Source organism: Astatotilapia calliptera, chromosome 5 (assembly GCF_964374335.1).
Source record: "Astatotilapia calliptera chromosome 5, fAstCal68.1, whole genome shotgun sequence".
In the NCBI taxonomy this organism is placed as follows: Eukaryota; Metazoa; Chordata; class Actinopteri; order Cichliformes; family Cichlidae; genus Astatotilapia; species Astatotilapia calliptera.
Window position 1 is genome coordinate 32,644,277 of NC_137426.1, and position 144,179 is coordinate 32,788,455.

Here is a 144,179-nt window from a genome sequence, read left to right on the forward strand (position 1 = left end):
AGCCTCGGTTGTTTTTAAATGTGCTTTATAAATAAACTTGACTTGACTTGACATGACATGCTGGCGTAAATAAATGTGAATTTACTCACCCTCTCTGCCTACAGAAATGGCAGTGTTAGTAGGCTTGGCACCAGGAAATTGAGTCAGGTTAAGGCTTCAGTCGGTGTGTTACTCAATTAATCTGTCAGGCGACTTGTCACTTTCGCACAAAATTATGTACATATAGTTGTTCTCTGAAATATACTGATGTTGTCCACTAGCTTCATGAGGTCATTGCATTTATGTTTTGTTTTTTTCATAAATGCGTCACATATGGAACTCGCACAATAAATCTAAATTATTTTTGATTTACAGGTAAGACTCGGATGAACAAATGAAATGTTCTATTCTTAAAAACTGCTAGATAGGATGACATTTTGACCTGATAATTTTCCAGCTGAGCTCAAAACCACGTCTACTTAAACATGTAATTTTGTGGTTTAGAGTCAAGCCCATGAATCAGAATGATTCACCAGTTAAAAATGCAATGATTTAAAGATCGAACGTGTCTCTTTTGTCTTGTAAACAGCCTGTATTTGTATAGCACTTTACTTAGTCCGTAAGGATCCCAAAGCGCTTTACATTACATTCAGTCATCCACCCATTCACACACACACACACGATGGCAGATACATTGTAGCCACAGCCGCCCTGGGGCGCACTGACAGAGGCTGCTGGACACTGGCGCCACCGGGCCCTCTGACCACCACCAGTAGGCAACGGGTGAAGTGTCTTGCCCAAGGACTGTCGGAGCCGGGGCTTGAACCGGCAACCTTCCGATTACAAGATGAACCGCCAACTCCTGAGCCATGATTGCCCATGATCTGTTGCTGATATTTTCACTATTAATTTTTAAATGTAGTTTTATTTTATATCACTCAGGTAACCTTTGATCTTTAATCATCTAGAGCCTTGACGACGTTTTCAAAGCTCACTTACCCATTCAAATTAAATTGAATCAGTAGCAGGAAGACCGTGTAACTGATATAATTCTAGTACCAACCTTCAATATCTGAAAATGATAAAATGGCCAAATAGTACAAATAAGATGTGTGCTTTTCTTGAAATGTGCAGTTCAAGTGATGAACTAAGTCGTCTAAAATGATTAAAAAGTCATTTAAAGTAATTATTGGAAACACTCTAGTTCTACGTTACTTACAGGTAAAAGGGATCATTTTAGCATTTAACCAATAATATTCAAAAGTGAAGGAAAGCAAAATGAAGGATTTGTTCAATCTCTTTAAGAAATGTGACTGTGGTGGGTATGATTTGCTGATTCGTGGTCTCTAAGGGAACTGACTGAATTTATTTGCCATGAATTTTTGCATATTCCTCACATGGTGAATTTTTAAAAGTCTTGGGATCCCTAAATTTCTGATCGAGTAAAAATATTAATGTGTCCAATACTTTGTTTAATCACAAATACCTGAAAAAAGAAATACAGTCACAGCAGATCCAGCAGTAGCATGTGTTTGGCTCTAATTAGCACTTGTTAACACTGAAAAAAGCCTTACTGTTTGTGGCTTGTTAATTTTGAAACGTGACAATTAGAAAACCAGCTGTGACTTTTTCTTATACCTACTTGTTCTTTGTTCGTTCTTCTTTGATCTCCGTAAAAGAGCCAAAGTTGACCCTGTTGGCTATATACAACACTATATAGAACACACTTATTTTTCTATTGAGAAACAGGCATCGAGAAGCAAACAAATATGAAATACAATGGTGAACATGGCAGTTGTTACACCTGCTTAATATCAGCATATTAGTGATGCTATTTTGTGCTTGTTAGAGACCAGGATGTTAGCACTGTTTGTGCTTATAGAGAACTTGTGTCAAAGTGACATTTTAGCAAGTGAACGGTGAACTACAAGCCCCATCACTTGTGCCAGAAAGCTTGTAATACATGCTCACTGTCAGCCTAAAATGCAATTCAGTATTCCCCCAAAGTTAAAGTTGGAAATGTCAGTGTGTTTCCTGGAGTATCAGTAAGTTCTTTGGCAAACACAGCTAGTTAGAATTCTGTGTGTGTTGCTTAGGTGCCAGTAAAAGAAAAAAGATGTAGAATGAAAAATGACCTTCTTTTTTGTCACATTGCCGTGTTCTTGTTGCGCTTCTTTATTGCAACACTGAAGTTTTTAGAATGACTTTGTAGCTGTTTGTGAAAATAACCGTAAACGTGGAAGCAGAAACTGAAGAATAGAATTTTTTCGTCTTTAAAACTGTGAAAAGTTCATTCAAAGCTGCAGAAGATTTCCAGAGCCAGTGTTCACACTAGAATCTGCTTCTTTGTGCTGAAGGTCTAACCTGCATAACTGCGTAATTTTCATGAACACGTTGCCAGTTTTTCTTCTGCTCTTGTCTTTGCTGCGTCATTCTTTGCATCAGTGTTTTTTTTAATAAGGCAGAGACTCACCTTTCTCAGTGCTCGGCACACATATATCCCTTGTTTGTGTGACAGGTAGTTAGCTTGTTAGTGTCTGACGAAGGATCCAGGTGGCTCGGTAACCAAATATAGACCAATCACCCAGTATAAGGACACACTGATGCAACCTTCTGCACAAATTCATGCTCATAGTGTACACACCCATCAAGTTTCTTTGTCCTAGTTTTTATGTATCCACTGTCTCTAATTTGAACACAGATGTCTGACTGTATAGCTCTCATCCTAGGTGTAGAGGATTGTTTCATTATCCTCAGAGTGTCAGGGCATTCTTTCCTCAGTCGTACAGCCTAAATGGAGCCCGAGACCTAGCGGTAATGGGTGACTTGTCTCCTGGGTTGATATTCTCAGGCCCAGGCTCGGGGAGAGACAAATTAATTGAAACCACTGGGGTGCATGAGAGGGCAAGCGTAAAGGAGGCTGTAGGGGATACTGCTGTTTCAACCAGGGACAGGTATAGCCATTTGAGGGGTTATAATCTGGAAAAAGGCAACACCATATCTCAAATTTCAAACCCCGAGTTTGAAATAAACACCTGAACTCCTTTAAAAACCAACACCTAGCTCCTTGTGAATTACACACACACACACACAAAAGAAAAAAACAAACGCGAAAGTTGGTGAACCACTGCTTTCATGTGGTCGAAAACCTTAGCACAGGTAGGAAACTGTCCTCCAATCATCTTTAATCTCTTGAACCTCTTGGAATTTGTGCTCAGTTGTGCTCTTTCACCAAATTTACATTGAGTTACAAGTAACTCCAGCTTGCAACAAAAGAGGGAGTCCACACAAGTATATTAATCATTAACCGTTTTATTGACGAGAGATGAAAGCAGAAAAGTCTATGTATCAGTGGTGCTTGCTTGGATGTGTGAATAAAGAGTCCATCAGCCCAGGAGCCTGCCTGTCGTGTAGAGGAGAGAAGAGAGCAAGAAAACGTGGCCAGGCCATCTCTTTATACACTCTAAGCCACAATCACAATCAGCCAGCTGGCTGGGCTTCTTCAACTCCACCCAGAGTTACATGACCTACAAAGGTTGTCTTTGTAGGGTCATCACAACTGAAGCTATTTCTCCTCAAAAATTCAGATTTCCTCAGAGTCCTTCATGCCCTGTCCTTTTCTCTCACGTAAAGAACAACAAAAGTTTGGATGGTATGTTGATTTAGTAGCCCTTTAGCCATCATGGCCTACTCATATTTATGCAGCTAGAACAGCATTCGCTTGTCCTTCCTTTTTGGAAGCAACTCAGCCAAAGAGGGCAAATGGCTGTTGCTCGGCAACATGGGCATTGTGCGCATTGACTAGTGATTTAAGATTGCACAACCAGTATAATACTGTACTGAAATACAAAATCTAGTTTAACCACCCTTAATTCAGAAGGGAAAAAACGAATGTGCACAAATTTCTGGCATGCTATTTTTGACTGAGTGTCATTTTATGTGTCTTTATATGTCTACTGCTTATGTGTGTGTCATGCAGCCATACTGTTATACTTAAAAGAAAGGTTGCAACGTTACCAGATCTCTAAATAATTATGGATGTAGCTAAATAAATAATTGCACTTTGTTTATGAAACAACTGGAAAGGGTGTGAATTTAAAAAAACAAGCAGTGATTTTAATTACGACTTAATTCAATTATTATATAATTAACACTGTCAAAACTCGGGCTTTGAACAGCATTTGCAGCTGTACTGAACACTAATGCTATCAGCAAATTCATAACCAAAAAATGACATTGGGTCTGTTGTCTCGTTAATTTAAGTGTCTATTTCGTTGGTCAACAATGGATGCTGCGGCTCTGTGATCTTAATGAACTACAACTTAAAATTACATTTTTAAACATGCTGTAAATTAAAAGTCTAAGCATTTTACTTGTTTTATTTTTGCTTAAGATGACAACTGAAAAAGTCCAACAAAAAGCTCGTCTCCAGCTCTCACACTGTCCGTTCACTCTTATGCTGCTTTTATTGAATTATCACATGATTACATGTCATCCTCAACTCATTTAGTATTATTTCATTTCACCTGTCTCTCACCTGGTCCATCTCAGGTGTGTGTGTGTGCGTGTGCGTGTGCGTGTGTGTGTGTGTGTGTGTGTGTGTGTGTGAGGAGGCGCACTCACAGTGAGAGCAGTAAAAGGAGATGCCTGCATGGGTGTAGCATTGCAGTCGCTTCCTCACAGTCAAAAACGCAGCTTATTCATTTAATACCAGTGTTGGATCTGATTTCTGATATTTGAAGCCAAGGCATCGGTATAGAGTTGCAATTGGAAAAAGTTGGATGGGTGCATTTCTTTATGGTTCAGTCAACTATCCATCATGCTGAGCTCACACTAATCATAAACACCAGCTGTCCAGTGCCTATTCTAGTAAAGCCTGTTCAAACAAAATGTTTGAAAAGAAGAAAAAAAAAGAGAAAGGCAATATCACTTCTTTTAATTCTAAAGTAGAAATTGTAGGCAGAAATTGATTTAATGGTTGATTTAAGATAATTATATCTGGCACAATGACGTGGACTCTGTTCTTGTTGATGTGAACAACAAAAGCTAGACAGATTATCTTAGAAGCATACTTGCTTTTCCCACCGACTGATTGAAGAAAGAAGAACCGTTGTTGATCTCACAATAACCATATTTTATCTGTTGGTTTAGAGACAGGAAGGCTTTTGCCCATGCTTTGTATCAGAATTACACATATTCCTCAAATGGTTGCATTTGAGTACTTACTAAATATCTCCCCCTTTTGCTTACTCTTTAACACAGACAATGGAATAATTCTCCAAAGTCTGACATTTTTCTTTGAACATATTCTCAGGTGAAATTGCTTTTTTTTAATCCTCTGTTTTTGAAACTGAACTGTGTGCAAAGATTGTTTTGCTCTCAGCGAGGTGATTCCTGATTTTTGCAGGGCATGACCCTTTAGCAGTAGAAGTCTCAAACCATTTGCATTCTGAAATTGAAATGTCTCAGCTTTCAAGCAGGTGCAATAGTGTTCTCTTTGACTATTTGTACAGCCACTTTGTGTGCAGGCCAGTGTTGTTAGATTTTCAATTTACGTATTTCTGCTGGCTGCCTTTGACCAGGGTAGGTGAAGTTTGACAGGTTTTTTTCATTAGTTTAAAATAACTTGTATGTCATTCATTTCAACACTGTTACCAGCCTTATTCTGGATTTTACTGTTTTATTATTGATAGATACTTTATTGACCATCCATTCTCTTTCACTTATCCTTATCAGGGTTCTTGGGGTTCTTGAGCCTATCACAGCTATCATAGGGCGAGAGGCACGGTACATCCTGTATAGGCCACCAGTTTGTCGCATGGCTAGCACAATGTAGCCCATTAATTCATTTGCCAAAGAGATCAATGTCACGGTTGGATGTAATCCATCTTAACTTCTCACCATGAATCTAAGAAAGAAAGTTTTGTTTACACAACATTATAAACTGATTTACATGAAGAGGATGGTTTTTAAAGATTAAGTTTAGTTTACTTGTGAAAATGTGTAGTACTCGCCCATGAAGACAGTCCTCATCATTTGTGGATCTGGACCAGCTTTTTTCACAGTTGGAAAACCTTGATGATGTCATCACTAAAATAAAGCAACATGACCTCTGACATCTTTTGAAAAGGAGGTATCATGGATAATGTATGCTCATGTGCCTTTGGTTTGTACAAGGGCTTAAAGGCTAGATGTGGGCCCCTGGTGCATCAGTCAGCTTTCTCAGGTCATCTGAAGTCATACAAGCCTAAAGACTGGTTGGCAGCTACCTGGCGGGCAACCAAAGAAATCACAAGCAGATTTCAGTGCAGCACTCTCTTTGGAACTGATTTCAACAAACAGCGTTTAGCAACCAGACCAGAAATACACATTTTTTCTAGGTAACGGAGGTTGCCAAGGGGTTGCCATCAGTCTTTAGGCATATGTGGCTTTGGCCTAATGTAGGCAGGTGCACAAGCTAAATCATTCATTCTCTTACGTCAAAACAAGAGACTGTATTAAAAGATATTCTTGTTTTCCCCGTAGATGTAAACAAACTTCTTTATGAAACCAGGGAGTTGCTCTCTGCTGCTGCCATTAAAGAATGCTGGTCTAAGGCATTTCTTAACTTTAGTTTTCAGACCATGTCCATCTTTATATACAGTTATTTGAAATATTGTTTTCTCATTTAAAGTCATTTCAACTAAACTACATTTATGAAATGTAAGTGAATAGATTAAAGTTACAGTTAGCTCGCTGAGTCTCTCACTTCTAAGCCCTATTAGTTGACAGCATTGTTTCAGTTTTATAAATAAAACATTGTTTGTGCTACGACCCTACAGTTGTCAGAACTGAAACTCTTTAATATTCTTTTATGCAAAACAATGAACCAGAATAAGACCCCCAGCTAGTCAAATTAGTTTTTTGTGGACACCCCACTTCACATAAACTAGTTCAGTCAGTTTAGTTCAGAGATTTCCATTTCTTCTTGGAAATGGTGTCATGTTGTTTTCTGCTGTTAGTTGCTTGTACCTTCAGCGTAACTCAACTCATTTCTTCATTTTTTAAAATGTTTTTCAAAGAAAAGAACACACAGCAGACTCAGTCTTCAGATTAGTGAATGTGAAAAGTGTTTTTCTTTCAATATATTGTTTAAATTAAGTTTTAGCTTTTGTGGCCAGGATGATTCATACACAATGGAGAAATGTGTGTGTGTTTGTGTGCTAAACAGAAGGACTGCTATCAGCTGATGTTGACTATCTGTTAGACCCTAAATCCACTGGTCTTTGTTGTGTTAAGAAGCTTTGAAGGCCTCATCATCCTTACAAATTAAAACTTAGACTTGAGCCTTTGCACAGGTTGTAGGCAGTAATCTTTCCTTCTGAAACTCTCGCTTTCTCTCATAACAACTTATTAGATGTGGTGCGATTTAATCTAAGCACTGGTGCAAACATATGAAATGCACATGAAAGAACCAGACACCAGTTAAAGAACACCAGACGTAAAACCCAGCATGATCTATATGCTAGCTCAAAGTGGGGGCGTGCAGATCCCTCCTGCAGGCTCTCACAGAGACTGACTCTACAAATCTCCTGAGAAGTGAGAGCAGACTTTTCTCTTTATCAAGCTTCTTCCAACAAGCCGCCACTGGAACCATTGAAGAGATTCAACCGTGGAAGCAACAAAATGGCATGAATTTTTTATGTAGTAACCGTATTGTGGGGGGGTCTTCATATTTTCTGCTGCAGTACCCAGCTGTGAGGCTCCTAGCTCGAGCAAGCTCCTTGTAGGCTCACTCCCATGATGTCAGGAAGGGTGATCAGACAGCCATGAACTTCATTTCTTTCATGACAATACTCAGTCAAAGCCCTGTCAAGAACAGCAGTTGCTGCTTGCACCCCACCTATACTAATTTTTTTTTTCTTTTTTTCTGTATGACCTACTGGAGAAAGGATGATAAAATCCCTCTCCATTGTCTGAAATACCACCACTATCTCCCACATTATTTAGGTGACTGACAGCTGCAATTGCCCAGCCAGTGTCGACAGAAGCCTGAGTAGCTGTGATGATACTGTATGGCATGATGATGTGGGTGTTACAGCATCAGCAATTTATGATTGAGGCTCTTTTTTTTTCTACAGCAAAATTTGTTTTGGTGTCACACACAGAGCTGCCATCGCTCACACTGAGAACTGTAATTTTCAGTGGACAGTTTTTCTTCCCAAGGCTGCCTCAGCTTTTCTTTAATGGGTGAAATATTCCAAGGTGCTCGCCGAAACGCTTTCATTTAGATTTCTGTGTGCCTAACTGAGGAAATACAGATGATTTTGGTTTTGGCGACATTGTTATTCCATTTTCTTCTGATTACCTGACTTCTTAAGTGCTGTAATTCAGGCTTACAAGGTAATTGTCAGAGTAAGAAGAATATTTACATAGACATCCTTGGATTTTTAAATTCCACATTAGTCAGTCAGAGATGCATTTATGTGTGTGTTTATTAAGACATTGTTAAGTCTCTCTGTATCTATTAGTTTCCAATTAATGTAAAACACAGTAAAGTAACTTTATTGAACTTTTATCCTCGAATAAAGTTTATAATAGACTCATAAAAGAAGTTAGAATGAACACAAGCAGCAAAGCTGCCAAACCAGAACAACAGCGGCCGTGTGGAGGGAAATGTATATTTGGATGACTCTCTAGGTGTTCCTCATTAAGACCGATCCGTTTCAACTTGCATTTAGTGATCTCACTACAATGTTAATAACTAAGTATGACTTTGTTTCGCCAAAAAGTTGTGATTCTGTATAGAATTAAAAAACAAAAAGTAATGATTTGCAAATCACCATATATTTATTAACAAATGGTACAAAGGACAAGCATAAAATATTGAAACAAATATTGAGTGTTGCCAATAAAACAATTAATAACAAAATAAGAGCACCGCGTAGAGTCTCCCAGAGGTAAAAATGGACAGGGTTTCAATGTTCTTTGAAAGAATATGTGGAAAAGAAATGCTTCACATTATAAAAAGAAACATTTCTCATTATAGAACCGCAAAGAACTTGGGGATTTCATTATCTGTGGCATCTGTGTGTCTTGCATGATCTCTGTATGCAAGAAACAAGGACAAAACCCAGAACTGCACAGCCAGGCACTCAGGTGGCACTGCAATAAAAATAGGCAGGACACTTACATGGAAGTAGCTGCTTGGGCTGAAAAACACTTTTTTATTTAAAACTGACCATGCAAAGAACACTACTGCCTGATCTGTGTTTAAATGACTTAATTTATTCATTTTCCAGAACAGGTTACTTAGCATATATTCTAACAGCCTATCTCATGTTAACTGTGCCTACAGATCAAACCAAAACATCTGGCTCACTAAAAAAATGAATAAAAATACAAAAACTGTTACATCACAGTGATAAATGTACTCGTCTTAATTTTTAGTTGTGTTCTGCAATGACAACATCAAAATGAATAAATAAATAAAGCATAAATCTACATCTTGACCAACTGTTCATTGCCACCCCAAAATGCTGGTTTATGTCTTGCATTAATAAGAAAGTCAAAACTTGAATATACGGACCCTTCAGGGTCTTTGATGTTTATGCAGATAATGCAAAGGTCAAGGTTAATATGTAAGATATCTGCAGGGCAAAAGGAAGATATGAGCATGGCAGTGTTACTGCCTTGAATTAGCACTTCTGTGCAGCTCTGTGAAATTCTTGTGGGTGTTTTATTACTTTGAGCGATATTTACTTTGAGTAAAACATTTTATAAAAGATTATACCAACACCATTACTGTTCTGGTTGACAAATAATAGCTTGAGCCAAGAGCAAAATATGTTTACTTCACTGTATTTTTTGTTGCTAAAATGTCTCATTTATCCAAAGACTAATAGACCCTCTGGTGATGACTTTAGCTTGCTTTATCTGTTTCTTTGTGTCTCCTGACAAATGAGACTTTCCATTGTATTTTGCATTAAATTGACAACTGAGCCCAACCCACTGGAAAACCTGTACTGGGAACAATCAAATGGAGAGGAAAGGCCTCATGCAATATGGCTGCATATTTAGAAGCCCGAAATTTGAAACCATGAATTATTCATTTGTGGCACTTTAATGAATGGGAAAAGAGTTTCCCTATCATTCATAATCTGTACAGCTGCTGTAATGCGACTCTCTTGCTGCAGGCACTTAGTGGGGTTTCCAGCAGTCCATGTGATACCTACGCATGGGAAGAAGGAACTGAAATAAATATTCATTGCATGCAGAGATAAAGGAACTGAGTGGTTTTTTTGTTTTGTTTTAATGTATTTTTGGTTTTACAGCAAATATACTGTAAAATACACTTTTCTAATAATTCTAATACTAATGATTTACAACTGAAAACATTAGAAATGCCTCTAGTTTGCGTTTCCAAAATCTGTGCAACATACTGTAGCAGCAGGCCTCAGAGAAACAATCTGAAACACTATCTGGATGCTCAGGATCAGAGGCATCTTATATACAGTGTATGATTGTTTGAAGGTAATGTTTAAAGCGTCACATACAATAAAAATTACCAGCTGGATGTACGAAGGAACACAGATGCATGCTGACACTATAATGGATAATGACTCATTTTCTGAATTTGTGCTCTCACATACAATCTAAAATATTTTCACTCACTGCATTGGAAAAGTAACCTGATTTGTCCTTGATTTGCTTATTTATTTATGTGTTGGTACCTGTTCCATCGGATTTGTGGTGATGAAGTCAGAGTCTCTGTATTTCTTGTCTGGATAGCCAGGGTGCCTTGTTATACATGTTAAGTATTCCTCTACTTATTCAAAACAAACCCCTGTTGCTGCTGCCAGAATGATAAAATGCACTCTTCCTTAGAGAATCTATTTTCATCCAGGTCGACCATACGCTGTGTTGCAATAGTGAATGTAAAGTCTCTTTTCAGACTTCCCTATGCATGCTGAAACACTGTTATAGTCAAGGACAGTAAGACAATGATCGTTTTGTCATTATGACTAATTGCAAGAATTCTTTGATTATTTATGAAATGGCATTTGTGATTTCTTGTGTCAGTTGAAAATGTCTATAGACAAACAGTTCTAAATATTTTGCTGGGTGAAAACACATCTGGTTGTGCTGACCTTGTACATATATATTTATTAGTTTCAGATTTAGCCATTCGTATATTTTGCCTGTTTATGTTATTGTATTTTGCACAACTCTGTTGCTTGTGAAGCTTGCACACAAGAATTTCACTCGCATGTGCTGTACCAATGTACCTGCACATGTGATGTGACAATAAAAGTGATTTGATTTGATCACTTTTGAAATATGTGTTCTGTGATGGATTGACAACCCATCTGGAGTGTATATCATTTCATTCACACTTACATAGCCAGGTGTATTAGTATAGGCTCCTCTTCTGCTACCTTACCTAAGCAGTTGTGCTTGAGTCATTTGAGGCTCTTTTATAAATGGTTACCAGGAACAGACTCTAAAGCGTTGAACTGAAGAACTTGAGTTCTGTGGAAAGTCAAGTGTCTCAGAGTGTTGATTAATAAGGGTCCTTCACTTACCCTCTTCAGGTATTGTTTTTTTTAATTTTTTTTATCTATGTTAGCAATGGCATTTTATGGGGAACATGAAGTGCCCTTGCTAATAGCACTCGCAAGTCTCTATGACGGTGTGTGGTTTAACATATCCATATCCTTTTTTCTTTTTTTCTTTTTTTGGCCTGTCCCGTTTGGCTCTTTTGCCATCAGAATTATTGTCTAAAGGCAAAGAAAGATGCCCAACAGATTTACTTTACCAAATTGACCATCCCAGCCTTGCCGTAATGGTCCATTTGATTCACATTTTATTGTTTATTTTATTTTCAATTGCTGAATACGGGACAGACTTGACTGGGGGAAAGAAGGGGAGAAAGAAAGAGGGAAAGAGAAACAGCTGAGAAGAGGGTCGGGGGAGAAGGGCAAAAAACAAAAACCAACAGAATGGGCAGGAAAAAAAAATGCATCTATCGATCACCTGGATCACCTGCTGAGAAAGAAAAAAGAAAACAAGCAGAAGAGAACAAGAGTAATAGAATAAACAACATCACAATGATATATGGGAATATGACAGTAAATACTAAATGTTAAACATTATTGTGCAGCACATAAGATCAACAGAACACAGTGTGCTTTGAGGTAGGAGCCAAAAAGGGTGTAGTTTGTGGGTGTGATCACCCGTGTGTACACCTGTGAGCATGGACGCGCTTGTTTTTTTAAAAGGTTCCTTCATGTAATGATCTGCTAGAGGGTGTGGGTGTGTGTGTGTGTGTGTGGGGGGGGGGGGGGCACAGCCCCGTCCTCCAGGGCATGAAGCAGGTATGGAGGAGATCAAAACTCCAGACATCCAGAGGCCCCCAGAACACAAGAGACCAAGAAAGACCAACAGAGGGGCAGCCGCGCCACTGTCCCAGAAAGAGCTGAGGAGAGTCCCAGATGAGGGGTCACTCAGCAGCCGCAGAGCAGAAGCCAGGGGGGTTGCAGTGACTCGCCCGTGAGCTCCGCTGGCAGCCAGCTGTGCCTGAGTGACCGAGCCCCAGGCCGAGAGGCCGGGGGCACCCCACCTCCGAAGTGGCCCGAGCGAGCCCCAGGCTCCAGGCCCCGATAAGCAGCCGCCAAGGAGTGAGCCGGTGTGTACCTGGATGCCCATCCCCAGACACAAAGCACAAAGAACCACCAACGCACCGATGTCAACGCACACACAGACACAAACATCCTTTCCCACCCTCATGCTCTCATATGCACTTACTCCACACTCAACCAACGTGGAGACAGACATAAAGAGACGCTGTACACACGATCACACTCCCCAAGCGTACTCTACGAACCGGGTCTAGGTACCCTTGCCCCTGGAGGGGGGAACTGCACCCAGACCCAGGTGGTGTTACCCTTTTCCCTGCGGTGGGGAGAGGCAGACCGCCCCGACTCCGCAGCAGCAGGGAGGCCCCACACTCCAGACCGCAGTCGGACGGCCAACTCCTCCTCCTAGCCCCCCCGCTCCAGCAGGTCGCAGAGAATGGGGGTGAGAGAAGACTCCAAACCTCCTTCCACCCGCTCATTGTAGTGTTGATGCATGTGTGTTCTAAGGTGCATTTAAAACCCAGGAGGGCATGGAGCTACCTGCCAGAGAGCAGCAGGTAAGCGCATAGTCCCTCCTGATAGCCCTCAATGTCTACGTGTATTTAAAATTGAGAGGCGGGTAACGACGCCAGGGGTGAGGTGTACACCATATCCACCGGGAGCTCCGTAGACTATGGGTACGACCCAACGCAGTATGATGACAAAGCGTGCAGACAGGCCAATCCACCATGTGCATTTCACGTTTTGCCTCTCCCATGCAAGCATGAAATGGACATGCATGCAGAATTTGCATTACCAGCAGGGGGAGATAATATATTTAAAACCAAGAAGTTTAAATAGTGAGCAAGGAAGAAATAAAGTACATTCCAGGGTCCTTGAACCAATTAATACTGGTGCAACTTACTTCAGCTTCTGCAGTAAGTTGACAGGGTCGCAATAAACATGCCCATCAATGCTTCATCAGGCAAGTTGTAATATTTATTTACCAACAGGTACTGAAACTAAGGATATTTACTGTATTTAATTTTTTTATTAGTTTTCTAAAAGAAATGGTAAATGGCCTGCATTTGTATAGCGCTTTTCTAGTCCCTAAGGACCCCAAAGCGCTTCACACTACATTCAGTCATTCACGCTCACATTCACACACTGGCGATGGCAAGCTACATTGTAGCCACAGCTGCCCTGGGGCGCACTGACAGAAGCAAGGCTGCCGGACACTGGCGCCACCGGGCCCTCTGACCACCACCAGTAGGCAAACATGGAGTTAGTATCTTGCCCAAGGATATTTGGCATGCAGCCAGGAGGCAGTCTGGGATCGAACCACTGACCTTCTGATTAGTGGCTGACCTGCTCTGCAACCTGAGCTACAGCCACGCCAATAACTAAATCACAGATCTAGTTTACTTTTAGTTAACTATAATAACCTGTTGGGTTCTTCTTAAACATTAGCCTCTTGTTGTTATTTGGGAACAAGAATTGACCATATTTCAACCAAAGCAAAGCAATCTTGGTTAGCAACCTGCATCTACAAATTCTGCAGATGAAACACACAAACAGATTTATTAGATGCTAAAAAAAAAAAAGCAAAACCAAAATCTTTCTGTACCACATAGCAAGGCAAATTATTTTTCAGATAATTTTACCCAATATAAGTGAGACATCCAACTTAGATCTCAGTCATAGGCATAGGCATTCCCAGTTATTAACAGTGTTGGTCAAGTTACTTGAAAAAATAATTAGTAACTAATTACTGATTACTTCTCCAAAAAAGTAATCCCGTTATTTACTGATTACCGTATTTCCCGGACTACAAAGCGCACCTGAATATTAGCCGCACAAGCTAAAATCAGGGGAAAATCCTGTTTTGTACATACATTAGCCGCACCTGACCAAAAGCCGCAGGTGTTTCAATGTTGACTCATCATATGTAAGAGAATATGCACAAAGGGAATTGTCAGGAAAGAGATGGCTGTTTGGAGACACACCCTTTTATTAATATTTTGAAAAACAAGTTATGGGTACATATTTGCACATGTGCTGTGCTTCATAAATGAGTAACAAATGTATTACATAACAATAACCTACAGCACACCAGAAAAATAGATTCGGACTACCTTTTAGGCTCAGGTGCAGTGACACGGCTTTAACAAGAAGAAAAGTCAGTCATTCACCACCATCTTCCTCTTCTTCCTGCGCACTAAAACCACCAAAGTCCTCTTCTCCAGTGTCGGATACGAACAGGCTCAGGATGGCTTCGTCATCCACTCTCAGCTTCTTTCCTTCGTTGTCACTTTCAAAACCAAAGAAATCCTCATTGTCATTGTCAGTGTCGGAGTCGAACACCCTCTGAAGGGCCGTGGCGGTGTCCTCCTCTCCATCATGCAGCAGTCCAGCCCTTCGAAATCCGTTGGTGATCGTGGATGTTTTCACACTTTTCCACGCTGTCAGAATCCACCGGTGGAGTTGAGCATAACTTGCTTTTCGCAAGTTTATCGCCGCTCGTCATCCACGACTCCCGCTGAACGCGTAGCGCTACTTTGAAGTTTGTTTTTCGCGCTACTTGTACGGCACTATGTTGCCTGGCGGATGGACATGTGACCAACATACCACTCTTGAACCCCGATCCTTCCGCCAGGCAACGTAGTGCCGTACAACAGCGGAACAAACAAAACAAATCGTCTTACGATATCACAAAAATCATGGAAAATCCATAGAAAAGCCGCACCTGACTAAAAGCCGCAGGGTTCAAAGCTTGTGCAAAAAGTAGCGGCTTATAGCCCGACAATTACGGTAATTATTTTTAAAAGTAATTAGTTACTTAGTTAATTTTAAAAAAAACATGATACACATCCTGAATACGTAATAAAGCTACAGGCAAAAAACAAACTTTGTCCAAAAACCTCTCATGTTTAGCTGTTTTTTTGTAAAAAGATAACAATGTTAGCCTTTTCTGCAGCTATGGGGCATATATGGTATCACTCTTGGCTGGAAGCAGTGCTTAAACAATGGAAAAAACACAAACTTTGTCCAAAAACCTCTCATGTTTAACTGTTTTCCACTTTTTCTTTGGTCATTTTAGCCTTTTTGGCCAGGGTGAAGGGAGCACCTGCCATCAAACAAGAAGACAGCCTCATGTAACTACGACTGTGTTTGGTAGTTCACCTTACATGCATTAATGTAATAACGTGGTTAGCCTACAGAACGTAAATTACACACAAACACCATTTAGCTTCTCACACAGAGAAGAACGGCTGCTGCTGCCATCATCATCCTTATCATTTCTGCTACACTGGCAGGGCTAGGGGCCAGGACTCTACTCTTCGGGTTTGTGGGGGATGTTGCTAACTCCGGGTCCGATAACAAGCACCACACCCGCAGTAGATGTGCACGGTGTGAGGTCTCGCAGCAATCGATCAAATACGGTGCATTTCTCGGCTTTTAAAAAAACGCTATGCGTCGCCAGGTGTTTCATCGGATTTGAGGTGTTACCTCCTTTGCACAGTATCACAGTATCACCTTAAAGCACTTGTTGCAGGCTGCTGAGTTTGCATCTTTTGCTGTGAAGTACAGGCAGACTTTTGACCGCTTTGCCTTGGGCATTTTTAATCTGTAGCTCTGCTCTAAAAGAACGTACGTACCTGGGCCCGCCTACTATCCTCAGAAACGTAAAATGATTGGCTAGAATCTAAAGTGTATCACATCTCAGGAAAAAAAAAGTACCGAAATGAAGCACCGAAATGTGCGCTGCTTTTCGATCTGGTTACTACCGTTTAGTCAATGCAATAATATCAAAGGAAACCTTGTGCATATCTTTCAGACTTCATGGGCTTTATCCAAATAGCTGTAGTAGATATCTTGGGATTAAGAAAGGGCTGTGCATCCTTGGTTGTCACACAACTGCTAAAGTGCACAATTTCGAGCATTGTTTTTAGACATTATCAGACAGTTTCAGGTGTGAAACAACTACTTGGATAGATTTACAGTCAGAGAAATGTAGTCAGATTTGTGACCTTGCAGAGAGGCATAAATTTGATGTGTTAATTAAATCATGTTAAGTTTCACCTGAGAAACCTGAGTAATTTTAACACCAGGGAACTGATTAAGCGACTTAATTCATGCATGCAAACATCAAACCCTAAATATCACCTAGGATAAAACTCAGACAGAATACTAGTGTGTTGTTGGGGTGTATTGTGTCTACAGGTTTTTTTTCTTTATAGCTATAGGCACTGGTTTGAATCTGGAAATGAGTCAGAAAGTTTGGAGGGAGAGCGGGATATAGGATTGAACATATCACAGATTTTGGGAGATAGCCACCACTGACTTCTTACTTGGAGACAGGCAGAGAGCAGGAAGAGAAAATTGTTCCTGCTGGGATGAAAGGTGTGGGAGAGCTATACAATTTTTCCCCAGATTTTTGAAACTAACTAGTCTTTCCTGCCTATCACAGAAATAAATTAGCTTGCATAGGTGTCTCAGTTAGCCAGTGCCCTGTGTTGATGTGGATGAATTTTCACTGATGATGAATAAATGTTCTATTTCTGGCCTTGTTTCATTATAGAATGGAATAAAATGTAATAGAATAGACCTTTATTGTCATTGTACATGTACAACAAAATTGTAGGTGCTGGAATAAAATATATAGTAGACAGCAGGAATAAATAGTAAACAGGAGAAATATACCCAAAAATAAGAGAAAGGCACACATTAGAGAACAAAAGAGTTCCAAAGTGCTTGGAATTGGTGCAAAGAAAAGACTTGGTGTGCGTGACTTGCCTGATTGATGGGGATTACTCAGACCATGGGTCAGATTGATGAAGTGTGTGTGGGGGGGGCCCTCAGTATTTGCTGACAGTTCGAATGGCCCAGTTGAAGAAGCTGTTTGTTAGTCTGTAGGCGTTGGACCTAAGTGACCTGAGGAGTCGATCAGAGGGCAGCGGGTCAAACAGGTGGTGAGCACAGGGATCGTCTGTGATGGCCCTGGTTTTCCTGAGATGAGAGGATCTGGCGATGGCCTCCAGGGGTGGCAGAGGGTAGGGTTTTTGGACAGTGTTAATAACCCTCTGCACAGCCTTCCTGTTCTCAGTTGTGGCCCCTGCTTACCAAACACCCAGAGAGTAGGAAACCACTGAGGAACGTTAGAAGGCCAGCAGCAGCTTCTGGTCCAGGTTATTCTCCCTCTGGACAGGGAGGAAGAGCGGCTGCTGCTGGGCCTTCTTTAGGGAGTTTGTGTTATGGTCCAGGTGATATCAGCGGAGATGAGGGTGCCCAGAAATCTGAAGGTCGAGACAGATTCCACCCGTTCTCTATTCATAATGAGTGGGAAGTGGACCTGTCTGTCCCTCAGCTTCAGGTTATTTTCTGAGCACCAGTGCACGCCGTCTTATCTCCATCAGACATGAGCCCAACCACGGTGGTGTCATCTACGTACGGACATTAGAGTGGTTGGGTCTGAGTTTGACTGATTGAGGCCAGTTGGTGAGGATGGCTTTGATCCAGGAGCAGTTGGCAGTGGGGATCAGAAGGTGGTTCAGTTGGTAGTAATGTCTGGGATTATGGTGTTGAAGGCTGAGTCCATAAAGAGCATCCTCACTTAGCTCACTTTGTGAAGGTTAATGGTGTTGGTATCCTCCGTGGACCGATTTGCTCTGTAAGGAAACAGGTAGGGGTCGGGGGAGGGGGGTTGATGGTCTCTAATGCACTCAAAACACTTGATGACTACAGACATGAGGGCTATAGGTCTGTAGTCAATGAGACTGTCTATTCCAGGCTCTTTGGGTATGGGAATGATAGTGGAGGCCTTCAGACAGGTGATAAAGGTGGCATGAGTCAAGGAGAGGTTGAACAGCCTGGTGAGGATCCCTGCAGCAGTATGCTGGGATATAGATGCCATTGGGGCTAGCAGCTCTCCTGGGGTTAACCACTCTCAGTCTCCTCCTGACCACATAGATTTTCGGTTAGGAAAAATCTGGATGGTTTTGGTTGCTGTCACATTCTCTACACAGCAGGACAGACTGTGTGAAGATCTCTAAATCCTGCTGTTCAAAGATGGACCAGTCTGTCAGATCAAACCACCAGCCCTGTAGCTGGGGGATTTGGAGGACCCTAGCCCCATCACCACTTAAAGACTTTCTTGCTTACCATATACTAAAAGAACCTCATGGAAGAAAGGTTAAGTAAACCAACACTCACTGATCCATAATGTAGCCATGGAGATCGTTTTTGTGGTTTGACACATCTGCCATTTCCATATGACTGGATTTTTTACAGTCTAATTGAGGCATCATAAAAGAGGAAAATTACAAAGATGGTGATTCCCACTGGACTAATATAATACGAGAAGTTCTGTGTTTGGCATAAGAAAAGGTTGGTCATTTACCGTCAAACGTTTAATTTAAAAATTAAGAACATTGTAGATTTGTACTGGATTATGATCATATCAATGACAGATACAGCTGTAAGAAAATTATTGGAAGTCCCAGATAATACTATTCCTACTTAAACAGGATTGAGCGGATACATATTTATAGTGTAGACATCTCTGGCATCTTTAAAGAAAAAGATGCAGGTAGGTATAATTTAATCAAAAAACCAATCAAGATATTCCCAATGTATGCTATCCCAGGAAAATTCCATTTTAAATGATGCAAGCAACAACAATTGAGTGCTTATGCAGACAATTTTAGAGCATAAGCTAGTAAGTTTCATTACAGTGAGCTGAGTCTTGAATTTCAATGCATTTCATTTCTTGAAAGGTTTCCACGCTTTTAAACAAGTTCCCAACGGAAGCTGTTTCTCTCTGTGTTTTCCTCAAGTATATCTCTTGTGTAATACCTGTTAGTTCTAAACAAAATCATTCTCAAATTAAAAATGTTTCCAGTTTTTTTACTTAAGGAAAAGACACCTCTGATGCTTGCAGTTTACTGTTCGCAGTGTTTTTCTTTCCCTTTTGGTTGCTCTTCCTCATATTATTATTATTATTATTATTATTATTATTATTATTATTATTATTATTATTATTATTTAGGCCAGGGCAAGCAAGGCTCTGTCCAGCTCCAGAATCAATCAGTCTTTTTGTGATGGCTCTGCAGGAGTCTTGCTGGAAACCAAATTGCACTGAGTAAATGGCCTCTGTGGTGCCTGTGCAGACATTCAGGTCATTATGATTAGTTCTGCAGTGTCTCGAAGCACGTGTTTGTGATATCTGACTTTTCCTCCTTACAAATGTTATCTCTTGTAGAAATGTATTTTCACATTCAGGAAAGTGGGACCAGTGTTTGTTAATGCAAAACATGTCCTATTTAATGTTACCCTCAATCCTCTGTGTGGGCTGTCATATGTGGAGAAGGGGGCAGCTGCTCAGCACAGTAGTTCTCATTCATACTATGACTACACCTTTGTAATTGTTGTTCCACAAAGGTAGGAGCTAAAATGGGTCACAGCCATTGACACAAGCTTAAAGCTAAATGAGGTGCTACAAAGTATCATAAAGCCTATTGCTACTGCCCACGGAATTTAGTTGATATTTGTGAACCTACAGTCCTGTGAAAAAGAAAGTACAGCCCATGACTCAGTATCTTATAACAACCTTTAATAGCAATAACTTGAAGAAAGCCATTGTTGAGGAATTTTGGCCCACTCTTCCTTGTAGTTTTGCTCCAATTGACAGAGGTTTCCAGGCATTCATTCATTCATGCATCTCTCTGGAGATCCCACTACAGGATTTCATGAGTGCAGACTGGACCAAAATCTTCACCTCTGTTGGTAGTGATGGTGTAAATCTCCTCCATTTGTGCAAACATGCTCTGTTTGGTTTTTGCTTAATATGGTTCTGTGCATTACTACCAAACATCTCCACTTTGGTCGTGCCTGCTCCAGAACTTTTGCATTTTTGTATAGATGCAACTTTGTAATCTAAGCTGTGTTGCCATGTCCTATTTAGAAAGAAGTTTTCTCCTGGCATCTCTTACCAACAAGCCATACTTGTCCAGTCTTTTGTAATTCTACTGCCATGAACGTTAACATTTAACTTGCTGATTGAGGACTGTTTTTTGCAGGTTCCCTGAGAACTTTTTCTAAATTTGCTGGCATGTCCACTTCTTGGGAATTGTGGAAAATGTGGCATTGTGTCAACACATACCGCAGTGCTCCAGACTTGCAAACTGCTAAAACAACTTCTTTTGTAGTAGTGATCACACTTGCCGATGATCAGTAAATGAAGTGCACTTTATTATCAGCAGCATGTGAAAAGTAAGGATTTATCACGGGGATGCATATAAGTCTGCCTGTACAACTCCTAATACACTGTAAACACTGCAATAGTTACATCCTTTTTGCACATGCTCTACAGTAAAATAGCGAATGACAAAGTTCACAGGTTAGAGTCAAATATCAATCATATATATTCCACCTCTGTAATATTCTTTGTCAATATTCTTGATAGCCACCTCTGTTAATTCTTGATATTTATAATTGAGCATTTTTTAATATATTAGTGCTATTTCTTAAATTTGTAAAATCTGTAATAAATTGTATTATTTTAATAGTTTAGTCTGTTACTGTCTTGGATCAACTGTAACCCACATAATTTCCTTAGGGATTAAAAAAGTATTCTGATTCTGTCACCAATTTCTTTTTCACAGTCATGCTTTTATCACAACTTGGTTGGATTACTGTAACTATTTCTATGTGGGTGTTAGCCAGTCCTGCCGGTCTCAGGTTCAGGTGGTGCAAAAATGCTGCAGCCCAACTTTTGACTAGAATATGGAAGAATATTACCGATGTTTTATTGTTATTCAGATTGCTGCCTGTCCATTTTAGGCTTTATTTTTAAATGATTTTGTGTGTTTTTCAGTCCTTAAATAGCCTTGCCCTGTCTTATGTCTTAGAGCTGCTGTACTTGCACTGCACCCCCTTTCCTTGTCGCTCAGATCAGCTAATAAACAGTAATATCTCCCAAATTGTGGAATTACCATACCATACCATACCAACTTTATTTCTAAAGCACTTTAACATAAAACCAAAGTTTCACAAAGTGCTGTACATGTTAATAGCATACGTAAAGAAAATTAAAATGAGATACGATAAAATAAATAGATACAATAAATTGAAACATGTTAAAACAAATTGAGTCAACCCCTCTAATCAATGCCAAAGGCTTCAGCGAATAAATATGTTTTAAGAAGACTTTTAAATTCAGAGAGAGAAGAGGCCTGCCTAACATGCAAGGGCAGATCATTCCACAACTTTGGAGCAGCTACAGCAAAAGCACGATCACCTTTAAGTTTATACTTAGTTTTCGGTACCTTAAGGAGTTGCTGATTGGCGGACCTAAGGGAAAGGGCAGGTGTATATGGTTGTAGTAGCTCCGAGAGGTAGGGGGGGGCCAGGCCATTAAGAGATTTAAAAGCAAATAAGAGAATTTTAAAAACAATCCTAAAATGTACAGGTAGCCAGTGGAGTGAAATTAAAATAGGGGTAATGTGCTCAAACTTTTTTGTTCCAGTTAAAAGACGTGCTGCAGCATTTTGCACAACCTGCAGGCGCCTAATGGACGCATCACTAACCCCAAAATAAAGTGCGTTACAATAATCCAGCCTAGAAGTAACAAAGGCATGGATTACTGTCTGAAAATGCTGTTTCGATAAGATAGGCTTTATTTTGGCTAATTCCCTCAAATGAAAAAAGCTAGATCTTACAACAGCTCTGACCTGGCTTTCAAGTTTAAGATTTGCCTCTATTTTAACTCCCAGATTAGTGATGACTGGTTTAACATACTGTGCCAGTGAACCAAGATCTATAATAGTGGCCTCAGAAGCGCCACCAAAAACCATCACTTCTGTTTTCTGTTCATTAAAATGTAAAAAGTTCAAAGCCATCCAAGTCCTTATTTCATCAAGGCATCTGAGCAGCGGGTCTACTGAGAAGCCATTTATCTTTTTAAGTGGGAAATAAATCTGGGAGTCATCGGCGTAGCAGTTCATTGCCATTTTACATTAGCTAGTTCTGTTCATTCCTTTTTTCATTATTTCTTATTTATTTTTCATTATTCATTATTACACAGCAGCTATGGAAACATTAGAGTCAATAAAGATGAATAGACCAAATAATTAATGTGATGATCTGTGAAATAACTATATATGTGACAATAAGACCTAAAGATTAGTACTACTAAAAGCACCAAAAGTACTAATAAAACAAAAATAAAATTCTCTGCAATTTTCGTTTTCATTAAATCTCTAAATGCTTTTCTTTCAACTGGAAAAGCTATACTTAATATGGATATTACTTAATACAAACCCAATTCCATACATGTTGGAATATTTTCCATTTTCCATGATTGCTGTATACTTTTGTTTAACAGTCAAAAAAGTAGTATTTCAGTAATTTCACTGATCAACTTAATTGTGTTTTGTAAAATATACAAAATTTGTACATGACTACTATTAGAGCAAACACAAATGGTCATGTCTAAACGAAAGAAACATATCACATATTATAAACAGTCTGACCTATTAAGCTTTAACTTTACAGTCTTTACATTAAACATAATGAACAAAGAAAAGATGAGAATTATTTTGACATTTCCACCCTCTGAAAACTAAACTAAAAAAACTAAAGCGGCTCACTTGAGCTAGAGAATGAATCACTTATAGAAACAAGGACACTATAGGAATGCATCCAATCTATCAGTATTCACAACTTATTGTACAACAAAGGAACAGTTGCTCTGTTTGATTTTTAAATGCTGATTGAAAAAACACCATGAACGAATATTACATTTGGCCGAAGGAGGAATTGTTGTTTTAGCCATCCTACTGCGAGCAGCAAAATTATTATTTTCATATAATATAATCATAAAAAGAATTTAACATTGTGACAGGATAAAGCGTTTATTCTGATTCCTGCAGATCTATATATCTGAAGGTTTTCCCCTCACATAATTATTTGCAGCACCTCTCCGATGTACATTTTCTTTAGAAACATATCACTTATTAATCTTGTATCACTTTGTGCCTTCAATCTAGGGGATTTTAAAGGAATAGCCTGTTTGGTTGTGCAGATTGTATGGTTGAATTTAAACTCAGTTTGAATTCTCTTGTCATGAAAGTATTATTACAATCACTCAACATTTCCTCTGTTTTTTTTTCTTAGCTGGCCAAAGGACTGATTGTGTCTTACCTGTGAAGGAAAGAGCAAGCAGACTCACTTCCTGTGAGTATTCAATCAGTGTGAAACATGCTTGTCTTTGGCCTTTGTGATTTATTGCATGCTATAAATGACTGACTGACTATAAATTACTGTTTTTCCAGGTAAAGGAACTGTGGTAGCATAATCTAGCCATATCTGTATGTTCTGTCCTAGCAATTCTCAATTTACTATTTTTTAAGTATTTAAAGTATTACACTTTTTAGGTTTGGAGAAGTAAAAACATGTAGTCTAAAACATGCAGTCAATAAATAAAGACACTTTAATGTTGTTGTTGCTATGCTAGTCAAAAGGGGCTATTTTCTAAATTTACTTCCCTGATGAGCTAGTTTGCAGATTAAATGTGAAGGTAAGTCTATTTAAAATACAATTTCCCCCCAAAAAATATTAGTGTAGTTGTATTTCAATAAAACAACTTGTTTACCAACATAATCCCCAGAAATTTGTTTGGTAACTAAAATGTATATATCTGGATAATATTAAATTATTAGGATAAGAGGCCACAATAATGACAAATTATATAAAGCAATACGTAATTGTGATAGAAACATTTCGTTAATAGTAAAGAAACCCAATATAAAGTTGCTTAAATCAGTTTCCCCATCCTCACACCTCATTTTCTTCCTCCATATTTCCCATTATATGTTTTACTCTAATATTGTTGAGTTGTTGTAGCAAGGTGAGATACAAACCATCTGTCAGACATACAGTATTGATAAATGATATTAATTTTAATTCATCCAGTAAAAACAATTTACATTAATTATCACAGCATAAAATGCACACCCAAGCTATGCTTACAGTAGAGCGAAACTGAGATTACACCAGATTACGACATGACTGACATGAAAAAAGTACATATAAAGCAATATTATTTTGAAGTTTTACTATATTTCTCACCCCAATTGCGGGACATGAAAGCTAAAGCCAGTATTAGCGTTGATGTTACAGTGTTACTGAGAAAAGTAACCAATCACAGTATTTTACTAAAAGTAAACACCCCTTTACTTTAAGGTTGTGCATACTCATCACATTGTACCGAAGGTGTTTAACCTACTGTAGATTTACATCTAAATGTACTGACTTTACCTCAATGGATGGCAATTTGATATTGGTAGCATTCCCCCCTTACCACATTAGCTGCAACTAGCTTGCTAACTTTACAGCAGTTTTGGAGCTCTAGCATCTTTCACCTCCTCAGCGGCCTCACGAGCATCATTTAGGAGCTGTACTTAACGTAACCCGGATGTTTCTTAAAAATGTAAAATGGAGCTAGCAGACATTACCTCATTGGGTAATGGCTCAGGTCCTCTAGAGAAAAAAAATCAACTCAGGAAATCATGACTGCTTAAAGGATGGTTCTGTCCTTCTTTGTAAGGTTATCTGAAAACTTCAGCTTCAGAAAACTGGTAGGAACATTTCCAACTACACAACTGATCACAAATTATGGCCTAACCCTGCCGCATGAAAAGCAAAAGTTGACAAAAGACAGCTGAGAATTCTGTATCTTCTTTCCTTGAGCATCTATAAGTATTCACCTCACATCTGAGGTCTTTCTGGTCCTTCCACGCCCTAACTTCATGTAGTTCTGTTTGCTAAGTCTGTATTGAACTGGCAGGGTGTTAGCTTTCAATATTCTTCTCCTACTCAGTGTTTGTATTATGCACTTGTACAATGAGTGACAGTCTGCCACCTGAGCTGCAGCACTGCTTACGCTCCCTTGTGGCTGATGGGATTTAAGATGGACTGTAATCTGAGATCAGGTGGGTTTGTGGATATTTACAGCTTGGATAAGATAAAACAAAGACTTTGAAGCGACAGCTCTACAGTGAAGGCATATGTTGATATTAGCATTAGCGTACCATATAATTACTGAACAATCAGGAAGTGAGTGAAATCAGGGATGTGTTTTCAGGCTGTTGGTACTTTGTGCTATGATTACGCAGTCTTTACCTGGCTCTGTGTGATGCTGAATGTTGCGTTTATCTTGGTTGTCCTCCCTGCTCCAAAAAAAGAGGAAAAAATGCCTTAATTACCTCTCGCAAGGCTGGCAAAGTTAATTTCTGTAGTCACATATTTAACCAATTACTCAGAGTGTAATGAAGTGGAACGTGGTTCACTGGAGTTCACAGGACATCCCCCACCCCACCTTTTATTCTTAGCTTAGTTTGGCTGTTTCAGAGTGGGAAAGGTAATCTTCACTAAATGTTAAACCAGGCAAAACTTCACTCTGGATACACAGATTTATCCGTGTCAGTACCCATTCCTCATGTAATCATTTTAGCACCGTTATCTCAATATCATGGGCAGTGGGGGGGAGAAAGGTGGGGGAAAGGACATTATCTATGCTGGGTGTTACAGTATTAGGGATTATCCTTGACAGATAGTTTCCCTTCCAGGCACCATTAGCTTGGCCTCATCCCATTTGGTATTTCCAACACCTGCGACCACCATCCACTGGGCACAAGAATTATTACCATTGTATTTTTTCTAGGGTATATAAATTAATCATGGGGATCACAAGCAACTGCTTTAAATTTCTGGACTGTGACCAAGAAACACATCCTCCCTGAGGATGCCAAGGACCTATGCATCATTAAAAGAGACTTGTGCTGTCTGAGACAGGAACAGTGCCCGCTCCCTCACTTATATACCTTATGGGATTGGGGCCTCTGCACTACGCATAAATAGCTACTGTCTATTGCTAAATGTGACCAGAATCCTTGAGCCCGACTTTGAATGGTGAACAAACGAGGGTGTTTGCAAGTGGACAGAATAAAGTTGATCATCCCAAAAGTGAAAGTGGACAACTCGACATAAATTAACATCTGTCAGCGAGCAGAGCAAGTCTACTAATGACTTTAGGCTGCAGGGGCTTGTTAGGCAACCTCTCCTATTGGCTTTAATGGTTTCATATCCTCACAATCCATGAAATACCAACGACTCTAATTCCTAATCTGGTATCTTTATATTGGCAAATGGCCTGTCTTTGACTCACATGCAAAAATGAATGATGGGAGGATTAATATAGATAATGCAGTCCTATCTACAAGTTATACCTCAAAGAGTGCAGCTAGATCTTCTTATACGAGCTTTCAAATCTCTGAAACTCTCTAAGCAAGACCTTTAAAAGGCACGGTAGTAACTGTCAGTGAAAAGCAAAGAAGAGAAAGATCTGCTTTTTCAGTGTTTTCATCCAAGTCTAATTTGACTTGTTCTGAGTTCTGCTCACATGGCACTTAGCAAGTGTGTCTGAATTTTAAAACATATTGATTAGGAATTACTTACAGGTGCTGGTCTATAGCAGCATTGATCACAGATAGGCGTTTTGACAAAATGTCTGGAAAACATTTCACATCGATTGAAAGTGTCTTCTGGGCCAAAATAAAAGCCTCGCATCTAACTGTAATTACCATATGCAGCTTGGTGTCATTCATTTAGAATCTCTTCATCCAGCACCTTAATCAACATATAATTACCTCAGACTCTAAAGTAGGCTGAGAATAGCACAACGCGAGGCAGTTTATTGAAAGAAGGGAACATTTCACACCTCAGAAGCCTAAGTAGGTCAAAAGACTGGCTTCAGTTGTTAGATGGATAAAGTTTCTTCATTGCATTTCTGCACAACAGGAAATGCATCAATCTAGTGAGTCTCATAAGGAAAGACATCAACCACAACTTTTATTGATCAGTCCTTCCGTATTTGATTGAGACTCATGACAAGGCTGTGGGCAGGATGACAAACAAAAAGGCTGAAGGTTAAAAAAGTGGAAACCAAATCAATGATGATGACTGACAAGACGAAGCTTGGATGAACACTACTGAGCTCTCTCAGAATAAATAATAGAGAGAAGAAAAAATTGACTGCATTTCCTCCCTACACGTCCATTCTCCCTTCTTCTATTCATGATTTGTGGACATTATCTGTTTTAGCGCCGTTTTTTTTTTTTTTTTGTCTTGATTAACTGCAGCTAGCAATCGTTGATTCAAGTAAGGTTTTCAAATTTATTTATCTCCAAAATTTACAACAACATTGCCAGTCTAACAAACTTCGCCTTACAGTAGTTACCCTAATAAATTTTCTCAAAGCTGTGTAGCAGGGATTTTTGAGTTACACAGAAGACTACTAAAGAAGAAGACTGCAAGAGGCTAAGTTACCCTCGAGGAAACCCTGCAGATAACACTATCATCCATGTGCTCCTCATGAGTGCATGTGGTTTGCACTTGTCTGAGCAGCACTCAGTCAACCTGATCGTCAGTAAAACGAAGGTGAATGTACAAGTTTTAACTGTTCTTGTTCACTGTAGTTAGTGTTGTACGCATACAAACACAGTTTAGCTTTCAGTATGCGTTCCCTCTTTGCCTTATTGTGGCATTGTTGTACAACACTGACATTTTGTTTAATCACTGGAAATGTATCAAACACTGGATATTAGATGTAATAATTCTCCAAAACCACATTTAATACCTCGATTGCTGTTTGTTGACACCTCAATATTATATTGTTTAGAGGGAAAGTAAAAAAAGAAAAAGAATTTTTTTTGCCACAGGCTTGATCACTCAGTCATGCATTTTCATTTTACTTGTTGTCTGACAATAATACAGTTCATTTTAATTTGTTTTTTGAAGCAGTTGAAGCTCAGTGGTTGAACTTTCTTATTTGACAGTGGTTTATAAATACAGCTGTAGCAGAAGAACCTTGATTCGAGTGGTTATGGCATTTCCCTTCTATAGGAAAAGATCTGTTTGAAACTAGGAGGGTATAGTGTTTATACTTTACTCAACTCAAGGCGGGAATACATCTCATCTGAGGTAGATTGCATCGTAACAGGAAACTTCAAGTTGCCTGAACTTTAGTCCAAATGTGTTAAAATATGCTCATTTGATATTTGGGGGGGTTCTTAGGATTTTTTTTCTTCTTTTAGTTATTTTTTTTAGAGCATTTAAACATTCCCTTTGCTGCTGAAAAAAACCCCCACTTTTAGTAACTGGTTAAAAATCCTTTGGCAGAGAGTGATAGCTCTAACGTGGAGGAGTCTTGGCAAACCAAGTATTTCACATTGGTTCAAAGAATTGTCTTTATGTTTACCATTAGAGAAAATTACATATACTCTAAAAGATAAACAAGAAATTTTCCAGAAAATTTGGGGGCGCTACATCCAGTATATTGGGAATAAAGATCTATCTGGTTTGCTGTGTGAGACAGGGACAGCCTAGCTATTCCCTGTACAGGACCACAATCATATGCTGCAATCTGAAAATTATTCTTTAAAATCTGTCAGAGGTCTCATGGACTCAAGTGCTTTCATTGAATGTACCTTATGTTTTGTTTATTGTGTAAATTTGATTGTGTATGTACTTTATATATGTATATATGTAAAACTTTAATAAACATAATGTTGAAAAAAAATCCTTTGGCAGCAACGTCAAACAAGCATTTAAAGCAGCTGCAGAGCAAGACTGCATGTTCAAGAGGAGTTTGGGGCCATTCTTTACTGCAGAGTACAAAATGAGCAAATACTTATACCTGGAAAAAAGAACTCGGCAGGTTTTCTGACTCTTTTTAATTGAGTTTTGTTTTTTACATACAAGTTAAGCTTTTATAAGTTAAACAGTGTGTTAACCGTTAGTCAGTACAATGTAAAACTTTCTTGAAGGCAAAATGTGTGGTAAACATGTACTTAATAAATCTTGGGGGGTCAACACATCCGTATCTCTTATCATATGGCAGGCGGTCTAATAATGTTTGGGGTCAGAGTTCGATTTGGTACATTTTTAGGTACATGTTGTGTAAATGCTGTGTCAGCTTTGTGGATTCTGCTTTGCTTTCCATGAACGGAGAGTCAAATATAGTTAGCAAGTTGAACAGGCAGCCTCCTGACAGTGATCCAAAACATCACGTTTGTTGTTTTAGTCTGACCTGCTGATTTAAATCATTATCAACACAGCCATGTGTAACACACAGCTCATGCAGACAAATACTTTAAGAAGCTCGGTAACCGAGTGTCACAATTTGCATCAGTGGTTGAACTTCATTTCCAAGTCATAACTCAGTCAGATGTAAACACGTACTGTGGTCACACACAGGCTAAGACTCAACATGACCAACTCTTTCCAAGCACATAGTTTGCACAGATGTTCACTCTGAATATTTGATCTATAAATCTGCCAATCTATAAATTTGTTCTATAAATCAGAGAAGAATTCATTCCCCTGTTTTCAGTATTTAAAAGAATATTATGTGTTTGTTTCAAATGTAAGAAAAGTAGCCTATATGCATGACAGCATTGTCCTTACTGTTTTAGTCACATGACCCCAAAGCACTACTTTTTGACTGAAGCACTGAAGCTTTCACGTCTTTTGTCCAAATATAATATAGAATAAAATGAAATAAAAGAAAAAGACTGCGACTTTTAAAACCGTAGAAGCTTCACACATGTACAAAACTCTTTTCAAATATATATAAAGTGTGTAAAACTAAACTAAAGGCAATAATGCAACAAAATAGCATAAACTCATGTACCCTTATAGCAGTTATACTATATCTTTCCTTTTTCTTTCAACACAGGCGCTAATAGCATGTCACAAAGATGTCACGCTCTGTTTACACAGCTTTAAATCATTAGTCTACCCTGTCCACACATTTACATTGCAAGGAAAAACAAGCTGTAAACACAAAACTGGCATATTATTAACATTTAGTTGTTATGTTTAACTTGTAAGCAAACACATGCCTAATTACATATGAAGCAACATTAGCATTCATTACAAGTTCGCTTCATTTGACAAATTCAAGACCACCGTCTCCTGAGGTAAATATTTAGCTAATCAACTCTAAAATGCTTGTGCCCCCGCTATAGCTGCTACCTGAAAACTCCTTCCTCTTGTGTTTGCAAGAAGCCACTAATGAATAAGGTACGTGTGACAAAATAGGTTGTGGGAGCTAAATAGTAATAAACTAAAATGCTCCTTGGAGCTGCAAAAATCAGCTGATATTTCTGTGTGACTCTTACATATTTGAGCCACTGATCATTTTAAAAACAGGGCAGGTGTTATGTCTAGATACAATATGTTGAACAATAGAGCTACTCAAAAGCAGCATTATGTGTTATTACCTCTTTATTACACATAATCCGACTCGACAGAGTCCCAAACAATTAAAATTTTGCTTATTAATTCTAAGTTAATGTCAAAAGTTTGAAGCTTTTCTCCAATAATATATCTGTTTCCATTCATCAGTGTGATAAACTTACCACACATATTGTACAGTTTGGGGTTTTTTTCTGCTTGACTTTCTCTTGGAGATAGTGTAGCAGTGTGTACACCAAATATCAGCTCCCCCATCGACTGCTAGCTGGCCTTTCGGCATGGGATTTTGGCTCTGCTTATTTGGTTGAATGAATTATTAATGGCTCACTGGTTTTCCACAAGTTCCATCTTTTTATTATTTTTTTCTCTTCCCTAGCAGGCTCGATGTGGACTGCATCTCCTCATCTTCACAGCAACACATTTACCTCCCATCTCTTTCAGAGCCAAACGGAGGAGCGTTTGCCCAGGAAATATTCTGCACTCTCTGGCAACTGAATGGGAAGAAGGAGAATCTTTGACCTTGGAAAATGAAGATGTTGTTGCCATGGGAACTGTTAATCCTTCTGTCACTCAAAGAGTGCCTTGCTGGTGAGATGCCAATTGAAGTCGCGTTTTTATAACACACACCTAATATGAATACAGTGGATCTTGAGCAAGGAAGGGCTTCCCTTTTCTTAATGCGTGTTTATGTTACTATTGCACATCAAACCGAAAGATAGAGACCTCAAAAATCACTCTATTAGTTTTGCTTGTGGGTAAAATCTACCAATTTGATCCAATTTGTTCATTAAAATCAGTGTTTAGTAGGAAATGGTAAAACTTTTGTGCATCAATTTATTGAAATTTTGATAATAGCGCTAAGCCACAATCAGAGTTCATATTTTCCTTTCAGAGCACCTCAGACTCATGATGTGAATCATTGTTAAGACCAACATTTGAAAAGAGACTCGCATCCGGTGTGGGACTCACTGTCTCTTGTCTTTTTATGCCTCGCTGTTTTATTATGCAATTTTCTTGCTTTATGTCCAGCTGCTGCCACTTCCATGAATTGTGGCAGAGCACTGTAAAAATCCATACTAACTCTTTCCTCAACACTCAATTATTCTGTGCCTCTTCCCCAGCAGCACAGGTTCGCAGTGTGCTGAGATGCTCTTTGAGTAAAGCAGATGAGCGTTAGACTTTATTTTCCTAATACCTGCATGAGTTACAGCTAAGGCATTAAAATCTCGCTAAGAGCTCTGAACATGGCAACCTGCGCAGCGTAGAGATTTAGTGTTGACAGTCACATTTGAAGAATATACTGTATGCTCAACTCAAGCCAACCGTTTACAAGGCATCAAGGAATACATTTAAATTTATACAGCATATGGAGTGGGGTCTATTGTATTGTTATTTATGCTTGCATTCCCATTGATTTAGAGCCTCGACTCAAGTCAGCATTTTCACCGAGGCGCATAATGTAGTCTGCAGTCACAGAGCAGAGAATAGAGGGTTATGCACATGTCATTACACGCTATACTCTACATACATGCAAGTGAATGTGCGCTCACTACGGAGCGCACATTCACTTGCATTCCCAGGAAATCTAATTAAGGTTAATTTGTATGTGTGTGTTCATCTGTGCTGGTGGTCCAGTTGGCGTGTTCTCAGGGCAGGTCTGTTCGCGAGCACAAACTCAAACCAACCCAATCGTTTCCCAGGTGAAATAGCCCCGCTGTTAAAGGTTCATTAATTTGTTTAATTTAAAGGACACCGCAAACAGGGTAAAAAAATGAAGCACCTCCCTCAGAGGTTGGGGAAACAAGGCCCTTACCAGAGGCAAAGACTCCCACTCTCATTAGGATGATGGTGATGATGGTGTGGGAGGGAGCGCGTTTTGTCCTAGTCAAGGTTAAAGACTGTATTATAAAAGAAAAGCACCTCATCCTTTCAAGTGCACCAGAAGACAAATGGACAATTTTTTCCCCCCCGGAGCAGCGCTGCTGTGCAGCTTGGGCATATGACACACGTGGTCGGTGGAGAGGGAGGGCGAGTGCCACAGTGTGGCCGTGCATCTGCTAAAGAAACGATAGATTTCACGGGACTAATTAGTGCAATATCAGTTAATTACTCCTGTGTATTGATAGTTTGGCTGGAGGAAACCAAAACAACAAGCTTCACGGAGCAGACATGCATGCTCAAACAACATGTATACAGCTTTGCATGCGCTCGTCTAATTAGATTATAAGCAGAATGGGGCACTACTTTGATTACTGCGGCTCTCGTGTAAACATCTTAACCAAGTCATCCTGCTTGCATTAAAGCAAAGATGAAATAAAACATAATTCAATTAGCCAGCTGGGTTACTTGTCCATCTTTCTAATTATTCTCGACATGTAATTCAGCTTAAACTGGATTCTGTGTTTTGCTTTTCTGTACTTTCATGTATTTGTTGTCTTTTGGCATTTTAATAAAAAATGTTTTCCCATCAATCTGCACTCAACGGCCCCCAAAGACGGAGCAAAAACATGTTAGAAATGTTTGCAATAATCACAAGCTCAACACTCTTTTATATTTGGACTATTGATTCAATAGTAGAAGCTGCTTTGCCAGAAGTCATAGTTTCAGCTGTGCTTGGGAAATGTTTGCCATCTTTTACAGTGTGTGTGATATCATTAGGAGGAAGCCAGCTAGCCAGTGATTTCCAGGTGGTGTACCAGTTTCTGCCACTTAAACTGAAAAAGATGCTTAAAATTGTTGTTTGACTCTGATTTTTATGATATGCTACTTTGTCAGCTTGAGACCAGAAATGACTAAAATACATTTTGTCGGCTAAATTTTCGGCACTAAACTATTCATCCAATTTTCATGAAATCAGAACAAATTGGAATGTTTCAAGGATCAAATTTCAAATCAAAAGGAAAGGAAATCTGTACAGCTGCGAGGTAAAGTAACATGTTTTTTAAAGCATATGAAAATACGCCTCGATAAATTTTATTTCCTTTCACAGTACACTGTTGAAAGCATTGTGACACATAGAAGTAGCACCAGTGAAATACATATCATATATACCTGTATACACTGAAAACATGTTGACCAATGATATGATTACTAATGATGATGCATTTTGTTTCTTCTTGTTCTTCTTCTTATTATTAGTAGTAGTAGTAGTAATGGTAGTAGTAACATTTCAGCCATGTGTTACTCAAATGTATTTATGTGCTGCACAGATTTGCGATCATAACTGTGTATGTGGATGTGTAAGAATGAGGACGGGAGAGGAGGAAGAAAAACTCAGTCAGTTAGCCAAAATGCTTGAGGGTTATCTTTGGTTAATTGCTCTTTCATCATAATGTATTATCTGCCTCGTGACATGTGCACGAGAGCGTTTATTAAATGCAGGATCTGCTCAAGGAGCCATGTTGGCAGCTAATTATAATAGGTGTTAAGTTCACACACAGTTTTCTGAGCAATGAGTGCTTTTTTTTTCCCCATTGTACTTTTCTTGTTTTTTTTCTCTCTCTGCAGAGAATACACGCCATGGTCCCGTCTTCACCCAGGAACCTAGCGACAGTATTTTCCCAATGAGCACTGATGATAAGCAGGTGTTTATTAACTGCAAAGCAAAAGGGAACCCACCTCCGCGTTATAGGTGAGTGGTTTGACAGCTTTTTGTTTATCTACAAAGTGAGACTACAGCGTGTGGGATCAAATTTACAGAACCCATTTATATTTTAATGCAGTCGTTCACTACAAGTATTTGTGTTTAGTCGTTGGTCTCCTTGTGCGATGCTTTCTGGAAAAGCAGGAAAGCTACATGTTCTTGGCCAGCATCACTTTTCATTGATGGTGCCAATGCTTCAGTCTTCATCAGTCTGTCTGTGCAGGTGGAAGGTAGATGGAAGAGACATAAACACGGACTCAGATCTAAACTACAGCCTTGTAGAGGGGAACCTGCTGATCAGTAACCCTCATGTCATCAATCACGGGGGAGTGTATCAGTGCATTGCCACCAACACATTCGGGACTGTTGTCAGCAGGGAGGCAAAAGTCCAGTTTGCATGTGAGTTGATTCTTCTTTTTTTAAAATATGCATATACTGTAACAGCAGTGAAAAAAAATCCCACTCTCCCACCCCACTTTGACTCGGTGTGATATTATGTGTGACTCAACGGAATGCAAAACAGTTAGAGTGGGGCTGCGACCGATGATTAATTCCATTTATCTCTATTATAATTTCCCTGGTTAATCATTTGATTTATTTGGTCTTTAAAATGTCAGGAGATGGTGAAAAATCCCAGAACACAATATTTTATTCGTCAGGCCAGGTGTCCAAACCCCAGAAGTATTCTGTATTCTGTTCTGGGCAAGAACATGATACTGGACAGAGATAATGGTTGTTTTTGGCTGTTTTTCCTTATTTGAATGGTAAGATATTCAGAAATATTGAAATCTGATCCCAGTTTTTATACTCGTGTTACTCTTAATGCTTTGCTAGTAAATTTGTTAGATGATAGTTGTGATGTCCCTCTAAGTGTTCCATATAAAACATATTTACATCCAGTACAATATTATCAATATAGCATATTGTAAGCTTTGTGGTCATTAAACAGCTATTTCAGACCCACAGAAGCTTCTCTGATGAGAAGTTCATCATGTTTAATCTGCCAACTTCTAAGTATGGCCATAAGCCAACTGTTGTGGTGCACTGCTAACAAGGTGTGTAGCCTCTGCAGGTCCAGCGTGGACGACCAATGAAACGGAGTCAGATTAAAAAAGAATTAGCTGTGAAGTTAACAAATTCAAGTTTTCTGATGTAACTGTTCTGGCCTTTGTTTGCAAAGTTGTTTTTTAATAATTAATCACTGATAAAAACTGTGTGTAAAGAACCAGAGCAGGGCGATATGACCAAAAATATTTATCACGATATACATTTGAAAATTTGCGATAACGATATAATTGACGATATAATTGACACTAGACAAAATACTTTACAACTCCTGAACTTTATTAGTGCAAAAAAACAAAACAAAACATCAATGTATTTTCACTTAAACAAGCAGCTGTTTTTTATGTGCATTAAAGTTATATAAAAATTTAACAGTGCAAATGCAAATTCCTCGCTGACAGTTTAACCAAAAGGCATTTCCAGTGGAAATTGGCCGACGTATCCTCAGCATAACCATGTATAATATCCACAAAACTTAAAAAGAGGTTATACACACACAGTACGGTAATATTATGTTGAAGCACCATACGTATCACTCCGCGAGGCTCCTGCCTAATATAGCCGTAATGCTCCGATAATCCATCAAGCGGTGGGTTCGTAGCTTAGCAAAGTTGTACTGAAACATTTGACAGATTTTCAAGTGCCGTCTAAATAAAATCGTTTCGAGGTCAGTAAAAACAACCAGAATTCATACATAAGGCACACGGGATTATAAGGGGCACTGTTGATTTTCAGAAAAATCAAAGGATTGATTTTAAGTGTGCCGTATTTTCCAAACAACACGGTAATAACGACGGCCCGCTAGCATGCGCTACAAAAAATAGTGCTTTGTTGTGTATCTGACGGACGAAAGCTAAACCACCACTGAAGTTGCAGCATTTTTACAAACCAATTCTGGTTCATCCGTTTCATTCAACGATCCGCTTTCGCTCTTCTCATTCTGCGTCGCCGCCATGTGCGTATGTAAACAAAGGCACTGCGCATGCGCATTTTACCCATATTCTATCGCGATATTTCATTTTCCTATCGTTGCCCAACATTACACCGGTATTACTGTGAACGGTATGATATAGCCCAGCCCTATAAAGGACCCACGGCAGACCTGACGACACATACATGCTTTTCAGCATTAACTTTTATTTACACACTCGATTGCTGTTCACAGACACACAAGGCTGCAGTTTCCTAGCTCAGCCGAACACTCCAACAACAACACTCAAAACAGGAACCAGTACAGATTTTAAGACGGGACATGATTGCTGATGCCGTGCTGGGAAGGTGCACGCACCTGCACGGCAGCTGCAGTTATGTCCAGACCACGCCCCGCCACATTGTGGGGTGTGAATTTCTCTTTGTTGTAGAGGTAAGACATGCCCAAAGAAGCTTAACAAAAGTACTGGATGAAGGCGGCTCATACTCACTAATTAAAACTGTGTTTGGTGACCACGCCACAAGCAGATTTATGGCAACTCTTACCTCTTATATTAGAAACAAATAGTGATGTAGTTGCTACAGGACTGCATAGCTGCTCGAAAACCTTGCTGTTAAAGCCTGTTGGTAATTAACTGAGTTGATTCAACTGCAAAGAGATGCAGACGAGTTGCGCTCATCAGCGCAGACTGACTCTGTTTCACTGCAGTCGGACCGTGATTGTTAGAAGCCAGGCTGCCTTACACCATGCAACCTGTGTCCCCTTGTGATTGAAAGTGATTGTCCAGAGGTTGAGGGTGTTGTAAGCTCAACTTCTGGTTGACCAGTTGGTTGCTGCAGCTACATGCAGAAAAATCACCAGGCAAGCACTGATTTTTGCCATCGTTTTTTTCTGTAGTGTGACTGAGCATAAAAGAAGCAAGCAAAAAATAAACAACTTGGTGGCCTTACTATATTTCCACTGGATAGGGTAAAGTATTGCCAGAAAAAGAGCTGTTTACTTGTTTAGCTACTGAGATTGCCAGTCTTGTTTTTGTCTAACATGTCCTGTTTTGGTCAAACAGTGCATTTCTTGTTTGCCTTCTTTAGTGGTTTTTAAAACCTAATTAATGCACAGCATCAATTTTTTCTGTTGTTTTTTAAACCTGGAAAAAAAATCACTTGTCAAAAGTAAATGCAACAAAAAAACAAAAAGTAGTGTTACACGGATGACAGCAGTTACAGTAAGTGTGTTACCGCTGCACACTAGTCTGCAGCTCTGATGCAATGCATGAAGGAATGAAGCCTGCACGTCTTGATTTGGAAGGACTTTTAATCAGTTGATTTCTGGTTTGACAACCGCTGATATTTGCTTGCTCCCCTCCCGGGATTTGATGGTATTTCTCTGACGCTGGAATTGATATGTCTCCCCACTGCTTATTGTCTCACGCAGCACAGCAGCATTTAATTAAAGGTGAAAGTAATCTCTAACGCGTGATTGGAGAGGAGCATTTTGGTGTACCCTCTGCCTGGTCTCTAGCGCATGCCGTGATATGAACAGGGGGCTGTTGGGTTTGACTTGTGAGCGATATGAACAAACTGGGAAATGTTGTGCAGGATTAAAACGCCCTTCCCTCGGATGTCGCCCGCACGTAAAATTAAAGTTATTACAGCTGTCAGACCCTGAAAAGTTATTGATGTGTTTTGCGCTCAACAGTTCTGCAGAACTTCAGCAGCAAGACGAGGAACACGGTGTCGGTGAGAGAGGGTCAGGCCGTGGTTCTGCTCTGCGGACCCCCGCCCCATTACGGAGGTACAGCGCACCTTCCTGACTCTTTGTCTGCTGTGCTTTCACACTCCTGCTTGCCTCAGCAATCTTTATTGTTCCCTTACTCTGCTGCTTATTATCTCGCTGTAACACTGCAGCGTCTTCTTTGTTTTTATGTCTTCCCACTTTCTCTTTCTGCAGCTCTTCCCTCAGAACCGTGACATACTGTTTTCCACTCACTTCTCCTTATCTGTCAGACAGGGAACTTTTTATGATCAGCCGCAGCTCTACCTGCCCAGACCCATGCCTTCATCTATAGTTCATAGCCTCATACTTCTTAACCTTGAGCTCACTTTTCTTGCCCATATGATCTGTGACCATGCTGTCATCTATAAAGTCTCCAGTGCTCCACTTCCCCGACTGTCATTTTTTTTCCTTTTTTTCCTGGATGTGGGCAGGTTATCTGTTGGGTAATAAAGGCTGCCGGTGGCTGGTGCGGCCGCGGGAGCGTTTATCCCGCGGCACAGCAGTGAGTCGGCTCATGTGTCTGTGTGCTACTGATTAGCAGACCCTCAAAGTGGTCCACACTCCTGCAGCCATTCGATGCCCACCAGCACAATTTCACGCCAGCATACCAGCCTTTCTCCGCTCTCTGTTTCCAACTGAATCCTGCTGCCACGTGGGAATCCACACTTTAGCAATTTGCCCTCCAGCATTCCCTCCCTTCCCGTTTAAAAAAAACAACAACAAAAAAACCCTCAATTTCTTTATTTTTCCTCTTAAATGAAGCATAGTGAAACATTTGATGGGATTTGTACGATGTGATAACGCCACAGTAGCTGGAGGTGTTTTTAAAATGGAACAAAAAAGTGTTTTTTCCCCTCCACCTTTAGATAATGTTAAATACTTCTTTAATACTTGTTGATGCACCACTTGAGGAATACACTGATGCACCTTATTAAAAAAGGAGACATTTGAAGCTTTTCAGAGCAATCAATAGGTAAGTGGCCTAAAAGGAGCTGCTCTGTGAGTTAAACTCTGTCAGAGGACATGAGATTATGTGCCTGCAAGTCCTCTGTTGCTGTGAGACTGCAGCTCTTCAACAGACCCACTCTCTGATAGTCCCTAATCATGAAAGGTCTGTCAGTTACTGCCCTGACTTCCCTTGTAATGATTTTAATTCACAGCTTTCCCTGAAGGAAAGCAAGTGGGACTTTTTTTTTCCTTTCTTTTTTTTTCCCCATCTGCCCAGTCAAAAGGGCTGCCTGCAGAATGTCATGTGTCTGATACGGGCGGGCTGCACTAATAGCAAAGTTCATTCAGCATTCCCTGCAGACGCTTCTCACTCTTCTTAGCTCTCTTTCGCTTTTCTTTGCGCTTTGCACTCATACATTGGCCTGTTTATCAGTCCTTTCTTTGTTTGTTTTTTATTTGTTTCAGAAGTGTAAAATAATTTTTAATAAAGTTAGAGACTAATAACCATAAGTGTTGTTGCCATATTCCACATGCTCAACAGATAAGGCAGGAACAATGACGCCATCCAAAATAACCCAAAACTCTGAGTTCAAATCAAAAAATGAAAAAATGAATAAAATATGATCCTCCAGTGTTTTTATAACACATAACATAGAACTCTAACCAACTCTGTACATTTTTGATAGCTAGAGGCTTGACCAATATCGCCGAAAAAAAAGTCCCAGTGCTGGGTTCAACTTTTATCAAACCTGCATTCTTCTGCTGGAGTCCCCTGTGATGACAGCCTCGCTGAGCAACTCAATGATCCGAGTCAAAACAGAGAGGCTATTCTTTTGCTGTATGTGTCAGCGCAACCTTAGCCCATCTCTCAGTGCTTCCCATGTTACCTAACCTTTCCGCAGCACCCAGTCCCATGTCGCTTCAAGCCTAGTGAAGGCACAAAGCTTTAGAAAATAACACACAAATGTAAACTTTCAGTTAAAAAGCAGAAAAATAGTCAGGTGGGCGCTGGAGTCAGCTGCAGATTTGTTGTTTGGGGGAGTGACTCAAAATAAACGCCCAAATTTATGATAATAAAGGAAGAAAAATGGCTCAATTATTTATTAAATTTAATTAAAAATGTCCAAAAAGGTCCTATTTTTTTCTCAAAAAGAACATTCTTGATGACTTATTGTTGTTGGAGTTGAATTCACCATGTATACTATAAAAATGCTCAACCATAAGTTTGTGCGTCAACATCCGAGCAGAAGGTCAGCTGATCTTAACTTGGCTTAACTAAAAACACTTTGAACTCTTTTGTGCTTTGAAGTCATCTTGTATTGTTCAACAGATAAATAAAATATATTTCTCATTTCCTGATAAACTACATAGAGTGAACGTGTCGGTCCACACCTTTTAATAATTAATTATTATTGTCCTTAAAAGTGGTCAATCCCATGATGACTCAATAAGTGCAGAACTCCAAATCTCCTCTGGCATTAATATCAGCACCAAAACTTTGTAGCGTGGGTGTCCATGGCCGAGCAGCTCCCATACTGTAAGTGTAATGTGTGGGTGGGCCTGTACTTTTGTCCTTAAATTATCTTTGTATGTGTTAGGCATTAATGGTCTTGCTGTTCTGGGAATTTTGTAAATGTGACTGGAAAGTTTATTTCTTTTGTGCCTCACTATCTGCATTTCATGTCCTGTTCCCATTATTCCAGAGATCAAATATTCATGGGTTTTCAATGGACAGCGCAGCTTCCTGCAGCAGGATGCTCGTCGTTTCATTTCTCAGAAGACGGGAAATTTGTACATAGCCAAAGTTGAAGCATCGGATGCGGGGAACTACACATGCGCAGTGAGAAACATGATGACCAACTCAACAGTGTTCAGCTCTCCAACCCCAGTGGTGGTACGGAGGGACGGTGAGCATCACCATCACCAGTCTGCCTTGTGGTTATCAGTCTATGAGATAAATCACTTGAGTGAACTAGTTGTCACCTGCGCCACAGCTCTTGCCCTTCTTTTGTGTTTTAAATGATATGATTTTCCATTTATTCCTTGTGCAGTGGTGATGGGCGAATACGAGCCAAAGATCGAGGTTCAGTTTCCTGACACCCTTCATGTCTCCAAAGGATCGTCAGTGAAACTGGAATGCTTTGCCTTAGGAAAGTAAGTGGCACAACACAGTCCACTGGAGTATTTGCAGAGCAGCGTCCTCAATTACTATCAAACACGGCAGCAGCAATCTTTCCGGTCATGGTGGAGCAGGAGAATGTGGCCTGCGTGACCTCTTTGTGTTTGACCTCCGCAGCCCTGTGCCTTCCATCTCATGGAGAAGAGCTGATGGAAATCCACTCCCTGGCAAGATTAAAATCAACCACTCCAGCGGGGTTCTGGAAATTCCATATTTTCGCCCAGAGGATGCCGGCGTGTACGAGTGTGTAGCCGAAAACAGCAGAGGACGAAATGTTGCCAGAGGGCAACTTATATTCCACAGTAAGTAAGAAAGAACATTTTGCTTCGTGCTTATCGGAGTCTACTAATAACCCTTTTTTTCTTTTTCAGTAATATTTAGACCTTTAGTCAGAGCTATAATTATTGGAAAACAGCCCTTTATTCAAGCATTATTTTTTCTAATATTTGTTCTAATGGAAGGATAATAAGCATGATAATTTGAAGTCATATGTCCTTATTGTTGGAGTGTAAATGCAGTGCAATAAATATTTTCAAATTAGAAAATATGATTTCCAGTATCTCAGGACAAATTTACCATCTCTGAATCAGAGAGAGGAGTCAGTGTCTCGCCTGCTCCTGTCTGCCATGTGTGCAGATAAGAAAGTAGGAAAGATGGATATCAGTGTCTGAACTAGATTCAGGATCCTTTGTTTTATGCAGACCTTGTGTACATGCAGCGTGGATTCTGAGGTGTCTGGTTATGACATCAGTAGTGCTAAAGATTAAGCCGTGAATGGCTGTTGACACAAAGCAGCAGTAACGCCGGGCAGGTTTGTTTATGCAACACATTTCACATGAATGCAATTCAAGGTGCTTCACAGTGAATTCAAAAGGAGATGGAGATGGCATTGAAACAGTGTCACATTAAAACATAAAAAGAACAAATTCAATGGAGTTTTTTTTTTTTTAATTTAAAAGAAATCTGAGGGTCAAAAGTAGAACTAACTAGAGCTTAAAGTTAAGTGTAAAGAAGGAAGTTTTTAACCAGTACTTAAAAGTAGTGTTGAAATCTCCCAATTCTTTGAATCTTTGGGCTGAAGGAAGGACAATACTCGGTGTATTTATGCTCAATCAACAATCATTTATTTCCATACAATTCAACAGTCAGAGCATTACAACGTCCGGACGGGAGAGATGCTTGCAGAGGTTCGACAGCATGTCTCAAAATGGTGACGGGTTGCTCAGCTTTTTATACTCTCTAGTGGCCCCCAGCTAGTCGTAAAAGCCAAAACATCACATTCTTTCTCTGTTACAGCGCCTAAGTTATGACCTCGGCAGTTGTTTCTCTGCTTTCTGTAAGGTGGGGGTGTGGAATGTGGTCTGTCTATCTCCCCTGTCTTTAGACACAGAGTCTCCTGCTTACAACCTTCTCTTCGTGATTCAACAATTAAGCATGTCAAGAAAACAGTGTAACACATTCCCAGCAGATCAAGGATACAGAGTGATGCACATTTATCTAATGAACTAATATGTGAATATGTTCTGTTAACTCAAAAGTATAACGAGAACTAAACTACATACAGCTCACACACTCTATATTAAAGGGTATAATGTGATCTACAGCAGTATTCTAATTCAACTACTTTGATTACATATATAAGGTAACATATAATAACAGAATAATCTAACAGTAGTAGTGAGCAAGAGCTTCTTAAAGTTAGTAACTAAATACTGCACATCTGACGCTGAAAGTATGACTTGAAGCTCAGACAAGCCCTGCATGAACAGCTGGTTCACGCCTATGATGCCAAATACTGGTATTACCTGTCTCAGAGATACACAAGGTTATGGCAACAGCACAAAGAAGTTTCCATCCCATTACAAATGTAAATGAATTATATTTAAACATGCTGCTAAAGAGCCATTTTTAATGTGCTGGGTTAATGTAGTAAATACAGATATCGTAAACTAAACCACAATCTTTTCTGAAAACCAATGTGCAATTTAGTGCCTAACCCTTACTAAGTAGTGTTAGTACTAAATCCCAACCAGACTGAGAGACACAAATCAAATTAAACTAAGCAGTGATCAGTTCATAATTATCAAATCTTCAAGTATATTATAAAAACACACGCTTGCTGTAGGTATACCTATTCTGGTATCGGTTAGAATAGTATTGTTTTATATTTATATAAATCAATCAATAAAATCATTATTTTGGACTTATGGGCAACAAGTGTTAATGCAAATAGCCAAACAGATGAGCGTGAAATCAAAGAAAGATCATATTCACATGCTAAATAATGTTGACCATTTCCCAGTCGACCTACAAAGGAACCAAATTCTTATTAATTTCCTATCCCTATGTAGCTCATCTTATATATCTAATTGGATTATACAATCTAATGTATACAATCATTCGCACAGTTATTACGAATCTCTTTGGGTGCTTTTTGAAGTTCATCTCTTTCTGGGTTTTTCAGATTGGTTACATTAATGATTCCACTGATTGGCCATGTTGTACGTAACTTGAAACTCTTTACTGTGGGTTCGCAAAGAGAATCAGTGCCATACACTATATAATATAAGAAAGATTAGGTCCTATATGACAGAGAGAGCTGCTCTCTTCGTACAGAGGTGTCATCTTTCACCGATTATGCTGTAATGGCAGAGCTGTCAGTAGGCACAGTAAAACCTCTGCAAATGGTCCAAACCTGTGGCAGCATGTCAAGTCTACAATCACCCAAAGACAGCTTAGGTAATACTACCTTTTCTTTTACTTGCCACTCCTTATCTGTTGCCAGCAGTAACATGTCAAGTCACTAATGAAGTCAAGTCACTAATTCCTGCCTAGGAGAGACCAGAAAAGACCAGAAGTGTGAACTCTGGTCTAGTATGCCTTCTCCTTCACTACAATCACGTGAATGACTTAGAATGAGTAATCAAACTGGATTTTGTCTTCCCAAAAACGTTGTTTGGCAGTAGTTCTTCATTTAAAATAATCTCTTTCTCTCTTACTCTTAATTCCTGAGTTTCACTGGGAAATTACCATATTTGTCACATCGGGAATGATTTTTGTAGAGCGACACTTTTACGAATATATGCAATTAATTTTTGAATTCATAGGATATATTCATAACCATTTGTCTTTCTGCAGGTGCTGAACATCTACAGTGGGTGCAGACACTGAAAGATGCCCATATGGCCATCGATGCTAACCTGCAGTGGGAATGTAAAGCCATTGGCAAACCTATGCCTACGTACAGATGGTTGAAGAATGGTCAGTCACTAAAAGCAGAGGTAAGATGTGTGAGTGACTACGAGTACTGCATGTTTCAAAATCATTAAAAAGGATAATTGACATTTTCTTTCAATTTTTTTTATTGTTCAGGAGAGGATCCATTTGGAAGCTGGCAGACTGACCATACCCAAGATTAGTCTGTCAGACTCTGGGATGTATCAGTGTGTGGCAGAGAATGAGCATGGATCTGTGTATGCCAGTGCTGAGCTCAAGGTTGTAGGTAAGCAGTCGTGTTTGCCCTGTTTCATTTACAATGGACTGAACAAGAGGCAAGGCAAAGATATGCTGTCTGTACATCTTGCTGTCACTGGAATTAAAATGCTCCCTATTTGAAAGTGAATAAATAAGTAGAAACCAGCTAAACTAGCACCTCACTGAGCCGCGGCCTTGCACATTCATTTCCATAATTATTTCCTACAATGAGCCAGCTCTGGTGGTGACATATAATTTCCGTAATTGCTGGTGATGCTCTTGACATTTTGGCTGATGCACAGCTGTTGCACCTTGACAAAGCGAGACAAACTGCATCAACACGGGTCTCTTCCTCAGCCTCGCCGCCTGACTTCACCCGGCGCCCCGTGAAGAAGTCCACGGTGATCCAGAGGGGGGGTGAGGTGGTGTTAGAGTGTCGCCCCCACGCTTCTCCCAGGGCCACAATCTCCTGGTGGAGAGAGGGGGGGATGCACCTGAAGGACAGTGAGAGGTAGGGTATTATAAGCACCGCTGCACAACCCACTGAAGGCATTAATTTCCAGTACCGATTGTTATTTATGCCTTGGCTCAAGGGGACTTTGGAATCAGTGTTGCATAAAACTTCCTCGTTGGTCAAAGAATGTGTTTTTTTTTAGATAGACACCTTATTCCCTCGGATATGGATGTTGGTTTTCTGCTGACACTGCTGCCGTTTGCTGCCTGTACCAAGGAGGCCATGACACCGAGCCTTATCAGTTTTGCAATGCACAGGAAGGAGAGCACTTTATGATTTAGCTGTTTGAAACTTCAAAGCGTCCGGTGTCGCCGCAGTTTTACAGATCTTCAAAGCCGGGGAAAAAAAGTAGAACAGAGATCCTGTTGGGACTTTTTCCATGTGAAAGCCAAAGAGAAAAACAATCTGACTCCATCTTTCAGTGAAACGCCACCTCAGGCGACATGACAGGCCGCGCCGTGTCATGATTGAAGGTCTGAGGCGACACCTGTGAGCTAAAAGAACCCGTTTTCTGTTGCACCCAGCCTCAGCAGAAGCTAATCCACACAGGATGAACCAAGCAAGAGTTCAAGCACAGTATGAGGTCTGCTTTCATTAAACGCTGGGTGTCAAAGAAAGGGACATGAAAGGTCATGTAGTGATGGCTAGATAACTGGTAGACAGGCTACAATAAGGGCAGACAAATTATTTCCCAGGAAACTTCACAGCAGTTTAACAGTTGTCAACAATCACTGAAAATCACTTTCCTTACACACTTTTGAGCTGCGCCTAAGTGCAGCTCCCACTGTTGACAATATGATATTATCTTAATCACATAATATTGGAGTATTTTGGATCCTTCTGTTTTTTTGATGGGAATAAAAAGCAGTATTGGCACATTGGTTTATCCGTCTTTGAGCCATTGTTCAGCATACCCATACATCATCCGACTTGAAATTGAAAGCATGTCTTTTCTGTAAAACACCGTCCAAAAGGCTTGTCAGTCTCACACTGTATAATTACTTAATGGCTTCAATTTTGTGTTAGTGCCTTGCCTCCTAAAGCCACCACAGCTTCAGTGGCTTACAACACCTTAACATCAATTGAGGCTTTGAAATAACAAAAGGTTTGGCAGTAAGTTGAATTTTTAATTGTATTCTAAACGTGGAGCTCTGAGGTCATAAATTTGGTAATAATGCATTAAAATTGGCCATCAAAGGAACAGAAGCTTTCCTGTATTGATGTCACAATGAGGCTGCATTACCAACTGTTAGTCAGCCTTTTTATTAAAGGGAAAATGTTTATAGTGCTGTTACCTTTATAAAAAAGAAATATGATATTTGAAAATTGAAGTAAGTTGGCAGTTTAACCAAATAGAATAATGTATGGAGAAATAGTATGATTTAACATTTATCCTTTATAAATATGAATAAATTAATATATAATAGGGCTGCCACGATTAGTCGACTAGTCACGATTACGTCGACTATCAAAATCGTCGACGACTGATTTAACAGTCATGCGTCGTTTGAAGCTTTGTAAGATCCCAAAAGATGCAGGGATAAGTAGCAGGATTTAAGAGTGTAATAACGGACTGAAACAGAAGATGGCAGCACTGCACGTACAAGGATGCCAGCTGCCGTTAAACCCCGAAGAAGAAGAAGCAGTGTCCCAGAATTCATAGCGCGGCCTAGCGCAGTTGTCAATAATGGCGGCAGCTAGTTAGTTTTAATGTTACTCTTATTATTCTTTCTGGGTCACAAAATAAACGTTTAACATATAATGTAGCTGTGTAAACCTCAAATATCTGCTCAGTTTATCAGGACACCACATATTTGCAAAAGCGCTCCGACGTTTTCGGAGACGTCTGTTACCCACTAGCTCGATAGCTAGCCGGGGGCAAGGCTCACTAGAGCCGGTGAGAACACCGGACTCCCAGCAAATCATTTTCAAACCTTTCGCTACTCAGGTTAAACATGATATATAAGTCACTTAGATAACTTAAAAATGTTATTGTTTGGCTTTTTTTAGTATTTTATTTGTTCCTGGGTAAATCGGTTTGGCTGAGATTAAAGTTATAGTTTTACACAGTTGAATAAACATCAAGCAGACAACTGATTATCAGAAGTGTGAGATGCTCAAGAATATACTCCGGTGTCCCGTTATATTATAGATAGCAAGGAGTTTATTAAACTTCACTTAAACAACCTGCAGATTTCATTAAAATTTAATAAACTATCATCTTGCCTTTATTTTTAGTTAGCACATACCTGAAACACTTACAGCTGTAAGCTAATGATAGTTATATAAGAGCAGATGCATGTTGGTGCAATAAGCTGTACGTTTTATGTCCAATGGATGCATGATCTGATTAGTCGACTAATCGCAAAAATAATCAGTGACTGGTCGACTATCAAAATAATCGTTTGTGGCAGCCCTAATATATAATAAATCTCAGTAGCCAGCTTCTAGTATCATGGTCCTATGTGTTGTGGTAATTTTTGCAATTCTTTGTAAATTTATTTGAGTTTGGGTTCCTGTTTAGCTTTTACTGTTATTCTCGCATTTGAACTTTTTGATTATTGTTGGTTCGAGTTTTGAACCCTGATTTGATCTCATTGTCATTCTAGCAGTCTGACTACTTTTCATGCTTGTTTAGTTTGTTTAGATTGTCTTACAGGTCGATATACATTGGATTTTGTTCTGTATTTTTTTACTATTACAGGTGTTATTAAAGGAGACCTGTTATCCTTTTCCTTACTTTCTGTCATCTTTATACTTTTACAGTGAAAGATGCTCATATTAAAACAGGCCTAAAATATTAAATAATGAGGTTATCGTATGTGTAATTCCAACAGACCAATGAGTGCTCTGCCCCCAAGCTGTGCTCGTTACTCTCTGTGATGTCAATCATATATATTAGAAATATTTCTGAGAAGGTCATGTAGGGCACACAGCTCCGTCTGTGAGGACAGAGCACCCACCTGTAGTTCAAACCTTTTGCTTGTGAAAAACAGCCAATCAGAAGACATTTGGTTTATATGCGGGTGGAATGGAGCTAAAACAGTTTTCTTCATAACAGCTGATACCATGAGGGGCTTCACCACGATCCCTTATAATATATATTATGGATGGTTTTACAAAGTGTGGCACCATCTCTGAAAGACCAGCTATGATTAAAAGGGATGCAGCATAATTTGCCTTCAGTTGCTGAAAAGGTTTTACAGCAGTAGCGCTCATAGTGTAATAAGACTTTTTATTCACCCTGTAGTTTACAGTTTTGGTCATGTAAAAATAAAGATGTTGAGTTTTAATCAGCATGGTGATAGGTACAAGGGCACTTGTTGTATTTCAAAAGTGTGAGACGTGTCTGTGATTCATGCAGCTCGAGATTGTTCTTTTTCCCAGAGGGGGGGGGGAAACATGGTCCCTGGCTTAAAACTAGAGCCTACATTTTCCCTCTCCCCTTTTAAATCAAGGACTTTTAGAATTTTCAGAGAATTCTGACTGCTCTGCCTGCTTTTTCACTAGAAATGACATATGTGCTACAAGTGAAAGCTTCACAGGTGGAGGGCTTTCTCGAAAGGTCATTTCCTTTTTTATTATTGTCCTTGTTATTGCTAACGTCACTCATGCACACGGCATCACAAAAAGCGGTCTCTTCATCTGTGGAAATTTTAATTGGTGGGTTGTAAGCTAACCCCAAAGACCCCACCTACAGGCACAAGACTGTAGGATTCCCATTTATACATGCTTCAAAATATTCTTCCTTAGTTAGTGGGCTCATGCTTTTTAATACTAAATAACCTTACATCAACAACTTAACAACTCACCACCGCAAATTTAATACTTCTCGGGATCAACTTTAAGATGGCTTTAACCATTAAAAAACAATTTGAAATGCTCTTTGTTGAGGCCTTTCACAGTCTTAACCCAATGCACATGTTTATTGTTGAACTGATTTTTGTGGCAGTAGAAGTCTCACTTGGTTTCTCTCAGTTTAATAACTGTGAAATTTGGTAATCGATTGAATTGATTGAGGAAAATGTAGCATAAATTTCTTACATTTGGCTTCATTGGAAAACTGAAAATTGTAAATTTATTGCCTTTAATAGGTTCAGTAGCAGTATTCATGGCACACTGTACGTCAGCTTTCTTTACAGAATGAAACTGCCTACGATGAACCTTACAGGTTTGAAAGGAATTCATTTAGATAAGTTCTCTCCATGAAAACAGTATTTTATACTTAAACTAGCTGCCAGTAGATTTGAAGAAAAAAAAAGTATGGACACAGTTCACTCATTTTAATGTTTACATTTTAATTAGAAAATAAAATAAGAAATTAAAAACATGCAAGTTATACATTCCTATGGTTATAAATAGAAAGATATTAAATCTACTCTTTTATTTTTCTCATTTCACTATTTCCTTCTTAATACAACAGGAAAAGCATTCAATACGTTGTGTATGTATCTGTCTTGTGTTGCCTTTGGAAAGTCCTGGGTTCAAATTCTCCTAGGATCTTTGTCCACTCCTATGATACTACTACTGCTAACACTACTACAAATAATAATAATATAGAAAAGAAATGAATGGGTGCCCTTGGAACCAGCTTTGCACCTTTTTTTAATGGTCCATTTTTGTACTGTTTAAGGTACAAACGTTGTCACCTCAGGTTATAGACTGGTCTCTGTAAGGTACAAACCACAAGCCAATACTTACAAGTAACTCCTGTCAAGGGCATAACAGCAGTTCTTCAGTGACAAGCTGTTGCAGCCCTGAAGGCACAAAAACAGTGTATCTTAGAAGAGCTGTCCATTCTCCTTGGATTATTAGTATTCCAAGAAACCAGCAATGGATTGTTAATACATTTCCTTTATATTATACCACATCAAAAACAAAGTGCGAGATATTTGAAAGTCAAAGTACACTGGTTTGAGTATCCAATTGTCTGTTTCTATCAAGAAGAACATTCTAGATGCTAAAAAGTAAATCTGACCGAAGTGCTGTTTATTTCACAGAGCGACTATATTTTTAGATTTCATTTTCATGTCGATTATCACATGCTTCCTCTTTCTTTCCCCCCTGCTCCCGCTCCAATCATTATGTACAACCACATTTCCATAGGCTTTCCTTAGCTCTGCAGACCTGCCTCAACATGCGACCAGTGGGATTGATTATTTATCATATTTTCCATCGGCCAGTCTTGAGGAAAGGGAGAAAAATTACCCAGGCAGCACATTTGAACAAGAATAGAAATTCACAGCTTGGAACGCAGTTTGTCTACAAAGTAGATAGTTCTTTACGTTTCTATTTGTTTTTGCAGCTCATTGCTCCTCGGGTCATGTTCTCAGTGTGCCTCCATCACTCAGTGTTTGATATTTTTGTCAATAAATCAGCGCAAAGCACCCTGTGTCAGACATGCTCCCTGGGTCTTAGCTTGGCCCGAGCAAATACATATTTATTCTTGGAAGCCAATATGAAATTGTTTGATTTTTTTGAGCTGGCTGCTCACAGCATTTCTGTTTGATTTACTGAATCCAAAGGTCACAACAGGAGAGCATTATCTGCCTCATTTATGCGTGTGTTTCTGTGATTTCCGACTTCTCTGTTATCAACCGAGGTGGCAAAATAAAATTCCAGGGCGTAACGTAAAGTAGTATAAGCAAAGTTGTATATTAATGTCAGTCTGAACAACCTGAAAATATTTATTTTTTCATCCACTCATTTTATCGTTAAAGGTTGATTTTCTTATTAAAATGTTTCTGAGCCTTTCCCCCACGAGTGAGCAGAGAAGATCGAGCAGATAAAAATGTTTATATACTCAGCTGAATCATCTTCAGCTATTACGCACTCTTGAAGCAATTAGCGCAATGAGCTTATTTGGCCTCGATTTCCCCTTTCAGGCAAAATACAGGTTATCCTACCTTGACAGCTCTTGGGAAGAAATACCTGCAGACTCTAAAATTCATCATGCCGATATAATCTTTTTTTTGGTCAGGCCACTTGTAACACTAGCCCATGAATCACTCAAACATAAAAAAGACATCCTACTCATAGACTGACCGGTGTTGTGTCTGCACATGACAGATACCTTAGCCATGAGATAGTTTTAAATAACAGTATATTTAGGCACTTAGTCACTGGCAGGCTGTTGCAAACACATCATTTGCTCCTTGAGTCTGACAGGCATAATACTGTGTTTCTCACCAAAAAGGTGATTCCCAAAGAGCTATTGGCCAGAATGTTGGTTACAAGTAACGGCGTTACTAACAGCGTTACTTATTTCAGTAACGAGTAATCTAACTAATTACTATTCCTATCGTTGCAACGCCGTTACCGTTACTAACAAGAAAATGCGGTGCTGTCACGTTACTTTTTTTCAACTAACAGACGGTTGAAGCTGTGTTCAGATTACGGTATCTTATATCAGTCGCAGGGAAGTAGCTGTAAGTAGGAATGAGTACCGGTAATGGCACTGGTTCTGACATAAACAGTAGTAACCAGAACGAAAAGTAGCGCACATTTCGGTGCTTTGGTTCATACACTTTGGATTCTAGCCAATCATTTTACCTTTCCAAGGATAGTAGGCGGGCCCAGGTACGTACGTTCTTTTAGAGCAGAGCTACAGATGAAAAATGCCCAAGGCGAAGCGCTCCATGCGCACAGCAGAAAAGTAATGTATTTTTTTTTTTAATTTTTTTAGGCATCTTAATAAAATTAATTTATTTCTGCTCTTAAATACCTAAAAAGTTCAACTGGCATGGTGTCCAATTGTGTGCCAAAATTGGACATTTTTGTACAACGTCTGGATATTCATGTATTGACAGTGCTGTAATTTTTCACTGTTTCACTTTACAAACATAAATCTTTGCACAGTTGATGTTTATATGTTGGTTACTAAATTTCTGTAATGAAATGTGAACTGAGGCATATGCTAAAAAAAAAAAAAATAGGCGAGGATAAAATCTACTTACTTTTTCTGTGTTTCTGTGTTTTCAGTAACTTTGACACAGTAATATCTGCTTCAATATTTACACCTCTGATGAAATTTCACAAGTGTTAGCTTTATTTTGATACCAAGATTGTAAGCACAGAGTTTGTAATTGCAGAGAAATAATCAATAAAATTTGGGCATTGCATTTTCGAGCAGGAAACTAAGAAACCCCTTTGGGGCTTAAGAGGTTAAGTTGATACTGTGCAAAAGAGGTAACACCTCAAATCTGATGAAACACCTGGCGACGCATAGTGTTTTTTTAAAAGCCGAGAAATGCACCGTATTTGATAGCTCGCTGCAAGACCTCACACCGAGCACATCTACTGCCGGCGTGGTAAATCTCCATTAGTGAGTTAGCACGGATCGCCCCGTGCGGGGGGCTGGACGGTTCTTATCATTTTGCAGAAAAAAGGAGACTGCTAAAAATAAAAACATAAGAGGTTTTTGGACAAAGTTTGTGCTCTCCATTCTTTAAGCACCGGTTCGAGCACTGTTTCAAAAGTACGTAGTTTGGCACCGGTATCGGACAAAACCTAAACGATACCCATCCCTAGCTGTAAGTAATCTGGGCGCTAGAGCTTTAAGCAGCTGCGCTCGCTCCGGCGGACGGCAATCACGATCACTTTTTGGCACAACACCTGGAGCTAAGGGGGCAAAACAATGGCATGAGTGCTGCTGTTTGATTGAGGAAGAATAAAGTAGTCACGGTAAGCCAATCACATGACAACTTCACGATGACAAAGCAACAAGGTGATATATACCAGTTTTTAAATTGTGTTGATAGGCCACGTAAAACCATGATGTAGATGATAAACAATATATATGCGGCATTTTTTCCTCAATAGTTTTGTCTCGTCTAACATCTAAGGACAGTGCAGCGAGCACTCTCTGCTTATGAGCAAAAAATTTAAAAAATACAAAACAAAAAAAACGCTCTTTCCTGTTGGTGGAAAAATGCACCATGTCGACCAATCAAAAATGATATGGCAACATGACATTTGGTTGTTTAGGAAGAGGGGCAAGTTTTAGAAGTGACGGCGAGAGAGAGAGAGCGAGAGAGACAGCAGAAAAAGAGAGAGAGAGCGAGTATGTACATATTGAATGCAGAACACCTGATTGTTATATAAATAGTTTGAAATGGTTATAAAAATAGAGGGTAAAAGGTAAATAGCCGCAAATAACTTTGTTGTTTGCAAAATTTGTGCATATGATTTTAAAATTGACCATTTATATTTGCATTTAAAGTTATGAAATATGATTCAATAAACATGTTTGTGATTGTCAAAAATTATAACGTTTTCTACTCGGATTTTATGTTTTTGTCTGATTTTAGATCAATTGTGTTAATACAGTATGTCAAAATGAAAACATAACTGTAAATTCAGACACGTGTGGTTGTGCTGAAAAGGATGATACCAAACAAGGCAAAGTAAATAGTTTTTAAAGGTGAAATGTGGAGAAAACATCAAAAGTGGTTAAAAATGGCCAATTATACCCTGGAGCCCAGAGGGTTAAACGTTTTTTTAAAGTAATGAAATAGTTGCTTTTCAAGTAATTAATTACTTTTAGAATCTTGTAACTCAGTTACTAACTCAGTTACTTTTTTGAAGAAGTAACTAGTAACTGTAATTAATTACTTTTTCAAAGTAACTTGTAAAGATTTGTGGAAACTGGACAAGAGAAAGAACAAGATGTGGCAAGTGAATAGTATCTATAGTATCCTGACACAGGATCTGAGAGATGCATTTGGCTCTTCACCTATATATGTTTGCTGAAGCCTCATGAGAAACGTTCTCAGTGGCTGTCAAGAAGCCATTTTTAAGCAACAGAAATGGGGAAAAAAGGCTGAGGTTCATCAAAATTAGCAGTAACAGGTCTTGTGGAGGGAGGAATCCAAATTTGAAATTGTTGTATGTGTATGTATGTATACTTTATTGATCCACATGGGGAAAGTCCTCTCTGCATTTAACCCATTCACTCAGTGAAGCAGTGGGCAGCCACCAATCCAGCACCCGGGGAGCAGTGTGTAGGGACGGTACCTTGCTCAGGGGTACCTCAGGGTAGCCGTTCAGTGGATTCAAACCCCGACCTTCTGATCATGGGGGCACCACTCTACCTTCTGCCCTATCCCTGCCCTGTTGGTTCAAACAGAGGAAGCCAGAAGAGAGACAGAGAACAGTGAGTGCCTACAGCCATGTGTACAACATGGTGGAGGCTCTGTCATGGATTGGAGCCATATTTCAGCCAGCGGTGTTGGACACCTTGTCTTGAATAGTCCTTGAATATTTCTTGATCTTGAAAACTTTAATTGGCAATGATCCCAAACACACTGCCAATGCAGTAAAAACACAAAAAGTCCAGAGCCCTGTCCTGGACATTACTGAAGCAGTGTGGGACAGAAAATGGGACAAAAAGAGGTCTAAAAAACTTTGAATGTTCTTCAAGAAACCCAGAGAGCTATTCCAGAAGACTATTTAAGGAATAGTCTTGCCTAAGAGAGTTCAGCTTGTGTGAAATAATAAAAGGTCTCATACCAAATATTGACTTTGAGCCTTATGAGAATTGAACAAACTCTTTTTGCCTTATATATTGTATTTCAGTGTACTATGCCTACACTTATGCCAATAATTCATGCATCTAGTTCCAATTTTCCTGGTGAAATAAAAATAAAATGGGGGTCAGTTCAAGGCATCTGCACAGTACTACATATGATTTTATATGACATATTAAATATATATATATATCTGTTTTTCTTTTTTTTAAATGTAATAATTCCCCAATCACAGTCCCCAAAAGAAGCCCCACCTTTATTGACCACAGAGAGCTCCTGTATCAAAGGAAAATGTAGTTCACAAAAGTAAGTCACCAGCTGTTTCGCTCTTACAACAAGGCCATCATTCCTCTGTGTAGCTGTTGTTTTACTCATGTTTTTGTCTCGCTCTCTAATCAGACTGCCAGCCTAATGCTTTTTTCAAGGTGTGATTCTTGTATATCACCATATTATTGCATTTCAGAAATGGCTTATAGCATGTTGATATAATCGCCGCATGTTGTAGAGCGATAAGGCTGCAGGTAAAGATCCCTCTCTACAGCGCTGCTCCCCTCGCCCTATCACTGTCCCGCCCGGCCCCGGTGGCCTGTTGTGTGTCCAATTAATATGTGCATTTAAGCTATTGTGCTGTCAATACTGTGCTGACCCTACAGCAAATCTGTTCTGCTTCAGCTAAGATAATTGTTATCTTTTGAAGCGTGCAAATAGATTTTTGGAATAGATTCTAAAGCCTTCATTCAAAAAGAATTAAATGGAGAAAGATAAAAGAGAGAAAGTTCAAATGGTTTGAGAAATGAAATCTTATCACAGCCAGAGCTGGTCCCTTTGATTCCTGACATCATTGTTCATTCAGTTAATTACTAAAGAAGTCATAAAGAAGTGGGTTATTTCAGTTTTGTTCTTTCTCTCCTCAGACGGACCATCATGGAGGATGGAACTCTTCGTATCACCAATATCTCCAAATCGGATGGAGGCAGGTACACATGTGTGGCCAGAAACCGTTTTGGTACTTCCAGCAGCACAGGGACACTGGTGGTAAAAGGTATTCTTTTCCATTTTTTCTTTTTTTAGTGTACCTTCTAAGCCGAGGGTTTAAACTTTTGTTAGAGGGAAAAAAAATAGTAGCTCAAGCATGAAATGGATAATGAAATATATAGCCGTTTTATGTTCCTGCCGCTCTGACAGACATATAAGTCATCCGAGGTTTTGTCAGCTCTGAGTTATTGTTCATGTAGCAGAGTGGGGCAAACCACTGACGTCTATAGCTGTGAGTGAAGAATATTTTCATTTAATTTAAAAAGAGCTCCTGTAGCATTTTCAGATTTGGGGTTGTTAAATGATGATTATTATGGAGAACGAGAGTGAAAAAGTCATTTTATTTCTTTCTAGTTGACACTGTGATTGCAGCGTCTTTAATTATTCATTACTGAGTTATGGGCAGCTTTTGCTTTTTAAGTGAAGTTATTTAAGGTCGCTTAATTACACTGCTAGACCAAAATCTGTCTCGTGATTCTGGGCAAAATAAGCTTCATTACCTTATTCATTTGGCTGATAGCGACACCGTGCTGCATATAGTAACAAGTCAATGTGTTTTTCTCCCCAAGAGCCCACAAAGATCATAGTTCCACCCTTGAGCTTGGATGCCAGCGTGGGACAGAGCATCGTGTTGCCCTGTGAGGTGTCTAGTGATTCGTCCCTGAGCCCCATCTTCAAGTGGTTTTTCAACGGCAAAGCTATCGACTTCAACAGACAGGAGCACTTTGAGATGATTGGAGGGGTATGTATACATATGATGGTTAGCTTTTTTGCTTTGTGTTTGATGAAAATACACCACGTCTGTATCTGTCACAAACATGGTGGATCCAGTAAAATCCAAATCAATTTCAAACATACAGTGGAAGGAATAATTATTTGATCCCTGAATTTGTAAGTTTTCTGACTTTTGAAGATAGGAACAGTCTCTCATTTTAATGAAGAGAGGCAGAGTACCAGACATACATCCAGAGAAAGCACAGTCCATAAAAGCTATAAACTGATTTGCATTCATTGAATGAAATAAGCTAGTCATTATTCTGTTTTCCACAGAGTGGCTGTGTGCCCATGTGGCACAGTTAATCCCATATATTTCTGATCCCAAGTTGTTATGTATATAAAGCACACCTGTACACAGAGTCAGTTTCATCATCATCACAGGCAAGACCAAAGAGCAGTGCGAGGACGTCAGGGACAAGATTATAGACCTGCACCTCACTGGCTTCATTATTCAGCCTCAGAGGTTTCCATCTGAAAAAAATAAAACAAAAAAAATGGAACAAATGGAAATATAAAAATGGCAACATGTGGTTTTAGGAGGACCTACATGTGTCAAAATATCCCCATCACTGCCCACACAGGCCCCACATCTTGACACACGTTATTGCAGTGAGTCAGGAAACGCTATTGTCCTGTTTTCCAGCACAGACATGCATCAACTCATCATAACAGCAGCAGCTTAATAGCTGTTGCTCCCTTGGCTACTTCTGTATAGGTTACAGCTATCAAATGACAGAGTACTGCATGATGCAGTGTGTTGCCATTTAACTTTTTAAAAATATATATTATTTACCCATAAAAATGTCAGCTAATGGATGTATTTCATGATCATACTGCACAATTATATCAGGTACATGCCTGAAACTCTGTAAATTGTTGTTCCGCAACAATTAGACAAACATGATTAAATATGTAAATATGTAGATAATCTTCCATTCAAATTTTAAGCCAGCAAATTGAAGTTGGTTCAGAAGAAATGGTAGCTGGCTGACCGGCTGACAAAAACACATACATTTGCTTCTAAAACTCACTAAATATATTGGGTTAATAAAATAATATGTAGCGATTAGTGAGCTCAGGCAATCTGTATGATAAACTCAGTTAACCTCTTCATACCTATAGCATTATAGTCAATGAATAAATTCAAATATAGTATTTTGTCTGTAATTGTTAAGCTTTTGTGGTCCTGGAATTAAAAAAAAAGGTTTTGAATTCCCTTCAGTGTTTGTGCTAAACTAGGCTAAATGGTCCCAGCCTGTCTCTGAGAGAAGTGAGTGGTATCACTCTTTTCTCTGGATTCTATGCTAATTAAGCGCATTTCTCACCCTGTCAAATTATTCCTTAAGGTTGTATACACTGAACTGGTCCTGTGAGAACATGAAGGCACCAGGGGAACTGGTATTTGTAGGCTAGCTCCATTTTAAACCCACGTGAAAGCTGTGTACATTCAATTCAGACGCCAACAGATATTACTGTGAGTCGTGATGAGGGAGCCTATAAGGGTGAGACTCTAGCCCAGAGGAGATCTTAGTGCAAATCAATCAATTTGAGCCTTCACAAAGGAGCCAAAATTTTTGTGAATGCAAGATTTATGCTTTGGCAGGTTGATCATAGCAGGGCCACTGAAGCTGCCGTAAAACACTAACATTTCACAGTGAGCGTAATGACAACAGATGTTTGACTTTCCTTTAAAAATATTCAAACAAACAAAGAGTCTCTGTGTTTCTCTGGGAAAAAACAAAACAAAATACGAGTGTGTGTGTGTGTGTGTGTGTGTGTGTGTGTGTGTGTGTGTGTGTGTGTGTGTGTGTGTGTGTGTGTGTGTGTGTGTGAGAGAGAGAGAGAACAAGCAGCAACAAATTGAAAAAAGCATCTCTGAAAATTATTCTTGGAGCCACTCAGCCGAGTTGTAAGGTTAAAGTGTAAATACAACAAATACTGAAAACACTGAAAACAAGTCAATTTTGTGTAGCCTTTCTTACAACGTAAAACCAAATTAATTTCTTTTGCCTCTTTTTTTTGTGGTTGATTATTCCAAGCTCCTTTTGTGGAGGATTTGCAGCACATGGCTGAGAATGAAACTGAATGTGCTCCTGAGGATTTCCTATACGTCTTTTCTTTTTTCACTTTGACTTTGCTGCTTTTGGTGGAGGTTTTTTCTTCTCCGAGACTTTCAGTCGCATATGTCTCTGTCATCAGGGATTTGCGGGTGACCTGATGGTGAGGAACATTCAGCTAAAGCATTCTGGGAAGTATGTGTGTATGGTACACACTGAAATCGACACAGTTTCTGCAGCAGCAGACTTAATTGTCAGAGGTATGCTTTTTCCTCCTTACACTGCTTGTCATTTTGTAGTACTCTGCATGTCTGTGTTTCTTAAGATGATGATAAGAGCTGTATCACCGACAGTGTAAAGAGGGAGACTTGTTGCATGTTTCATTACTTGCTGATATAATTTCCAACAGAAGTTTTAAATCAGGCGATAAAGCAGAAAACTCCTCTACATTTGACATTGAGCATTTCAGTGTTAGCAGCATTTTCACTGCTGGTAAACAAGCTTTACTCTGTAAAGACATGTTAGATCCCTTTTCTGATTTCAGAAGGAAAATATTGATGATTTTCAGCACTGAAAGTTGTTCTTTTAATACGACACGGCCGCCTGTATTGGCACGGTTGGCTTGTTGCAGGCAATGCAGACTCAGGTTGCTCATAGTGCCGTTGACTGATCGATTTGACTGGCAGACGAGAGCCGGTTCAAATTCAGCCAGGAGAATGATGCTGCCAAACGAAAGGAGCCCGTCTAGACATAAAGACAGGGCTTTGTAAGCCATCCCCCCGATGGTGTTACACTCAAATTTGTCCCAGTGGCTTTAGTGGAAATATGCCAAAAGAAGGCATTTCTACACATGAAAAGATGCAAAGCAACAGTGTTCTGCATATAAGATCTTTTGTGAAAAAAACATTCTGTGATTAGTGAGTATAATTTGGATTTAACTGGTGGCACAGTGATGTTTTTTTTTCTTTTCTTTTCTGCGTATTCTGCTTTCGTCTAACAACACAACGACATGGAGGTTAGGTCAACTTGTGAATGTAATTGCCCGTACCGTCTTGCTTGGACAGACTTGTTGGATGTTGGCTAAGTGGTTAAAAAAAACAGATGGGTAATTAAGCATATGTGTCAGTTAAATTAGTCCTGTTAAACAGATACTCCTGACACGTGTTACCCAGTTTCCAACTTTCAGGCTGATGACTGCAAAGTCTTTGAGAAAATAAAAGAAGTTAAACTCATTGCCTCTTATATCACAGTTAACTTGAAGGAAAGAGTAAGTTGCCACAAAAGCTTCAAGGGTATCTAGAAAAACAGTCTTCATGCAAGAAAACATTTTATAAAGTATGTTTTTAACTGATTTCATGCCATAAATGTTACTCTGGGGGAGAGCATTTTTGATGTTTAAACTCAAGGATTATAGATATCCTACATACCCGTCTCTTTGGTTGATGTGCCAGTAGTTTAAGTAGAGACAAAATATGTCTGTGACCCAGGCACAATAGGCTTTATTCAACAACGTAGAGTTCAGGGTGCTTGCTTCTACACAACCTTCAGAGGTGTCCGAAGCTCCAAACACTTCCTTTGTCTCTTTTTATTCCATTTTTATTATGTGTTAGCATAGCTTATGCATATGTTATGCGCCTTATAGGCTTTGCCAGGGAGAACTGTGAGATGAGAGACAGACTGTGTCAAGCTTGTTCATATTTATTCTCGAGCTTCAGTTGAGTTTAAATCTGTCAAAACCTTAAACCAAGTGTGCAGACTCAAGTTCCATTTGAATTTGCAAATATCTTCACAGACACTCCATCACAACCATGACTTATTACACAAAGGAAATACATGATAAAAGTGCAAAGGTTAGACTAGGCGTAGAAAGAATGGTCTGGGATAATCTGAGACGTTCAGATTAACAATGCAGGTAATAAAGAGTCTGCCACCAATATAGATTATGCAGGTTTTCCATATTGTGTTTTTATATGCATAATCCAAAACCAGTGTTGTCGATGCTCAATCATCTTCCTACAGAAGTAGTTAGTCGCATTGAGAGCACAGCGCTACTTTTGCAGATTTGCAGGGCTTAGCAGGAAATCCCATGTTGCTGCGTTCCCTGATTTTAGTGAGAAACCAACTGAAAAATCTGCCTTTTTCCCAAATCCTTGGTAATTAATGTTGTCTTTTGTTATTATTACTTCACTTACTTTCACTTAGCAAAAAACACTGAACCTCCCTCAGACAGAAAATCCCTATTGAGCAAAATAAGCTCATTCTACTACACAAAACTTGTAAAATGAAATCTTTACTGAAAAACTCATCCAAGGGTCTCGGCCATGCAACATATCTTCATAGAGATAAAAACGTATCATAATGTAAGTAGGTACACCTACTTACAGTGGGCTAGACAACATATAATGTTATGCACAATTTTACCTCTGTTTTTTCTTTATCTAGTCCTAGTTTATAAGTATGTAAAGACAAGGTTACTTAAACCTATTGTACAGCTAATCTGTGAAACCCAGTGATAAAGAATAAAGGCATTTTTGAAATGTATCTACGTATTAAAGCTAAACAAACCTCCTAAAAGAAAAATATTCAGCGACCTGTTTCTCTTTCTTTTGTTGTTTTTCTTGCTGGTGTGAGGCATACATGTCTCCAGAAACTAAATAGGTCAGATTTCATGATGAGCTCACTCACTGTTTTCTTGTTGTACTTGTTTTTTTTAACAATTAAAGCATTAAAAACACCCCAGTCTCTGATAAAAGAAGTGTAACCTGCGTTCCCACTGATCTGTGATATTCGGTGTAATAATTATGGTGGTGTCACAGCCTGTTATATCTCCTGTTAGCTAGGTTATGAATAACACCTGCAGTGGAGTCTCAAAGCTGACGTGAGCTCATTTGTTTAGGCTGCTGCCGTACAGTGAGGCTGATGCAGGTGTCTCTTCTTGTTGCAGGACCTCCTGGGCCCCCCGAGGGCCTGGTTGTGACTGACATTACTGACACTACTGTGCAACTGTCTTGGGGCTCTGGACCTGACAACCACAGCCCTGTTACTAAGTACATGATGCAGGCCAGGACCCCCTTCTCTATAGGCTGGCAGACTATGAGGACAGGTACAAATGCACCACCACCGTCAGGCAGTTATATTTTTATTGAATGTGTTTTTTATCATTCAACGTTCAAAATTCAGTGTTCTTTATGGTGATTATAAATGAACATAATTAAGGCAATGCATGATATAAATACAAAATACAATATTTAAAAACAATTTTTTTGATGTATTAAAAGTTTGTGCATATAAACCATTTATGACACATTTCACATGTATGACATGTAACAGAGGAAAGCTGAAATGCTTCGCAGCTTTTTCAGTGAATGAAGCTGTTTAGTGAGTTGTGAATAGCTCCACAATAAACAAGAAGTCTTGATGTAGAAATGCAAAAAATTCTTTTTACTCACAGAATTTTATAGTTACATATTTCCTGGTATTTTTCTCCACGCAGTATCGTTTGCACATAAGTAGCATCGCCCTTTCACTGATCTATAAAAGTGACATATCCTGATATTTAGTTGGTTTCAAAATTAACCACCTTTCCATTGTAACTTTATTGTCCAAAAATAAAACACAGGCTGCACTTCTGTGTCCCCCCTCAGAACCACCGGGAGGGGAGCTATTGTTCACTGTACTTTGAAATGTATTTTTTCTAATCAAAATGCACGTGTACTGAGGGCTGATTTACCATCATTAAGTAAATAAATATCAGGTATTCACAGGAATTTCTTGCCACTTTTGGCAATACAGCCTAAAAATCCTTAGTCCCGCAACAGCTTATTAATTGTGGTTATCTAGTTGTGTTACTGTTTAAAATAGCATTGCAAGATGCTGATGCACCTGTGCGATCGACAATAATTATGATGCTTGTAGAGATGCTGACGAGCTGTAATTAAACTGTAAACGTCATAGTTTCATTCCATGCATTTCATTGGTATATGAACTACTTATACTTGCTGGGAACCAAATGTGAATGTGACACATGAAACATAAAAACACAAAACACATGTCAATTCTAAATTCTTTAATCCTAGTTCCTGATTCTGTGCCTGGACAGATGATGCATGCCACAGTGAAAGAGTTGAACCCCTGGGTGGATTATGAATTCAGGGTGGTGGCAATCAACAGTGTTGGTGTTGGAGAACCCAGCACGCCATCAAAACAGATTCGAACCAAAGCAGCAGGTACCCTCTCGATTTGTTGTTTCTCTTCATAACAAATTAATCAGTCCCACTTGGAAAATGTAATTTAACTGTTTGATTAGTTCCACTTTTTGTCCGTGCTCCCTGTGATGTTTCAAATCTGTTCTATGTTTTCATGCCACTACTTTGATTACTCAGTCGCACGCGGGAAGAGTGGAAATTGAGTTACACTTTTAAAATGCTTTTTAAAGTATCAGCACTAAGCTCTTGTGCACTCTGGAGCATGTGTTGGGTTTAATTAGTGGTTGCATCAAGAGAAGCGTCTCCCGCTCGCACATGCCACGAGACACGGCCGTGAGCGAGTCTTTTTTTGACTGGTTAGCTGAGTAATTCTATCCCGCTGGTTGAATCACAAGGGAACAAGTTTCCCGTTGAGCCTCACGCACAGGGCTGACATATGGCACTCGGCTAATAACGGCGGCACACACGGGTGGTAATGCCACTGTCAACAAAAACCTAATTCCTCTCCTGTGTGATTAACCCATTTTGTGTAAACAGAAGCTCCACATAGTGCCTGTGATCCCCTTATTTGAACTACTTCTTGCACCTGTGTCAGACATAACAGTCAGAACTGAGGGATGAGCAAGTTTCCTTTTGTGTCTGTTTAGTTCCCAAGGTTGCGCCGATTAACGTGAGTGGTGGCGGAGGAGCTCGAGGAGAACTTGTTATTATGTGGGAGGTAAGAGGATCATGGGCATTTCTGAGTGGGCATTCATTGTGACAGAGTATTCTTCTTTTGATGAGAATGGAATCCTGGCAGGTTACTGCGTCTGCAGCAGTCTGGCTTCAGTGGAATGGCTTTTAATTAAAAGGCAGAGCTTTTCTGATTTGCTGCCTGCTGACTCCCCCTGTTGTGTAAATCAACAAGGAGATACAGAGCCAGTGCAAATTACACGTGTGTAAATCCAGAATTAGGTGACAGCTTTACATTTTTTGGATGTGGGTCAAAGCACGGAGAGGTGCTGGATCCGTTGATTTGCTCAAAACTTTGTTAGACATAAAACACTGTTACTGCTTTACTCTTTTACAGCTGCCTAATTTAATTTCTGCTCACAGTTGTTTGGGTCAAAGGCGTAACTTTTCTGTCCCCATCTCAGCCAGTTCCAGAGGAACAGCAGAGCGGAGAGGACTTTGGCTATGTTGTAGCTTTCCGCCCACTTGGCAGCAGCACCTGGATCCAGACAGTGCTGGCATCACCTGACGCATCCAGATATATTTACAGAAATGACAGCATCGCACCCCTATCCCTGTTTGAGGTGACAGTGGGAGTCTACAACAATATGGGAGAGGGGCCATTCAGCCGCGTTCTTAGAGTGTTTTCTGCAGAGGAAGGTGAGCGTCTTCACGTCCTGCAAATATAAATACTTATCCTTTCGCTTTTAGCTGCAAATAGGGCTTTCACGACAACAGTGTATTGATGATAACTGTATGATAACAATGTAAAATACGCATTTTGTGTCAATTACTGTATTTTTCGGACCATAAGGCACACCGGATTATAGGGCGCACTGTTGATGAACGGGTCTGTTTTCATACATAAGGCAAATTATGCGAAACAAAACAGTCAAATATGTTAAACTTTATTCAACTCATTCACAATAACTCAGCATCATTCGGTTGTAACACAAAAAATACAGAACAATACACTCACTTTTTCAGTTCATTCCACAAATCCATCAAATTCTTCATCTTCACAGCTGCTCTTGTTCCCGTGTTCTACTGTGTGACTGATAGAGTTGGAAATCTGCTTCGTAAACATGTGTCTTAACAGCTGACATTTTGGGGTCCTTATACACACACAATACGGTAATATTATGCTGAAGCACAGTACGAATTACTCTGTGAGGCTCCTGACTATGGTAGCCATAATGCTCCGACAATCCATCAAGTGGTGCGGCTTCGTAGCTTACCAAAGTCGTACTAAAACATTTTTTGACAGATTTTTGAGCGCCGTGTACCACAGAAAATCGGTTTGAGGTCAGTAAGCACAACCAGAATTCATACATAAGGCGCACCGTCGATTTTTGAGAAAATTAAAGGATTTTAAATGCGCCTTGTAGTCCGAAAAATACGGTACACACAAAAGGCAATATCATAAACAACTGTGTCGTTGTCTTTAGTTTTTTGCTTTTGTGCATTTATGATTATAGACTCCATTAACTTGTACTTTGAGTTTACCAAAAAATGGGATGAGATATGGTATCAAGGTTTTTCGAGGAACAAGACAAACTGGTGCAAAGGTTAGGAGAGTTGTAAGTTCGAGTGTGTGTCGTTAGTGTGAGGACATGCTCTTGTCTAGTCTAGTCCAGGATCATTGCAACAGAGGGACAGAAAAGAAGAAGAAAAAAAAAAGAGTCTGCCTGGAGTCACAGATGATGGAGTAGTACAGAAATAAGTCTCAGAGCAGGTAGCTCAGCAGGCAGCAGTTGTTGTTCTGTAGTTAACAGGTAAAAATCAAGTGACGCTCATGTTTTATGTAGCTTAGAGAATTACACCTGTGTTTAGATTTTTTTTAGATTTCCCGAAAGATCTGACAAAAATATATTTTTTATTGTGTAGAAGTTCAGTTCAGTTCAGTTCAGTTCATTTTTATTTCAAACATTTCAAACATGTGCCTTCACAATCATTAAAAAATATCATTCCATTATTTGTTTGAAAAGGAGTAGGCTGAAGTATTTACTTATTTGTCCCTACCCCCTCAAGTTTTACCTCTCATTCATTTAATTTTTTTTTTGTCTTAAATTAAACAAACAACATATGAAACATATAAACATATGAAGTAAAAACATGTGCATTAATAACCAATGTTCCCTCTAATTTTTCATGTGTCTGAGCGAACACACAAACTCCCTGAGCGGTCCCTTGGACCACTGTGAGCAACAGCAGACGTGTGCACTGTGGTCACGCCAGCATTGAATCCATCCAAGTTACATGGTTTATTAAAATAATCAAATTACAGCATTTACATTTATGTCGGACTACTTTTAATTAACTGCTTTAGCCCACTTACAATGAAAATGTAAAAAAAAATCTTGGTCATGACCTGTGTAGCATGTTAACACTATTGGAAGTAAAAATAACTTGAACTCCAATTTTGAAAACACAACTTTCTTTCTTTCTTTTTTTTTTATATAAAGCTGTGAAATGTATTTTGAGTATGAGTCTGTGGTCTGGGAGAGAGTCTGTAACTCTCTGTCTGCAAAATACAGTAAATAATGACCAATGTTGGGCAATTAATTATATAGTTACTTCTTCAAAAAAGTTACTGAGTTTTGCAAACAACAAAGTTTTTTGCAGCTGTTTACCTAAAAATGCAGCCAAGGCGTTTTTTAAAATAAACATTTCAAACTATTTACAGAACAATCAGCTGTTCTGCATCAAATCTGATGCCACACAGATTATTTGTGCCACTCCAAAAATAATTTCTGTCCACGATGAGATAAAGGAGAACAACAGCCATTGACTACACTACACACTAACTACACAAGATTTGCGCTAAATGTCGCAAATCTCTCACATCTCAAAACACCGCCGTCACTCCTAAAACTTCCCCCACGTTTCTTAACAACTAAATGCCATGTTGCCATATCATTTTTTGATTGGTCGACATGGTACATTTTTCCACCAATAGGAAAGGTTGGGGGTTTTGGTTTTGTCTTTGCTCACAGGTGGAGAGCACTTTCGAGCGTTTTCCTTATAAAACGCAGTTTTTACCGTTTCTTCCTGCAGTAAATATAAACAACGATAGTATTCAGGAAAAAAAAAAACATTGCAAATATTTTTATCATAACTCTGGTTTTACGTGGCCGATCAACACAATTTAAAAACTGGTATAAAGTCCACACTTTTCCGTCAATTGTTCCGTCTGTCCTGCTCACATCTCCAATGGTTGTACACGTTGTCATTAACGTGGCTTCACTCCACATCAGCCACGCCGCTTTGCTAGCTAAAACGCCAGTGTCGGCACATAAGGACGCTGTCGTAGCCTGTCAACGACGTCGATTAGCTGCGTATATACGAATGTGAATCGCATCATTGGCTGGACTACGGGATAAGGTGGCATCGTTCTAATCCCATACTAGAGCAGCCAGTCACTTACTGACTAACACTGCAAAACAGAGTTGTTAACGTATTTATTTTAATTTCAATTCAGGTTAGATTTTTTTTGTGCGCAACGCAGATTTTCTGTGCGCAGAGACCGTGCCAGCAGTGCGCAAATGCACACGCGCCGCAGCTTAGAGGGAACATTGTTGATAACAATCCATCCTTTACAGAACCCTCTGAAGCACCTTCGAGAGCGTGGGCCCGTGCGGTGTCAGCCTCTGAGATCGAGGTGTTCTGGGAACCAGTTCCTCCGAGGTCCAACAGTGAGAAGATCGTTGCATATGAGGTAGGAAAACAAAGAAAAGTGAAACATTCAAACAAAGACACAAAATTAATCCCAGATGGCTGACAGCACAATAACCTGATCTCATCTGAATATAACCACCAATGGTGACGCTGTCGAAATATTCTGGCATTAAAACACTGTGTGTGCCGGAGTCACAGAGGTCTGTTGACAGCTGTTACAGTCTCTAAGAGAACTCTGCACCCAAGGCTGTCTCAGAGCTGCTATTAAGAAAAAAGGGAGAGAAAATAAATAAGAGAATGTGTGAACATCATACATCACTATCCTGTACAACAAACACTCTCCTGGGATTTAGCTGTGGTAAACCTAGATAAAAATAACACTGTCTCCGAAACCCCAGATATTTTACATGGCAGTGTATACCCAGGTGGCCTAACCTCTGCAGAGATGCTTTGAGGTCGCTGCCAATGTTTGCTACACACATTGTCATAAGACAGAGGTTTCCATGTTTGGAAACAAGACAGAGGTATTTAACTCAGCTTAGAATATTCATGTTTAACACGGGAAAATCCAATGAAATATTCAGCTTCCTAAGAGTAGAAATGTTTTAAAATATTCAACTTATTATAATTTGAAGCCTATGCAAGTACAAATTTACTGCTCAGTTATAAAATTTATATGATCCTGCTGGTTTTATTGATCATGTGCAAATTATATAATCCAAAAAACCACAAAGACAACAGAAAAAACACTATCCATCCATTTTCTACCGTTTACCTTGGTCCAGGCAGCGGGGTAAGCAGTCTTAGCAGAGATACCCAGCCTCCTTTTGGACGGACACTGAGGCAATTGCAAAGGAGCTGACATATGTAATTTCTGTAGCATGTCCTGGGTTTGCCCTCGAGCGTCCTCCCAGTAGGACATGCCCAAACCACCTCACTTAGGAGGCACCTATAAGGCATCCTAAACAGAGCTCATTTCCATCCCTTGTAACCACTTTCCTTCTTTCAGTCACTACCCAGAGTACCTAGCCATAGGTGAGGATAGGATCTTGGATCAGCATTGCTTTCATAAACTACTTTACCTTTGTCCAAGAAGTTGATTCTGTTCATCTGGACGTAGCGTTTTGTGGGAGAAACGTTTTGTCACTCATCCAAGTGACTTCTTCAGTCTCAGCTGACTGCAGGTTTCCCCAATGTTATGAACAGGCTTTTAAACCCCAAAACACACTGCACCAAAAAACTGGTCCACCCCAAAGATCGGGTCCCCCGACACAAACAGAGTAACATAGTGTACGCTGTTAAGTGCCAGGAGGATTGCCAGGATTTATACATCGGGGAAACCAAACAACCTCCTATTTACGTGAAAAGCGAAAGACCATCTCTGAATCGAGGAAGGGGCTAAGGGTACGTCTTTCACCATCTTACAATGCTGTGATTGCAGCCATTCCCCAACTCTCTGTGAATGGTACTCATGGCCATTGATCAGTGGTCTTTGATCAGTGGGTTTTGGTCAGTGGTTGTTGATCAATGGTCATTAGAATTTGCATAATTAAGATTAAGGAACTGACCTCCCAGCCCATTGTTCCTTCAGTGGGCTGGTTTCAGTCATTATGTAAATGTACCAGTTATAAGATTGGGGAAAACTGCAGTCAGCTGAGACTGAAGAAGTCACTTGGATGAATGACGAAACGTTTCTCCCACAAAACGCTACGTCCAGATGAACAGAATCAACTTTTGGAGATTTACTTTCCTGGATGATTGAGAATGCATCAAGACAATACTTTACCTGTGATACCAATATACCAAAATACTCAAATTCCTCTACTTCGGACAGAAGCTCCATCCTAAGCCAGAATGCAAGCTGGAGGAAAATAAAAAAGAACAATGTTAAACTATCTAACTGTAAAATCTACATTTTTTGGCATTGCTTTTGTCAGCTGGCTTGGCCAGTTTGATCTGAAAAACCGAACAGCAGCCTGTGGGTAGATATTTATATTTAAGCCTTGCAATGACAAACCATTCCTAAAGAGGTCTACTGGGATTTTGTGACATATATTCTAATTAATCTAATTTAGGGCTTAAATTGCCTCTCAAAAGCTGTTTTAGAGGATCATTTGAATTTTAAAGGCTTGGCACAACTCCAGCAAGCATACGGTTTAGGGATGCTACAGCATCACACCCGTCGGTGCTGTTTTTCTTTAGTGCTTGCAGAATATACAGTAAATACAGCTTCTTATACTTTGGATCATCACACAGTGGAATTTCCTTTAAGGAACTGAATTATTTTATGTTTGTGTTGTTATTTACTTTCAGAACTATATAAAAGGTTACAACTGAAATCTGCTCAGTTGGAACTCATGGATTGGTTGAAGTAACAGGTCAGGTCAGAAATCTTCTGATTAGACTGAGAAAAAAACAGCAGCTGATGGTGGAAAAATATGTGCATGCATTTGACTGAAAACTACATGCACTTTTCCCACCTGCATTTCTAGGGTTTGACTTCATGTGGACGATAAAGTTTCTTTTGTTTTCAAGTGCTTACCTAAAGTCTGTACATTTGGGTACAAACCCCTCTGGAGTCTAATTTTGGCTGTGCTACAACAGCGTTCCAGAGGAAAATTTATGGTTTAAATTATTATGGCTTTGGAGTGGCAGTGGGTTGTTCTGCTTATTTCAGGTTACTGGGAATTAAAGTGGGATTGCACCAGGGGCCTATTAATGTCATAGTGGCATTACTGTTATTATACTGATACATCCTATTGCCTTGTTACTGGTTGGTGCTGGTCAGACCATGGGCTGCCACGGCCTTTCAATGCTCAGGGCAACAACACTTACACACATTGCAATTGCAATCTTTTTTGGACTTGACACATTATTATCACTCACACTCAGTTGCCAGTGTATTAGGAGCACTGTGCTAAAGCTAATGTGGTCTAAAACAACAGTTGTAGTTGCTAGAAATTACCCCTGGATAAAGGTCATAATATTCAGGTGCTCTTATAATTCAGTGAGGGGCTTCGTGTAATCTGTTTAAAGTTTGTGGTGCTGCTTAAATCAGTTATGTTACACCTAAAAGATACTTCTGTTTAAATTCTGTTTACCATCCTGTTTAAATCAGTGAGGCTGGACTAAATAAGAGAAACACCTATGAATAAATTTTTTAGGGTTTAGCACATTTGTATCAAGAAGTCTTGTGACCCCATGGTATATATGTTAATTACCCAATTTGACAACAGGAGGAGGAGACACAAACCCAGACTCAGGGGGTCACCAGCGCAAGATAAATGGTAGGGTTTGTGTCAGGAAGGGCAACCAGTGTAAAAACTGTGCCATCTGAAGTAAGTGAGCAGCCAAAAGTATATCAAAAGGTCTCTGAAATATTTTTTTACAAAGTAACATTTACATTAAATAGTATAGATTGCATTATGTTTAGCTAGGTGGAGCTAATAAATTAGCTGTTGTGTGCTAACTAGATTCACTCTTTATTAACTGTGTTTTGTTCTTTACCACCAACATGTAATTCATTCTATTGCATGCTGGACTACTGTTACATGTTAGTGAGTATTTGTGTCTGCCGTCTGGTGTGAACACGTTTGGTGGTGGTGTGGTTAAACCAGTAAGTAAAGTGGGTAAAACGACAAGAATAAGCTGTAAAGAGGTGAGGAGATATGCAAAATGATAACAACTATTTGTTAGCTGATCACATACAAGTCATTATGTGAACCTAACAAAATGTTTATCTAACAAAAATTAGAAATTAGAGCCACTTTCTTTAAATCAGCAGTGCAGATGCACAGACAGAGATCTGCTTGGTTCGTGTGTCTTCAGCCTCCCTGTCTGCGGTGTTATTACAGGAACCGCGTCTCCAGGCTTTGAAAGCATCATCCAGTGTGGCTGAGTCTAGCAGCTGTGTTGCTACATAGGAGGCCTTTCATCTGTGTTTTTTCAGTATTTTTTACACTTCAAGTCAAATGTTTTCCATTACATGTCACTGTTACGTGTCCCAAGAGACTGAATGCAAGCTGTAGCTTGTTCTCTGCTAATGTGCTGGTTTTATAATGTGTAGACATTATGTGAATCCTACACCTGCTGGGTAGCATCAGAGCTCCTTTACTTCTATATTATTGTAAACTCCAGGGCAATTATGCACTTCCTTAACTAAACACTGTGAATATAAATTTGAATTGGGTGCATATAAAGAAAAGTCACATCATTGCTCTTTGAAAATCAGGCAGTAACTAAATGATGGTAGTCTTTTATTCACAGGCTTTAAATAAAGTGTCTTTATTGCAAGTACCATAGTGACATTAAGTGAAGCATCTACTTTTCCAGAGTCCCAGAAAATAGTTGGATTGGCCTAAAAACTTTTTACCTGTTGTCCTCTGGAGGAATTCCAGAAATAACCTCCATCTGAAGTTGCTCTTTAATCTCCCAGAAGAGGATACCCGTTCCTCCCACAGCAAGTTCCTCTTTACAGCCAAAGAGGGAAGAGGGGGAGTGAAGCTGGAGAGCTTTGCACATTCATATTATCCTGTTCGTACACGGTGCCAAAATGCAGCACTTTCCTCAGAGTTATTTTATCAAAGGTTTGTACTGATGGGGAACTAAGGAGTCAGGTTAATAAGGAGAAACCCCAATAGAAGTGAACTAAAAACTAGTGTTTTTATGGCCAAGTCTTGAAGCGGAACAACCAGCTGCCAGTCTGTCACACATAAAGAGCCCTCCATGTATGTTAGGTGACAAATACTACTTATGTTAGCAGTGTCTTTGATTTCAGTGAAGTGCCATCTTATATGTCTGCTTAGAGGATGACAACTACACTTCAAGTCAGTCTTTTTGCTAAAGAAAAGTGGTTTCTATGTGCCCCTTTAAAGAAATACTTAGAAACCATTAAAATAAGATGAGGAAATGTACCTCTAAATTTGTATGCCAAAAATTCAGAACAATCACTTCTTACCTAACTGCACTTCTATACAACACCATTTTGTACTTGAGGTCAGTCCCAAGCAACATTTTCTTCTTATGCCTTTCTGATTGGAACAGCAGTTTGAAAGGTACGAGAGCAGAAATGTGACTGACTGAGAGGCTAATGAGTCATCATCACACCCTTCAATTTGTCTTCCATTCCACCCAAACTTTTGTCCAGCCCTGCTTCAGCTGCATGAACCAAAATAGCAGGAGCACTTGGTCACGCCTTCACTGTCTGAGTGCACAAGTCCAAATTACAGCTCTAGATGTTAAATGCCTAAAATAAAAAAATAAAAAACTCAGCAAACTCCATGATTGCCAATCAAAAGTTGAAAAATGCCAAAACATGCTTTTAATAATGATAGTCATCATCATTAAAACTATGATGGCATACAAAAGGTAAATAAAAGTAAATACATGAAAAAGTGAATACATGGTGAACAAATGGCAAAATCCCATAAAGCTGCTTCAGCTAAAGGGCTCTGTGTATGCTGAATCCCCGTCATATTGTCGTGTCTACACTTTAATATTAGATCTTTAAGTTCATTAGCACCTGCTCCTTCCTACTGTGAAAGGTCAACATGCCAACTGTGATAAGGGGCTATTGATCATCACAGAACCTATCAAATCAAATCAAATCACTTTTATTGTCACATCACATGTGCAGGTACATTGGTACAGCACATGCGAGTGAAATTCTTGTGTGCGAGCTTCACAAGCAACAGAGTTGTGCAAAATACAATAACATAAACAGGCAAAATATACGAATGGCTAAATCTGAAACTAATAAATATATGTACAATATATAATAGTATATGCAAAAAAAAAAAAAAAATTCTGGATGTGTATACTAAGTGTTTTTCTACGTGTGTGTGTGTGTGTGTGTGTGTGTGTGTATACACATATTTTACAAATTAAATAGAGTCAACAATAAATAAAATATATAAAAATATACAGAGTTGAGACATGTGCAAAACGGTGGCATTACTGTACAGTATGGAGTGCATAATGTTGAAGTTCCAGTAGTGGAGGTGAGGTGTCTGTGACGTGTTCAGCAGTCTGATGGCCTGATGGAAAAAGCTGTCTCTCAGTCTGCTGGTACGGGACCGGATGCTGCAGAACCTCCTTCCTGATGGAAGTAGTCTGAACAGTTTATGGCTGGGGTGACTGGAGTCCTTGATGATCCTCCCCGCTTTCCTCAGGCAGCGCTTCCTGTAGATGTCTTGGAGGGAGGGAAGCTCACCTCCAATTATCCGTTCAGAGCACCGCACTACTCGCTGGAGAACTTTGTGGTTGTAGGCGGTGCTGTTGCCATACCAGGTGGTGATGCGGGGGTTCATGCCGAATCTTTTCAGTCTCCTGAGAAAGAAGAGGCGCTGTTGCGCCTTCTTCACTGTTTTGTTTATGTGTACTGACCACGTAAGATCCTCAGCCAGATGTACACCAAGGAACCGGAAGCTGCTCACTCTCTCCACAGCAGCGCCGTTGATGGTGATGGGGGTGTGTACTTCTCTGCACCTCCGGAAGTCCACTATCAACTCCTTTGTCTTTGCGACGTTGAGGGTGAGATGGTTGTCTTGACACCAGTGGGTCAGGGCGCTGACCTCCTCCCTGTAAGCCGTCTCATCACCATTGGTGATAAGACCCACCACTGTAGTGTCATCCGCAAACTTCACAATGATGTTGGAGTTGTTAGTGGCTGTACAGTCGTAGGTGTAGAGTGAGTACAGGAGAGGGCTCAGTACACAGCAAATTCAAAAGTGTTAAATTTTTTGGTTTTAATAGTCTCCTTGCAAAAGTAGAGTTAATTTTACTCTAAGTAGAGTCACATTCTTTTAATGTAACTCTGAGGTGTAAAATGATAGTAGTTAAAATCGAGCGTTAAAAATGAGTGTTTCTCTGTCAAATCTGGAGGTGTTACAATGGAAACATTAACTCTTGACCTCTTAACTCTGAACTCCTAGAGGGGCTATGACACCAACAGAGTAAATTCACAGACTCCGCCCTCAGCACGGCTCCAATCGAAGCTGAAGTGAAGCCGTTTCAGAACATTTTGCTCTACATATTTGAGTTGTTTGCCATGCTTGGTAAGTCATTTTTTCAAAGATTGTTTCAATTGTTATTAGCTTTTACTTCTGTGGCTCTTTGGAGTTGAGACAAAGCTGTGTGAAAGGCATTAGCCATGTTGCTCGGTGATAGCATAACATTCTGTTTTAGCTAGCTGAAAGGTATTGTTTGCGGGCAAATACCACAGCCTTGAAAAAAGCTTGCATGTGAATTTTCAGTCACATTTTTGGTCAAATACACCTAAAACAATGTCTAGAATGTGAAATGTTGGTATAATGGTGCTACTTGAAGCCTGAAAACGATCGCCCATAAAAAAAAACAAAAAACGAGCAAACAGCAGTAGCAGACGTCCTGACTGGGTTCTACGTTAGCATAGATCCCTCCAGAGTTTTGTGCACACGGTTTAGGTAAAAATGAAAAAGGTTGAGGTTTTACATTTAGTTCAGTATTACCTGTTGCCTGTGTCCTTGTCTTTTGGGAAAATACTTTACACAAGTAATGGCTCAAAAAGGATTCCTTTTTTTTTTTACTGTGCTGCAATTGTTTACTGGATTATTTGTGCCATTATTTAGTGTCAACTAATTTTTATTCGATCTCCGCACAGGATATGCTTGTGAAGATGGAATATGGGGGAGAGCAGAAGTGCGTTGAAGTTCCACAAAGGGATGAATGAAGGACATGCATATTGTATTGAAGAAATAAGTGATGAGAATGCTGTTATTTGCATTTACCAGCTCACCTATGTCAGACCTTTTGATAAACAAAATTCTAATGAAAGTGAGAACATGTATACTGTTACATCTTTCAGAAAATGTTTTGAAATTGTGGTGCACAGTTCAGAATAAATGTTTTTCAAAAACCATTGCATCTTTTTAGTAAATGTTTATTTCCAAAAGAAATTTCTAGAAGTTCAGAACAGTAAAATCCCCGCTTTTTAGAATGAATTAGAAGATAACTCTTACGTAGTTAAACTAAAATACTCTTTGAGAGTTAATATATAAACTCTTAACACCAAGTGTTAAATTATCAACTCCAGACAGATTTGGTGTTTAACACTAAATCAGAGTTAACGTACCAACTCTCCAAAAAGAGTTAAATTAACACTCTCTGGTGTGGACCGCACATCCTCCTCATATCCTGGGCAGCACGGTGGCACGGTGGTTAGCACTGTTGCCGCACAGCAAGAAGGTCCTGAGTTCAATTCCACCATCAGGCCAGGGTCTTTCTGTGTGGAGTTTGCATGTTCTCCCCGTGTTTCCCCGTGGGTTCTCTCCGGGTACTCCGGCTTCCTCCCACCGTCCAAAGACATGCAGCTTGTGGGGATAGGTTAATTGATTAATCTAAATTGTCACTAGGTGTGAATGTGCGAGTGAATGTGAGTGTGAATGGTTGTCTGTCCCTATGTGTTAGCCCTGCGACAGACTGGCGACCTGTCCAGGGTGTACCCCGCCTTTCGCCCTATGACAGCTGGGATAGGCTCCAGCGCCCCCCGCGACCCTGAAAAGGATAAGCGGAAGCGAATGGATGGATGGTGTGGACCCATATAGACACTTTAATAGTGTTGAAATCAAATCCGACAGTGTTAATTTGGACATGCTGGATTTGCTGTGTACACACCCCTGTGGAGCACCAGTGTTCAGTGTGATGGGGGATGAGGTGATGCTGCCCAGTCTGACCACTTGGCGTCTGTCAGACAGGAAGCTAAGGATCCAGCTGCAGAGGGAGCTGCTCAGTCCTAGATCCTGCAGTTTCCTGTCCAGCTTTGAGGGAACGATGGTATTGAATGCTGAGCTGTAATCTACAAACGGCATTCTCACATACGTGTCTCTCTTCTCCAGGTGTGACAGGGCAGTATGTAGTGTCAGGGCTATGGCATCATCAGTGGACCTGTTGTGGCGGTATGCGAACTGTAGAGGGTCCAGTGAGTCGGGTAGTGCAGAGCAGATGAAGTCCCTGACCAGCTTCTCGAAGCATTTGCTTACAATGGGGGTCAGGGCTACAGGTCGCCAGTCGTTCAATGAGGAGATGGTGGAGGATTTGGGTACAGGGACGACGGTGGCCATTTTGAAGCAGGCTGGGACTACAGACAGAGAGAGGGAAAGGTTGAAGATGTGCGTGAACACTCCAACCAGCTGAGCCGCGCATGACTTGAGGACGCGGCCGGGAATCCCGTCCGGACCAGTAGCTTTGCGTGCGTTCACCTTCCTGAAGCACTTCCGCACATCCTCCTCAGACACAGTGTGCGTACTGACGTCATCTGCGGTGCGCACACTGTCCGGTCTCGTGGTGTTCGCTGTGTCGAATCTAGCGTAGAATACGTTTAGATCCTCACACAGAGAGGCCGTGGTCTGCGGTGTGCTGGTTTTCTAAGAGCTTCATTCGAAACAACAACATTATACTGTAACAACTTTGCCTCTCTGCAAGCACCGGTTCTACTTTGGAAAACCGTCCAACTGTACATAGTTTATGCACATTTCTACTGTCACACAATAATTCCAGCATAAATTTTAAGTAGGTAGGACGGTTTGCAACTTTACCTATCAGAGTATGCTTCTGGCTCATATTCATAAAGATAGGACGGTTTGCCACTTAATTTTACCCGTCGAAGTATGCTTGAAGCTGTCTGTGAAGGTTCTCAGTCATCCAGGTCATTGTAGTCAAAGGAGCTTGCAAAGAAAAGCGTCTAGACTTCTTTAAGTTGCTTGAAGACGTTTCACCTCTCATCCAAGAAGCTTCTTCAGTTCTAAGGTCAAATGTGGGGTGTCCCAGATTTAAACCTAGTGGGAGTATCCCCCCAGACTCAGCAGTCCACCTGCATCTTAAGGATAAAGGACACTCTTTCGAGGATGCCAATGTTCACATTTTGGACAGAGAGGACAGATGGTTTGAAAGAGGAGTGAAAGAAGCCATCTATGTCCACTGTGAGCGACCATCTTTGAACAGAGGCGGTGGTTTACGACACCAAATGTCTGCCATCTATAATCCAGTTTTGAGTTCCCTCCCCAGACGCCTTAACGCCCACTCACATCCTGGGCCATCTGACCTCAGGAATTCACATGATTCCCCACACAGTTTCCACTTATTTCTGTTTTTAGTTCAGTTTTATGTAAAACATTAAACTTTGCAACAGTGATGAAGGATGAAAATAGTTTGAATCTTAAAACTCCTCTTACTTTTTCAATAAACAGGATAAAGACAGCCATTCGCACATTGCTTTGGGACTCTTGTATTGTGTCTTTCATTCTCTTTTAATATTTTAGTACTGCAATGTCTATAAGGCCAGGTTTCACAATGAACTCACCCGAAACCCTGGCTGATTGGGACCCACACCCAGTTTCACACCTTGGCTCAGGCGATTAGAGGGTCATCAGGGGGTCCTTTTGTCCCTCTGTGGGGGGATACTCCCACCAGGTTTAAATCTGGGACTCCCCACCATTTGACCTTAGAACTGAAGAAGCTTCTCGGATGAGAGGTGAAACGTCTTCAAGTAACTTAAAGAAGTCCAGACGCTTTTGTTTGCAAGCTCCTTTGACTATGCTTGTAGCTCATATTCACGAAGGTAGGACGGTTTGGTGCTTAATTTCATGTTGTGCTCATACGCAGAAACAACAGGTAGGATGTTGTGATAGGATGGATTTCCAGAACAGACAACATGCTAATGCTAAGCTAGCCGAGAACCCAGGGTAACGTTAAAATTGAGTGAATGCCGACCTCAGCCCAGCAGCCAGAACCTGAACGTAAGCAGGTAACAAACTGATGAGCAGTCAGGCTGAGCAGTTTGTGCTCGTTTTCTTTTTGCTTTGTGACGTCGGCTTTTTGTTCTACTAAGAGAGCCGTGGTGTAATACTAACAGAGAGATCATATGCGTGTCCTCATCAGGGTGTGTGGGACTGCAGCCATACTGTTTAATGGTAATTTTGAGACAGTGCCTTTCAGGTCATTTTACAGAGTAACATTAAAGTAATGTAACAATTATTTTAACAAATTACTTTCTTTAATTAAGTAACATACTGGATTACTTTTAAGAAAATATTTCTGTGTAATAATTACTTTTTTGGAGTAATCAAAGCACTGTTGGTGTGCATTCAAGCCAAAGAACATATATTTCCAGCAGAGGTAGCACAACTTCAGCCTCTCACACTGAAGTGTAGTGGTTGTGAGGCTCTTGGGATGTACTGCTCCTTCTGAAGCAGCTCGTGGTTGAGAGGAGGATGATGGTCGCTCAGCTTTAGATACTGGGATGTTTATTTGCTTCAAGTTGTGGTCAAGTGCAAGCAAAACCTTTGAAGACATATTTGTTTCTTGTTCAATGGGACACAGTCTGTCTCACAGACAAGTCAGCAGTCTGTAAGAGAGATGTATAGGGCAAAGATATATCCAAGCTCCCATCACCTTGACCTGGAAGAGATCTTGTAAATGTGTACCAGCATCAGCTTGACAGAAGGATCAGCACCTCCTATATGCTGACTGTACGCATGAATAAGTAATGGGTATAGTACATTTCTTTGTGTCCAAATAGGCATGATCCCACAGGTCAAATTGCCCGGCGTTGCACCATAAAAAGTTTTACAGTTCATCTTTTATTTGTTAAAGAAAAACAAAACCCACAAATGACAAACCGCACACTTTTACAAAGCTTAAATATACTAATATACAGTTAGTAGAATTACCCATAATGGTAATATATCTGGATATTTTAAACCATAAATTCATCAGGAAGATTTTTGATGATGTAAATAATTATACAAGCAATCTACTTCTGCAACCAGCGGAGTCGACCCCCACAGGCCAATAGAAAGAATGCAGGCACTTCCATATTGGTTTCACTTTTCAGACCCTGAAGCTGCATTAATCTTAAACCTTTATAATATAAAGTATAGGCATTGTATTTTGGCACATTGTTAGATTTTTTTTTGTTTTTTTTGTTACTGCAAAATCAGTAGAATATTGTGAGGCCATCAATAGAAATGCATTGCATCAGTGTAGTGACACCCCCCACCCCACTCCCAAAAATTTGCTGTGTCACTACTAGTGCTCCAGTGGATGGATGGATGGATATTTCCACACGTATACAATCTGACACTTCTTATGAATTAACTTCATACTAAGATAAGGAAAGATGTACAGCGTCCTAATTTGTAGTTACAGCTCTTTCCTTTTCAAACAGCACCTGTCCTGCTTGGTTATCTAGTATTGGAATGTATAATATAATGTAAAATCAGCAGCACTTACTGTTCATGTTTACCACACACAACCACAATTTGTGTTGCAGGTATGACATATTTCACTGTCACTGTCTCTATTAGACAGCATAAGATTCAGCAAGACAGCTTAAGCCTTCTTCGATCCCTCTTTGAGTGAGTGTTTAGATTCTTTGCAGAGGTGCTATAAGAACTGTGAACTTCTTGTGCTCAGGTATTTCAGAGATTTTTCCCAAGTGTTTGAAAAGACTTCTATAATTAAAATTCAGTCGGAGAAAACACCCTAGATGCATCTGTTATCAGCAACTCCAGGCCCTATTGCTAATCTGCCTCTCCCAAGCAAGATCCTAAAAAAAAAAAAACGTGTGTGCACTCAGTTAAATAAGTACCTACATTCAGACCATCTGTTTGACATTTCCCTGTCTGGTTTTCCTGTTTTGTGTTTGGGCCATAAACAGTCTCTCAGTGAATACAGATTCTGACAAGCTCTGGTACTGTTCACTCTCACTGCTGCTTGTGATATTGCTGATTGTCTGATACAGTATCATTTGGTAGTGTTGGACTGCTCGGAGACTTACAATAGCTAAGTCGATAAAGTGGAAGCACTAAAGTGATGCTCCTTTAAACCTGATATCTGTATCTTATCCATAGGTCTGTTCCTTTGTACTATATGTCAGCTGGTACTGCTTAAACATACATATGCACTTTGAATCTACAGCATATGCACTCTGAAATGACATTGTGCGGGATGTTTTACTTCATAATCATGATGTGACTATCTTAATGGCCAGTCAGGGTGGAAACAGGCTACCTTGACAGTTTAAAAGGAAAAAATGAAAAGGTAGGCACTATGCTCAGAGGTCTGTGGTAACTCATGTCTCTTTGGTCCAGGTTCTCTTCTGGGAGGAAGGATTGGAGCAGAGTGAAGCAGACAGAGTGAGGGTTATCAACTGCACAGCTCTGCTCTCCGGCTTGAAGGGCAGCACACTTTATCTGATCTCAGTCAGAGCCCAGAACAGTGCTGGACTTGGACCCTGCAGCACACCTTTTAATATCACCACCAAGAAACCACGTGAGTCCACACACAAAACTGGGATCTATTTACTTTAACCGCTTTTTTCATGTTGACTCGAGGGTCTTTCTTTTTTTAAAAAAATACGTTTGAGTCTGTTTAATGGAGTTTAGACATGACATACTCGATATGTGCCCAATGATGATAATACTTACCTCAGTCTCAGCTGTTACTGTGTAATTACTCACACCAATAATATCACTATTATTATCCTTCTAATAGCAGGAATATTAAAACTGAGATCATATTAGGATAGTATTTCAACATGCTGTTAGGGGGCCATATTGAAATAAATATGTTTAAATATAAGCAAGTACTGTATTTATACTTAAACGTCATGCTTTTTACCTGTTCCATGAAACAAAAAAAAAATATTCTGATGAGTGCATCAGATTGATGTCAAATCACAAAGTTTTACAATCATTAATTGTAACATTTACCATCAGAGTTTGCAATATTGTATGGAAAAAATCTTAATAATCATTAAATACACAGTCAGATTTGTGAATATAAATTTAAGGGTTTGTGGTTCATCATAGAAAAACTTTTTCAATACTTTTTCAATACTTTTTAAGATTCAAAAAATATATTACCACTTCATTGAGACTGCTGGAGATCTTCCCAATATTATATAATGTCTGATATTTTATATCTGCTTTTTACCATAAGGGGCTTTTGAATACCTCTTTTATAAACCTAAACCCTACAATCAAAATGTATTTAAAGCATTGCATGAATGTAGATGCATTCCTTTCAAGAATTTAAACTTTTATTGTGATTTAAAGTAAATTAAATCACAATAAAAAGTGGTACTTGTTTACTCACTCATACCCATCCAGTCATATTCTCCCAAATAGTTGTGCAGCAAATCCATCTTTTCAGGAAGAAAGCCGTCTATACTGTCACATTTCTATGGTAACACCCCTACAGTTAATTACCAGACTACTGAAGCCTCCAGCTATTCCAGCTGTTTCTCACCTCAGGGTAACATTCACACATACACCTACATCACAGCTGCCTCTCTTACACTCTTTGATTTTCTTTTTCACAAACACCAATTTACAAGTTACTTTTTTTCTGATTATAAAGTCAAAAGTTTTGTACCTTTGTCTATTAAACTAAGCTAAAAACCCAAATGAAAGAATTAAGAATTTTGCTAAACTTGTTTCCTGTGTGATAGCTGAGTGAAAACAAAAGAGAGCCGTTAATAAATTAGAAATCACTATAGGCTGTAAGATTGGGTCGATTCTTTCAATAATACAATATCAATGTGTCCACAAGTCCTCCTGTTAGTGTAGTTCATTAAAAGATAACCTGATGAGCAGGCCCCTGTTCGGTGCAGGTTTCTATTCAAACATGTCTTTGAAGACAATAAAAGGCTCAGCTTCAAAGTATCTTCAGGTTCGAGCCTCTTAATTTCAAAAGCCCGTCCTTTCTTATTATCCCTTAAATATAGACAAACATGGAAAATGTTTATCAGTCGTAAAAACTTCATTTGATTATGGAACAACTGAAACTTTAATCTATTACATCCTCCACACTTTATAATGCACTTTTGTACCACACGGAAATTGTACATTTTCTCCATGACTGCTTTTATTAAAAGCACACTCAGAGTGGATCTTTCAGCTCCTTTAAAGTCACACCTGTTTTAACTTCAAACATGTAACAGTTTGGACACATTGGGCTCTTGACTATCAGCATCTCTTCTATGTTCTTATACTGACTTTTCAGGGATTTGTAAGGCTGTTATCTCATGGTGTATATCAAAGGTGACGCAGGTGACAGAATGGCATCATGTGATGCCCCAGAATGAGACCATGTTGGTAAGAATAGTGTGGAGGACATACTGGTTAAACAAGTGTGTGCTGACAGGAAAGGTGAAAAGCTAACTCTTTGCTAAAAATTGCCTTGGTCAGAGGTGAGAAGTAACAAAGTAAGGTTACTGACAACTTTTTACTTTATCTTTGAACATATTTACACAAACATCTGTACTTTCTACTGCTTACATTTTCTAAAGAGCCTCCTTACTTTAGCTTTAACACATTTAAATAAGGTTCTTATTTCCCAGCTTTGTGCGCCTTCAAACATCGAATCAGTTTGAGCCTAAATAAAAAGAACAATGATACAAAAGATAATCCTGAGGGGAACAATGTTTTTTAATGTGGCAGGTAATTTCAAATGCAACGTTCCTATCAGCTCAACAAATAACAGCAAACACACAAACTGGTTGCATGCAGTCTGCCGCACAGTTTCTGCTAGCTAAAGGTACAGCAGCTATATTTCACAGGGAGAGAAAAGACTGTGCGGTGACTTTACTGAGAGATGAGGAAAGAAAGGAAGAAGAGAGGTTAGATTTAAAGGTAAGGACAACTCAGAGGCATTTGATAAACTGCAGATTTAAAGCTTACATTTAATGTCCTTGTTTATCACATCAGATATTGGATCTGTATGGTGTGAAGTTTTTTTTTATTTATTTTGTTGTGAAACGTCTTGAAGAACAATGAGGTTAATACAAACTTTGTGTTATTTAGAGGTTGCATGAAAACAGGTTCGCTTTCTGTACCGTGGTGAATGTATAATAAAGCTGTGGTGTTCATGGTCACTGTTAGAAAAGTGTAAAAAGAGTGTACATTAATCAGAATTTAATCTGATAATGCCTATATTACTGCAGTGTATTCCACCTTTACACACACTTTCCACTGTCTAGTATAAAAACATTATATGCGGTATACTGTCAGTGTAGAGAACTGAAATCAGCCAAGATAGCTGTGAAATACTGGGCTACATCCTGTTCAATTCAGCTGTGCAAATCCACAAAGACCAGTAAACCTCAGAGCAGCAGTAGCAGGTCAGCTGATCACAGCTGGTATACAAAGAAAATCTACTGGAGCTCTCAATAGAAACTAATTCTTCTTCTTCTTCTTCTCCCCATGCTGAGCCACTACAACTGATATTAGAGTTCCTCTACCTGCCAAATCCCACTTTAACCTCTGACTACATCAATGTTTCTGTTTAGGTGTGAAGGCAACTCGCCACTTCAATTTTTTTTTTTTTTTTTGGCTGTGGGTCCTTAGATTTATTTCACTATGCTTAGGTGACAGTCAAAATACAGCAGCCACAGGTTTAGGGTTAAACACAACAAATATGATACATGACATATAAATGAGGTGAGCAAAATATTAAAAAAATAAATAAAATGAAACCAAAATAAACCCAATAAAATAAAATAACTGTAAATCTAAGTAACAATAGTAACTATTAACATAATAGATAGGAAAAAGAAATATTTCAAAACTCACAATGCAAAGCCGAACATAGGAAACAAATGAAATTGTACTTTGCACTCTGCACCATTTCTGCCTTCATAAATCAGTAGTTATCACAAATTATGATCCACCTACATTCTGAAGATTCTGAAAAGAGCCAATCTGCATAATCAGTATCCTTATACAGATTGCCATCTATATTAGGACACAGGACTGCACATGAGACTGCAAATGATTTCCTACACTGTGTTTATTTCTAATCAAGTAGTTTGATTTCCTGTGGATAGTCAAAGGTCATGCACCTTCATTTTTCTCCGGTTTGCTCTTGAAGGTTGACGACTATATGATGTAAAATGCATAATGGGCTACGTGCAGACTAGCTTAGAGAATACGATCACTGACACGCATTCATTTGTAAATCTTCTGTCTTTGTAATTACATGTCTTGCAGCACCAAGTCACCCTCCAGGGAGTATTGAATGGAAACTGACCAACTCTAAGATCTTTCTAAATTGGGAACATGTCAAAGCGATGGAGAATGAGTCCGAGGTGACAGGATACAAGGTGAGTTTGTCAGAATAACAGCAGAAAGTCCAGAACTGCGGAAACAAATAGAGCCTCAGCAGCTGTCATCTCAATAAATGGCTTTCTCATTGCAGTGGAAAGATAGACCTCAGCACTCCAGTGTTACATTATGGATTGGCCCTGTCTGGCCTTTCAAAATTAAAAGATCTGTTCCAGGTGATAAAATGAAAGGCGTCATGCCACAAAAGGAATGAAGTTTTTCTAAGCAGTAAAACGATGAATCATATTTGATCCACTTTGCATACTTTGTGTGGAAAAGCACACTGTTTGTGATTTATATATATACATACAAGACACACACAAAGGTAGTCCAACTCCTCTACCTCTAGGATAGTACATCATTATGTGCTATTGCTAGTTTTCTTGGCACAGTCTCAAGGAGACAGGCAGTTAGAGCAGGGCCATAGAAGGTCCTTAACCCATCACTATCATTGGTATCTCCTCCTTTTACAAGGGTGGCCTACACAATGACCTCCAAACAATCAGAAACTTTATGAAAGTGGGTTGAGGGCCTGATATCCTCCAGTGGGTCCTCTGCTTACCGTCCTCATGATGATGAGCTCTCTCAGACCTATGCAGCCTTATTGTTGCAAAACGTATTGAGGGCATTGGTTACAGAAGAATTCTAAGCTACTGCAGGTTGCAGTGAGCACTGTCGGGGTATTAATGTGGAAGTAGAAAGAACATCATTTCACCATATAGCAGTCATGACCAGATGCTGCTCGCCTGATTTCAGACAGAGGAGTTTGCATGTGTGGATTGGCTGGGTTATCATAGTCATCCAATGAGCTTGTCATGTCAGTAGCACCTTTGGAAACATTTTTACTTAGAAAACTGGTGACTTGTTCAATACTTATTTTACCCGCCGCACATACATAGTACATAGTCTTTAGCCGGCTCTTTTGCAGACACGACTCGAGTAAAGATTTCACAAAGACAATACTGTCAATATTTCTTGCATATTTTTCTTTTTTTTAACTAAATTTGCAGTTTGGCTCTCTACACTGTGTTTCTTTCGGAGGACTAAATAAAACTTTCTGCTGCGTTTTAATGATGGTGAAGCTACACAAATAAATGTGCAAAAATGACGTCTGAGGTGCTGTTCTCAAGTCCCTGAATCATCGAGCCAAATCATCCCTGTCATGCCGTGTGGCATTTTGAATTCATTACCTCCTAGAGATAGGATTGTATAACCAAGATGAAGCAACAGTATCGTGCGGCACTCTTGGATTTGAATGTGTTTTTTTACACACTAGTTTGATACGTTGAATGAAGTTACAAATTTTTCTGTTGATGAGTAAAAAAAGTTTAATATCTCACTGTTATGACTAAAGAATTGCATTTTGTCCTCCAGGTTGTGTATCGCCAGAACTGGCATGAGAGGACAACTGTACTGGAAACCAATAAGACCAGTTTGGAACTGCAAATCCCCTCTGGAGAGGACTACCTCATTGAGATCAAAGCTCTGACCGAAGGGGGCGATGGCACCAGCAGCGGTCCCATCCGCATACCAAAGATGTCCAGTAAGTTCCATACACTCCACAGCATGCAAATGATTGGAGCTGGAATTAGGCAGAGAAGCAGTGGGATGGGTGCACCGTGTGTAACTAATCCCCTGTGTGACTGATGTTGTTTATCAGCTTTACTGTAGCTTGAACAAGGCTTTCAGAATACACATATAAATTGTAAGTAGACTGTGCCATGCAACCAAGAGGAAGAGACACAAAATGTACACAGATATCTCACCCAAGAACGTTGGGCTTTTTAGCTCTTGGGGCTTTTTTTGTTTTGTTTTTTCAGAGCTACTTACCGTAGCTCAACATTTTGGCAAATATACTGACAATGATGAGTAGTTGATGGTGTGATAGATCTCCATTGATAGGGTAAACAGCACTTTATTTGTGATATTAAACATCTCATTAAGTCTAAAAACTGTTGGCAGCTGTGGTGTGATCACATTGTTAAACAATTCAACTTTATCTGCCAGTTTCTGGAGCGCTGGAGCTGATGTACAATCACAATGTATTATGTAGTCTCAATGAAAATATCAACTAGCAGACTCTGGCACGATTAAGACCCCGGAATGTAATCAGGTAAAGCTGACGTACTGCTTTGATTTCCTGCTTCAGACAGAATAAAGAGTTTAAAAGGCTGAAGCTTAGATCTGTTTAATGGTCAAAATAAATGTGTTAGTGATTATAATCATGTAATCTGTTTTGTTCTAACTAATTTTGCAATTTGGAATATTATCTGCAATTAGCAAAGACATGTAGATCAAACCTCATATCCTCTTTCAGTTTCACATTTCTGTCTTTAGAGTGAGTGGAAACATAAATGTAAGACAAACTGTAGAAAGAGCTATAAAAGCCATCTTTTAAAACACAGCTGTCTCTTAATCAATGCCAACAAGAGAAAATATGAAGCATGTTTTCATCTTTTTCAGATGAATCATGAAAACATAAAGCACAGTCGCTGTTTAGGTGTAGCTGATGGGTCACGTCAGTTCAAGATCTGATCATTGGGCTAAGCATTGGCGTTACCTGGGAAACAGACGAGGAGAAATGTAAACAAGCTGACTTTGCCAGAAATAATTATGACTTTATTTAACCTTTTATTTATTATATAGTTCAGCAAATGTACACACACACACACACTCACACACACACACACATATATATGTTGACCTTTTTACATTTGTAAATGTCTGATTCAACTAAATTGGTGTTCTTTAAATAAAAATCAAATGTTTTCCATGTAAATCTAAAGAGATGGGATAAGGGGGAGAAAACTAAATGTGTTATGAGAGTAGGTAAGTTAGGCAGGTAGAATGAAAATCTGAAATTAAACATCTTGTCTGTCGGGAGTATCTGCAGCTTCTGATCTTCAGTTGTCAGTCACTCTGACTCGTGCCTCTGCTTCTTTCTGTGTAAATCATCAGCAGGAAACCTAATTAAACAACTATTCTGTTATGACAATTTCTCAACTAAAGCAGACTTTGTCTTTGTAAATTTTCCTAAAAACAAAGCGACTCAAAATAAAATTCAAGGTTACAATAGCTCTAAAAACACCCATTGGCATATTTAACATTATATGGATATGGTTTCATGGAATTTAATACGATAAGTGCAAAAACTCTAAATGAAGAGTACAGTTTAAAAGAGGTACAGCAGTGCATAAGTGCAAAGGAAGCTACGAGATAGCCTGTGCCAGGAAAGCTATAGCCATTTAAATTCTAAAGTGAAGAGGTGCTTCATTCATTTTTTTCCCCAGAGAAGCTGGAGAAACACAATATCAGAGTGTTATCTGTGCAGCGTTTACAGAGCTGGAGTCAAACGTTATTTAGCTTAGATCAGCCCAGTGAATACGAGAAATAAAACCAGGTAGCCTTACTGTACAAAGATCAAAAATCCAACCAGTCCCTCTAAAGGTAATGATACACATATTTCATCTCACTCTCAAAAATAAAGCAAATGATTATCGTTACTTTAAAACAGTTAACAAATTATTTTTTTGGCTGAGAAAGATCCTCTTAAGTTATCCTCTTGAGAGGTGTAAAGGAAGGCAACTGAACTTCCTGGTTCATTCCAAGGAGAAAACACCAAACACTGGTTGAACAACACAGCATATGCAGTGAGGAGTGCTCAGACGTAGGAGAAACCAAACAGCCACTCCACAAACACTTGGTACAGCATAGGAGAGCCACCTGAGCAGCATAAGATCCAGCTGTACACCTGCATTTAAAGGAGAAAGAATACTCTTTTGAGGATGCCAGTGTTCACACTGGTGTGGATGTGAACACTAGCAAAGAAGACAGATGGTTTGAGAGAAGTAAAGCAGGTCATCTATGCCCACTATGAATGTCCACTGTTGAACAGAGGTGTTGGTTTATGACACTAGCGATCAGCCACCTATCTTGAGATCCCTTCACAGGTGTTTCAACCTCCATTCATACTTTGCTTCTGGTACCCTCAATAACTCACATAATGATGGGGTGGGGCAAAGTCTCGCTAAGGTTTCACCTGTCGCCCCAGTGACAGGAATGATCCGTGGCTTTTTTTTTTCTTGGCTCATTTAATGACTCATATGATCAATTCCCCTCAGGTCCACTTCAAGGGGGACAGCCCCAGTAGGGGTTTATTACCTTGGACTCTCCACCAGTTGTTCTATAACTCAAAAAGCCTCTTGGATGAGGGGCAAAATGAGGGCCTCTGAATATATAAGGAGAAATGCCATTCACAATCACTTTTAAGTGCTTTTAAGAATGCCTCTCTGTTATATTCTGGACTTCAGCAAATTTTCACCACTCAGATTTCTACATGCATGCACTTTACAACTGCTTTGATGTTTTGCAAAACCTTTGCACCAATTAGACTTTCCAGTATTCTCAGTTTGTCTTAACTTTACTCTCTGCAAATACCTCTCAAAGTTATGTAAGGAAACTATAATTTATTGATCAGTTTCTGATGTACAAATTGCAAAAAAAACCAATGCAATATTTTGCCCCAAATCCTTATCTAGCGAACCTCTCAGCTGTGAAAAGGAAACCTGCGCTAAGTGCAGCCACACACACCTAGGGGTGCAACCTGGCCAGTCAACCAGTGAAATTTGCCCCCGTAGTGATGCTGGCGACTGCTGACTGTGATCGATCAGCAGTTTCATGTAAACGTAGCAGAGCTTTTATAATAAGCTTAATCATTTAGATTACACACAACTGTCTATTTTCATTGTTACTAAATCTCAGTCATTCAAAGAACAGACACAGTTTGACATCTTTAAGTCGAAAGATTAAGAGAGATAAACAACATCAGCTTTTTGCATGTTAATATAGATGTTCTGAAATTTTAGGAAACAAAAAACGGCACTTTGAATGATCAGGACACGTTAGAAACACTGTGAACCAAACAACGAATGTGTTACGAAGCTAAACATACATCATAATGTAAGCACTTCTCCTCTACTCAGCGCTGTCATTTTTCCATGTCTAAACTCGAAAACTCAAAAAAGACACAGAAGTTATGTCTTGAATCTCTTTGCTAACATTATACTTTGTGTTCCTTTCTTTATAGGTCTCAACTCAAAAGGATTTGTGTTTCCAGTTTCAATTCATTTTCCCGCCCTCGTGATATTTTCTATGTTCATTTTGTAGCTTCTAATGCCTTTATAATCAGCTCTAGACAAAAGAATGAAAACAGTGTAAGATGGTCTTTTATCTTATTCCATCAGATTTATGGAATAAGCAGCGGAAGTAGAAGTTTTCCAAAGCTGAATGATGAAACCATTCTGACAGGTTGTCAGTTGCCCCACAGAATCTGTGGCCGGACCGCTACTCACAGGCAACAGCACAATTACAAAACATTTTCATCTGGCAATTTTCAGGACCACTGCAACCCTCCAGGATGCATGCATTTGATAAACATGGGAAGATGAGTTTCTTATCGTGCACTGAGAATTGAACAGCGCAGGTCCGTGTCCCAGTTTCCCCATTCGACTCTACATTTCCACTTTTTTTTGCCCTAGCTTCTAAGAACAGATAAAAGGCACGAGTGTCACCTTTTTAACATGCAGCTTTAAAACAGTCATTCACATTCCTTTATTTACTTTGTTAAGTGTTGTTTTAAAGCATGCACAAATATAGTAGTGCTATAGGTTTATCCAAAAAGTCAGCTACTGGTACACGGTGTCGGTGTCCACGTCAGTAAGTCAAAGTAACAAGCAACAATGATACAAGTCATTGGTATGTGTGTTTCATTGATCAGCATTTTCAGTGTATCTCCAAATAAAAATGCCTATGCATTTAAATAACTGATGGTAAGGAAATTTAAAGAAAGTACATCAAAATTAACACCAATAGTAACCTTTTTTTTAATAAGATAAGATAAGATAACCTTTATTAGTCCCACACGTGGGAAATTTGTTTTGTCACAGCAGGAAGTGGACAGTGCAAAAGTTATGAGGCAAAAATTAGAATACAATAAGAATAAATACAGTACACAACTGTACAGAATAGAATAAAATAAAATACTATATACAGTAGAATAAAATAAAATAAATATACAATAAGATAAAAATAGAATACAAATACAAATACTATATACAACTGAGTAAAAATACAACGATGACAGAAAGGATTATTGCACTTAGTATATAATATACTATTCTATACTGTTATATATTCTTTCAGATTCTTCAGTTAGAATTTCTCCTGCTTGTTTGCTTTAATGGTGCAGGTGTCTCCTCTTTCTGCATGAACCACCCCAAGGTAAACATGTGCACAGCAAACAGCAAACAAGATCTTTTGATTTAGATTCAGATTTACTGATATTGAATTTGACAGTTATTTGGCATGTGCATTTATTTTGTGGGATGGGCAAAAAATGTTTCTACACACATAAGTGAACGATGCCCAGCGTCCTTTTTTTCCCCACTCAGCTGCTGAGTGCATTACCCACAATGCACTTTGAACACCGAACATTCTCTGAGTGATTCTTGTGGGTTATGCTGTCGTAGCCTTGAGTTGCTAGGCGCACGCAGACGAGAGGCAGGCTCCAGAGATCGAGTAGACTCAATTCTTTCTAGCTCGATACCCAGCTTCACTTGAAACTGTTTATAAGATTTAGTACAGCTCGCTCTGGAGCCACAAAAGGCTTTGTGCACCTGTTTTCACATATGTAAAAAAAAAAAAAAAAAAAAAAAAAAAATATATATATATATATATATATATATATATATATATATATATATATATATATATATATATATATATATATATGTTCTTGAAATCTACCAGTTTGGATTCTCTAATAAAAGTCATAAAAATCTAGCAGTTTTTTTCGTTTTGTTTTTATTCCCCTGCTTTGGGAAATTAATCACTACACCTGGGCACGTTTGATAAATGTAACAGCTCACTTTTAGAACAACTGCATTTCATCCACTGGCTGTGTTCTAGTTCAAGTTAGGCTTGCTATTCTGCAACAGCGCCTCAGCGGCATTGTTTGCTTACACACCTGAGTGGAACAGAGTCATTGTTACTGTTAATAATTACCAGCTGGGCCTTTTCCCACTATGACAAATGAAAGCGTCCACTGTGAGAAACGCTGCTCTGTAAGCAGAAGCTCTGCCTGACTGTTAGACACACACACAGACATAATTACATTACACCAGATAATGGCTAATGTGACCCAAAAAGGGGGTATTTAGCAGAAAAGAGAGGCCAGTTATTTGCTCATCTGTACAGCAGTTGGACTGTTGAAGATAATTCCTGTTGCACTCTGTACCGGTCATTGCTTTTAATCGTGTTGGTTTTTGGGGGGGTTGTAACTGTACAGATTCTTCAGTTAAACATGTGTCCTACTGCTGCCTCCCTGGTCCATGTTTCAGCTTGAACTGACCATAAATGTTTCCTGTGTTGATGTTAAGCGACAAAATGCACATGATTCTTTTTAAATATATGTAAAGAAATACTTGGATTTGCTGCTTAAAGAGGTTGTGTAGTGGAAAAAAAGTTAACCAGTTAACCTGGTGTGTAGGTTGTAAGATCTGCTTTGCCTTATTAAATTAATGCTCTTTAAACTTATTGTGAACCCGTCTAAAACACGTTGATTGTAATTATTTTGTAAAAGGGCAGACGTATTGAAGATACAATGTAGAATGTCATTTATTAGATTTGTAAAGTTTTATTTGTGTCAAACGCATTTCATGAAATGTATTTTGCACTTGATGTGATTGTATGTAGAGTTTATTAAAAAGGAAGAGCGGTCACATAAACATCTATTATACATCCCAAATTGAAATGATAAACACTGACAAAAAGAACATTTGACATAATTGCATTACATCAGGACTAGAGCTTTTTTAAATACAGATAAAAAAAAGTAATTTGAAAAAAACATTTCTATTGAATACCTGGGAGAAATATTTCCATTTTGATCATACTAAATAGCTGAAAATAGTAGAAAATTGAGTTTGTTTGTCATGTTTTAAGTTTCACTTTTATTTACTATTACACATGTTTTAATGTCTTTCATAGACTCCTAAATTATGTATGATATATGGCTAGCTTGTGTGTGGTGTGCTGTAAAGTTTAGGTAAGAGTGTAAAATGGTGCATCTCCCATGTTTTTTTGTGAACACTATTCTTTTTATTTAGGATTATTCACTATATAACATCACATTTTGTTCTCTATGTATTCACTATTTTTCTGGGTATAATTTTAAATAAGTGCATCTTACATGAGACTCCCTTTATTTATTCTCACTATTGTGGCTGGAATATCCCATTATGATGTCCCAAATTGATATTTAAGAAACAAAATCCCTGCTCTTAAATTTATGATCGTACTTTGTCTTTAACCGAATCTACGATTTCTTCATTCAGCAATGTAATACCATTGTATTAATATATTATTATCTCTGTGAGATGACAAAAAGGCTCAATAAAAGTTTCACATTGAAACCCTTTAATCATCTGAAGTGTTTTCTCTCTTGTTTGACTCATGCACCTTACTAAGTGACTTTTTTTTTATTCTTTACAAAACTGGTCTCAGGAGATTCTGGCTGTACTACAGAGAGTAAAGTGGAGAATCACAGCAATTAAGTAAGTTTAGTGCAAGCTGCTTATGCTGTAGGGCTGCAGAGAATTAAAGGTAAAGAGATGTAGCTAGAGTGTTCCCTTGGGACCAAGGGAAAATTACCTAAAGACTCTCGAGAGATTTTCATGCTATACCTCCATCAGATGACTAGAACTTTCTTTCCACTGCACAGTGGGATGAAAGGTTTATGAAACAGGCACAAAAAAATTATATGAGGTTTGATGTTTTTTTGCTTGTTGTCTTCTTTTTTGCAGATTCCTTTTGGTTCATTAATGGCTCAGTCACTCTAGAGTAAAACACCAATGATGGGCCTCCTTGAGACTAGCAAAAACTGATGATTGTGTTCAACTTTTTTTGCATTCTGCAACGGATTGGAAGTAGTTTCAGTGGCCATCTTCTCCAAGGCAATTGCAGGTCACCTGATGAGAGGCAACCTGTCTGCAAACAATGGCTGAGTCAGATTGGCAAAGGTCTGCAGATAGCTGTTATCTGACTTGTAAGTGCAGAGAGTTGGCGAACATGCTGCAATCTTGCTGTCAAAAATTACTTGACTGAACTGGTAGTTTGATTATATTTTTATATAAAAGCAAGGTTACAAAGCATCTATGTCATTCTGCAGTTACATTGTCAATACAGTTACAGTTACAAGTAGTTGCTGCAGTAACTACTTTACTATTTGTGAAAGAATTTTTGATTTTTTCTTTCAAACCTATGAGACTGGCTGGATTGGGAACATAAATAATTCATGTGAATTTCTGTTTATGTAGACTGCAATAGATTTGCAACAGACAGCAAAAAATCGCTTGTTTAAAGGTAGTAAATAAGAGTAATAGTAAGTTTAACTTTAGGGATAGATTGAGGTGCTCTCTCATTTTTCAGATGCTCGAAATAGAGTCACTGGACCTCCACGTCAACAAGAGTAATCCGTGATAGTTTGGATACCTGACCGTGACACCACCTAGATGAGCTATTTCAGGCATGTCTAACTGACCCCGGGGCAGACCCAGGCACGATCATGTCTTGGGAACCACTCACCCCAAGAAGACCTGGAGGAAGTGGCAAGGGATGTATGGATGTCTCAGACTGTTAAACTGTCATCCAGACCCAGACAACAAAACGAATCGGTGGAATTAATTAATTAATGTATTTATTCATTTATTTTGCTTAAGCATCACCAAAAACTTATCTCAGAGCCCTTCAAATAAACCACCAGCAGAACCAGGGAGTGCGGCCATCTGCCTCGAAATATTTGGGTAAAGAGAGTGCAGAAAGAGAAAATGGCAAAAAGAAACAACACAACACTTGGTCCTTATTATTGGACAATGCAGTCTGCTGTACATCTTGAAGCTAATAAAATTAGTTATCACAGATATCCAATTAAAAAGACAAGCTTGTATTGCATTACTTGCATTACTATATGCTGCAGTTCTTTATCTTCTTAGTGGCGATGTTTGCTATTGAGTTATAAAATATTTTTTTTCTACAGAAGAATAACAGAAGTATAATGGTGCTGTGGTGTCTGATTTAGTGACATATAATTTATGTATAATAATTTTGAATGAACACCTTGTTACACAATAATAAATGTCCTCCTGAGCAGCCTGTCCAACAACAGTTGTTAAATTGTTATAAACGTATAACAGTGCCGTCACTGTTTAGAAACTGTATATTGCATCGTGTGGCTGGTCAAATAGTTGTTAAACTGCGTATTCTGGTTATAACAACAGATGTTAAACTACAGTTTTACACTTTACAAACTGTAATAACGTTATGTGGAATAATCGGTTTTACCACCTGACAGTGATGTAGTATCAAAACTCTCGAGAAAAATGCAACAATACTGTCTGGAAAGACAATAGATGTGCAGATGGGTCTATTCTGCAGAGACATCCAGGTCTATCGTGTGCTCAGTAAGCCAGCATGTCAATATTACTCCAATAATACTTACAAGCACAAAGTGATCTGAAAGGCCAAGTGGGAAATCAGATTTTTGACCTGGTCAAACTGCAAGACAACCAAGCAATTTTTCGGCCAGTCCAGATGTCCAGTTGCCAGATCAGTGATCATTTAATGAGGCGGTTAAACAGTTGTATCATGCAGAAATGCAGCCAACTGTAAAATTACCCAAGGCAGTTATTTCAGGGTTAAATCAAAGAAAAACCAAACAATGTCTAACCAGAATAAACATGCCCTGTAACTATGATACAGGAGCTGGAACACTGTAGTCTATATAAAATGCCCTCTCCAGTCGCTATTTTGTTCTATTAAAACCAGCCCATCAAAGAAAACAGCATGTTACCAAACAAAGAGCACTTATTTCATAGTACTGCATGTCTCAGTTTTGACTGGTGTTCAGAGAGGCAGACTTTTCAGTTAAAGTTATGTGTTTACACTCATAAACCTGATATCAGCCATATAGATACCAGTTGAACCAATTAAATGTATGATGGATTCTGCAGGTTATCCCTTAATCATTAGTCTCAGGAGATAAAATCAGCACCGATATGACTTTCCTCAAAGCTTTCTGATCTTGGCTCATAATCTCTGTGCTGCTGTGACATTGATTTAGTGTAAATATGTCTACTGACAGGGGCTGCATTTTCAAGGCCTAAAAGAGAAGCTTTTCATTTGGAAATTCAGAGGAGGAAACTAAAAATTTATGCTCCAAATGCACTGAGGAGTAAGACAAAAATGAGATAAACTGAGCCGGTGCACATTTAACTACCTTTTTTGACACATAATTAAAAATTAAGGTATGATAAGGTATGATAAGCCATGCATGTTGACAGTTTCAGCAACTCCACAGACTATTTCAAAACTGTTTCTACTTTGCAAAACTGCTGCACAATCTCCTTTGACTTTAAGCCGCCTGTTCTGCTGGTGCAAAATTCTGCCTTAAATATGTAAAGCAAGTGGAAGAACCAGAGCTTGACTCACAGCTTGTGGTTAATCCTTTATTCATGGAAATCTCCTGAGAATGGCAGCGTTCGAAGAGTGGCTTCTTTACCTTTGCTAGGCTGTGCACATTGTGCTGCTTTGAATCCACCACCTCTCATTATTAGCAACATCTCACGCCTCCTACGGGACAATCTGAAGAAACTGCTTGGGTCAACTGATAAGCACCGGGTGATCTGTCATGAGCTAAACCCAGAGAACTTATTTTATCATACATATGGTTTCAATCCCAACACACACATGCTGCCAAGGAAAAAAGTCAAATGCGGAGGGGATTGGTGTTGGAAAGTAGGTAGGAGGCTCTGTTTTCTACATCCAGTTTGAAAATATGATTTGTTGTTCATATTGAAAGTGAGTTGGGGGTGTGGAGGAGCTGACAATATTTTCTGGTATTGTCGAGGTGTAGGCTGCGAGATATGTCAGAAAAGTGACAGTGTGTGGACCTGAGCTGCGCTCTAAAGTAGGGATAAAGTGGTGTGATGGACAGAAGATTGGCTGGGAATTAAAAAGACCATGAGCCCTCTCCAAGCACCATGGGACAGCTGACAGGCAGCCAGTAGAGCTCTCTTCCAGGTTCACAGGGAAAAGGCTCTGTGTGGAAGACCACTGCTGAATGCTGACAAACACCACACTCATCACTTTTATTCATCGGGGGTCTTTGAATGCCAAAGTTTCTTCACAGAACTTCACTGTTACATTGTTATTTTGCTGTGGCTTTTGTTAGGAGCACCATGGAAAGAAGACATTTCCAGGGATTGTTACACTGTTACAAAGTCTTATGAAGTGTTATTTTTGGTACCTCTGTCCATAATTTATTATAGCAATGGACCCAGGGGTGTTTAATTTGTCAGGGAGTAAATGTGTTCTGATGGTTTTAGGATTTCTATTGGAATCCATTTACAGGTGTTAAAGAGCAGGCTTATGATGAATATTATTTCACAAATTATAGCAAGGTCTGATCTCTGCTGTTAACCTTCTGCTCAAAACCTTTATTGAAGCCCACTCTCCTGTGTGCCAGTATCAAATGCAGGAACTGTGTTACTTCCAAATAAGAAGAGAATATCGGACCGGTGAATTAATCATTTTTAACTACCGCACCCAAAAATGTAATTTAATTTTAATTGGCAGATATGTATTGTAGTCACTGTTTCAATTATTAAGAATAAACACTGTGAAAATGTTGAAGTGTATGCAGGGAAGCTGATGTCCCCAACAGAACTTTGAAGAATATACAGTATAATCATTTCTAATTTAACCATTGGTTGCTGTTTTGCCGTCTGAGCAAAATTACCTGAAACTATCTAAGTAGAAGACATAATGAGAGCTGGACCAACTGTAAATGCTAACAAAATGTATCTTGGCCCGTTCTCTTTTTCTTTAAATTTCAACACACTGGACCATTGTTTATGAAATGGAAAGGAGATAATGCTGTCCCAAAATTAAAAGTAACACGCAACCCAGCCATTCATAGCACAGCATTTTCTATATATGCAACTACTGCATAACTTTCAGTAAGAGCTCAAACCCACTGTGGATGTAATGCTGCCATGGCGAATGTTACTTATGAAGTTAATGCCTTGTGTGAAGCACCTTTTACCATGGGTTTAGAAAATAAATGTTAAAGCTGTTAGTTGTGTTATGTTGATAAAAATAATCATTTGATGTTAATGATGCAGTATAACTCAGTTTGCATTATAGTATAGTCACATTAAGCAAAAGAGTGGTTTGAGAGTTTGACCAAAATTGGTTGCAGGAAACAGGACTGCAACCAGTCACAGTCAGTTGCTTTGTTCAAAGTGACATTAAAATGTCAACAAAGCAGCAATAAGATAGAGTCAGCCTGCTATCAGAGATGGGAATGAATTAGTCAAGCTGGCTATTACATATAATCTGTTAGAGATAAAACAAAAACTGACTGTCATAAATAAACCTGCCGTTGCAAATCTGTTGCTGTTCATGCGTCCACCCAGGTTCTTTTGTTTCTCTGCATTTATACACTCAGACTCTCCTCTGCCCAACAACCTCCTTCAGCTTGTCCGAAGGGGACCAAGGCGTTAATCTCTCTAACATCATCTAGGTCTGCCCTGAGGCCTTCCCTCAGTAGGACATAGACTATATTTGCTTGTCTGCCTTCACATGCATATGAGCCTGAGTGACATCCCATTCTTAATCCATAGTTATTAATATGATCCTGGCCCAGCCTTTGCAGCTATAACAGCTTCAAATCTTCCAGAAATTCATCCAAATTCATGCCTTTATGGACCTTGCTCCACTGGTGCACAGTGGTGTTGGAACAGGATGGAGCCATCCCGAAACTGATTCCACAAAGTTGGGAGCATAAAATTGTCCAAAATGCCTTGGTATACTGAAGCATCAAGACTTCCTGGCACTGGAACTAAGCAGCTGAGCCCAACTCCTGACGAAAAAATCCTTATCATTATAGAACTGTTCTCGTGGCAACTGCCAAACCCAGACCTATTCATCGTATTGCCAGGTGGAGAAGTTTGGAGGTCTGCAGCGATTGACTCTGCAGAAAGCTGGCATCCTCTCTGCACTATGTGCCTCAGCATCCGCTGATCCAGCTCTGTGATTTTACGCGATCTACTAATTAGTGGCTGTCACTTTTATAATACCACTATTGAATATTTAGTAGAGATGAAATTTCACAACTGGTCTGTGCACATGCGGCATCCAATCACAGTACCACACAGGAATTCACTGAGCTCCTGAGAGAAACCCATTCTTTCACAAATGGTTGTGAAAGAAGTCTGCATGCCATGCATTAACAAGAGGTCAAAGGTCATATGGGCATAGGTGATGGTAGGAACATAAATTGACCAGTAAACTGGCAGCTTTGCTTTCATGCTCAGCTCCCTCTGCACAACAGGCTAGTTGGAGAGATTCAGACGCCATGCCAACAAGACTGTTGTCTGTCTATCAATCACCTGATCCACATTCCCCTCACTCGTGAACAAGACCATGAGACACTTAAACTCACTTTGGTCAACAACTGGTCCCTAATCTGGAATGTGAACTGCACCTTTTTTGCACATGGTCTCATATTTAGAGGTGCTGATTCTCCTCTCAGCCGCTTCACACTCAGCTGCAAACTGCCCTATTGACTCAGTCAAAAACGTATAAAAACAGCACAGCAACTGGCTGTTGCTGTGCTGCCAGGCTTAATGAGGGTGATTTATTAATCTGACTTTAGTCTTTAGATTCTGGAACCTTAAATAATGAAGGGTTAAACTGAATCATCTCTTCAGGCGCAAGGGAAAATATGATTGGCCTAAAAAGGCAATGAACCATTTTCAGAACAGTTTCTTTTCACTGTTTTTACTCTGACTGTTATGACCTTTTTTCTACCATTCTTAATGACGGGATCATTTTTGTTGAGTCATCCAGGGCCTGCTGAAACAGCACAGTGGGAAAGGATAGTGTCATTTTTTTTTACATGTTTTTTTTTAGATCATTTTTAAAAGATTGTAGTGTCCCCAACAAACCATCTTCTTCTTGGTCTTTTTTAGCAAAACATAAAGAAATCAAATTGAATTGGAACTGACTTTTTTATTACACTTTCATGAACTTTGACACTTTTTTGTAGTTTCTGAGATTTCTGAGATAATTCTTTTGCTACACTGCGCTGTGCAGGTACAGCTTTTGAAATGAATGTGTTAGCTATGACCGTGCTGTCATGACACTTTTTCGTTCAGCTACAGTCCCAGGTAATTTGGTTATAAGATCAGGCATTATTAGCAAATTGGCAACTTTATTCACAGAGAACACAATTTTAAGAGCATTAAAATAACATTTTTGCAGCTTTAGACAATATGTAAAATAGTTGTTGAGATATGTCATAGAATACATTCAAAGCTTGACTGCTTTTAGGGTGAGATGAAAGCTCAAGCTAATCTTTTTGGAGTAAGGGTTTGTGTATAGTATAGGTACATATGGGACTTGTACAATAAACATAATCATAAAGTTTCATTTTTTAATTTACTTCCAAAGAATGACAATATTCAGGTTCATAACACACATAGTTCTCACCATAACAGTTAAACCACTCTGATGATACAAATTAAAAACGTCCAGCATATTCATAACTAAGCCATTAACAGCAGCTAAATCAGTTAAAATCTGCACAAGCTATTTCCCTTTTTATTAGATTTGAGAGAACGGCCGCCTTGTTTTAAAAACCTATTGGACTGATTTGTTGTCAGTGTTGGGGTGATTACTAGTAATATATTACTATTATTTGTTTTTTATGTTACTTAACATGACCTGAAATGCACAACCACAGTCTCACAAGTTAACAAAATTTATTTTATGTTACAGTCCCACACACTGACACAAATCCCTATCCAGCTGAGGAAACTGCATATGATCTTTCTTTAAGTGTTTAAGGTTGAACACAAAGTCAAAAACACAGAGGAAAGTTGAAAAACAACCCAAAGAGCCTTCAAAGCAGTCTCCCCTGCTATTACACTGTAGAAATGGAGGCTACAGTCCTTATTAACATTATTCTGCATTTTTGGACAGCTTTGTGTTTGCATGCTACCTGTGCAGATATTTCTAAAAACCTAATGTTGTATTAACAGTTGTTTCTGTCCAGGATGCCGCTTGCACTTTACCATTATATATTTCTCCCTTTGTGCAATTAAGACAAAAGCGCTGCTCATATCTTCACTTCTCAAAAGCTGTAGACTGCACCAGCATGCTCCCCCTCGCTGCACATGAACTGAAATTAGCTGATTGCTTTGTAAGTATATAGAAAGGAAAATACATTTTTTTATGTTTTGCTTTGCTTGCCATCCTCCTATCAAACAGATAATTGGTGAATCTCTGTAACGCAGGTAACAACATAATTGTAACTATGTGAGGGTGGAATTTAGTACTGAAATGTGTTACATTACTGTGTTACAGAAAAACAACATGATTACAATAATATGTACTGCTTGATGCCACAGCCTTGACTAGAGGTTTTTTCATTCCCAGAGCAGCAGTACCTGCAGCTTTGTCTAAGTACCTGGAGTATAAGAAGCATGCACGAGAGAAACCTTTAACATCAGTGTCAGGGCCAAAGGTTATAGCAATAGTAGAACAACTCACTCCCATCTCACCGCTAATGCAGACCTGTTCAGGTCACTTAAAAGCAACTGCTGTGAAGGGGAATATTCAGTGGCTAAAACTAACAAGCCTCCATGGTGGCCAAACCTAACCAAACAGTGAAGCTGAGATTGGCAAAAAAATCCCTGTCTGTCTCTCCTCTCCTCGCTCTCTACTTTGCCTTTCCACTATCCCAGTGTGTGTGCATGTGGGTGTATACTTTTTAGCCAGTTTTTGTGCAATAGGGGGATTCAGGCCAGGTTCCTGCCTTTTGGACTTTGTGCACCTCCTTATGTTTACACACCATTACCTGATACCTCCTTGAAGCCACTACTTAAGGGCGTGGCTGAGCTTCAGTCTTCGCTGCATCGTTAAGCAACAGTCAGAGTAACCCAAGCTCCAACGCTCGTTGTCTTTGTTCTTAACCTATGCGGAAATCTTTCCATGGGAGCAGTGAGCAAAGTGTGCCTGAGAGTGTTTCTGTGGAGAAACTAGCAAGGACGATCGTGAGCACTTTGGGAGCGGGATTGTCACTACTGTAGACTTTGTGTTGGACAATTGTTGGACAATTGTTGCAATTTTCACAAATAAATTTACTCTATTGTTTAAGAAAGTCTGTGTCTGAGTGCAGACTTTTGACTCTTGGTTCCATTACACAGTGTGGCACCCCTGCTTTGATAGCTAACCCAGCTAGCATTCTTTAACTTCGGGCTCACTGCCAAAACGACTTCTAACGATAAGCTTTTGGCACAGGGCATACTGAGCTGAAAAAACGTAATGACGAACAGTCTATCGCAGGGCTAACACATTGAGACAGACAATCATTTTTCACAACGGCCAAAAGCTAAATGGCCTACAGCCAAATTAGAATTGGTAGTTAATCATACCCATGCATGTCTGTAGCATTCCTCACTTCCTGTGTGAGGAAGTGAGTTCCTGAACCCTGAAAGCAAGCATGGTGAGAGCATGCAAACTCCACACAGAAAGGTTCCAGCTGGCTGGTGGGTTCAAACCTGTGAGGCAGCAGATCACCAACAAACCACCTCCCCACTTCATAAAGCGACTGTCATGTCTAGTGCTGCGCGGCAGGCAAGATAAAAGACCCAAAATGGAGCACTCAGAAACAGGGAGTTACCTCAGGGTGCAGCTTTATTGCTGGAGAACTCTTCAAAGCAATGAATTTTACAAAAACGAACCAAAACCTCAAATGCAAGACTACAACCAAAACTGGGAACAGGAACCTAACTAAGACGCTCATGCTAGGAAAAACCAACCGGGACACGACGAGAGACACACAGCAAAATGAGGGTACACCGAGCAGGGGGAGACTAAGACACTAAATACAAGAAGAGGTGAACAGGGCAAGAGGAAACAGCTGGGAGACACAGCTGACACCAGTTACACAGACAAGACCTGGACCATCAAAGTACAACAGGAAATACACCAGGCACAGGGGCAAGAGTGACATGAGGAGTACAGGAACTAGAAATACAAAACAGAAACCAAAACACTAGTAGACATTAGCCAAGATAAAACCACAGAATGATAATAATAATAATAATGATATAAGATCAAAACACTGGGTGGCTGACCCATGACCATGACAGTGACGTTGGAGTCACTTTTATAAGTTATTTTTGGACCTCCACTTTTGGTCCACTGAATTGGTTGTTTTGTAACTCCAGGCAACATCTTTTTCAATGTGGTCATGTGGATGTCTTTTAAAAGTCATACTTAGAGATCTTCTTTATAATGCTTCTACATGTACAGAAACAGTTATGTGTAATGGACTGATTCTTATATAGCGCTTTTCTTCTCTCGTACTCAAAGCGCTCTGTTATGCCCCCAGAAATGTGTTCTTTGTGTTCTCTTTATCTCGCTATCGTAGCTTAGAGCGGTGTGTGTATTTTCGTAACCATGACAACACGAGAGCAGTTTACGCTGAGAGTCAGGAAGTGAATCTACTGTGTGACTTGGGATATTAGCGTCTGGGCTCATTCAACCGCCAGCTCCGCCGTTACAGGATTAATCCTTTTCTCTTCGCTAAGACATAGTCTGTGAGTATAATTCATTTTGTACAATTAAGCGGTGAAGCGTTTTGAACCGTTGTCTGTTATTCGGTTAGCTTTATTGTGTCTCATATAAGCTATGCGGCTAGGCTGTCAAGCTGTGATAATTAGCCAGATGCTTTGAGCTTATTGCATCTATAATACATTTCATATATTTCATTGTATTGTGTTTACAGTATATTTCATTGTATTGTGTTTACAGTTTCACAAAAAAGTGCCCAGTAAAAACTTCTGGAATCCAATCGTCTGAGTCCTGGAGATTTTCTTGGGAGTGTTTAAGCTGAATGGAAACTTAGCCCATTACACGCTCTATACAACACACCGCATTCATCCATATGCACAAGCACTGTTTATCTATACTTTCAGTGCTTTCTAACTATCATTCATACATCGGAGAGCAAGTCGGGGTTAGTATCTTGCTCAAGGATGTTTGGCATTCAAACTGGGGGATCAAACCACCAACCTTCCAATAAGCAGCTGACCTGCTTTACCTCCTGAGCTACAGCCTTCACATTGTGCAAGAATGCAGAGTGATCAGTGGACATCTCCTGTACTTTCTCAGAGCAGGCTACTGATGACAACACCATTCACTTCCTCTTACAAAGCTTTTCACAATAAAACAGGATACTTGTAAAAATGAACCATATATAATGCAAATGCTTTTTTAAGGAATTTCCCATCTTTTTTCTAAACACTTTAACCATTATTGTTTTACATGTTAACATGGATTTCAATGTTTTTAACATTTCAACACAATTTAATAAATGACATGACCATGACCTGGTTACAAACAAATAAGTCAATTAACTAAAATAAATAAGCCAGTTAAAGAAAACAAGAAAATGTAAAATAATGACGTCAAAGTTCGGTCATGGTTGGACGTCCAAATTGTGGAACTAGTTTGGACGTCGTATAGATGTCCAGAGTTGGTCATGGACCAACAGACCCAGTATAGACATGATCTGCATGTCTATCCGACACCCAATGATTAGTGGTTCCCACCACCAAATAGATACAAATGTTAATATTAACCAGAGCTTTGGACTTTCTTGCCAAACATCTTAACACATGGAATGGTATTTCTCCATATTAACTCCTTAGCTGTTGGATGTCCTTCTTGGACTTAGTGGCGATGGTAAGATTGTGTAATATTTTTTTTGTTGTTTGTTTTATCAAACATTGCAAAATAAAAAGAAATTTAAACTCACCATAAGGGTGCTATTTAGGGTGCCCCACAGAGTTTCACTAGACAGGCAGATCCACAGGTACTAATGAGAACAGGCATGAGAACTGAGAAAGGGTGAGGGTGAGGGAATGAAAATGAAAGAAAGGTCTTCCAAACAATGTTGACAATGAACAGCTGAGAAATTATGGCTTTGATCACCAAAAAAAGTAAGTACCAGGAAACAAACAATTTATGCGCTAACGAAGTTTCAGTAAGTTACATAAATATGTTGTTTTTCTTAAATAAATGAAAAAAAAGTTGTGCCAATCAGAGCATGTTAGTGTACATTGTGTGGCTCCAACCATGTAAAAACTACACAAGTTCTCAATCAATTGTCTTTGTATGCAACAAAAAAAAAAAAAGTCATGCATTTGGTTTCCTCTTTGCACAAATGGGATTAATATATATCGAGCTGCATATCTGAATGAACCACTATTGTCAATGAAAACCTTTATCAGCTTTCCACCCAACCAGTTTTAAGACTGGGGAAAATAAAGGCAGTCTTTCAAACATAGTTGCTGGGTGTATCATTTCAATTAAGCTATATTTCATTATTTTTATTTACAGTTTAACAACGGTGATCTCAAAGGGTGATGTGAGCAAGCACTTGGCAAAGGTGGGGGAGAAGTCCCAATTAAAAGGAAGACACCACCACCAGACACAGGCTCAGAGAGGGGCAACCAACTGCTGTGACCAGTTGGGGAGTGGAGAGAACAGCAAGACGGTAAAGAGGAGCACAGGGAGACAGTTAATTACAGGACAACAAAACCAACTAGATGAGAGATTAAACAAAAAGTTAATGACATAGTGTGTCAACATTATCGTAGGGTCGTTACCTTACAAAATAAAGCACCTTGAGGCAGCTGTTGTTGTAATTTGGATTATATGAATAAAATTTAATAAAACTTAATTAAACTGACACAGAATAGTGGTGTTGGCAGCCACTAATGTATGTATGCAGTATGTATGAATCAATACAGTATTATATTGCACAGAATTATATACAATACTGTATAAATGGAGTATTGTGCTTAACAAATTAATGTAAGGTTTATCCCACAGCTGCGTTAAAGTAACAGCATTGGTCTCATAATGGATGATCCCCATTAATTAAAGCTTTTTAACTGAAGTTTTGTTTTGTTTTTTGCTAAAATAAAATTATTATTGTTACCCCTGACATTTCAAATTAAAATTTAAAAAGCGAGTTATCATTATAAATTTTTCATTAGGTTGCAAAATGATAGTTATTTACTCCTGAATTGCATTCGTCAATTTATACAGTGACAGGTGGTCTTATAAATTTGTTCAGCACTGTATGTGTGCAGTGACAATAAAATGTTTTCTGTGTGGAGTCCTGAGAACACTTTCCTTTTCACATGACTGCATTATAAAGTGTCACAAAGTCTTAGACTGAGGCCACTGTTTTAACTCTGTTAATATTTGGTTGTGCAAGGATTTCCTCCGTCCTGAAGGACAGCAACACTGAGGATTAAAGTGGATATATTGACTGATATCTGTGAAGAAACCTCAAATCACATCAGCAGTGGAGGGCAGAGACCAAAACCAGAATGTGTTCAAAACCAGCTGCAGAAATGTGACATCTTTTGTTACTGTCACTCTTCACACAGATCTTTTCAATGTGTCTGTCAGTTCATATTGGTGTCAGATATTGGTTGGAGCCAGAAATAGATATAAAGAGAAATGTAATAGAAAAAGAAAATCAGATATAAGGAGCAATTGAGAGCTAAACACTGAAGAGGCCTACTTTACACCGCAAAAATGATGTTACTAACAACACTGATGCGATTATAATTCTTTACCTCTCAATGTTTGCGTCTACATCTAATCTGCAGTCAAATGCTACAGGATGTGGTCTCTATAGGCTGGTGAGCCTTTCATTATTGATTACCTACTGTAGGCGTCATCCCATAAATCCACCATCAAAACAGCAGGTTGGACTTGTTTTGCACAATGCTACGATTGCTCTGTCATTCACTACAGAACAATGAGATCTCCCTGTCTCTTATACACTACCAAAGACCTGCAGCATTTCAGGGCATTACTGCATGTATGCCATTGATCTTTCAAATACCCTGGGGTGTGTATGCTAGCGTGCTGATCATTCCTTTGTAAATTATTGATCAGTGACACGTGGGTTTGTGTCTCATTATGTGCTGCCTGCACGTCATCTCGCTTGTACAGGACCTCTAAATGCACAGTGGTTCATATTTATCATTGATATTTCTTCCTATTTGGCTGTCCTAAACACAGTAGATGTGTGGATACTCTCTATAGTTATGCAAATTGATTCTAGTCCTGTATGTCTTTGAAATATGTAAATACCTTTTCCTGTCTTCTGTGGTCTCTGGGTGATAAACACAAACATACAGCACATTTGATCTGTGTAAATATGAGACTGATGATATATTTGACGAGATAACACTGCACTGTACTGATGCAGTGTAATGCATGGCATTTGAAACAGGACTCGACAAGCTTTTGAAATATTTTAGTTTTGCTAATGCATGTTTAAAATCTCAATAACAGCATGATTATCAGAAATAATGAGTATAAATGATTTCCAAAAAGTCATTCTCAAAACTTGACACTTGGGTAAATTGGTTTTAATTGACAGTATTCCCGGCAGAGAGAAGGAAGCCACGTCTGAAAATGTCTGCCACTGAAAGCTGCTGGAAACCTTTCAGCTTTACTGCGCCTCAGCCCCATGCTGCTGCCATCCCCTACTCTCACTGAGAGTCTTACAGATATGGCGATGGGCAGAATTTATCATGAAATGATTTCAAATGGGCCTGTTCTAGAGAAGTTTCATTTTGTGTTCATTTTTCAAACAGATATAGCCTTGAAATGGGTATATTTCTCATCTCGTGACCACTGATTATTATGGTAACTTTGTGCTCCGCATCTATGAATTCAAAACTTTTACTTTGATCATTCAACTGAAAAAACCCCAAAAAGCCACTTCAGAGAGGAATATGCCGATACTATATTTCTGTGTGTCTACCTACCTTTTAATCTAAAAGCTTCTTAATTTTGTCGCAAGTTTACACAGGTTTTGGCAGTATTGTGGGATGACCGTGGTTCAGGGGGTTGGGAAACTCATCTGTAACCGGAAGGTTGCCGGTTTGATCCCCCAGCTCTCTCTGTCCTGGTCGTTGTGTCCTTGGGCAAGACACTTTACCCTACCGCCTACTGGTGTTGGCCAGCCTCGCTTCTGTCAGTCTGCCCCAGGGCAGCTGTGGCTACAGCTGTGGTTTGCCTGCACCAGTGTGTGAATGCGAGAGTGAATGAATAGTGGAATTGTGAAGTGCTTTGGGTGGCTAGAAAAGCGCTATATAAATGCAATCCATTATTATTGTGTTCTCCAAAGGAAACCTGGGAACCCATTTGCTAGTCTGCTGAGTAAACCTCTGTCTGCGTTGGCGTTTTCAGGACCCTAAGTGGATATTCAGAAAGATTTCCATGTATCATCACTGCTTATAAATGTAGATACAGCTTTTAAAAAGCTAATGAGAAGCTAATACACGATAATAGGAAAATGTAAATGTTAAAAATTGAGAGATGTATCCAGTGTTATGCAAATTTTAAAATACTGCGAATAATAATAATAGTAACTGTGCCACCACTGCTTGACCTCCTTTGGTCTTTAAGTTCTTCTTCTGGTTAAGGTTTCAGATTTGCTGCATAAATCTTTTTGTAAATCAGACAGTGTCTCTTAAGAGGGGATTTCAACATTTTCTTGGTCAGGGTGGAGTCATTTGATGTCATCTGATTCTCTCTGCTCTGTTCTCTGCACATAATTGGACGTATTTATCTATGCAAAGGATTTTAACTTGTTTTCTTGCGGCTTAAAGAGCACCACAGATCCTCTGAGACAGCCTCCTCTGACACATATGTTTGCTGATTAGAGCTTTTGGTTCTTTATTTAGACAATTTAGTATTTGTGATAAAGCTCTCTCGCTCTCTCCTGCTCCCCCATCCCTCTCTTCTCTCAGTGAACAAATCTTCCGATGTTGTCCTCACTTTCGGTCTGCCTGATTGTGTTTTGGACACAACTGATAAAGCTTAAACAAAGGGTTTTAGAGTGTCATGCACCACCCACTTTGAAAACCTTCAGTCTAGATTCTGTGAAAACCCCTATTTTGCTTAAAATAACAATCTGACTTCTGACACTTCCACTTAGTTCTGATGCCAGGTTTCCTGCTATCACAGTGCTCCTTAGAAAGCAATGTTCTGTTGGAAATCAGAGGCACAGGTGGCCAATGGGTTCAAGTTGATTTACTTGAAACAAGCCTCTGATAAGTAGTAACAATTGGCCTGGCTGTTATCGTAATGCTGCTGCAACTGAAGGGATACTACTCAAGAAAACCAGACTTTGCACGAAGCAGCAAATATGGTCAATGCGCAGATTTGCTTTGGGTTGGTTGCTAAACCAAAAAAACATATCCTGAAATATTTTTTCATATTGGAGGTCATAAGTTCTTTTAAATGATTTAAACTTTTATATTTATGACAAGTTTTATATATATTTATCAGACTTTTTCGAGCACACCAGTCCTGTACACAGTGGACTGAGCCCTGCATGTGACTGAGCCACATGCAGGGCCGTACACTGTTATTCAATTCTGTTCAATTCAATTCATTTTCATTTATATAGCACCAACTCACAACAACAGTTGCCCCAAGACACTTTACATATCTCTGTATTATATATAAGAAACCTCCGACAGACCAGTTAGAGGTGATGGGAGGAAGACAGGACAAAAGAGAGCAAGAGATTACACAGTAAACCTGAGAGTGGAGTACACACACACACACACACACACACACGCACGCACGCACACACACGCACACACACACACACACACACACACACACACACACATTTTACTATTGAATTGTATTATTTTATTACATTTTCTTGCTGAATTCTTTACTTTTGTTAAACAACAACAAAAAACCCAAACAGCTGCCTTATAAGATTACAACCTACATGCTGTATGTATGGAACAGATGTACTAAACTTAAACTAATGAGCTTCTTGCCTCACTTCAGCAAATCTCTACTGCCACCTGTTTCTTATATTAGTGAGGGAGATTTCAGGAGAACAACCAACTTTTGCACATGAGTCTAGGTCAAAGTCAACGCTATATTCAAAGTATTCATTGTATAAGTGACACTTCTACTGTTCTACTGCTTATGAATTCAACTTTTCATATACAAAGAGGGAAAGCGTTGTTCCTTCTTTCAAAAGTTACATTGTCCTGATAATGATAGCAAAAACAAACAACTTCAGCTTGAGGCAATTTAGGACTGTGTCCCTGTTTTGCCCGTAATTTGTTGCCATTTCACACAGCAACAAATATAAATCAGATACTGGAACACTACTGAGCAGCAGTTGTAATGCTTTCTTTACAGATCAAAAAAGCAAGCAACCAATTTGTAAAGAAACTGATATACTTCTTCTTTGTTTGCCGTATTTCACAGACAGCTGAAAGAGTTCAAATAACAAGCAAGTGTTGAACACTGAGTTCTTTCAGCACAAGGGTAATTGCATCCTTTTTTTATAATATTTGCTATCCTCTTGAACCTGAAGTTTTTCAGGTTAAAATTTAATTCATTTCTGGTTTCCTTCCAGTCGCTGTGGCCCAGAGTCCGGTACAGCGTCACGAAACAGGTCTATAATGACACCTCTGCAACTAAATTAACCACCTGCGTGAAAAGTAATTTACATAGTACATGGCAGATAGTCATGTTTGTAATTTGGTTCATGAACGTTTCTTAAATTGTGGCTAACATTTAGACCGCTGCTGAATTGGTTAAGAGTCTGTATTATATTAGATGTGTGTGTGTTCAGCTTGTTTTGAATGTGCTGCACAGGGATGGATAAAACATTCTGCCCTGACTGCGACAAGGCTACACTGATACCTCTTCTGCACTGCTATCAATACAGCTTTCATTCCTTCATCTGTCAGCGGAGAGGCTATACTGCCTTAATCATCCCGTCCCAGCTTCGACTGCACACTTTTAATTACCAATCTGAGGATTGGCATTTGCGCTTTCTGTGAAGCAGTTGTCTTCAAAGATGCAATTACTGAGACAACCAGCTTCTTCAACATCATTAAGATGCATAGATGCTGCAGAGACAACTAAGCTTGTTAGCTCTATCACCAGACTCCCATTTGTTAACATTATAGACATGAAATGAACTTTGAAATGCTGGTTAGCAAACTTGTCAACAGTTCAAACAAAAGTAGCTGAAACTTTTTCTTTTTTTTCCTAAAGAGGAATTGTGCAGTTATCCTGAAACTTCCCGTCCTCAGTATCTGACTCGTTTCTCCCATTCTTCTTCAGCTCTGATGTGAGCTGGATTGTGGAGGGATTTATTTTCATTGCCAACTTTGTCTCAAGCGATCAGTCTGAAAACTGTGCTGACATCTGGACACTCAGCACTCTCTGTGTTTGCAGGAGACCACAGACAATATGTCTCTTTGCTGCATTTTGCTGGAGACTGAGTGTACATTGCCACAGATTACTGGCATTACATCCATTTTGCAGCATTTTCCAAAAACTGCTGCAAGGCTGTGGAAAATGTAAACAAAGACATTTAAATGTTAAACTTAGTTGAAAATACTAACTGCACGACATTAACATATTGAAGCTTGGAAATATTGTGGAAAAACAGCATCCCTTTTTTTGTAATTCAAATCAGAAGCACATTTCACATGTTTACGACTATGTTGCATCACCTTTTCTTTTAAAAGCGAGGTGTTTTCGAGCTGAGGGCACCACTTTCGGCAGTTTTGCAAGTAAAAATGTTTTCTCATTTATGCCTGATGTTGGATTTCAGAAGCTCAGCAATGTTTTCAATGTCTGGCCAGTCAGCCAGATTAGCAGCCAGACTCTCTTACTGTGGAAACATGTGCCTGTCATATGTCCAGAATAGAACTTGGCATTTTCTTGCTGAAAAGAGCAAGGCTTTCCCTGAAAAAGAAGCTGTCTGCATGGCCACATATATTGCTCCAAAACCTTTATTTACAATATATTCAAAAGTGTATTTGTGAACACCTGTTTCTCTTTGAATTCGTCTGTTTTCAGTCTTATTGACAGAGATGTATGAAATCAAACCAAATAAAACAGAGCCATGCAGTCTGCCTTTATGAATATTTGTTGTTGTTTTTTTAAACGGGTCTTCTAAAGAGTTCACTGAATTCCAGGTTCAGTTACAGGATGTCATTGTTATAACAAGTTATTTTATGAAATTCCTTTTCTCCTAGATAAATCATTGCAAAGTGAAACCATCCAAGTGGCAGAACACCTACAGTTACAGAGTGAGGCTCAGCAAGTGCTCAGGCACATGCTGAGTTCAAGTTGACTCAATAATTGCGGACAAACCTCTTCTGGCATTAACATCAGTAGAAAAACTGTACAGCAGGAGCTTCGTGGCATGGGTTTCCAAGGCCAAGCAGCTGCTGAAGGCGTGATGTGCAGGTGACCCAGTACTTTTGGCCTCTCCTCTTTAAGGTAAAGAGAGAGAGAATAAAGGAATTCCAATTCTGAATGGAAAACTGTCCTATGGTTTACCTCAAGCTATCTGAAATGACTCAGACCCCTGAGAAGGTGATGGCATCAGTTTTATTTTAGATCATATTTGATATGATCTCTATACTCTACTGTAAATGAGTTTTACTTGCATGTTATAGTGTCCAAGCTTTTTGAGAAACAATGTTTAAAAGACATACTTCTTTATATCAAAAACAGACCTGCTCACAATGCCCACAAAGTCACCTAAATAAGCCTTATTGAAAGTTTAGACTGGCTATTTGGGAGCTCTGTTGAAGGTAACCTCATTCCCAGGTCCCCACTGAAAAGTTGCACCAACCATATGGTGAATATAAACAAGCGAAATATCTTTTGTAATCATTGGGGAGCATGCAGCTCATCCGAGCTACGTTCATTAGCCCCACACGACCCCTGAAGGTGAATTGGAACAGCGAGGAAGACACAAAGAGAAGGTGCAATTTGTGTGTTGCATTGTTGCATCCGTGATTATTACAGAATTGAATAATTGTTTCTCTAATTATAGACGTTGTGAAACCACAGTTAAGGCCACAGTCTGTTCCTCTCTCCTTGGAGAAAACGGAGTAATTGAGTGTAGCTCACAACAGATTAATGACATGGTGTTTGCAACTTGGCATCCAGTACTTATTATTATTGGCAAAGGAGGGCTGCTACGTATTGTTTGTAAACACAGATATGATTTGATGAAATGATCCCAGTTTTCCCACTTCACCGCTCAGGATCTGGAGAAAAGTTGGCTCGTTTGAAACAGTTTCTTGCTTATCCTGTGGGCTAATCATCCTAAGAAAATTACATTGATAAGGCAGGCTGTCCCACAGAAGTGACCCCAATTAACGTTGTCATCATCTGTGTCTGAAGAGTGCTCGACCTTCGGTGACCACACACGTCCCAAAATCTGCCGCGTCTCCTGTTCTTTCTTCCTTCAAGGGACTGCCTCTGATTTACCTGCTACGGTCTTTCTGTCAGCGCTTCTGTCAGCTTTTCGTTGCATTGATATTTCAACTCATCTAGGACCATCCAGGTGAGCAGCCCAGACACGTTTATATATTTTCTGCTAAATAGACAGCTTAACTCACAGTTCTTTGTTTTTAGATCAGGCTGCCATTGATTAGCCTTGAAAAGCGCTCAGAAAAAATGGTGGTAGAATAAACTGCTGCTCCTCTACCACTCTGAGGAAGCCTGCCATCTTTGAGCTGTCACTCCATCCTACACAAGATGTTTGTTTTTTGCCTTTTAGACTCCCCCACTCTTTTCAGGAGACATACACAAACACACACACACACAGGTGCCTGTATCTAGAATTAATGTTAACACTCTTTGCTCCTCTAGGAGACTTGTTTTCCCACATTGGCTCAGAGCTGTGTTTTTAACAAGGTTCACACAGGAAACACATCTGTAACCGGCATGTGAAAATCTTTATTTGGATAACCGGAATGTCAGAGATAGACGGAAGTAATTGCACAGTAGTGACTAACCGTGAGTGTGCACTGTTTTCCAAGCATGCATGCATGCATGCACCCATCTCCAGTATGCTCTCATGCCTGCACAGGCATCAGGACAAGCCTTAGAGGCCACTGTATCAGATTCATGAGTTTCGTTTGGTTGATTGAAGATGGAAACGCAGCCCAGCTTCCACAAGCTCCTGATTGACAGATGTTCCTCTGAGGCATCAGTCTCCCGAGTGCTGCTGCTCAGTGGCCAGGGGAGCCCAGTAGCTTGACTTGATGATGATAGATGATGCCAGTGGGACACGCCCACCTCATGGATCAAACATAAAGGAATGTGACATTGAAAAATAGCCTGACTGAAAAGTTTCATTTGATCGAATGGTCCTGGATTAGTCTCATCATCTCTCTCACGGGGAGGAGGCCTGAATTTTTCTACATGACCGAGCTCGGCAGCTTCACAGAAAATAGCAAGGCAAAGATCTGGGATGCAAAAAGACTGGAAATAACTCCTCGTGTCTTATTAACCTGAGGAGAGTGTCCACAGGCTATCATTTTTAGCTTAAAATTTCAGCGTTCTGAGTCCTATCTTGTTCATATTTGCCAGGGCTGGTGAAATAAATATGCTCCTCTCCCCGAGATATTTGTAATACTAACACAACTGAAGCCAGCTCACTGGTTTACAGTTAAAAGCAGCTCAGACTTGACTGTATTCCTCCAGGCTATAGGAGAGCAGCCATCTGCAAGGGTAGTAAATGCTATTGAAGCACCACTGAGCAAATACATCCATGTCGGGGCTATTTTATTCAAGGAAATAGAGTCCGTGCTCCACCGACTATCCACCGATATACATGGTGGATTTGTGAAAGCAAAACCAGATAAAGTAACAATGAAGTGTGCTTTGTTCATGCTGTTCTGTGTGTTTACTCTGAAATTTTAGTCAACTCTTTCAGATCTGTGACATTTCTGTTAGACTTGGTTATAATAATAGTGGTGCCTTTCAAAACATACAAGGTTGCTATATAACACAAAATTAACAACAAGATCAGGATTAATAGTACAACAGGTAGAAAATTTAAAATACAGGATTAAATAGAAAACATGAGGCTTATAAAACCAGTCTGATATAATCAGGTGGGTTTTGAGCTGTGATTTAAACCATGTATTAGAGTCTGGTTGACAGAGGTGAACTGGTAATGAGATCCAGAGATGAGGTAGAGAGCAGCTGAAAGTGTGACACCCGTGGCACCAAGTCTGAAACAAGGAGCTGTCAGGAAAGCGTGCACAGAGCATGAAGATCTGAGAGATATAGGAGGGGGCAAGTCATGATTATGTTATATACTATATATACTAGGTAGCTGTGATCTTCTTGCCCTCGGGCAGCACTGCAATGAAAAACAGGCACTGTTTTTCACTGCGTGGTCTCAGGAGCAGTGTCTCTGAGCACAGCTCACCGTGCCATCCACAAACACAGGATGAAGTTTTATCATGCAAAGAAGCAGCAATAAATGAGCATTAAACACAGAAATACAGTATGGTATGGGAGTGCATCTGTGTCACAACTAGAATGTGCACAACTAGAAAAGGCAGTATCAATGCTGAAAGGTAAATACAGGTTTTAGAGCAACATGTGCTCCCATCCAGATACTGTCATTTTCAGGGAAGGCCTTGCATATTTCAACAAGACAGTGTTAAAACCAGGGGCGATTTTAGCCCATTTTTGGGGGGCTAAAAATGGGCTAAAATCAGCACCCCCAAAAATGAATCAAAGCACCCCCAAAGATTTCTTACTTTTTTTGACAATATTTTCTTTTTGTGTGACACACTGCTAAAAATATAAAAAGCATACAGAACTTGGTTGAGACCAGGGGCGGAGCGTGGGGGTGGCTTACTGGGCTTTGTCAGAAGCCCGGGGTCTTTTGGAGTGTAATTTTTTCATAGTTAGATGCCTGGCTAACAACTGTATAAAACAAAAAGTACACACAATATTCAAAGCACATAGTGCACACTGTGGGAATCCCCCCTGATATTGGTATGATCCGAGCTCAGGCACTAAGCGACTGAGCGAGGGGGCGGGGCAGCTGCTGCCTGTGAGTGCGCTGTTGGAGAAACGGAGCCAGCCATACTAAGGAGAGCTTAAGTTTGACCAGGTACCAAAGCAAATCATTCGTACCCTTTTGGGCTAAGCCCCGGGTGTTTCAAATGTCTGGCTCAGCCTCTGGTTGAGACATAACATTTCAACAACAAAAGTATAGATCCCCCCTCCTTCCCAAAATGGTTTGTTCCAGCTCGCCGTTCCCCTACTCTGGCTAGAGCAGTTGCTGCCAGAGCGATGGTGGCTGAGACGGTGCGGAGCGGAGGTGTTAGTGCCTGGCTTAAAACAGGACATGTTAGCTGCATTTAACCTTCAGTTACTCTTTATATAGTTAGGTAGGAGTCAGACCATGTTTCTTTTTACTGAAGAACATTACACCAGGTAACCTGGGTGTAAAAAAACTTGTTTTCCGGCGATGTTTGCTACCCTACAATCCGTTCTATATGTTGCCCTGTTGCTCCCATTGAAATGTATACAGCCTATTTAAAACTTAAAATTCTCCGTAGCCTATTGTTGTTACTACTGTCCTGTTTTAAATGGATATTAACTAGCTAACTGACCGAATGCCCAACTCCTGTTGTGTGCGTGTGTGTTTTGTACAGAGAGACAGCCAGGTTCATAATGGATATGAGGAAGTTTTTTTTTTGTTTTGTTTTTTTTAAAAGGAGCCACATTCAGGTAAAATTAGATTTTAAAAGTGTAAAATCAAATGATCCGTCAATCAAGAATAATGTTGGATCAGTGTTTCAATATTTATATATTTTATTAGATGTTCATGTGGTTTGGTTATTTGCCTTTTGGTTGAAAGTACACTGAGAGAGAACTTTTTGTTAGTGATCTTAATTATATTTTTTCATATTAATGTAATTTTTCATCTAATTGAATACAATCTATTTGTGTATGATTGTCAGTCCAAAGAGGGAGAGAAGAAAGAGGGGAACGTGAGGAGAAAGTACAAGGTCAGGAAGAACCAGGTAAGAAAACAGACAGGGAACAGTGACAGGCACAACAGAACTGACAAAGAGAAAAAACCTGGAAGTTGTGTCCTCCCTATATTAAAGCTGCTGTACAGAATCTGCAAAACAAACTGGGTTGAAACATTTGACCCTCTTTAACAAAATTCCAACATAACATTATAATTGATTGGGGAGATTAAAATTAATAATATATTTTTATGTGGTTCAGCCACAACTCTACTAAAACCTCAGCCAGTAATAGGTAGGCCAACTGTCTGTATGACTGCTGCAATACATGCACCACATTTGCACACTATCAGAAAGAGCCAAACAGCCCTGGTGGAGTGAGGAGCTGTAAAGAGAAGCAGATGCTCTGTTTATATTCTAAAAATGTTTTAAGCTTATTTCAAAGATTCTGTACAGCAGCTTTAAATGTTTTCCAAAAGCACACATACACTTATCAGTGTTTCTCAAACTTTTTACAGTACACCTGAAAAGATGTCAAGCTCTCCCAAGTACCACTATGAAAGCATGAAACTCCTAAATCTTACAACACAAAATTAGTATCTGCAGTAAAGATTTTTATTTGTAATAATTTATTCTGTTTTGGGAGTTTTTTTTTATGTATTTGTATTATATTATACATACACATTAAAAGTGAATCTCTGTCCAAAAAATGCACTCAGTTTACTTTTTACTAAGAGCATCATTCATTATTCTCCCCCAGTAATTAAGGTTAGGATATGTATTTTTTTTTATTCCAATCCATTCTTCTTTTGCAGCATTTAAATAACCTTTATCAGATTTGATGGTTTTGTTACAGACTTTTCAAAAAAGTGTTCTGCTTTTCTTTCACAAATGTGGTATTAAATTGTGTTAAAATGTACAAAACAGTGATGTCATGTTTTGAGACGAGGACCAGGCACAGAGAGACTTTATGAATTTAAGAATCATATGATTTATCTTGCCTGGCTGGGCAGCTCTCTGGGTGCTCAGCACCTCCAAAGCTCTAATCCTAGAATCGCCCCTGGTTAAAACACATATTGTATCTACTACAACAGCATTGTGGGGAAAAGTCCAGGTGCTGAACTTCTCCAGTACCAACATTTCACCAGTTAAAACATTTGGAGCATCATGAGATTAAAAAATACAACAAAGCAGACATTGTTGAGCAGCTAGAATCCACTATCAGGTGAGAACAGCGAAACATCCCTCTCCCAAAAGTCCAGCAGCTGCTCTCCTCAGTTCCTTAGATGTTTATGGCCTGTTGTTAAAAATAGAGGAGATGCTCAAGGTGGTAAACAAGAGCCTATCCCAATATTTTTTTTGAGATTTCTTGTTGCTATATTTTTCGTCTCAGTTTAAACAAGTGTTCTCTATGTTCTATGGTGGATATAATATGGGTTTGTCATATTTGCATATTATTGGATTCTGTTTTTTAATTATATACAGTTTCCATCCATCCAGCAACAGTTTCCCAACATTTTTTGGTGTTGGGGCTCTACTTTTGCTGATCAGGTGCTTGCTTGCCTTTCAGTGTGACCAGCTTTGGTCATTGGTGAGCATAACAGAGCTGCGCCCTCGATTGTCCAGTTGAGTTTGAACAAACAGGTCAATGGGACAGAAGTGCAGCAACTCATACAACTTAAATTACTCCAACCACCAACTTCTCCTGAAAATGGCAGTTATAATGCTTTACTTATAACATTTGTCTTACTAGTACATAAAATGTCTTACTTCATTGATAATTTAGTGAGCCTGTGGCTAGTTAGAATGATGTTACCAATATTATCCTAAAGAAACATGATGAAGACATTTACGTTGTGTTGTGTGTGACAGCTCCATGATAGCTATGTGCCTGACCTGAAGCTGAAACAACGGTAAATGAAGCTGGTAAAAGCAAAAGTGAGATGATGGACCAAAAGCTTGCAACACAGAACTCACACAAAGCTTGAACTGCTATTCCACCCCAAGTAGGAGGGAGCCCTTTAGCAATAAGTCCATCGTGCTTCAGAGGCTCAATAACTCCACACATGAACTCACTCGTGGTGTAATGTCTCTTTCTAAACAACAACTATTAGTGAATTTACACCGGAATACAGGAACGGTCATAAGAGTTACGTAGCCAAAACTAATGTAAATACACAGTTTAATCATCTTAATTGCCAACACATGTTCCCGAGGCATGATGGGAGATAACTAGCTGCTCCCAACACGCCACAATGTTTTGTATGTATGAGGGTTTTTTTCAATTTAAATTAATTTTTTTCACTTCCATTCTTTCCACATCCAGAAAGTAAAGTCTTTGATTCTTCAGAGAATATAACTATGAAAATTATGAAAATGTGGATTCGTTGTGTAAAGTGTAAATAAAGCTCGAGATTATGATGGTATTAGCAATGATTGTTAAAGACACCTATCAATCCCATTGACTGATTACCTTACAATATAAAGCGTCTTGATGCAACTGTTGTCGTGATTTGGTGCCATATAAATAAAAGTGAATTGAGAAGTTATCATGATTGTAGATTCTTATTGATTTGTCTACTTTGTATGTTTCACTCCTTAACTGAGTTTGGCTCTGATAGAAATTTGATTTCCTAATCAAATAAAGGCAAAGAAGTAGGAATTTTATCTTTTCCTGTTCAGTATTTCTCTGTGAATAGCATTGTCTTAAAAAAGTAAATGTTGGAAATGCTAAAGCTTTAATGTAAATGCAATCTGAACGTGTCAGTGAATGTCAACCACCTTGTTACACAAAACTTCACATCGCAGTGCCGCTTAATCATAAGACTCTTTCATGTTGTCAACAACATTTTTCAAGGCAGCATATTTACTTTTAAAGCCTTCTCTTCAATTAGCTCTCTGTCCTGTTCAGACTTGGTTAGCACACAACAAATGAAGCTGTAACACTGAGAAACATCTCTTGCCTGCTGATTGAAACCCCCTAGTTTACTCACATCACCCCAAATGTAGCTTTTGAGCATAGACTCTGAAAGAAAAGGTTCTCATTGCAGAATCATGCTCAGTGTTCCTGCACATCCAGCAGCAGAAACTGATGAAGCTCTGGTGACATTCGGAACATATCAAACTTTAGAATATTGGACAATAACTACATCAGATTTACCTTTGTTGGGACACCTGGAGTGTGTTTAATGTCCTACCAAGCTGAGTTAATATCTATTTGCATGATATTTCAATGCATTTATACGCTTGTTTATTTATTCATTTATCCAATTTTGATCGTTAATCATGCACAAAATGCACCAACTTCCCTGTCAAGGTTTATGTTCTTCAAATGACTTGCCATGCTTAACTTCAGTATACAGGGAGTCCAGAATTATTAGGCAAGTTGTATTTTTGAGGAATAATTTTATTATTGAACAAAAACCATGTTCTCAATGAACCCAAAACACTCATTAATATCAAAGCTGAATGTTTTTGGAAGTAGTTTTTAGTTTTAGCTATTTTAGGGGGATATCTGTGTGTGCAGGTGACTATTACTGTGCATAATTATTAGGCAACTTAACAAAAAACAAATATATACCCATTTCAATTATTTATTTTTACCAGTGAAACCAATATAACATCTCCACATTCACAAATATACATTTCTGACATTCAAAAACAAAACAAAAACAAATCAGCGACCAATATAGCCACCTTACTTTGCAAGGACACTCAAAAGCCTGCCATCCATGGATTCTGTCAGTGTTTTGATCTGTTCACCATCAACATTGCGTGCAGCAGCAACCACAGCCTCCCAGACACTGTTCAGAGAGGTGTACTGTTTCCCCTCCTCGTAAATCTCACATTTGATGATGGACCACAGGTTCTCAATGGGGTTCAGATCAGGTGAACAAGGAGGCCATGTCATTAGTTTTTCTTCTTTTATACCCTTTCTTGCCAGCCACGCTGTGGAGTACTTGGACGCGTGTGATGGAGCATTGTCCTGCATGAAAATCATGTTTTTCTTGAAGGATGCAGACTTCTTCCTGTACCACTGCTTGAAGGTGTCTTCCAGAAACTGGCAGTAGGACTGGGAGTTGAGCTTGACTCCATCCTCAACCCGAAAAGGCCCCACAAGCTCATCTTTGATGATACCAGCCCAAACCAGTACTCCACCTCCACCTTGCTGGCGTCTGAGTGGGACTGGAGCTCTCTGCCCTTTACCAATCCAGCCACGGGCCCATCCATCTGGCCCATCAAGACTCACTCTCATTTCATCAGTCCATAAAACCTTAGAAAAACCAGTCTTGAGATATTTCTTGGCCCAGTCTTGACGTTTCAGCTTGTGTGTCTTGTTCAGTGGTGGTCGTCTTTCAGCCTTTCTTACCTTGGCCATGTCTCTGGGTATTGCACACCTTGTGCTTTTGGGCACTCCAGTGATGTTGCAGCTCTGAAATATGGCCAAACTGGTGGCAAGTGGCATCTTGGCAGCTGCACGCTTGACTTTTCTCAGTTCATGGGCAGTTATTTGGCGCCTTGGTTTTTCCACACGCTTCTTGCGACCCTGTTGACTATTTTGAATGAAACGCTTGATTGTTCGATGATCACGCTTCAGAAGCTTTGCAATTTTGAGACTGCTGCATCCCTCTGCAAGATATCTCACTATTTTTGACTTTTCTGAGCCTGTCAAGTCCTTCTTTTGACCCATTTTGCCAAAGGAAAGGACGTTGCCTAATAATTATGCACACCTGATATAGGGTGTTGATGTCATTAGACCACACCCCTTCTCATTACAGAGATGCACATCACCTAATATGCTTAATTGGTAGTTGGCTTTAGAGCCTATACAGCTTGGAGTAAGACAACATGCATGAAGAGGATGATGTGGACAAAATACTCATTTGCCTAATAATTCTGCACTCCCTGTATTTTCAGAGACTCAAAAACGTGTCTGGCAGTTGAGGCCAAAACAATTTATAGATGGCACTTCAGTACAAGAACACTCAAGCTGCAATGGGATCTGCCTATATCATATCCAGATTGTCTATTTTCTCAAAACTGCTTATACAGCAGTTTTATTTTAACAGGCTGGAACACTCAACTGTTGTAAAGTTAAACTTATGTAATATAAGGTTCTCTAAATACAAAATACATACTGTGAATGTGTATAGGTATTAACCTTTTAACTCTGTGAAGCTTAAGCACAGATTGTTTTAAGTCTCTTTCATAGTTGTTTTCATGTTTATGGTTTTTAATTTTTTTGGGGTGTGATGTGTGTGTGTGTGTAATGAAGGATGTAAATAGATTAAAACAACTGCAATAGTCAGTCAAGGTTACAAATATTAAAAGTCCATAAACTGTTAATTTTGAAGTCTCAAAAATAAATTTTATTGACCTGAAACTGACAATAAATAACAATTTCCATCTTTTTTATTCTTCCAGTTTAGGGTCCTGGTTTGGTTGGAACTTATCTCAGCTATCATAGGGTGTGAGCTGGAGTTAACCCAGGATGGGACACCAATGTCACACAGAGTCAGTCAGCCATTTATACTTGCATCCACACCTACAGTCAACTTACAGTCTGCAGCGAACCTAACATCAATGTCTTTGGACTGTGGGAGGAAGCCACACAAACAGGTGCCAGTAGATCTGAACCCTTTTTGGTGTTGGTGTGTGCCAACAGTACTAAGAACTGATTTTTTTTAATATGTAAAAAAAAAAAAAATGTTAACCATGTTTGATATTGTGTTTTGGTTTTTTGCTTATATCATCTAGAGGTGCATTCACGGTTTCTACTTTCTGACAGAGTTTAGAAAATCTATGATAGCTGATATTTAACTGAGTACACTCTTCAATATGACCGTTGTCCATCTGCATGGTGGAAAAGCCAGATGATTCTGACTGATAAAACTTGGCTGTAAAACTATAAAATAGTATGGGACGAATAAAGTTCTATAAATCTGGGCCATGGAGGCTGCACTAATGTGAGTGCTCTACTTGAAAAAAAAAACCCCAATCAGATTAGTGACAAGTGCTTTAATTTCTGTGACCACTCAAACAAGTGCAAAGGCCTCTATAAAATAAATAAACAAATAAAATTAAAAAGTAAGGATTTTTTACCTTTATTTTCCTCACACATACATAACTGTAACATAAAACTTTCTTACAAACATGAATATCAGGATACACTCTTTGGCCAGATAAGACCAAGTCAAATGTGTTCTGTCCAGATGGGGTCCAGCAGAGTTATGTGAGCCTGTCCAGCTTGACCACAGTGAATTCATAGACCCCACACTGAAGCACACAGGTGGGAGTGTGATCATAAAGGGCTGTGTGATTGCAAAAGGAGTTGGGGAGATGACAGTTATAGATGGCACCATATATTCTATGATTACATTCCATAGCACACTGGTGAAGATTATTTAATATTTTCAACAACAAAAAAAAGAAAAGGAAAAAAAGAAAGAAAGAAAAGAAAGAACAATAACTATGTCCTAGAAAAGTGTCACCTGACTTGAATCTAATAAAATAATTTGAGCCTATTTCAAAGAAAAAGGTGCACAAAAATACCTCAAGTAAAGAGCAACTGAAAAAAATGAATTTGGAAATATGAATGGCAGTGTGTCAACCACGCTGTTATTTTACACAAGTATTGAACCAAAGGTAGTTGTTTTACATACAGCAGGGTTTACTGCTGATTCATGGTTGCGCCTGAAGTGTGACCCTGTTGCCCACAGTGTTTTACACCATTTCATGAAAACCTGTTGTTCAACCTGGAACTCATAGCAAAACCTCCTTACAGCAGATTTCTGACTGAACATGCCATACACCTGGTATGACAAAACACATGACTCGCCAACGTTTCCTTTGGAAGCAGATTAGGCTCCTGCATTGTTTTCTTTGAGGAGGTGCAGGGGTGCAACTACATTTGAATCCACTGAACAATCAGGGTCCAAAGGTGCTTTCCACATGAATAACAAACCTGGTACCCCCATGCTTAAAGTTTATTTAAATATTACTATGTTATGCTACTTTCCATTTCTACCCGATAAAATTTATGATGAAGATATTACACTTTGTATTCAGCGTCATTTATTTCAAAGGTTTTGCTTACTTTGCATATTTTTGAATCTAAATCTAATATTAAATGATGTCATTATATGAGGGCAATCCCAAAAGTAAGACCTCCTATATGTTTAGAAATACAAACAACCATTTCTTTTCTATAGTATTTACATCACTTTAAAGGCACGAACTTCACACTTGGCGGTAGCGTTCAACGGGAGCTCAATTTTCATAGGGCTGCCAAGCCAAGATTGAGCATCCCAGTGAAGCTGCACATACTTGTTTGGGAGTGGAGGAAGCACCAGTCACAACAATGTGGCCAACAGCCGTAAGAACAGTTTCCCTACGTCACCATAGATTTGGAGACCTTACTTTTGGGATCGCCCACGTAGATAAAGACAGAAACCCTAATGTATTTCATTAATGTAAAAGCAACCATCCCCACCTGCAACATTGCAGTGATATACACATTAATGAATCAGTAAATATGATCCAGTAATAGGATCCTAATGAGAAACCTTACTTTAGTTACATTGAATAAATGTAAATGTAAGCAAAGGGTCAAAATAGTCAAACAGGCGTTTCGCTGCTTTTGCAAAACAGTTTCTCAGAATAGAAACATGTTCAGATTTATCATGTGACGGCACGTAAGCCCAAAATTTGTGCTTTCTATGCAAATTTTCTACACTGTAGTTAATTCTGATCAAATATTCTGATTTCATAATAATATTCTGAAAAGTTGTTAATTTACATTTTATGTAATCAGTCAAGCCAGAACGGTATCACTCAGCCCAGCTTTAACTGATACTGGACAGGCTTTTAGTCACATTTGTTGGAAACTATATTGCTTAAATTAATTTACCTAAATCCATAACCTTAAACCTTAACTATTAGAACCATATTACTGCATGTGGTACATACACTGTACATAGAGCACTAAATAAAGAAAAAATACACCTCTGATAGTTACTTGGAAATCTGACTGAATTAGTCCAGAAGGGCTCCAACAAGAGAAAGATGTTGTTTGAACTTTGAAAGTGATATGTCTTACATAATTAATATCTTCCCACCAACAATATTGCAGAAATATAGTTTAGAGTCTGGGCTGGTGGGTTATGTAGTGTTTCCCGACACTGACTCAGGAACACTTACGACTAATATTTTTGACATAGTTGAAATTTCACAATCTTGAGCCGAGGAGGGATAAAGTGCAGTAGTTATAATGCCACAAGAGCTTTTTCTTCAATAGCAATACTTAAGCTTGCAATATATCAAAGCGACCATTCTTAAGATGTAAGCCATCTAATCAGCTATTCACTTTTAATGTATTTGTTCAGTGACGTCTTATTTATTGCACAGCATATATCCGATGCAGAAGCAAACAGTGTGAAGGTTAAGCACGAGGAAAGAAAGGGAACTAACTTTGTACTAATTGAACTCACTCTGCTCTACTTTTGTTAGACTTACGGGGGTGACCGTGGTTCAAGTGGTTGGGAAGCTCATGTGGAAGGTTGCTGGTTTGATCCCCAAGCTCTCTCTCTTCTGGTCATTGTGTCCTTGGGCAAGACACTTTACCCTACCGCCTACCAGAGATGGGCAGTAACGCGTTACTGTAATCCGATTACGTTTTTTGAAGTAACGAGTAAAGTAAGGGATTACTATTGCAAAAACGGTAATTACATTACCGTTACTTTCCCGTAAGAACGCTGCGTTACTAAAACCGTGATGTTTTTGCGAGAATGTCTCATGACAATGACGTAAGCGAGTGCGACGTTCGTGGCAACAGCTGTGTGCAGATCAACAATGGATAATATATCGAATGCGGGAGAGAGTATGAGCGTGCAGCGTTTAAAGCGTGGAAGTACTGACCTTACTTTGAGTTTGATTCTGTAAAAAGTGACAAAAACATTAGTGTCCGCTGTTCACTGCGTGGGAAGAAAACTTCTTTTTACAGCGAAAAAAACCCCCTAAACTTCCAAGCAAGCACCTAGTGCGCTACCACGTAATGGGAAAGAGAGACTCGCGGATCCTTCAACTGACCGCTGCGGCACACCTGCACCAGGGCAAACCTCTGCCTACCCCCACTCCTGCTATACAGGTGAAAATAGAGCAACAGGATCGCTGAGTCTTTGACTTTATTTATTTTCTGCTGTGTTTTACTTGCATCTATTTGAAAGAGTGAGTGTAAACACAAAAAATATTTTATTTTATGTGCTGGAATGTGCAGAAAATAGGTTTAAATGTTAAACAAATTTCTTCCAGTCAGAGAATGTTGCATATAATTAAATTTTTGCTTGATGCATAAAGTTAAAAGATTAAAACTAATAAAACAAGTTAAAAAAAGAGACTTTTCCATTTGATTACATTTTGTATGATGGATTATGCAGAAAAAGTAAAATTGGGCTGAAGATCTATCACTTTATTACCTATTCAGGTTGTAAATCGTGTTTTTAAAAAGTAACTAAGTAATTAATTAATTTTGAAAATAAGTAATCAGTAAAGTAATGGGGTTACTTTTTTGGGGGAAGTAATCAGTAATTAGTTACTGATTACTTTTTTCAAGTAACTTGAACAACACTGGTGTTGGCCAGAGGGGCCGATGGCGCGATATGGCAGCCTCGCTTCTGTCAGTCTGCCCCTGGGCAGCTGTGGCTACAACTGTGGTTTGCCTGCACCAGTGTGTGAATGTGAGAGTGAATGAATGGTGGAATTGTGAAGCGCTTTGGGTGCCTAGAAAAGCGCTATATAAATGCAATCCATTATTATTATTCTTGTACAGTCGTTCTGGTGACCTAGTTAGGGCAACTGAGGCTCATGCTTGCTTCCACATTAATGTTATGACATGGCAACCAACTTGAATTAGGACAAAACATAATGGATCACGTTACCGTTGGGTGTATTGACGTTAATGTGAGATTAAAATATACTTCATTTATACAATCTACTGTGTACACAGTTACTCCTGATATAGGAATTCAGAGGGTAAGGATGGTGCCTCTGATCAAGGGGGACTGATTAACTGAGCATCCGCAAGCGTGGCTATAAAGGCACAAACGTTTTGATAGTCTGCAGGTCTGGAGTGTTCAGTGATTCAGTTGTGTGTTAACATGATACTATGAGGGGCCGTACAAGCCAAAATTCATTCTTTCACTCTCACACACATACATTCTTCTTTCACATACATATACTTTCACTCACACACATAGATTTATTTTAATTTTTATAGATATTTTTATTCTCATGTTTACACATATTTAACACACACATTGCAATATTGTGCTCTCTTATACATGTATTTTAATGTACATATTTACACATTTGCACTCTAACATACATGCATTTTCATTTATGCATTCCTACATTTTGCTCCCATTTACATGCATTCAATATGCATTTAATCTCACAAATAATATATGCATGTAAGAAGAGAATGCATACATGTCTGAAGAAAATATATGTATGCAAGAGAATAATGTATGTGAATGAAAGAGTATAGTGGAAACGGAAGTTTAATGGAAACGGAAGGCTGGGTGTCTCTACCGCTGTGATTGGCTGAGAAGCACGCGCGGGTCACTTTCAAGGGTCTGATAGCATGGAGAGGGGAAAAGAAACTCGAATTCTTCAGCAAGCTGTCGGGGTGTTAAGAAATATTTTATCATCTCCTGAAACGGTCACATCGTTGTCCTCGTTACTTGATCGAGAAATAAACTCTCCGAAAACGTTAGAGCACTTATGGAAATATGTGATATTTTGATGAATTGAGCAGGTACTAAAAGACGTCAGCATTGGAACAGACAGAAAAGTGCATCACACTAAGTGAAAGCCAAAGTGTATCAGCACAATATTAAGACATATCCGATGGAAGACTGTTCATTTGGGCTTATTTTGCAGCTACATGACTTGGAGATCTTGCAGTGACTGAATAAACCAGGAACTTCTCTGTATACCGAAGTATACTACAGTCAAACATGAGGCCATTTGTCTGAGAGCTAAAGCTGGGCAGAAACTGTGCCATGCAACAGGACAAAGATCTGAAGAAAAACAGCAAAATCGAGGTATTTCAATGAGCCAGTCAAAGGCCTTTCTAGTGTGTTGGCACCTTAAACGAGGTATGCATAAAAAAAATCTCAATAAACTGGAACAACATTGTAAAGCAGTGTGGGGCTAAATTCCTCCAAGACTATGTGAGAGACTGATACAGTCATATAGAAAACTATCGCTTCAGATTATTGCTGCTACAGGTTTTTCTACAAGCTACTGAATCAAAGGGTGCACTTTACTTTTTATAGAACTGCACAGTCCACTATACTCTGCTGCTACTGTTATCATGCATGTTCTTGTTATACTTTAAGATGTAGACCGATTTATCCTAAGTTCTTAAGGCAGCATAAATCTTAAAGGTTTACCAAAAGAGAGAGAGAGATGGGCATCCTCCACCTGTCCATTTTTCATCGAGGCCTGTGGAAACATTATTATTAGACACAGAAAGAAGCAGCAAAACAACTTTGGTTGCAAAGGTATAAAACAGCACCACTGAGAATAGCAGGGTTCATAAAAGTACAATTCATATTAGCCTAACAAGATCCTCTGTGATGACCACCTCTGTGCAATACATCTTTACTTCAGTCTCACACACTCGCATGGTTGCTGTTATTCTTCTCGCATAAAGTGAAACAGCAAATTAATAGGAAATGCATGCAACTGCCCTCATTATGTCATTAAAATCCCACACTCTGAGTGTTCCTCTGGCATTCTCCGGGGTATCTATCTGTTTTATGGGGGCTTCTCTCTATCTTGCCTTCCTGCACAGGGAACCATCACCGTGGTTTGTGAGTTACATAGTCTATTGTCTGACGTACAGCCAGGGAGCCATCACGCCCTCCCAGCCTTGCCTCGTGCGGTATGAGAGGCAAATACTGGGCCAAGGGAGCAGGGGGGGTAATCTCTGGAATGTGGATCTGGAAGAATTACACACTTCTAAAATCACAGGATGTAGCGAGACATTTTCATTCACCTTAACACCTCACAGAGCTTCGAAGCTCTATGTTGCTGAGGCATGTGTTTCTTTGCCCAGTGATTGCATTAAGTGCCGTCGTGAGCCGTGTTTACCCTTTGCCTTTGAGAACGCCTCGTAGGTGGTGTCTTCATCTCTCATGCCAATAGACGAGTGGTGGATGGAGGGTGTGGTAGAGCCTCTGCCTGAATGAAAGAACAAGCCAGGGAGGTTTATAAATAAAATTGACAGCAGGCACCTTAGCGAACCATGACTTGAATGTTTAAAAAGTGGCAGCATTTTTGTGAGAGGCTAGGGAAATCTCTCGCTCAAAAGCGCAGCAAAGTACACCTCGCTCTTCACTAGGTATAAATATGAAATAGGCTGCTCCCTTTGAAAGGGAACTCTGTGGAATTACGTGATGTTGCTGTAGTTTGTGCCAAAGGTGCAATGGGTGCTGAAGGAAAAAGGTTGTGTACATTTGAAGGTAAACAAACTGCAGAAGATATGATGACTTTGAGATTAATTTCATTAGCTTAAATGACAAACAGAGCGTCAGCGGAGAGGCTCTCAGGAGAATAGTGGCTGCTGTGACTGAAAAAAAGGAGGAAACTGCATAAAAAAATCAAAGCTTAATGAATCCTCAGCTGCAGTGTTTTCTCCAGTCTTTTCAGCTTTCATTTTTTCTTCTGTGCCGTGATAGATCGCCTTATTTCAAACAGATAGCACCGATGTCAGAGACTTTTGATGCACAGTATGTAGGATGGCCTCAAATTACTCGTGTAAATCAATACTTATAAAATCCTGTTATCACCTCGAGACCCCGTGTGCAATGTTTGTGCGGACGTGCGCGTGTGTTTTATTAAAAGGCGGCGTGAGTCTGCTGCTGGGGCACATTGGAACACAGGGATTTATTTTGGAGATGACAGACCGGGCCGCTTCTTTTCATCACCAACAACGCCCGAGGTCACCGGGTGAGCGTGGCTGGGGGACCATCTTATAACCACAGATTTTTTAGAATTATGGCGAGAATTTCCAGGGTCGTTTTTATGTCGAACACGTGTGCTTCTGCCAGGCTGTGACACCTGCAAAGTAATAAAATCTCCTGCAGTGGAATGTTCCTCTCCGGAGACGGCTTAGTGTTAGGTGCTTAGATATGATTGCAGTTGGGAAAATTGTAGAGTAGGTGTAAAACATAACAGATACTAGATCCTGGTCTATTAATTCACTTTATTGATTTTAGGAATAGTATAATTACATTTCACATCAAGATAAAAATTACTATTGTCAACTTTAAAAGTATTTATTGCAAAGTAATGCTTCTCTTATACCACTCCTAATCAGTGTTATATATGGTTTTTCCACAGTCTTAATCTACAGTGTCTTGAAATTCTCAAATCCAGGTGTAAGTAGAATCATAAGAATGTAGTACAAGCTTATATATGCATACACAAAAATAGTGCAGTGATTAACACGGCCATGTCACAACAAAAAAGGTCCTTGGTAAAAATCCGCTGGTCAGCTGAGGCCTTTGTTCCCCTTGTGTGGCGTTCTCACCCTGTGCAGAGATAAGCACAGGATGTTATTTGGTTATTGGGTGATTCTTAATTGGCCATATGTGTGAATAGTTGTCTCTCACTATCCCACACCCCCAACCACAGATGTTGCACACCTTACCCACCTTCCCCGTGACCTTAAACAGAAGAAAATGGGAGAATTGATACCGAGTGTATTACACTCTGTATATAGACTGTTCCGCACATATCCCAGTGTGAGAGAAAGGTAGACTGGCTCAGGCTAATTTCCATGGAAAATGCCCTTGGGTTTTTACATCTAGAATGATAACATCATATTATGTGAAGTAAAGTGCGTCAGATTTCACTCTTTAAAGAAACAATGTACAGAGCTTGTGTCCGAGCAAAATGTAGAATATTTATCTCTCGAATGCAGTAAAGTAAAAGTACACAGTTCCCAAAGTGAGGAAAATAAAAGAGCCTACGTTTGCATGTTGCAAACTGCCGTCTTATCTTCCAAGAAAGTTCAAGTATAGCTGTGAATAATAGCTGTAAACAAAACAGCAAAGAAACAGAAAGAGGAAGAAGTCAGAAATACATTTTTTTTTGTCTTAATCCTGCGGGGGCTAACTTATCAGCTATATACATTCCTCTGCATATAGCTGATAAGTTAAGTTAGCTTTTGTGCTTTAAGGTAATAACTGAAGAAGTTTCTGATGAGCACAGTTTGAGTCATTCAGATCTTCGTCGTCTGAATGGTGATAGATGGACAGGCAGAGAAGAAAGTTTGCCGAGCAGCTGGAAGGAACATTAATCCCCTTTACTGTGATTGGGATCAAATAAAGAACTGATGAACGGATGATGTTAACACTGCAGGATGTGTACATTGATACCCTGGGGAAAAAAAGTTGACATTATGTACTATTGCTATTAGAGGCAAAGCACCTTGGAATCCAAACCCACAGCAGAAATAAAAGCTTTACATTGAGCGGCATCCCCAAGTTTGTCGACTATCAGGGTTCATACGCCTTTTTCAGGGTCAAATTCAAGCACTTTTTAAGCACTTTCAACGTCCCTTTTCAAGCTTTTCCAGCACATGCGCCCCCCCAAAAGAATGCATGTTTCAATTCGCATCACCTCAGTAAGACCATGTGAAAATTAAAACAAACCATCCTAGGTGAACTTAAACAGCTTTGTTCACCTTTTGTCAAGAAATAGAAAAATGAACCACACAAAAATACTGCAAAAGGAAATGGTTGCCTTATATACATAGTGTAAAAACTCAAAATGCACATTTCACTTAAAATTTAAGATGTGACAATGTGAACAAATCAACCTGTTAGAGATATTCTTCTCCTGTTGACCCCCCCCCCCCCCCCCCCAAAAGAAAAAGAAATAAATAAGTCTTCTCATCAGATATTGATGCTTCTTTCCTGTGTGACAAAAAATAGGAGACAGATGTTTGTTTGTTTTTTAAGTTAATTCCCAATAAAACTGTTTTATTGCTAACTACATTGCTGCCTGTATTATTGCTGAAGTCTTAAATGATCACTTTTAAAGTGTTTGTGCTAATAACATCATGTACAGTCAGACTGCAGAACAGCACTGACTGGGAGGCTTTGAACAGATCACATAGTTCAATTCAACATATAGGACTAAGAATGCACAAGCATCTACTTAAAATCTATTGAATTTATCATCTGTGATATTATTATGTACAAATCCAATGTATTTTGTTTATCTCCCTTAAATAAACAGGCAGCCTTAAAGTGTGAAATATTCATATATAAACACGTATAAATGTGTGAACTGTCTCTGTGGCTGATAGTGCTCCACAGGCCTCAGTGTGAGCTTGAAGACATTTATGAGTTTTGTTTTGTTTTTTGGGTTTTTCTTTAGAAGTTTATTTATTTATTTATTTATGCGTTTTAAGTAGTTTAATTTGCAGGTGCTGACGATAAACACATTTTGAATGAAAGCCGGGGAACTTTGGTAGCACAGAAACAAGTGGCTATTCTTTGTGACCATATGGATCGCTCCCTCATATTACCATTATTTCAAATACTCCAAAAAGCTGGTGTCCAGGTTATAATTGGCCGTTTTTGGCTACTTTTGATTTGGCCTCTATATTTCACCTTTAAAAACTGTTTATCTTGCTGTGGCGTGAATAAGGCACGGCGGGACCACGGAGCAACGTTCAGAGTCATCTTTATTTAATTCACGTCACACCACAACACCCCAAACCCCTGAGTCCCCGTGTTTTTAACTAGGCGGGCGTGATTAAGGATGCCGTGTAGGTGCGTCCGCCCTCCCTGCACGGCACCGCAAACCACGCCCCACCACACTTGCCAATCTGTTATTTTCTCATTTTGACAAACTGTATCAGCACAATTTATCTAAATTGAGACAAAATTTAAATCATGAGTAGAAAGTGATATTTTTGACTGTAAAAACCACAAGCATGTTTAACGAATCATTTTCATAACTTGAAATGCAAATAGAAATTGTACATTTTTAAAAATTCAAATTCAAATTCAAATTTTATTTGTCACACACACACACCCATAAACAGTATGACATGGGGGTGAAATGCTTGTAGCTGTACAATGCCCGGCCATTAAATGACAGAAGAAAAGTTTTACAATATTTACAATTTACAGTTTACTACAAAATTTACAAATTAACTTAGGAATTTACAGTAAAGAATGTGCAAATAGCAGAAGAGATTATAAAGATTATAAAGATTAGAAATTATAGGAATAGGAATATAGGATTATAGGAAATGTGTGGTGGTGCGTGTGGTGATGTGTGTGAGAGTCCAGTCCTACACCTGGTTCAGGGCCCGAATAGCCTGGGGGAAGAAGCTCCTCCTCATTCTCTCTGTTTTGGCCTTAAGGGAGCAGAAGCGCTTCCCAGACCTCAACAGTGAGAAGAGTCCATTGTTGAGATGGGAGAGGTCAATCATCATAATCTTCCTAGCTTTGGACTTGCACCGCTTGGTGTAGATGGACAGCAGGTCAGGGCGCTCTGATTGAATGATGCGTTCGGCTGAGCGCACCACTCTTTGCAGATCTCGTCTGTCCTGCTTGGTGCTGTTCCCAAACCAGGTGCAGATGTTTGCCGTCAGGACGCTCTCGATGGTGCAGGAGTAAAAGTTCTTGAGCACCTTCAGCGGCAGATGGAAGTCTCTAAGTCTTCTGAGGAAAAAGAGACGCTGACGGGCTGTCTTAACCAAAAATATGCACAAGTTTCGCAAACAACAAAGTTATATGGTACTATTTACCTAAAAATGCAGCCAAGGCTCAGACGTTTTTCATATAACCGTTTAAAACTATTTACAGAACAATCAGGTGCTCTGCATCAAATAAGAAGGCACAAAAATTTTTTATGCAACTCCAAAAAATAGTTTGTGTCCACTATAACACAGATGAGAACAGCACTGGGATAAACCTGCAGATCTGACAGCATCTGTGTCACTCAGCGTTTACACTGCAATCTGCCTTTGGTGGCTTTTTTGCAGCAACTGTCACATTCACTAGTAGAACTGACACACAACACAAAACAACAACTACACTACACACTAACTACACAAAACAACACACTAACTTGAGACTCCAAACACGGTAAACGTCACAAATTTCTCATGCATCAAAACTGTCTCTCTCTCTCTTTCGCTCACTCCTAAAACTTCCCTCTCTTCCCAAACAACCAAATGCCACATGTTGCCATATCATTTTTTTGATTGGTCGACATGGTACATTTTTCCACCAATAGGGAAGGAGTGTTTTTTCTTTTTTTCACCAATGACTGTTGTTTTTCACTCACAAGCATAGCGTGTTTGCTAGCGCTCTCCTTAGAAAACGCCGTTTTTGCCGTTTCTTCCCGGAGGAAACGCCACTGTTTTATTAAAAACAAAAAACACCGGTTTTACGTGGCCTATCAACACAATTTAAACACTGGTATATAGTTTGAAGTCCGCACGTTCGACCCAAGTTGAAATGGAGACTCTGGGTCCGTCGACCCCAGAGGGTTAACCAGAAAGCCTTAAGTTAGCTAGTTATGTATCGGGCTAATGTTTAAAGCTTTCACTTGAGTAAATTAACTCATATCACTGCTAAGTAATGTTAGCTAAGTTCACAGCATATTCCATAATAGCGCTGCCATACTGCATCACACTCAGTGCATTTCAATCATTTCTCCAGCGAGTTTGATAGCAAAATAATAATCATAATTTTTTAAAAATAGCATGTGTAACGTACACATACTGGAAAATTATTTACTAGGACTCACCTATAATGCGACTGGAGAGCGCAAACTCCGCCATTGTTGTTTCCCATCAAACACTCATTAAAACAACAACCTAAAGGTATGTTAGCGCACTCATCCCCGACTGTCCGAGGGAGGGGCGGGGTCACACGTTGAAACAGACAGAGGCGCAAGGAAGCCAGGCGGGGAAATTTTGCCTCTACATTTTGCGACTCATTTTATTTCTCTATCTGATAAGAAAATTGTTCAATCAGATAGTGATTTGTGGTGAATGAAATACAGTTACACTTTCAAGCACTTTTAAGCACCACATCTGAAATTCAAGCACTTTTCAAACCTTGAAAAGACAACATTAAAATCCAAGCATTTTCAAGGATTTCAAGCACCCATACGAACCCTGGACTATGATTAAATAAAAAGTTTTGCATCACTGAAAAAAAATCAGGATAATTAAAATGAAAATAACTGAACAAGTGAAATAAATTCTCAGTCGAGCCGCTGCTTATTAGGTTAATACAGGACACTTATAATTACTTCTAAAAATAATTAGTTCAAGAGAAGCAACTTCAAACATGTACATGTTATTCTCTGAAGATATTAAATAATATAACATATATAAATGAAAACTCTTTGTGAGACTCTGTGTCTATACAAATCTGTACTGTGATATTTTATTTAATTATCAGGGATTTGAGAGCAACATCCAAAACTGACCTGACATGCAAAACTCTCACATTTCTCACTTCCAGAATGCAGAGGAGGAAGGAGGCTTAGAAATCCAGCCAGGCAATAGCAATGGTGTTCATTCTCTCTGTTGAAGACACTTCAGTATTACTCTCAGACCTACATCCCACTTGTTCTCCTCAGAAACCAGAGGTCAAAACAGTCTTCCATTTACATTTTTCTTCGCCTTTTGTTACCACCAAATGATTGGTACATAGTGTCTCAGCCCACTTAACATACTTCTAGCCAGAGGGACATGCTCCAATAATTTTTCAGTAGGAAATGGGTGAATCTTGTGCATTCCAGCCACCTCTGCTTTGCTTTTTTAGGGAGCCTTTCTGTGTTAAAAAAAAAAAAGGGACACGCTAATTTAGAAATGCGAGCTAAGTGCATCCACTTTGGGATTACACTTAAAGGCAATTGAAAACCTAAAAATGCGTGGGCGACTTTGGGTCATTTATTTGATTGACGCGAAATAGCGACGTATGCCGTGTAGTCTTTCAGGAAAAATGAAATTCCATCCATGTTTGCAAGTTTGAGAATATAGTTTTAGGGGACGTAACAGCGGAAGAAAGCACTTCAGTTAAACAGAGTCAATAACTTGCACAACTGCTATGGCACCTTAGGGTAATATCACACCACCTGAAAAAACATAAGTGGATATTTATTGAGTAGCTGTCGCCAGCTCCTATTTCCATTGAAAGTATAATGGAAAGCGCATTAAAAAAACATCAAAATACCCTGAAGATATTGTCCAAAACTGCCTGCCTGTTACAAATCAAAAGCTTCTACTGAACATTAAAGTCACTTTTTTTGTAATGGATTTGACCTTAATGACTGAAAAAAATAAAAATCTGAATGTCATGCGCACAACAGCGTCATCTCCGCAGAAACCCGATCTCTCCGGGGAGGTGATTAGGTGAGAGTTGAGAGAAGAGTCGCTCACCTGGTTCCCAGTTGGAGGAAAACTTACACTGGCCATAATGAATAGAGCTGGACGGGATATTTGAATGTCATCTCTCCCTCCTGAGACACATCCAATTTGGCACTGCGTAATAATAATGTCAGGAAAGAGCCATGAACTTGGGCTGTGTTATCACAAGGAAAGCAGCACAGGGTTATTACACATCTCTGGAGCAAAAAAAAAGAACAGAAAAGAAAAGAATGAGTTAAAAGATGAAAGACTTTTTCTAACTGCCCAGAAAGCTGTTTCAAAAGCTGCAGTTTTTCCTCTTGTTTTCAACATTAACTTTAAATAATCACGTGGACCCTGTTTTGAGAGTCCATAAAAATGTGAGAAAACATCATTTCCTTGCAGGGAGGCACTTTGTGCACCTCTGTGGCTTCTTATTTGGCTCAGCTCACTGTCAGGCAGGGGCTCATTGGCAGTCAGGAATTCTGTTGTCAAAGATATCATTATGAATCCGCTTTTGAGTCCTGACAAGTCCTCCATTATGGATTGCAACCCCCTGCTGCTGAGAAGTATCTGGCCCTGTCACCTGAGGCCAATCTCCAATCCAGTTGACTTTCTAGTCTGTGTCGCAGTGCAGCTTTGACCTGTTAGTGGCTTTTCTACACATATACCGCATGTACAGAATGAGGGAAGGCTCTCTAGCAATATGACAACTTGATGGAGGTTTTTTTTTCCCGCTGAATACAAAAACACAATTATATGTGTCTGCTTCTGGATTTTGGACAAGAGGATTATACTGACTTTAAAAATACACTTATGATGTAGCTGTATCATCTGGGAGTAAATGCATTAAAAGCTCTAAAGCATGGACTTGAGATATGAAGCTGCACATGGATGAAGTTATTTCATCTTTTAACAAGCTGCAAAAAAGAGCGAGGGGGCAGCAGTGATTTCCTGAGTCTCTTACTGTACATTTGTTGGGCTTGCTGGCAGGTCAGAGCAGCATGATCTATAGCCTGGCTGCCTCAAAGAGGGTGTTATTGCACTTATCCTGCAAAGGATCCTTTTTTCTAAAGGAAGAACTTAAATAATCAACCCCTCTGTTATGCTGTGAGGGTGATGAAGACCTGCAAATGAATTGTCAGATCATGTTCCTATGGGCAGACACACAGTGTCTTATATAGCTGTCACTCTGGGACTTTAACACAGAGATCCGAGCCGATGCATTCACATTCACACTTGTCTTCCAACTGTGAAAATAATCTTGTTTTTTTACAGATGTGTAGCAGTGTCAGCACCAGGCCAGTGTAAATTAATACGCTGGATACAGTCGAACAAATACAAATCTTTTCAAGTTCAAACTATAAACATTAAATATTATAGACGAAGAGCAATGTCAGAGATTCCTCGTTTTCTCTTTTGTTATGGATTCTTATTCTGGCAACCTACACACCAGTCAAATCAAATCTTTCTTCTATAACAGACTAAATGTGGAGGTTGCTTGCAAACAGTGTTGGGTAAGTTACTTTAAATTAGTAACTTAGTTACATTACTAGTTACTTCTATCAAAAGTAACTCAGTTACTTCAAGTTAATCGTTACTTTCAAAGTAGCAAGTTACTAGGGAAAGTAACTTTGGTTTTACTCAGAATTCTCTTGTTAATGTGTTGCTTCCGTAACTGGATATCCAGCGAGAGTGCCAGTCTTCTAGCTTGCTTACTTGCCACAAGTGCACTGCGCCACCTACCAATAGAAAGGAAAAGATATTTACACAAGAGAAATCCCACGCCTGGACCGTTGTTGACCACCGCCATGATTCTAGCCTACGTCACAGTGTCATGTGCGCTTTTTACATCCAACATGAAAACTGCAGTCGTGGTGCTTTCGATTGTACTCAGAACTCGGAAATTCTGCCTTCCGAATAGGAAAGATGTAGGTAACACCAGACTGCAGATGAGCTGCATACAGGGCTGGACTGGGACAAAAATTCGTCCCGGGCGTTTTGACTAGAGGCCGGCCCACCATTATTGGAAAAATCATAAAGCCTTTGAATGAAAACAAATGCTGTTGTGACAGTGATGTACACCGTTTTCATATGTATCAATCTATCAATCGTTTGTTGTAAGATTCAGATAATTATTTTTTAAAAGCGAGACATTTTAAATGAGAAAGAAAAGTATTTCTTTGTGCCCCCCTCTCCCTGTTAATGCCCTACCTGGCAAAACTTTGCTAGATCCGCCCCTTCACAGTTACCAGCTGTCAGCTACGTTAAAAAAAAGGATCCTGGTGTTATTTGTCTCTCAGAAACAGTTCATAACTTCAACTCATTCATGTCACCTAAAAGGTAAACCTGTTTCTCCATCACCTGTTCAGCTCTGATGATTTAGTAAGGACATCTCCTGGTTTCATCTTCATGTTTCCCTCTCACCACATATACAAACCGACATCATGACCAGCAGCTTTACAGCTGTGGCTCCAGCAAACATCAGCTGATACTAGAAATTAATATTAAATAAATTCTAACAACAGCTGATCAAGCTTAAACGTGCTGCTGTTGTTTAACGTGACCTCCACTGGTTTCTTCTTTCTGGCGCAAAGTGGGCGATAAACAAAGAGAGAGAAAAGCCGATCAGCTGATCATTGATCAGTTAAATGATTGAAGTAGCAACAGGAGAGGGAGGGGGAGAGAATGAGAGAAGAAGAGACAGCTGTGCAGTAAAGACACAGAATAATTCCAGCTTTGTGTCTTTTCCATTCTAGCTGAAGTCCGGGACAAACTGTGTTCCTTTTCACCTCAGTACGAAACGAGTAATATTTTCTCTGAATACGAGACGATTCCGTTTTTTTTTTTAAATAACCTTATGAACAAGATAAAGTTCAACATCAGTAACATCATGGCACCCACCCAGCTGTATAGAAACTCCGTCATGCTAGCTAGTACCCAGTACGAAAAAGTCAGCAAAACGAAAATAAACTCCACCTAAACTTGGTTTATATCTGACCCAGATGGACTGCACGGCCCTATTTCAGGAAGCCGGTTTAGAAAACTCAGAGTGAAAAACGATACTCAGGGTTGAGTAACCCCGAACTGTCCAACTCGGAATATTCGGTTTCAGAAAGGCTGATAACAATTAGTTCAATCAACGCGGAGTTGCTTTAACCCTAAGTTAAGCGCACGCACGAGGATACATAAAGCCCTGATTAGTGGAGCACAGATTAAGCGAGTCACCATGGAGACGGAGGGAAAGAAGGCGCGGTCAATGTATTTTACAGCGCTTGAGGCCGAAATTCTGATGGCAGCATATGCCGATAACATGCAAATTCCGCGGAAAAAAAGTAACACAGCCTCAGCTGCAAAAGAAAGGGAGCATGCATGGCAAAACATAGCCGACAGAGTCAATGCGTGAGTGTTAATTTAAACATTGATCTAGGGATTTCCACCCATTTAACACGTTATTTTATTATATTTTATTTTTTATTTCATACATTTTATTTTGTGATGTGATTTGAGCGCAGGTGCAACCCAACAGGCCCCAAACGTTCCTGGCAGCAAGTAAAAATGAAATATAAAAATATAGTCCAAACAGGTAAGGTGTAATTGTATTATGAGCCATAGTGCTTGGTCTGTTTGTCCCATGTAAATCAATTGCAGTTAGAGGCTACATTAATTTTCTTTCTGTAAGCACTTATTGAAATTATCTGAGCACATTACAAGTACATATTTGCTTACTCTGTATGCTCATATGCGACCCGTTATAGCCAACAGAAAAAAAAGCAGAGGCCCGAAAAACAGGTGGGGGTCCTCCACCACCACCACTCACAGAGGCTGAGCAGTTGGCTTCCACATTTGTGATAATGTTGGCAGCATCACATATGATCTTCACAGTGCAGAGAACACAAATTAGCATCCATTACTATGATGACATAATTTGTTAGTTTGAAATGCTACAGGGAGCTATGTACCTGTACATTAATGCTGTGGAAAGACTTCCTGTTCACATAGTCTCCTTCATTTACTGAAGGAGCAATGATTGGAATGTGAGTGCCATCTATACAGCCAATCACGCCTGGGAACCGTGAGAATAAATGTAAAATTTACGTAGTAGTTCAAGTATCACCACATCATGAATTAAGTTTCGTTCCGTTTATTCGGAAGCAGGGGCAAACACCACTCCAACTCTGCTGCTGGCCCTTTCCAAATCACAGCAAACACTGAACCAAGATGGCGCCCGCGCGAACAAGAAATCTGAAGTACGGTGTCCTGCAGAGGACAAATGGTCAAAATTGCTAAATTTTACACCATATATGCAGCTCAACAGCGACACCTTGTGACTTATTCCAGTCACTACCTTACATCCGCCCCTCCTTTAAGTGATGGCGTCCCAGTCATCAAACAAAACAAAATAAAACAGAACAGTCTCACTATGTATACAAGAATAACGGTGGTGGAAGATGTGCAGTGTAATGCGAAAATGTCTATGTGTGTATCCTATGTGTTTCCTGCAGCCCTTCTTGCTTTGGCCCTCTGCCACAGCTTCCATCCCCTTTCTATCTTCTCCTGATCCTCCCCTGGTTCGTTAACTCTCGACCCATAAGTCAGTCTCTTAGGGGGATGCCGACTCCTCGGCAAGTTCCTCCTTGGTTCACTTGGTCTGGGAGGTGAGTGGGTGACCCTGACAGTTTCATTCCCCCTCCAATCTTCACTCTCTTGTCCTGTCCCTGTGCCCCTTTCCTCTGGTCCCTTGGGGGCAAGTGATCCATTTGCTGCTTCAGGTGAAACTCCCTCCACACCTCCTTCCAGGCTATCAGCCTCCCCGTCCTCGATCATGTCCGACTCTTCATTCTGTCTGATTACTTCACCAGCCTGCTCTCCACTGTCTTCTACGTCCTCAATCTCTCCTCCATGAACCTCCTCCACGTCAAGCTCCATTTCCTCGCTTGCCTCCTCTCCCACCTGCTCCACGGGAAGAAACATACACTGCGTGAGTAGGTTGCGGTGGACCACTCTCTCTGTATCACCATTTTCCGATCGCACCACATACACCGGCATGTCTGGCTGTTTCTTCACCACAATGTATGGACGTGACTCCCACTTGTCTCCTAGTTTGCTTCGCCCCTCCACATAACACACTTTAACCAGGACTCTGTCACCCGGGCTGAAGCTTTGACTCTTTGCTTGTCGGTCATAGTATCTTTTCTGGTGACCTTTAGCCTGGCGAGAGGCCTGATTAGCCTGTGCATAAGCCTGTGACAAGCAGTCATGCAGGGTCTGGACATAATCGCTATATCCCCCCGACCCATTAGTGGTTGACAGCCCAAAGACCAAGTCGACAGGGAGCCGTGGATGCCTGCCAAACATCAGGTAGTATGGTGTGTACCCTGTCGAATCATGGCGGGTGCAGTTGTAGGCGTGTGTCATTGCATCCACATATTCGTGCCACCGGGGTTTCAGGTGAGGGTCTAGCGTCCCCAGCATGTTCATGAGGGTGCGGTTAAACCGTTCAGTTGTCCCGTTGCCCTGTGGGTGATAGGGCGTGGTGTGAGTCTTAGTGATGCCGGTGCATTTACACAGCTCCTTCACCACAGCACTTTCAAAATTGCGCCCTTGGTCTGCATGCAGTTTTGCTGGGAAGCCAAACCGACAGAAAAAGTTTCTATACAGCACCCTAGCCACTGTGCTGGCTTTTTGGTCTTTAGTGGGGTATGCTTGCGCATAGCGTGAGAAATGGTCAGTGACCACGAGGACATTTTCGATACCACCTTTTGATTTCTCAAGAGTCAAAAAATCCACACAAACTAGCTCCAAGGGAGCACTGCTGTGGATACTGACCAGGGGGGCCCTGACCCCTGCGGTTGGAGTTTTCCTAAGGCAGCACCTCTCACATTGTTCGCACCAAGCCTTGATTTCCTGGAACATCCGTGGCCAATAAAACCTCTCCCTTATCATGTGCAATGTCCTCTCAAAACCAAGGTGGCCTGAGTCATCGTGGAGAGCAGTCTTCACTGATATACGCAAATCCTCTGGTAGCACCAATTGCTCAACTACTCCCCTTTGGCTGTCTTGGACGCAGCGGTACAGGATGCCATCCCTTACCGCTAACCTTCTCCACTCCTTTAAGAGAAGGCGCACGTGCCCTTCAGCACTCATTCGCTCACTGCGGCTCGGCTTCTGGTTCATACTCTTATAGTGCAAGACGGGGCCAATAACAAGGTCTTTTTTTCTGCCCTGCACGGATCTCCTGTTTGGTCATGGTGGGCAGGGATTCCAACCCCACATCCCTGTAAGGCTCAGTGGATGTAGGTGGCCCGAGTTCCAGTTCCTCCCCTGCAGGCGTGCCATGGCCAGTGAGGCTTTGAGTATCCTGGGTAGCCTGTGTCACACCATGCCCCTGTGCGTCGACACCCACCCACTGAGGGCATGTCTGTAGGATGTGAATGACCTCCTGGTTAGACATGCGAGAGAGGGCGTCAGCGTTTGTGTTGCTCTGTCCCCTCCGATACTGGACATCGAAATCGAAAGCAGCCAGCCTAGACACCCACCGCTGGCCTGTGGCATCCAGCTTCGCTGATGACATAACATACTTGAGAGGGTTGTTGTCTGTCTGGACAGAGAATCTACGCCCATAGAGGTGGTCATAGAATTTGTCGGTGACCGCCCATTTAAGAGCAAGGAACTCGAGTTTGTGTGCAGGATACCTTGTCTCTGCTGGGCTCAAACCTCTACTGGCGAAGGCTATGACCCTCTCAGCTCCACCTTGGATCTGAGCTAGAACGGCGCCCAGACCCTCCCCTGAGGCGTCCGTCTGCAGAACGAAGGGCAAGCTATAGTCAGGATATCCCAGCACTGGAGCGCCTGTCAGCCTTTCTTTTAGGGTCTTAAATGCCTTCTCGCATTCATCTATCCACAAAAAGGGTGGGTCGGTAGCCAGACTTTTCTTTCCCCCTCTCCTTTTCTTTCTGGGGTCACCAGCAGTTAGGCGGTACAGGGGAGCAGCTAGGGTAGAGTACCCACTTACATACCGCCTATAGTATCCAGCGAATCCCAGGAATTGCAACACTTCTTTGCGATTTGTGGGCCTCGCCCAGTTTTTCACCTTGCTGATCTTCTCTGGGTCTGTCCGGATCCCCTCAGCAGACACTAAGTGACCCAAATACTGAACCTCCTTTCTCACTAGGTGGCATTTAGAAGGCTTTAACTTCAAGCCATGCTCCCGAAGCCGATCGAACACCAGCTGCAGTCTTTCCAGATGCTCATCAAAGGTTTTGGAGAATATGATGAGATCATCAAGATAGATTAGGAGGTGGGTGAAGTTCAAGTCGCCGAAGCAGCAGGTCATGAGTCTCTGAAAGGTGGAGGGAGCATTCTGCAGTCCAAAGGGCATACGATTTGCTTCAAACAGCCCCATAGGGGTGCTGAATGCCGTCTTGTGTTTGTCGTGCTCCGCCACCTCCACCTGCCAATAACCAGAGGTGAGGTCAAGGGTGGAGAAGTATCTTGCCTGCCCTAGAGCCTCCAGGGCTTCCTCTATTCTGGGGAGAGGGAAAGCATCTCTCGTGCTACAGGAGTTCAGTTTCCTGTAGTCAATACACAGCCTTAGTGATCCATCTTTCTTGGTTACGATCACGACCGGTGAAGCATATGGACTTTTGCTGGGCCTGATAACTCCTGCTACCTCCATTTCTGTCAGCAACCTTCTCACATCCTGCCACTGTGATGGGGGGATCTTACGGTAAGGCAGTCGAAATGGCTTAGAGTCGACCAGAGGGATTTCATGTTGCACAGTCTTTGTATGGCCATAATCCAGGGGGTGCTGTGAGAACACACCCATGTTCCTTTCCACAAGCTCTTTAAGAAGGGAACGCTGGTGCTCGTTTTCGACATCTGCTCCACTTAAATCCACTTCCTGGCTTGCCACAACGTGGTCCATACCCAGGCATGCTTCTCCGCCTCCGCTAATGTGATGGCTGCCCTGCACCCTGTCTGAAAAGTCCACAATACTTTCCACCAGAGATGCCCTGGCCAGATGCGTGTGAGGCTTGATAGTGATAGCATGCTGGGAGAGGTTCATCACTCTTACCGGGGCACATCCTTTCTTTACATCAGCAAGAACTCTGGCGACCAGGATGTCTTGGCTGAGCCGCAGGGAGG

The 144,179-nt window shown here is 39.7% G+C and overlaps 1 protein-coding gene and 1 long non-coding RNA gene across 2 annotated transcripts; both read left to right on the forward strand.

Moving 5' to 3' along the window:
- The first annotated feature begins 34,039 nt into the window (after nucleotides 1–34,039).
- On the forward strand, nucleotides 34,040–91,246 carry cntn6 (contactin 6). The gene is made up of 21 exons (XM_026168942.2): nucleotides 34,040–34,524; nucleotides 34,760–34,935; nucleotides 38,228–38,323; nucleotides 40,957–41,160; nucleotides 41,305–41,407; nucleotides 41,550–41,734; nucleotides 44,571–44,713; nucleotides 44,805–44,934; nucleotides 45,264–45,417; nucleotides 55,862–55,989; nucleotides 56,552–56,724; nucleotides 58,959–59,076; nucleotides 61,761–61,919; nucleotides 62,893–63,042; nucleotides 63,669–63,739; nucleotides 64,158–64,392; nucleotides 67,335–67,450; nucleotides 80,538–80,718; nucleotides 84,438–84,550; nucleotides 85,926–86,094; nucleotides 89,638–91,246. Exons 1-21 carry the CDS (start codon nucleotides 34,457–34,459, stop codon nucleotides 89,715–89,717), a joined length of 2,952 nt encoding a protein of 983 aa, XP_026024727.2. The 5' UTR covers nucleotides 34,040–34,456; the 3' UTR covers nucleotides 89,718–91,246.
- Nucleotides 73,748–75,307, forward strand: LOC145428963 (uncharacterized). The gene is made up of 2 exons (XR_013909325.1): nucleotides 73,748–74,465; nucleotides 75,050–75,307. It is a non-coding gene; the product is annotated as an uncharacterized LOC145428963 (long non-coding RNA).
- Nucleotides 91,247–144,179: the final 52,933 nt, after the last annotated feature.

Excerpts from the sequence above, each read along its gene's own strand:
- cntn6 (XM_026168942.2), top strand. The coding sequence starts at position 34,457 with ATGAGCACTGATGATAAGCAGGTGTTTATTAACTGCAAAGCAAAAGGG. Across the intron at positions 34,525-34,759 it reads AACCCACCTCCGCGTTATAG|GTGGAAGGTAGATGGAAGAG; the intron begins GTGAGTGGTTTG and ends CTGTCTGTGCAG. Across the intron at positions 84,551-85,925 it reads CCGAGGTGACAGGATACAAG|GTTGTGTATCGCCAGAACTG; the intron begins GTGAGTTTGTCA and ends TTTGTCCTCCAG.